Source organism: Xiphophorus hellerii, chromosome 6 (genome assembly GCF_003331165.1).
Source record: "Xiphophorus hellerii strain 12219 chromosome 6, Xiphophorus_hellerii-4.1, whole genome shotgun sequence".
Taxonomy (NCBI): domain Eukaryota; kingdom Metazoa; phylum Chordata; class Actinopteri; order Cyprinodontiformes; family Poeciliidae; genus Xiphophorus; species Xiphophorus hellerii.
The window spans coordinates 372,772-490,453 of NC_045677.1; the positions used below are offsets into that span (position 1 = coordinate 372,772).

The window sequence follows — 117,682 nt, forward strand, 5'->3', positions numbered from 1 at the left end:
TTTAAACTGTCCAGGGATAATTGAGCAAACATTACAGGAAACAAAAAAGTTACTTCAATTGAAGATAATCCTAACCCTAACCCTATAACATATGAATTTAGGACTGAGATTAATTTTTCGCAGATTTGCAGAGAAATTTGCGCATATAATACAAGCATTACATACAAACAAACAGAGGTTATTTGATAAAGTGCAAATAGATCAAATTTAAAGGGAAAGCTGTGGTGCCACAATAAAAACAATAAATATTAAATATACTTGATAAAACGTCTTCTCTATGAGGACATTGATGACATATTTTTGATAAATAGTTAGAATTTTTTCCTTACTATTTACAACCAGCTGTAGCCGTTAAACTTTATATTTATAAATGTTTCCTTTCTTTAGTATTATTTGATTTGTTTTCGACTCAGTGACAGAACCTTTCTGTTTCATTCTTGTTTCTAACCGGCGATAAAAACTCTGTTGCGTGAATTTCCGGTTACTTTTCGCTCGCGGGACATGACTGCACTTTTCGTCCAAAAAGGTTTACTGCTAGCTTGCTCAAGTCAATCTGATTAAAGAGTCCGTTAGGGAAACAACTTCATGCAGAAATGAATTCCTTGGCGCGGAAAAGGCTCTACGATAAGCTACCTGTGTGGATAGTGGAGGACCACCACCATGTAAGGATGTTTTTCTTCGGTCAGTGACTACAGAACCAACATGAAACTGGTCGAATAGTGCCAGATGTCGTGACAGCAACAAGCTACAAGTAGCTTGACTGTTGAAATACAAACCTTTAAGAACGCATCTTTATTCTTTACTGACCGCTATCCGAAAGAAATTGAATAAGATTCTCTTATATGAATAATGTCAAACTGACTGAATGAAAGCCAAGATATTCAGCCCTGAAGAGGATAACAAAAACATTGATACTGAAAGTTCAGGCTAATTTACAGATTACCCATTTAAATGATTACTTCAATAATGTCTGGAGAATTAAAAAAAAGGACTTTACTGTCGTTCAGTAAAGTCCATTTGCATCAGAACCAAGTGACGGGGATATGGAAACGTACATGTACACATAATGGTAAAAATCAGATGAAGACTGTAAGAAAGAAAGTAAATCCCACAAATACAACAGGCACAGATTTTTTATTTAAATATATGGGTTATTTATCTGTACAATTAACAAATGGTGACAGATTAGAGTAATGCTATATATTTTTTGTTTTGATAAATGTTATATAGTGAAACTATATTGTGTGTAAATTCTATATATTGTTGCAGGTGGTCCATCACATCTATCGAGCCATTGCATCAAGACATCTTCCACTCAACAACATCAGACTGGTTCATTTAGACTCCCATCCTGACCTTCTTATCCCTGTCAACATGCCTGCTGACACAGTGTTTGATAAGGAGAAACTCCTCAGGTAAGAGCAACAGAATAATATTGTGTTTTCCACAGTTGGGAGAAATCAATTTAAAATGTATTGGCACATTTCAGTGCAAGAAGTAGTAGAAGAAAAATATATAGATTCTTAAAAGAATCCTTCTATGAAACGAGACATAAGGCAACAAAACTATTGCAACAAAAATTTATTAAAAAAAAAATAATAATAATAATAATTATTATGCAATCAGTTTGTTCAATAACTGACCCAGAGACAGGATTATTAGGAAGTAGTTTAGAACATGTTGACAAATCTTTTCAAACATACTATAAAACATTATACGCAAAACTGAAACAAAGATTTTAAAATATTTCTTGATTGACTAGACTAATCAACAATTGGACAATGACAGAATAAAAGTTTAATGAAGCCCAGTATAAAACAGACTTGATGCTAGCGGTAAAAAATTACAACAAAACACCCAGTACCGACGGTCTGCCATCTGGGTAGAGTAAGGCTTTTGAAGAAGAATTGTCTTCATATTACGAAAGTCATTAAAAGGGATTCTAGTAAAAATTACAATACCACCATCATTGTCTGAAGCAGTTATAACAGTTATGCCCAAAAAAGGCGATAATAAAACATTATGCAGCTTCTATAGACCTATATCATTCGTGAACCAAGATTACAAATAATATGCCTCTGTCATGGCCAATAGGCTGAAGGCAGCTTTCTCAGAGCTGATTGATGAGGACCAAGCTGGTTTTGTCAGTGACCAACAAACTCAGGACAATGTAAGACATTCCCTTCATTTGATTGAAACCAGGGCAAGATTGCTGCGCCCATGCAAAGTGTAACCCAGGTAGCGCAACCTCTGACAAACAAACATGGCTATAATGGTGTAGGGAGAAATGACCTCAGCTTTCTGCTCTGTGTTACAACCTAGATAAGGATTTTGCCCATACAGTCTATGATCAATAACTTTGCGTTGACTTACATGACATACAGCAAGTGTGTTCTCTTCCTCACTAAATACCTGCCAGCAGTGCGCTACTGATCAATTGCTAACAACCTACTGATCTTGGGCAGGAGTTTGTTCACCCAACCAAAGAAACTCTTTTTGCATGCAGTTTGAGAGTTGAACAGATGCACACATTTTGGTTTGGCACATGTAAAAAACTGAACATGTGCCTTATTTGTTCTTGACTATCGTAGAACAAGTTTATGTTTTAAGTAAGTGCAGACTTCTTAAGAGCTGTGAAGATGTTTTAAAAAGTTTTGACACCTTTTAAGTATGTGATAGTTTGACAAACCTCAAGACCTGATTCCTAAAAAAACTGGAACCAGACAAATAGGGGACTGAGTCATCACACCAGGGACGAATGTCATTTAACTGAGTTTTAGACTGGTACATTTGTTTTTAGAAAACTTTAAAAGGAATCAGGCCTGTTGTTCAAAGGGTTGTGTTTTTTCTCCTACCTTCATTTTGCTGAATCTGCTCAAATATATGGACACTTGATAAGAGTTTTATTTTTCTTTTGTCTTTTAGTGAGCTGAGTATAGAAAACTGGATAATGCCTATGGTGTATGCTGGTCATCTGAGCTACATGGTCTGGCTGCATCCTTACTGGTCTCAACAGATCAGTGAAGGAGAGCACACATTTAATGTTGGCAGAGACTCATCTACCACAACCATCAGGTAAGATAGACACAGATAATAAATGGTTATTTCTGTTGAAAGTAGGCCTGTCACGATAACAAATTTTGCTGAACGATTAATTGTCTCAAAAAATTATTGCGATAAACGATAATATTGTTTGAAGACCTTTTAACACTGATGTAATAGAAATGACGTAATAATGCATGCGATTTCCTGCCAAAGATAGATACACATTATTTTCAAAAGAATATTTAACACTGGAACTGATAAACAAAATAAACAAAACAACCAAAAACAAAAATAAAATGGATTCTCAGTCTCCATCAACAAAAAACGCACTTGAATAAAAACTAAACAACATAAAGCCAAAGTGGAAATAAATACTGCATTCAACCAAAAGAGTGCAGATTATGAAGTCTGTATATTATGTTGCCCTTCAGTAATAATTAGATTTAAATAGAGAAGATGGGCACATCAATAGAAAATCAATAGTTCACACTACATGATTTTTTGCTCCTATTTTTCCCCTTACAACAATCTTAGAACGTTGGTCTTTCTAAGGTTGTGTGGTGTGTTACGGTAGATCGTCGTGGCCGCCGCTCCGATCTAAATCAGGGATTTTCCCCGACTGGGAGCGTTAAGGCAGCCTGTTGAATGTGACAGGTAGCCAATCAGAAAGCGTGGATTCTCCTCTGCGCTTTCTGAGGGGAAATTACGTCAGGGAATCCCAAACAGCTGAAACGACGCAACCCGAAGTCCAGCGGACATTGGAGATGATATGTGGAAACAACATTAATGTTTATTCAACATGCAAAGAATATAGAAATGACAAGAGGAGGAGTTGCAGCGAAATTGCTACCGCAGTTGATAAACCCGGTAACTTTTCAGCTGTTCTTCGTTAACGTGACGTAAATAGGTTATAATGATTTTCATTCAGTCAGGACTTTACGCTGACACTAGCCACATGCATTGCAGGTAGATTGTAGTAAAGCATTGATTAATGCCTGGTTTTAAAATTAGTTAACTGGACTTGTAGCCATTATTTTGTGCCCATTGTTGGACACCACACCATCGAACCCGATCGAACTGTTATATCTAGGATTTCTGTCGGCTAATGTGTGGTCTGTCAGGTTTTGAAACTGGGCAGACAATCGGCCGACAGCTCTAAGATCGTGTAGTGTGCGCTGGGCTTTACACTAAGGAAATGAGGAAGGGAGGAGTCAGTGGAGAGCACCGGAGTTGAGCCTTTTTTCGTTCAGTGTCATTAACAGAAAGAAAAAAAGGTCAGAAGAGATGATAATGCCGATAATTAAAATGAAGTTGGTAGTTTTAATTTATTGTACGATTAATTGATTTATCGTTTATCGGGACAGGCCTAGTTGAAAGGAATGTGTATTTATTACTAGGTCAGTCTAGTTCAGGGGTCTGAGAGCTGAGGCTTCAGACCCACAAGTGGCCCCCTGGTTCCTCCACTGTGGCTCCTTTACAACAAAACAAAATAAAGAATTTGTCTTGAATTATAAAGGTAATAAGACAGTGTAAGACTTGCAATATCTGCATAGAGTATCTAGAATAGGACAGCAATTCTTTGAGGCTTTTAAAAGTATTTTATTTTTAGGTTCAAGTTATGTGCTTTACATTGTTAAGTGGGCTGTGTATCTTTCATCTTTCTGTTATATAAAGGCATCACTCACCTGGTCTTATTTCACAACTAATATTTAATAGTTTTTTTTCCCTTTGTAAACTTTAAATGATCCACAAATGTTTTAATTTACTTTTTGAAAAACTAAAATTTGTCTTTTTTTGTGGCTCAAGACAAATTTTCTTTTGTGGCAGCGGGGCAAAAGTGTCTCTTTGAATTTAAAAGGTTGCTGACCTCTCTTGTCAGATTCCCCATCCCAAAGTGTCCCAGGACCAAAGGGATGTTTACAGGCAAATGACTGTAAAGCATGTTGGCAAGGGACCATTTGAGCCTAACATGCTTTACATTTGATTTAATTCATTTTATTAACAAATTGCCAACTGACAACTTGTCATCTCAAGGCACTTTATGATAAAGACAATTAAAAACATTAATACATCCATTCCAATTAATTCTAGTTACCATCCACTAAAGTCATGTTCAGTTCATTATTACCACTGGTCAAAGTTTTAATATAAGGAAACCCAGCAGATCGCATCGAGTCATTGACTTGCAGAATTCACTCCTTCCGGACGGACATGTAGCAACAGAAGACAACCGCTTGCTTTGTGTCATTTACTATACAGCAATCCCTCATGCCAAGCATGCATGCAGGAAAAAACCTCCAATATCTCCAACAACTTCTGCCACATCGTACTGGGTGTTTAAGAATACAGAGCATACACACAAAAGAAACAGAAGCACTGATCCAGGAGTACTTTCAGTGTTAGAGAAAAGTAAAAACATCTGGACGTAGCTTCTTTAGCAGCTTCATTTCAGAGAGAAACACAGCTTAACAAATAAGCTCAGAGCTGGTTTTAAAGGTTATAGGATGCGTGTACTGTTAGTTGCGACAAAATCTCTGCCAATAGTTATGTCTGGTAGAAAGATGGGGTTAAACATCGATTAATCTATATCAAGTTGTTGGGAACAGCAGTTCAGTCAATGACCCCTCCAGGAAGTTGTCACAGCTAAACAGAACCCCAGACTTTGTGTAGTTTTTACAGTAAAAATATGAGATCCTCTATTCTCAGAGTTTCTCTAGTAAAAAACAGAAAGAACAGAAGGTTAAATGTTACGTTATGTCTGTCCTGTTGTTATTTTCCAGGTTGACCAGTACAGAGAACTACTTCCTCAGTGATGGTCTGTATGTTTGTGACGAGCTGCTGGAGAACTCAAAACGTCTCAGACTGAACATAGTCAAAGTAAATCCTGTCAAAACATCAACTGGGCCACTTCCAGGTATCTTCAAGAAGTGATAACATCTTTTAAGTTTGAACTAGCTTTATTTGCACCAAATTTATTTTCATAGGAAAGATTAGGTGGTTGTGAACTCTATTTTCCGAAAATATTTTAATTGGCATCAACACCTTAACTGTAACCCAACAAATACTTTAATTCAAGTCACTCAATCCTTAAGGACAGCGGTGTTTCATTTTTCCAATAAATTTGCATCTGAACTGTTTTTGGGGTAACAAGTAAGGGCTTAAAAAGCATAAACTTTGATCAGCTAATTTATGCAGAAGCCATTTATACTCTTTTTTTTTTTGCATGTTTCATTGGTATTTTCACATTTTTCTTACATTCATTCAGGTTCATTCGTTCAGACTGAACATAGTCTGAATGTTCAGATTGAAAGTTCTCCATACCATCAGCACAATCTCCAGCTTCCTGCACAGATTTTCTATCACATGGAAGATGTGACAATCTTTAGTTGACAAATACTACTTATAATCACTAACTAGTATTGACATTCATGAGGTGTTGGCTTTGCATAAATGAAAGTTACAGTTGGGGTTCACATTCTGTCAGTCTGATTCTGCAACAATTGTTCAGCTAGTTCAATGGGCACAGTGTGATACATTCACTACTTGGACTTTAAACATTTTTTTCAGTAAGCTAACTGTCTTGTACAATAAGGAACTTTACATAAAAATCTTTGTTTTCTTGATTGTTAATCGTTTACAAGTAAATGTTACCTATATGGACTGTGATATCAAATGGCATGTCAACAGTGGATAGAAGGAGCAGGTCTAAAAAGTGATTAGTGCCCTATGAGAAGCCAGAGTGATGTTTTTTACCTTATGTAAAAAAAACATGGTAAACCATTTTTAAACTTTTTATGCTTTTAATGTGACATCAATCCCATACAATTCAACTGCAAAGTAAACAAATGTGTTCATTAGAAATATATAAAATAATACCCTCATGGTGTTTCATGGGGAGAATTATGCTGCGTTCACACTGCAGGCTGAAGTGACCCAATTCAGATTTTTTTTTAACGTAATGCGACCTGTATCTGATCTTTTCATGACATACTGAACAGAACAGTTAGGATTCTTTTCGAACCACTTGCATATCCGATTCAAATGATTCAAACCTAATGTTCAGGTCACATTCATCCGAACTGAACGTCACTGATACTGGACAAATCTCACTATTCTGCGCCCTGATACGCGCAAGCAAGACGTATAACAACAACCACAACGGACTATAATGAGGATTAAGTTGTTAATATGCTACTCTGGTCGGACAATAGCTTCAAATATGTAAGCTATCCTCCACCGTTAGCCTCCATGTTTACTTCCGCAAACACTGAGCACTTCTTCTTTTTATGGCGGTTGGCAGATCATTGAGAACTCTGACGCTGTTGCGCCCTCTACTGCGCATGCGGGACACTTTCAGGTCCTTTGCCCTTTCAGATTGCAGAACACATACAGGTCGCATATGTGTGGCAGTGTGAACGGCTCCGGCAAAAAAAATCCGATCTGACAAAAAATCGGATTTGGGTCACTTCAGGCTGCAGTGTGAACGCAGCCTAAGATAGCTTGCCATGCCTCAACTTGGGAACTTTTGCCTACACTACCTGTCACAGATCTGTATGAATATGGCATGGTTTGTCTACAGTTTTTTTTTTTTCTGGTGTCATAAAGGATTTAAAAACAGATGCGTTTCGAAATTTGACTTTACAAAATAATGAAATAAATTAGGGCAAGTAATCTTCTGGTGAAAACAGTGTTTATTGGTTTGGATTTATGCTTGTACTTCCTAGGTTGTGCTTAATGAACCGAAGACCTTTTTCATGGTCAGGTTTTGGGTTTTGAATTCTTTTTAAAGTCATTCAGCTGAAGCAAAACCTTAGTTCTATGTCAAAAAGTAATCCCAGACCCCACATTTTCCTACCTAATGTTTTAATTTGTTTGTGTGTTCTATGGTAAGTTTGAAGCTGTTCTTTCAGTGTTGAATAACACCTTTTTACAGTGAGCCCCACCTGATTATTTGGAAACTCAAAGTTAACTATGCATTTTAGAAAAAATCCTGCTGGTGTTGCAGAACTTTAATTCGCTGTTGGCAGGTATGAATGGAAGACTAAAGGCTAACACTGTTAAAGGGTATCCACATATGCATTTGTCTGCATGTTTTAAAAGCCACATTTCTTACAAACACATTTCAAAACATCTTTTTTATGTTTTGTCCTTCAAATGTGGAACATTTTTCAGAGCTTATTCATTGTCGTCAATTCTTTTTTTAGTTTTGCTACTTTTTAGAACCAATAACTTTCTGTCAAATAAATGTTAGAAAATAAATGTTCTATTTTTTATTTAATATGTAAATGTTCATATAATTTAACTTCTTATAATTTTCTTTGATGTTTTCTTGTCCATCTGACTCTGGATTTCAGGGCATGACACAGAGAGGGATTCTGTGACACATTTATCCAAAAAAGCTCGGACAGATCTGAGTGAGGATGGGGAGCCTTCATCTGGAACAACTCCTACACTGCTGCCAACAGAGGACAGCAACTTACAGAGAAAACTGAGCAGCAATTGCACAGATTTTGGAGCTGAAGATAAAAATGAAGGATCAACTAGTTATGTTGTTGGGAGATTAACTACATTTCTCAGTGAAACAGATTCATACGTCCTAGACATTGATTTGGATTTCTTCTCCTGTAAAAACCCATTTAAAGAAATATACACGCAGGTATCTCATCTATGCTTGAATGTTGTTTTTCCAACAAGTTGATCTGTGTTTCCAAATGGTTTTGACCCAGAAAATAGTCAATAATTATTTTGTAAAAAAAGGGTTGGCTTCTGTAACACTTACAGATAAGCATAAAAATGATTAATACCCCAGGCAGACTGACATTTAGTTTGTTTCCCATTCAACCAAGAAGTTAGATTCTGGTTGGAAATGACATAGACCTTTTCCAAAAGACAATAAGACAATGTACAAAGGTTTTTATAGTGGAAAATAACAATTTCAACTGTCATTGACATCTAGAGAAAAATTGCAATGTCTATAAATGATGTTCATACCTTTATCAATTATCAGAGGAACTTGTATTAATCTCATCAGTCATGATGAGATAAATATACATCATGTATTTATCACATGATGTAATAAATACCTGGGGTCAGAGAAAATTCTTTATAAATTCAGGCTTGTACATTGATGTACATTCAGAGTGTGTCTATGCTATTTTTATACATGCAACCTATAATAATGATCTTGCTGTAGTGGAGATTCAAAGTATCATTTAAGACTAACCTGATGACTGTAATTCTTTTCCAGGAAGAGTATTCCATCCTCAAGAAGCTCTACTACTTCAGAGAACCAAGGATGGGTGCTGATCAGGTTAGAATAGTCTAACTCATGTCAGTTACAGAAAAATTGTGAAACTTAGTAACAGGAAAATCTATCTGTTTATATTAAACTGTAGGATAAGAAGTAATACATGTAATATTGCTCTGGAAAAAATTAAGAGGCCACTTAAAATGATCCGTTTCTCTGATTTTACTCTTTATAGGTATATGTTTGAATAAAATGAACATTGGTCAAAATAACAAAAAGATGCAGTGCTTTCAGACCTCAAATAAAGTTCATATTCATTTAGAAACAACAATACTAATGTGCTCATGTTTATATATATATATATATATATATATATATATAACAGTTTTTCAACACACTTGAAAACTGTTCTGGTAGGCTTTTCCTGAGGTCTTTGTAGCCAAATCTTCCAGAATAAGCCATGGTGTACAGAGCACAGAGCTTCCAAAGCATCAGGCGGACCTCATGATTCAAAGATATCAGTCAGATGAAGACTACAAAAGAATTCCCAAGGAATTAAATATACCATGGAACACAGTGGAGACTGTCATCATCAAGTGGAGAAAATATGGCACAACAGTGACCTTACAAAGAACAGGATATCCATTCCAGGTTGGTGATAAGACGAGAAGAAAACTGGTCAAGGAGGCTGCAACCTCCCATGTTCTTCATATGTTTGGAAATCTCCCAAACACATGTGTGAAAATGTGTTAGGGTCTGATAAAACCAAGGTTGAACTTTTTGGACATAATTCCAAAAAATATATTTGGTGCAAAAACAACACTTCTCATCACCAAAAGAACATCATACCTGCAGTGAAGCATGGTGGTGGCAGAATCATGCTTTGGGGATGTTCTTCAGCAGTTGGACCTGGGCCTCAATCCAACTGGAGGGAATTATATACAGTTCCAAGTACCAGTTAGTGTTGGCACAAAACATTTGGCCTTCTGTCAGTAAGCTAAAGATGAAGAGGAACTTCATCTTTCAGCAGGACGATGACCCAAAACACACATCTAACAACAAAAGAATGTCCATACCAGAATGAGGTGGAAGCTTTGGAATGGCCAAGTCAGAATAAAGACCTGAATCCCATCGAACATCTGTGGGCTCACCTGAATAGGGCTGTTCACAGGCGATGAACTTGCAATCTGTCAGATTTGGAGGGATTTTGCAAATAAGAGTGGGCAAATATGGCCTCATCCAGATGGGTTATGTTGACAGGCTCCAACCCAAAAAGACGGAGGGCTGTAATAAAAGCCAAAGGTGGTGCAACAACGTATTAGTTTAAGGTTGTGCATCTTTATGCAACCAGATTATTTTACATTTTCTATTTTGTATTTCTCCCCTTTAAAGGTTTCAGTTTGCTTTTCAATTGCATTATACAGATTATAGGTCACATTAAAAGTGGAAAAAGTTGTAAAATTATTTGTATTGCTGTCATTGTTTTTACATCATGAAAACCTGGCATTTGAACATTTGTATAGACTTTTTTATAACCATTGTATCAATCTCTCTCTCTGTAAGGACCATTTCATAACAAATACGATGTTGCATGGACTGACGGCACCTTATGGGGCCCAGATAGAAGTGCTATTTTTGGGTTGGGGGTTAGATTTAGGACTAAGGTTTTAATTATGGTTAGGTTAGGGTTAGGCATGTACAGGGAATAGTACAGGGTTAAGATATATAAGTAAATGAAAAATGAATGGAAGTCAATGCAAAGTCCCGTTGAAGATAGAAAGACACACTGTGTGTGTGTGTGTGTGTCTGAAGGCAGAGCTGGAAGAGTGTGTAGATCGCCGTATACGTCAGTTAGAGGACCTGGAGGCGGCATTCGCTGATCTGCTGGAAGATGACGGAGAACAGACGGTTACACGATGGGCATCTAAACCAGGGTACAGTTCCTCTGCTTTTATGTCATTAGAAAATGTCTGCAGCTCAGCTGCATATAAGTGAATGATGACAGCTTTGTACAATTTATTATGCATGTCAAATAATGTTAACTTTTTTGTCCACACATTTCTCATCCTCACCCTGATAGATAGGCAAAACAAGTTAATTTGTACAGTACCAATCACACACTGGTTAACTCAAATATAGTATGTCTTTTGAACATAGATATTTGGAAGAACTACTTGAATCTAATAAAAAATAACCTAGACGAGCTAAGTTTCTTACAGCTCTTAAACAGAGCATAGAACAGGATAAAGAAAGTTTTATACCACTGAGTGCTATTACAACCTTGTGTGTGTAGCTGGGTTCTTGTGTACAAAAGTGAATTCCTAAAACTGCTCCCAATTTTAAGCATACTTCATTATATTTTTATCTAGGAAACCACAATCTGTGGCTGCATGTCGCATGCTGGCAGCTGCTGCTTTATTAATGTCATCTTTACGCTTCAGTTCACAACTCTAAAAATCATCTCTTCTGTCTTGAAACAGTCAGTGTGTCACTCTACTTATTTCTTTTTAGCATGTCTTCATTAGCCCAACTGGTTTCCAGTTTGAAGGCAAGAAATCCTTCACCTGACTATGAAATGGTAAGCATCAAAATATGGTAAGAATTCTTCTAATTTTCCTAAAGCTGCTGTTTACCACCTTGCCATCCATGTTGCCATTCCTATACAAATTGATTTACATGAGTCTAAACATGAAGAAATGCTGCCATGTACTTAAAGTCTGTATAACGGTTCAATACTTTGTATATTGTGCCTGTATTAAAATGAAGCATGTACAGTGTGCTGCTGTGAGAGAATGGGGCATATTACCTTTCAGATCATGTCATTCTGCTTTTATGATTTTGTCATACTTATATCCTGAATATGTGTGATGTTCTGTACACAGCATGTGTTGACCCCAAAGTAGTTAAATAATTGATAGCTGAATTATTTCAGAAAATGGGACAAACCAGCTTAAAGTGCTGTATACCAGAGGCCCCAATGCTGGCAGGACTGTTCAAAAATGTGATTTAAAATATCAGATTTTAATGAAATGAAAAGTGCTGCACAATGTTGCTTATTGTCGAGGGCTTTAGGGAAATCCTTTCTTACATTTTTGAAGCCAGATTAAAACCAAGTAAAGATATCTTTATGAAGAAATCTTTAGATGTTGATGAAAGTTTCTACACCTTTGACTTAATGGAGGGTGTGCTGGATGGTTGTCAAGTGAAGGGCCATTAGAGGGCCCCCAAGAGCAGTTTATTTTTATTTTTAAAGAATGAGTTCATGATCAAATATATATTATTGCTTGAACTGTCTTGTTGCTGAAAAAGTGCTATATAAATAAAGCTTTTTTTTTTAATTACAACTTTATCATGAAATTGTGTGTTTTTGTTAATATAAACACATAGAAATCATTTCTAAAAATAATAATAAAAAAATCAGTTCCACTTATAGTGGCCCCCTGGTGGCCCCAGGGTCCTAAGCAGCCACTTACTTTGCTTATGCCCTGGGGTGGTTCTGACCATTGTGACACAGTAACTTGAATGCGTGGTTCTGCAGGTTCATTTTCCTGCTCTGGGTCAGACTCCGACTCCCAACATGTTGGATCCAATAAAGTTGGATAGACGAGTCTTTTATTGTTGACATCTTTAATAAACTTGGGAATAAAAAGTTTCTCTGCTGGTGGATAATTGAATCACTGCTATCAAACTACAAAAATTGCCAAACGGGGTGAAGTGGAACACTCTGCGACCTGGAGGTGGACAGAGCCTGAAATGTCTCATTCAAATTAAGAAAAAAACAAGTTGCTCAAAAACGAGCCTCAAAACAGTAATGTGAGTAATCCAGGATCTGTGGAGCCTCAATAATGAGGTATTACAGTTCTAATTTATATAGATCATCAGTGAATGATTTACATGTGAAAAGGAAGGATTTAAACACTTTAAAGTGTCACTGGCACAATGAAACCCATCACATGATTTAAAAAGATGAACTACTGTCTAAAGACTGACAGACATGGACAATCTGGATAACAGACTGAATCTGTGTTAAAACATTTTGCTCTCTGCTGTTTTCCTCCTAACCTTTAAATCTGGTTTTATGACATTTTTTTGCCTACTTTGACCAATCACTGCATGACTCAGGTTCACCAAGCAGGCCTGACCTGTGACTCAGTTGAGCTGCCGCACCACATCAGTACCGAGGAGGAGATTGATGGACTGATTTCTGCTGTGCAGCTTGTCCTGAAAGCTCTGCCCATGCCGACTCTGGTGACTATGTCAAGGTAAAGATTAACACTCGGTCCACAAGATCTGATTGGAGAAAAAATGAAGGAGTGAATGTAAATGTCTGTCTTGTGTTGACAGGTCTAGTCTAGATGAATACTGCCCAGCTGAGCAGGTGGATTCAGTTCAAAGTAGAGTTCTGGATGTACTAGAGGCATTGTATGGTGACCTTGATGTGCATAAAGACTACAAAAGCAGCAATAAAGATGCTAAGGACTGCCAGCCAAGCACATCTTAAACTGCCACACAAACAATTTATCATGAATGTTTTAACAACTCAAACAAATTTGGCTCAGAGTGAAAAAAAGAGTTACCGTGAATTGTCCGTTTCAAACTTTTTGTACTTTTTCCAGTTTTGGTCATTTTGTCCCCAAGATTGGGGAATAAAAATTGCTGTCTTTAAGTGACGTTTTGTACCGTCTTCAACAACTGTTGATTTAAAGAAATGTGATTGTATGAGCCCAATAAATAGAATTGATTTGACCAGGAATCATAATTTTTCATGTCAGAGGCATCTTACCTTAGATAAGGAGAAAAGGAACTATACAGTTGCTCACTGGTCCAGAGTCCTGATGTCAGATTAAGGTAAATTCTGCATTTCATGTGGAAACCAAGGATTCCAGGGTCTGCAGGAAGAGTGGAAAGGCACAGAATCCACGCCGCCTGAAGGCAGTTGTGAAGCTTCCACAGTCAATGATGTCTTGGGATGCAATGTCATCTGCTGGCATTGGTCCACTGTGTTTTTTGAAGTTCACAGTCAGTATAGCCATCTATCAGGACATTCTAGAGCACTCCATGCTCCCTCTGCTGACAAGCTGCATGGAGATGCTTTTTTTAGTTTCCAAAAAGACTTGGCACCTGCTCACACAGCCAAAGGTACTGAAAGTTGATTCAGTGACCATGGCATTCCTGTTCTTGATTGGCCAGCAAGCTCCTCTGATCTTTAACCACATGGAAAATATGTGGGCTGTGGTCAAGAGATCAAGAGAAAGATAAGACATCAGACCCAACAAGGCAGATGACCTGAAGGAAGCTATCAAAGCTATCTGAGCTTCCATTACACCTACGCATAATCACAGGCTGATGGTTGATGCAGCAATTCATACGAGGAGGCCTGAGTTCATATAAATGTGTTGCATACTAAAAGTATTTTATTTAAATGATTACTATTTTTTAAAAATTTATGGATAAAACACTATTTATTTAATATATTTTATCGCCCGGTTGTTTTTGTTCAGCCGCAGAAACATTGCAGAATCTGAGCTGCGTGCTACGTCACTGATTGGTTGGGAAAGTGTGTCAGATGGTCAGTTGTAACGTTGTAGCGCAGAAAATAAGAAACATTGTAGCGGTTTTCTGTGTGTCTGTGCCCGGCTGCTTCTGAGAGGAAACAAATCCAAATAAAAAATACACACAGTGTGGGGCAAATAAAGTTGCCGAAACTGAAGAAGGACTCCTGTCTGTTTTGTGAGTGCAACAAATGCACACTCAAATTCAAAAATACTTTATTGGTCCCAAAGGAAAACTAAATGTTGTTGTAACTCATGAATTCAGATTCTTCAAAGAGTTATTGTAAATCTTGATGGCTGTTGGCAGGAAAGATCTCCTGTAGCAGTCTGTATTACAGCGAATCTGAAGAAACCTCTGACTGAAGATTCTCTGTTTTCTCAAGCCAGTCTCCTGAAGAGGATGGTCAGGGTTGTCCATAATTTTATTGATTTTATGAAGAATCCTTCTTTGAATCATCATCTCCAGAGGTTCCACAGTCATCCCCAGAACAGAACCAGAACTGAACCAGAACAGAACCAGAACCAGAACTGAACCAGAACAGAACCAGAACTGAACCAGAACTGAACCAGAACAGAACCAGAACTGAACCAGAACAGCACCAGCATTCTTTATCAGGTTGTTGAGCCTTTTTATGTCCCTTACATTTCACAAGTTTGTGCTTAAAGTATCAGTTTTTGATTGGTCTATTATGGTCTTCTAATAGGTCCAGTTTGTGCTTTGAAACAGTTTAAACAAATCCACACAGCACATGAATAATAGACCTCTGATCACTGTACTGCCACGTTCAAGAAGGTGGCAATGTAAAGTAGGTCTCAGTGTTCACTGAGGTGTCTATGTATTCATATCTATGTGTAAAACAATTGTCTTTTTACCCTACAGCCTTTTGCCCATGCATGAAATTTCCAGATGTAGACAATAACATGGAAGTGGTTTGTATAATAATGAAGCTCTATAAAATGACAGTTTCATTATCTGAAATGTCTGGAAATATTATAGTTTTTTTTGACATGTCCTAGTACTCTTATTAGATTCTGTTTCTATTGTGTGTATCTGCTCTGTCTTCTCAAAACCCCTGTTGGTCGTGGCAGATCGGTGTACTCACCCACTTTCTGCTGGAGGTTCCTTCCAGATAAAGACAATGGGGAGTTTTTCCTCCCCATTGTTGAGACATGCATGCTTGGTATTAGGAATTTCTGCAAAGTTAAAGGCAAAATGCAATTAATTATCCACTGTTTAATTCAACTGATTGTAAAAGATGAAGGCTGCAAGACAACATCTGGATACATTCTGTTTGGATTCTTTAGATAGAAAACTTAATTTAACCAATGTGAATAATAATCTGAACATTATATGTATCATTATAATATCACCATATTTATGTTTATATTGTAAGTATTTCTTACTCTGTTTGCACTGCCATTAGTTTTTAGAGTCGGCTTTTTTTTACTTTAATCTCATTGTACATGTGTTGTATAAAATGGTTAACAGAGTGATTCCTGGTCTGTCAGCAAATGAAGGTTGTGTCTGGCAGGAAGAAATCTCCATGGAGAAATGCACAAACAGTTACAGTAGATCTGCAAGACAACTCTGCCGTAGGGCCGAAAGAAAATGGCGTAAAACTCACCTTCACGTTCATTATGACATCTATAAAGAAAGACTACGTAACTATCATTTAACACTAAAACATGCAAGAGAGGCTTTCTTTGCAGATGTCATAAACAAAAACATTAACAATGCTCGAGCTTTATTTGCAACAGTTGACAGAATCACAAACCCTCCTGTGACGTTACCACCTGAATTCCAATGTATTGCCGCCTGCAACCAGTTTTCCAGCTTCTTTTCAGAGAAAATTTAAAAAATCAGAGGATTAATCTGCACATCCATTATAAAGTCAGTACCAATGTTGTGCCCAAACAAAACAAATACAGGAAAAATGACCCAATTTCAACTACTTAATTATGAAACCCTACAGGAAATTATAAGTCAACTAAGCTCAAGTTCCTGCTGTCCGGATGTTTTACCCACACATTTCTTTAAGAAAGTCCTGCCTGTTATTGCTGCTGATCTGATCCAAATAGTAACTCATCGCTCTCATCAGGCGTTTTCCCCCAGGCTTTGAAAACAGCAGTAATCAAACCACTGATAAAAAGGAACAATCTGGACAAATAATGCAGAATTACAGGCCGATCTCTGACCTCTGACCTCCCATTCATCAGCAAAGTTATTGAAAAAGCTGTTTAAACAGTTAATTAGCTTCCTAACAATAACCAACCTCTTTGACTCCTTCCAGTCTGGTTTCCAGTCTCACCACAGCACAGAGACCGCCCTCGTAAAAGTGTTCAATGACATCCATATAAATACGGACTGTGGGAGAACCACAGTGCTGGTTCTGTTGGACCTCAGTGCAGCTTTTGACACTGTTGACCATGACATATTACTGAATCGACTGGAGAGTTGGGTCGGACTCTCCGGTCCAATGCTTAACTGGTTTGAATCTTACATAAAGAACAGGGATTTCTTTGTTTCAACAGGAAACTTCTCATCAAAGAGGTCAAAGGTCACATGTGGGGTACCCCAAGGTTCAATCCTAGGACGCCTCTTATTCAATATTTATATGCTCCCACTAGCTCAGGTTATAACAGGAAATAATATTAGCTACCATAACTATGCAGATGACACACAGCTCTACATTACGATGTCACCAGGTGACCTTTGACCCCATCCAATCACTGAACAGATGCTTAGAACAGATAAATGTGTGGATGTGCCAAAACTTTCTCCAGCTGAACAGAAACAAAACTGAAGTTATTTTCTTCGGACCTAAAGAGGAACGATCTAGAGTTATAGATCTAGAGTCAATGCACAGCTTCAGTTATTACAACTAAAAACCAGCGATCAGGCCCGAAACCTGGGAGTAGTGATGGACTCTGACCTGAACCTCCAGAGCCACATAAAGAAAGTTACAAAGTCGGCCTTCTATCACCTGAAGAACATTTCCAGGATTAAAGGACTAATGTCTCAGCCAGATCTAGAGAAACTCATCCATGCGTTCATCTTCAGTCGTATTGATTACTGCAACAGTGTCTTCACAGGTCTGTCCAACAAATCAATCAAACAGCTGCAGCTGATCCAGAATGCTGCTGCTGGCGTTCTCACTAAAACCAGGAAGATAGAGCACATAACACCAGTTTTAAAGCCCCTCCACTGGCTCCCTGTAGCTCAAAGAACAGACTTTAAAATACTGTTGTTAGTTTATAAATCACTGAACGGCTTAGCACCACAATACATTCAAGATCTGCTGTTGTTGTATCAATCTTCCAGACCTCTCAGGTCTTCCGGTTCTGGTTCTGCTCTGCATCCCCAGAACCAGAACCAAACGAGGAGAAGCAGCTTTCAGCATCTATGCACCACAAATTTGGAACAAACTTCCAGAAAACTGTAAAACAGCTGAAACACTGACTTCTTTTAAATCTCAACTAAAAACCCACCTGTTTAGAATTGTATTTGAAATGTAATCAATTACAAATTTATTGATGGAACTTGACTTAATGTCGTGTTTTGATTATTGATTCTATGTTGCATTGTGTTTCTGTGTTTGTAATGATGTAAAGCACTTTGAAATGCCTTGCTGCTGAAATGTGCTATACAAATAAAATTTGATTGATTGATTTGATCTGTCATTGTGTCCTTGGTCTAGTCACTTCACAATAAAATAATTTAACCAAATCTAGATGCATTTAATTCTGATCCGAAAAATACGTTGGGACAAATAAATATAGGTATAGAAACAATATTTATACTGAGGTTGAGTTATCAGGTCATGTTAAAATGAATCACCATCCGGCTACAACTTTCTTACAGTGCTGCATCAAGCTACAGAGTAATATTAGATTTGCACCATCACCAGTGATACTGTAACCGCATCTCAGCTGTTACTTTTTAAAATTAAAAATCAAGCAGAGATACTTACTTGTCAGGCAGAGATGTGGATAACTGGATCAGTTTTGAATCCTTTCAGAACTCCACCTACGAAGCGCTGCTCCAATATTTACCCTCGTTTTATTTTTTACTCGGCCTATCTCTCTCTTTTTAGCTTGCCTTTCATCGTGGGTCTTCTTTTGTTTACCTGTCTTGGTTTTTGGACCAGGTACTACTCCAGAAATTAGACATTTCCCTGTAAGGTTGGTTTGTTTCTCTGCCATTAAGAAACCACCAGCAGTGAGCTGCGCCAGTGAGCTGCATATATAAGACACGCCCCGTGGCTCTGATTGGCTGCTTTGGTTCGGGAGCGGAGTGTTTTTTCTAAATGCCATTAGGGGTACAGAGAAGAGGCATGGAGACTTGATTTTTTCACAAATTGTCTCTCTCATCGTTTACTTTCAGGACATAATCAGGTTTTTAACAAATATGAAAATAATATTTCCTCAAAAAAGTTACATACTGCAGCTTTAAACTCAAAGCATAAAGTCCACAGAGTCAAGCCTCTGCAGCCACGTTCACACGGAATTCACCTTTTCACAATCAGCTCTTCCTAAAACTAAGATCAACTTTTCTACAGTTGTGTGAAGCTGTGAAGATTTCCACACGAAACCGGAAGTCAAGTGTTTTGCCTTCAGAAGCAAAATAGTTTAGTTCTCGTTAAAGCTCTGGCTGATTCCTCCGTTAAACAACATTAGCGGCTAAATTGCACAGCCAAACACCACAATGGCAGTTTGCATAGTTGGATGGCTTTTATTTTGAAATATTCACAGGAACACGTAGCAAATTTTGTTGATTGTCTTTCGTGTGTAGACTTGTTGACCTGCTATCAGGTAAATTAATCCTAATGCGTCCAAAACTTGTAATCCAGAGTTCTTATATTAGTGCTGCTGAAGCGGTGTTGGTTGGTTGCTGGGTGTTTGGTGAATTGGCTGCCAGGCTGGATTCTGTTGGAGCTGGTGGATGTTTGTTGGTGAAAGTTTAACAGAAACTACTCAGGTCTGCTCCTCTGGGATTTGACATTCCGTGTGTGTTCTGGAGAAAGTTTGAACGCCTTGTTTGGTTGCTCCGTCCAGCCTCCGGTGTTATGGATTAACTGGTGGCGGCAGCTAGGAAAGACAGATGTTTGTCTTTCGTGGGCGTGACTTTTTAGGACCCCTTTACTGAACCAGGAAGTAAACAATGCAATAAGCTGAAAAGACTACAAATTTTTACAAAAATACTATCCGATGCCGTAAGACACCCATTAAGATCTCGGGAATAACTAATTAGAAAGACTTTTATTGGTCTAACATGGTATGTTGCCTTTTTTTTTTTTTACATTAATCTACAAAATCACCAAAACGTGAATTACGCAGAAGATTTCTGTGTTGCTCAGAGGTTGAAACTCGTCAAAGGAAGATCGAAATAGCTCTCAAGATGCCATAAGCAGATCTCAAAGCAAAGATTAATCCCTGAAAGCCACATAAATGTTGAAGAGCCATGGGATTAGAAATAAAATGCTTAAAAAGATCGACTGGCTATGTTGTTTTCACATCTCCCTCATATTGTATGGTATTTGAATTAGATATCCACAGAAACTATATAAGTTATAGTTTATTTCCTAGTTCATTTACAGAAGACATGGCTACCGCAGATCTATGTGGCAGTGTCATTTCTTCTTTATTGTTGATATTTTCTCTCGTAATTTAATTAAACATCTTTATTCTTTTCATCAAGTGACTAATACTCAACCATAAGAGACAAAAAACTATTATCTTATATATTTTTACATCAGAAACGGGTTCAAATCTTCACTCAAACTGAGATTCTGAAAGTGTCACCAGTTAATCCAGGTTTGCTTCTTAAAGCGCCAGGTGTCCGTTAAATCAGAGTCAACAACAGGTTGGACTATTGGACTTCCGTCGGTCGATATAGTTTAGTGGAGAAAACATCGCTTTCGGAACTCAGCGATCGATGGTACGAGTTCAGTTAACGCTGTCGTCTAATTCAAGTTTTGGACCAGTTTATTTTACTGTCTAAAATAATAGAATTCACTTGCTGCCAACATTTTGAAGGTAACATCGTTTAACAGGTTTGCCAGGCAAACTTTTAACTGTAAGGATTTTGTGAAATTACTAAATTGCACAGCTTTGCGTCTGCAGCCCAGTTAAGGTGCAAACGAAATAATGTGGCTTCCATTAAGTGAGCAAAGAATTACCGTAGTTTTCGTGATATCAGAACTGTTTACATTTATCGACATGTTTGCAGAACATGTCAGTCAATGTAAGACCGAGAAAATGTAAAATAATCATCAGTACTCTAAATGCTGGGTGATGGTACAAATTCTTACAGTTTAGCACAGCCTCTTCTTGAAGTGTGGTGTATTTTGGTGATATTTAAATATATTCTTGAATATTCCTTCACATACAAAGAATTATTATTGTTTTGAAGATATCATAGAGAAAGAGACATTTTCTAATCCGTTTATTTACGTTTGTCGCGTTTTGATCAGGAAACGACACAGCCACCTAATTTTTTTTTTACAAACATCTGCGTTGAGGACCCCGTCTGACTGTCACTAGTTAATCTTAATGAGGCTCGTTTTGTTTTTAAGTTTATTTCCCCTCGTCACCAGCCTGCAAACTGTTTCCCAGTAGAGAACACATACTAATACTGTAGATATGGATCATAATCTGTTGGTGTCTGACAGTATAATGTAGGAACGTTTATTATTATCATTTTGGCTGTTAACGTTATGTCATTTAGACGAGATTTTTATTGCAGCATAACTTAACATTACTTGATATTCCTCTCTAATTGGACACGTAAACTCCACGTAAAGCAACACCATCAGGTATGTGATTTAAATTCTATTAAATATGATGACACCAACCTCATTGTTTAGCAACCCTTCCTGTGGGTAGTGTTGCTAAAAGAAGAAAGTTCAGAAACAGTGCGGCTGCATTGCAGGATCTGATCCAAAAACACTCACTAGGCTAGAAGTGTTAATAAATCACATTACAGGTTCTTGAGAGTCAATTCCAATGTTTTTCTGATCAGTGCTGGTTACAAAAAGCAGAAACCTTCCACTTAGGTTTACATTGCGGCTGTTCATGAGATGAAATTAATTTATTCTGGTGAACCTGAATGTGAATGGGATTGTGGTGTTACTCATTGATCTGGTTTTGCTCAAATGCGGTGTTTTCGATACGCACTGAACGCTGCTCTGTAGAAACTTGTTTTGAAACATAATTTTCACATGTAACATTGAACATATTTGCTTCAAATGGGATTTATAGTAAAGTTTTGCAAACGGTTTTGTCACGTAGTAAGCATTTTTCAACAGGCATTGATGCAGCCACCTACAATTTAGAAACAAATGCGGTGCACATAGATTTCAACCAGTTAATTTAGCCACCAGTTAATCCATAACACCGGTAATAGAGTCAGACTGGGAGCTAAACACGGTAAGAAGAGAATGTTCTGATATGCTGAGTTATAAAGGCAAATCAATAAGTCATATATTATGTCGGCTACGTTTAAGCCGTCGAAAAGATATGGTATCTTAGTTTAAAAGTCTGTTGCTGAGGATAAACCTTCTACTGAACAGACCTGTCAAGTCTCCCGTTTTGGTCGGGAAACTACCGTTTTCTAACCCCGTTTCCCGCCGTGCTCCCGTATTATTATTTTCCCGTAAACATCCCTTATTGTGGCGCCCGTTCTCACGTTAGCGCATTCCCAGTATCAGATTTGATTAGAATTAAATTAAACGCAGACAGATCACCGCAAACTCTTTTGCGCATTAATCCTTAGTATGACTTTATCAAATGTGTCCACCGAACTGCGCAGGTCACTGTGCACTTGAAATGACAGGATATGCTTATCATACACTAATATTACACTGCTGTTACACAGCTTCAATCTCACATAGTATCGATAACATCTATTTATCGCGGTTTAATAAAAAAAAAGCCTGTAATTAATCTAAAATATCTTAAAGTATAGAGACAGAATAGCCCACAAAACCACATATTTTGTCCTGACTAAACGCCAAACAGTTGGTTAACAAAGCCATTAATAAATATGTTTAAGCTGCCTGTCATGTAAACTTAAAACATGAAGTAATACTTAATGTTACGCCCAAAAGGTCTAGGGGTTCAGGGATGGTAACATGAAGATGTGTCCAGAGAAAACAAGTGGAATGTAATTTTTTTTATTACAAAAGATGGTTTCACAAAACCAAAACACAATACAACTTCACCCAATTAAAACAAAAGGACTAACAAATTCAAGAATTGTTAAGTGCAAATTAAATTACAAAATGTTCAAACAAGTCAGTCTAAAGTAAACTCAAAACAACCCACAAGAAAGGACACAAGGGAGGACCAAACCTCCCAAACACCAGCGTCTATCTTATGTAAAGTCAATCTAGAGCAGAGTCAAACTACTTAGCCGAACAAGCAAGAACAAAATAGTTGAAAACACCAAAGGTGGGGAACAGCTTAACAAAACCTCTTCCTACTAACTGCCCCACTGGAGGAATGATTTCAGGAGCCTTTTATAGGGTCCAATGGGGCCTCCTGCAGCCTCCAAGCAGCCAATCAGGAGGGTGTTCTTTCACAGCTGATCCTGCATAACAAAAGGGAGCCTGCACAGCTTCAACAGGTCAGGGGCTGTAACACTTAATGAAAGCCAAGTATAAAATAAATTAAATAAAGCTTTTTTTAATTCTAAAATTTAAAAAAACATATTTTACAGTGTGCACTGGTCACCATCCATCCATTTTCTAACACCCTTGTCCCTAGTGGGGTCAGGAGGGGTGCTGGTGCCTATCTCCAGCGAGACATTTCAGGCGAGAGGCGGGGTCACCTGGACAGGTCGCCAGTCTGTCGCAGGGCAACACAGAGACAGACAGGACACACAACCACGCACACACACACTCACACCTAGGGAGAATTTAGAGAGACCAATTAACCTGACAGTCATATTTTTGGACTGTGGGAGGAAGCAGGAGTACCAGGAGAGAACCCAAAATGCACAGGGAGAACATGCAAACTCCATGCAGAAAGAACCCGGGCCGGGAATCGAACCCAGGACCTTCTTGCTGCAAAATGCAAATTACAAAATGTGTATTAAAATGATTTTTGCAAGATCTAGCAAAAATCTCTGTATTAAATGAACAAACTCTATGGGATGTTCAAGTTTAGCAACTTTTCAGACAAAAACAAAAATTGGTATCAGCCAAAATCTGAATCAGCCGGTCAGGCTTTTAAAAGATCGGTGATGAGTGATTGCCCAGAAAACTGCAATTGGTGCATTCTTGGTTGTAACTATGTTCTTTTTCTTTGAGGATGACGTCCCAGGTGTTGGATGACCTTAAGGAAGAGGATGAAGAGGGTTGTGTTAACCCTACAGAGGTGAAAATGAGTCAGATAGTCATGCCCTGCCACTGTAACCATCAGCAGGAGCTGAGTGTGGGACAGCTGCTGAAATGGATGGACTCCACTGCCTGCCTCTCAGGTGTGCCATGCTGTTAGATGAGTTTCTGGAAACGACATTTCTTGTTGTCAGCAAAACTAATCCATACAGGAAATGACTCTTGTTTCATGTGAGCAGCTGAGAGGCATGCTGGAAGTCTCTGTGTCACCGCCTCCATGGATGACATCCACTTTGAACACACCATCAGGTAACAGGAAGGCCATGTGTGTATCAGAATAATGTGACATAAAGTACTGATCCATCTGCTCCATGTCCTCAGCGTGGGTCAGGTGGTGAATATCAGGGCAAAGGTCAACAGAGCCTTCAGCACCAGCATGGAGGTCAGTGAAGCTGAACTGTGTAAACGGTGCTAATAGCTAATCCTAATGATGTTGAATAATTATGAAGCATTGATCACATTTCAAGTGTCACATATGCAGTGCTTTAATTTAATGAAAAGTAAAAAATTAATAATAGGGACATTTGACTTTTCTGTTTTTGTTACATTTAAATCTTCCAGATTATCAAACTTTACTGTCACACAAAGATAATCTGTAATCAGAAATTATAATTTAATTGAGTCGGACAAACAAAACCAAGGCAGCCTGGTCCTAAATGTCCCCTACAGTTAAAAACTGGCTGTTCCACCTTTGGCAGCAACAGCTGCCATCAAGTGTTTGGAACTATGGAAACTCTGGAAAACTCCTCTTAGCTACATTGGAGAAGCATGTTAAATCTCAGTGGGATTAAAGTAGCCCACCGTACATTTACATCTACATCTGTCAAGAGTGTGAGTTTCTCCTGTGTGTCCTGTCCCAGGTGGGGATCCATGTGAGCTGTGAAGACCTGTTCTCTGATCGCCACTGGAGGGTGTGCCATTCCTACGCCACCTTTGTGACCCAACGAACCAATACTGGACAAAAAGTACGTGTGGATCAGAACTGCTTGCCAAATACCTTTTGAGTCTACTTAGCTACCGTGCTAATGTGTACTGTCCTAATATAAAATTGGTTAGTTGTAAGTGTTAATTTGGACATTTGCTGTAATTATTGGGACAGGACCACACAATAAATAAGGTCGGCAGGGGAAGGAAGGAATAAAACAATCAGGCTTTTGAAAAATCATCATAAAAAATCATAATAACAAAATATTTAAATGAAAAGATGTGAAGCGTGTTAATAGGTATAACTATGAATAAAATAAATACTAAGTTTTTGCTCGGAATTTCAGAGACATGTTGTCAGTAGTTCAACAATGTTCATTTTACTCAAGCATATGTATAAAGAGTACAATCAGAGGACTGATCATTTTTTCCAGAGCTGTAAATATGTGAAACAGAATCTCAAGACCACATCATACCTGCCAACATCTACTAATATTAATGAGACACAAGCAGCTGTAGAGTGACACAGTCCTAGTGGGGTCTGTTCCCCCGGAAATCAAAATAAAATCTACTCAAAACTATGCATTTTCAGTCATTTGAAGAGCATTTTACTAAATTCATAGGATTAATAAACCTAAAACCAGTTTATTATCCAGGTAGAAGGTCAGGTTAATGACTAGAGAAAAGGAGTCATTAACCTGAACTTTATTTGAAAATCATACTTAGAAATTGTATTACCCTTATTTTTATCTGAACGTTATGCGGCTGTTGGCCTTTTTTCTTTAAACAACAATGATTGTCCATCTTTGGAAAAGTAAACATTATGAATCAGGGTTTTACTATTTCAGTTCACAGATCATGAAGTGGTTCTATCATAGTTTCAGTACCAAACACCTTTCTGTTCACAGACACAGAAACAGCCTAACATTCTGTACTGTTCTTTAGTTTGACCTTATTTAAGTGACTCCAGAAAGATTTGAGAAATTAATTACAAAACAACAAAACAGTCACTAATCAAACTTCAAAAAAGACCAACAAGAGTAATTAACAAGGCTAAGAACCAGGATCAGGCTAACCCATTATTTATCCAAATATTTTGCACACATACAACATTTTGTACTGAACTACAAAATACTCTTCAAATAAAACCAATGCTGTACACAATTTCCATTAATGAATTTCACAAAAATAATTCTAAATTAAGTACTGCATTACCCATTGCAAAAAATCACTAAGCATAATATTTTGCATTACAAATTGCCATCTGAATAAGGATGGCAATTGACTTGAGGATGAAGTCTGGCCTCTTTTAGCTGGTTAAAAAAGTCTATATAATGGTCTTTACTGTTTTCTTTAGAGGCTGGTTCTAGATCAAATTTACCACAGGGGACATTGTAGTCAGGGTGTTTTATGGGGAACACTTAAAAAAGAATTACACAATAAGCATAGCAATATATGATGATATATATATATATATATAAATATATTAAGTCAACGAAAGAGCCACTTGTGTCTCCAGAGACTCAGGTTTCAGGTCCCTGGCCTAGCAGATGGAAAATGTGATCCTATCTAGGGCTGTCATAAACGAATATTTTAGTAATCGAGTAATCTATTGATTATTCTTACGATTGATCGAGTAATCGGATTTAAAAAAACATCAGTAAATCTAACATAACAGCAGTATTACTATTGCATATCAATATCAGTCCAATTTTTCACATTTTAGTTTTCCTAACAATAACTTTTCTTTAGTTTAGAAAATTAACCTGTAACAATAATGGCTCACTTTCTACGTTAACCTGAAGAAAAAAAATACAAAAATCTGAAATTATATTCAATTTAATAATAAAAAGGCAGGCTCACAAATAGGCTTACAAAAAATGTCTATACTCCAGCTTTTGGTTTATGTATTCATCTCCAGTCAATATAATAGATGAACTCTCATCTTGCCCAGACATTTATAGCTTTTGTGTTCAGCAATAAAAGCGACAGGATTTGGCACCTTCGTTCGTCACACACAGAAACACATCTACCAAGTGTGTAACGCCACCCATTAGTGGCAACCGGGATGATATGAAATTTATTTTCCGGTTTGTCCGTAAAGATACGCATCTAAAGCACAGCCGCCCGCAGTGTTCAGTCTATCTGCTCACCTGTATAAATAATCCCGCCGTGCTCGTCCTCGCCGTTCACTCTGAACCAGCAGCTCCAGGAGGAGAAAAGCTGCCGTACTCCAGACATCGCTCCTGATATTTTAAGGATGCTTATGTTGGATCAGAAAAGGTCTTAATTATATTATAGATGAGAAATAATACTCAGAGACGAGTTCTTCAACTGCAGGCCACGGCGGGTGGAGATTTATTACACTGTTCCGCAGATCAATTTACAGTACAAGTCAATTCTCAAAATTCTCCCCAAAATCTCATTGTATTCTTAGTCAGTCTGTTTTATAGAATCTCATTTTCATTGGTGTAAGTTGGTAAGTTTTTGACCAATAGCATTACTGCCCGTGTTTGATGTGTGTCCTTACGCAAGAATTCTATCAGCTTTCAAATGAGTGTGTATTGGAGTTTCTTTGGGAATGTTAAGACTTATTGACCTCCAACATCTGCTCCATTTCAAAGGTGCAAAACAAGCCCATTATTATTCTTATCTATCCAAACAGTTTATTTCTCAGACATTCTTTCCGTCTCACTTCTGCTTCGCACATACAAGGAACTGGGAGCCAGGTCAAATCGACCTTCTTTGGCGCCAGATTTCCTTAGCAAAAAACAACCTTATAAGGAATATTTTCGCTCTTACACTTATTGGTCCCACAAAAAACGGCAAAAACCTGGACATTATCATGGATCAATAAAATCCTCCCAGGCTGAACTTGAAAATTGGACGTTATGCTGCTAACACTTAGCTTTTGTCAACAACTTAGGCGGAAGTGAGAGCGCTGGGCAACGCAAATAATAACCCGGCCGGAACACGGTGCGCTAAATAATAAAATATAACTTAACGAAGCTTCGAGGCAGATAAATTTTCCCTGAGGAATTTTAATAATTGAGGTACTCGAATCACTCGAGGAATCGTTTCAGCCCTTATCCTATCTCAATACGGCAGCTAAAAATGCAGCACTATAATTTTTAATTCATTGTTAAAGTAAAATTGTGAAGGTTAAAAAAATCACCACTCAGTATTAACAAAAGACATTTATTTAGTATAATTTCTTTTGTTCCCCTTTTAGCCCCCATCTAGAACCGCCCCTGGGCTGCAGGTCTGTATCTGGTTCATTTTTGATTAGCATGTTTTTTCTTCATTGATAGGAAGTCAGATTATCCAAACTGGTAAACCACATTAATAAAATAATAGTGAAATAATATATTAAATGAACACTGACCAATGTATTCATAAAATATATCAACATTTCTGAATAAAACACACAGAAAGTTCTAAAAAACGTTTTTAATGTTGGAAATATGTATGTACTGTTAATCTATTAGCATGATTTGTTCTGGCCATATAATTTTGGCTAATGCTATTACATATTAAATAAAGTATCATCCAAACTCAACATCCTAAGCAAACAATCAAACCATTATAGTTTACTAAAAGCTCAATAAAAAAATTGATCAATGATAAAATGTGACAGGTGTGTCTATCGGACAGTTATGTATCGGTTCAATACGGGACGTGACATTTAACGGTATTTTACGGAGGGGTGGTAATCCTATTCAGGGGTGCTGAGGTCCAGTGTTAGACCTAAAACAGGGCTAGAATCGCCGCTGTTGGTCACTTTCTTCACGTTATGCTGTAGGTATAAGAACAGAACAATAATACTCTTAATAAATCGATGAAAACCTGTTTGAAATATTGCTAGACAGTCTCCAGTAATTCTGAGGAAAGTGTGGTTTTAAAACTGGACATTACTGCAGATGACTGATGTTTTGGTGCTGCTAAGCTCTACCTGTGTATTAGTGAGGATGTTAAAAGTCTAGGATATGTTTCTTCACAGGTGACGCTGAGGCCAGTTGTTCCTCAGACGCAGAGGGAGCATGTGGAATACAGCGTGGCAGCTGAGCGAAGACGGGTCCGGATGCTGCACAGCGACATCGTCAAAGAACTCCTGTCCAGTGGCTCTGTGGAGCAGGGTGGGTGTGATGCACAGTGCCGTCGGGCCAGAAGTGTAGAAGTGTTGTTTGAGCGTGTCTTTCTGTACCAGCTGACAGCTCTGCAGTGTGTAGCGGGGTGGCAGCAGAGAAGACCAGGGTGGAGAGTGTTGAACTGGTTCTGCCTCCACATGCAAACCACCAGGTTCTTCATGTACTTTTGTTTCTCCAGCTGTAAAGGGAAGAATGATCAATGGTAGCGTTCTTCCAGGGAACATTTGTCATGTGAAAGTAGAGACATCATTGACTGTAATTCATCTGTATTCAGGTGAATACATTTGGAGGACAGATCATGGCCTGGATGGTGAATGTGGCAACAATTGCTGCCAGGTAACTCCTCACTTTGAATCGTTGCTTTTTTCATTTGCATTTTCAGTTTGATGGAAATGGTCAAACTATTGCATCTAACAATGGTGTAGAGAAACTACAAATGATCAACATGGTCAACAACCCACATTATACACACTCAGAAAATTAGGATGTAACACAAGGTCAGTAAAAACTTTGGCACTGTTCATGTCAAAGGCTGAACTGCTGAGTTGGCAGTGGTCTAGCAACAGTCAGCGATAATGTCAACATGGAAGTGAAGCCACAAAAGGTCACTGTTAAAGGAGCTGGCTGCTCATGGACTTATGCATGCAAGCATATTCATGAAAAGTTATGTGGAAGAAAAAAGTAGAAAAAGCTTCACAAAGCAGGGTTGCTATTCTGTTTTAGAAAGCATGGAACTTCCTTTTATTATTTCAAATTGGTATGGGGAAAATAAAATAAAAAATGGAACAAACTGCATTTCTGACCTGTTTGCATATTTAATATCTAAAGACATTCTTGATGTATAAAATATGTAAACCTGCAGCAGCAGCTCACATGGCAGATATGTCAAAAAGTACACTTTAATTGCATATTTAGTTAGAAAATAATGTTCTTACTCATCATTGTTCAGGCCTAAAGCCTTTCATGAATTATGTGTTTAGATTTCTAACAACTAATCAGGATCTGGATCTTCTGGTAAAAATAAAATTTAAGCTTATTTTTACAAAAGAACATTTGAACATTGCAAAACCAAAATCCTGAGATAATGACGACTTCATGAATGTTTCTGGAAAACTGGTTTGTTTGCTTTTAGGACAGTTTGTTTGTCTTTGAACTAAGTGTTTGAAAAAAAAGACAAAATAATGAAAACATGAAATAAACTGGCAACTAACAGTATTTTAAAGCAATTGTTATGTGAGGATTAAATAATTCCTATTAGCTTGAATATGATTATTCTATTTTTCTCTCTAATAGAGTTTGGTTTGCTCTTGTTCTAATGTGACTGTTCTGTTATTCTTCCTGTGCTGACCCAGCCGCCTGTGCCAGGCTCATCCGACTCTTCGGACCATTGACATGTTCACTTTCAGAGGACCCTCCCAGGTTGGAGACAGACTCCTGCTGAGGGCTATAGTCAACAACGCCTTCAAAAACAGGTATCCAGGGCTTCTGCTTCGACACAATGTCAGCTCAGATAATGGGAACCTTGCGTTTGGGTAGTGTGAGGGCTCAGCACTCTTTCCAAGTGTCTCATTTATGAGACACTTGTAGGCTAATAGATGAGACAATTCCTTGCAGTTTGGAGGTGGGGGTACGTGCAGAAGCCTACCAGCAGGAGGGGCCTAACCGCCACATAAACTCCGCCTTCATGACCTTTGAGGTTCTTGATGACAGCGGGAAGCCATGTACTCTTCCCCGGATACGACCAGAACCTCTGGTGAGTTAGCTATACAGGACCTTAACCTCATAAAGCAACAATTATTCACTGTTTGTGTGTAAAACTCTGCTGACACTGATTGGTCATCAATTTCAATGTCAAATTTATTTCTAAAGCACATTTAAAAGCTACAAAGTGCTTCACAAAGGGTAAAAGCAACAACATTAAAAAAAAATAATGAAATCAAAAAATAGGATAAACTTAACAACAGGACAGTGCAACCAAACAGGTCTGATTGAACTCAAACTGAAACCAAAGAAATGAGTTTGCAGGAGAGATTTAAAAAAACTGTACAGACTCTGCAGCACAAATATGAAGGAGTTGGTTCCAGAGTCGTGTTTCTGCAATGGCAAAGCCTCGATCTCTACTGGGTTTTAATCTGGTCATCAGCTGCACTAAGAGCATGACGGAGACTTTTTGGATTGTAAAAGTTAAGGAGAACAGTTAGATAATTAGATGCCAAACTTTTATGAGTAAGTAACACTAACATCAATACAAAAATGAACAGGCAGCCAATGTAAATCCTTTAAACTGGAGTGAGAAGGTCATGCCTTCTGGCACCTGTTAAAAGACGAGCAGCAGCATTTTGGACTAACTCCAAGTGATGGATTGATGATTGATTGATTGATCGATTCCTTGCAATAATCTAATCTGCAGGTAATAAATGCAAGAACAATAGTTGTCAGGCTTTTAGGAAGAATGTAGGATTTGGCAATTTGGTATAACTGATAAAACTAAGTCTTGACTACAGTGGACATTTGTTTCTCAAGTTTAACAGAACTGTCTAAAAACACTCGGAGATTCCTGCCAGTGGGGTGATGGATAGTAGGTGGCCATTGGCCAAGGAATTCACTTTGTCTAGGAAGACGTTGCTCACCAAGCACCATCATGTCAGTGTTGTTGTTTTCCTTCATGTTCAGACAGTTAACCATTCTTTGACATCATGTAGGCAGTTTAATAGAGGCTGCAGAGACACTGAAGTTAAAAGGGAAATGAATTTGAATATCATGAGCAAAGCAATGTAAAGAAATGTTCTATGTCCTAAAAATAGGAGTCATTGTCAGAATGGCACAAAGAAAACAAATTACGACACTTGAAGTACAAGTGTCATATTGAGGCATACCGGTGTGCACGCATCATTGCACCAGCAATAATTTGCTGCTGGTACAAATCATTGCACAAGCAGCACAATGATTTGAAAATTGAACAAGAAGTTTTGAGAAGTTCAATTCTGTTTTGAGAAATCCACCAAAGTGACTGAGGAAAAACTGTGAATCTGTTTTCCTTATATTGACTTTGGAAGTTGTGGGTGGAGTTATCAACTCTTTGAAGTTTCTATTTCAAGTTTTTAAAAGAACCCCTATTACATTTTAACCTCCCATATGTTAACTTGTAAATTGTTAGTAATGTTAATGGCCTGCATGAAGAAAGCTCAGAACTGTAAACTGATTAGTTGTGAAATATCTAATCAACATCATAAACCTTTTGAAGTTCAGAACTTTGTGTCGGCTCTTGCTGCATGAGCACTTAGAATTATGAGTTACTATAATCAGATTATAGCAGTGATTATCATGACAAACACAGCAGACCTTAAGCAACTGATTGTCCAAGAACCAGTTGGCCCAGTGTGTGAAAGCAGATCTTAGACTACCTCAGGTTTTTTTTGTTGTTTATTTACCTCCTCTGTGTGTGTGGGGTGTGTGTGTGTGTGTGTGTGCCTGTGTGCGCGCACATATCCTTCATTTATAGGAAGGTGAGAGAAGATTCCAAGAAGCAACAGCCAGGAAAAAAATCCGCCTGGACAGGTGAAGGTTTGCTTTCCAGATCGATCATTAAAGTTCTGTTTGAACTTTAATGTTCCAATGACAAATTAAAATCTTTCAGCTCTGCAGTGTAACATGACACTTTGAACACACTTCCATAAGTTGTCTGAAATTATAATGTTACGAATGGGTTCATACTGTCTCATGTCAGAAAAAATGTGTTTCAGGAAGTACATCATCTCCCGCAAACAGAGCGAAGTTCCTCTGTCTGTTCCCTGGGACCCCAGGAACCAGGTGAGTTCAGTCACTCACACAGAACCAGGCAGGTAACACAACACTGAAATCACACATTTGGCAGTGCTTTTTTTACAGACATCAACAGTACCTGCCACTCATTTATGTAAGACATGTTCATCACAGTTCAGTATGGGAGCCAATCATAAACTGAAACACTTGAAATGCTTAGTGACACAGAGGCAAAAGTTCTATAAAGTTTGTAATTTAATTTCATTTTAATTTAGCTTCAATTTAATTTATTCACAATAAATGAAGGAAAAAATATATTCAAAGAAGTAATTAGATTAATCAAAGCATGGGATATTGTCAATATGTTTAAGAATGTCAATAAGAATATGAAAGAGAAAAAAGAACATGCAGTCATTGGCAGTAGCTTAGCTAATGCTTCCCCCTTGGAAAGGTGTGACAGCTAAACCCAACAGCAGGTCAGGTGTACCTTCTGTGAAGAGAAAATATAAAGAGCTGCAGATAATGAATACTGAAAAGAAGGTAAAAAAGGGAAAATATGATCTGTCTTTAATTTTCACCTCAACTTTTTTTTTTTCCAAAACCGCTGCTTCAAAGACGACAAAATGGCTAAATTTAACTTCCATATTATCCATCCATCAATATGCCATTTTTAATCCAGTTTATTCAGATTATTCTGAAATATTACTCCTTTTATATTGTTGTTATCTTTCAGATGCCTGATGTCTGATTTCCTGTCTGAAACCCTTTTTTGTGGTTAAATAAAAAGGCCTTGCTTAGACCAGGATCTGTTCAGCCCAGTCATGTTCTTTTACAAACATCTCTCTGTCTGTGCACCAGGTCACTTTGGACCATCTCCAAACTGAAACTGAAATTGTTCAAAATCTCTTGTTATTCTTCCACTTTAAGATTTTTTTGTTTTGTTTACTGGAATGAAGGGGTGAGTCCAACTGTCCCATAACATCGGTCCCTTTAGCCCCAAGCAAATCCTCCAAATTGGTGTGACAGTACACATACTCTTTACTCTGCTCTTCAAAAAGTAGAAAAGTACTTTTAGATCAACCACTTGATCCTGTGACAGTGGCTGTTGGGTAATGATGGCCTCAAACACGCTGAGGGGGAGAAGTGACAATCAGCTGGCTGACTAATGATGCAGATGCATCACTCAGACAGAGGCTGTAGCAATGTGTGCTTGCACCATTGCTGAACGCTTCAGTACAGTTTACACCAAGACACTGACTCATATGGCGACTGTTTGTCATGTGCTGTGTGTCTTTGTGAGCAGGTGTATCTCAGCTACAACAATGTATCAGCCTTGAAGATGCTGGCAGCTAGGAAGAACTGGCGCCTGAGCACAGAGAAAGATAAGGTCTGAGGAAGTGCTTTTATCTTTTGAAATGAGATGAGTTTCTCTTTCCTGTTTCAACACACACAGCTGTGTGGTTTCCCCTCTGTTAGGTCCGTCTGTACACCCTGGAGCAAAAGTCCATGTTGAGTTTCAGGGTGGAAGCGGAGGTGGATGTTCCTGCTCACAGAGCCTTTTGTTTGCTTGCTGAACTAAGCAACAGAACAAGTTGGGACATGCACTATAAGTAATGCAACCACACACACATTTACAGATATATTAACATAAGTCGTAATGCATCAACACATGTCTGTCAGTGTGTGTCATTTTCTGCAGTTCCTCATAATTTTGGTGTTTTGGCTAAAACGTGTCACCAGCATATAATCCATCTAGAAGGAATAAATCTTAACTTGTGAACATGGTCGGCCTTGAATCAATGAAGAACATACAGTATTGAGTTTTCCTTCCTTACACCAAAGGCCATATTTTATTTACCTTTACTGTGAACTCAGGTTTCTGGTTTGGCCAAAGAGACACACAGGTCACACTACTTGTCCATAATGTAAGAGAACTTAAAAAGGATTAATCAGTGGAAAAAGATTGTTAAATATCATGTATCCTTAAATACATACTTGATGATAAACTTTGATGATAAACTGAATTGAAAATAGTAAATTGCAAACAAGTAAAGCAGTAAGTGAACTGCAAAACAAACTCTTTTAAGTGGTAGCATAAGATAGTCTAAACTGATGTAAAAAAAAAGAAAGAAAGAAAAGAAACACTTTTTAGAATTATAATAGTAATAATAATAATGACACTGATTACAGATGAACTTGTTCTTGTTGTAGATGCACAGATCAGAATTTTGTGGTCAAATTCTGGTCTCTGGTTTTTAGGAAGTTTTAATGAAACTCATGATCAATAATTTACTTTGAACTGCCTTTTTGCTGAAAATGTGCTTTATAAATAAAATGACCTTACCTTCTGATAACAATGATCTCTCTCAGAACTATAAATAAGAAGATATAGAAATGAAATTAAAAACATGTTGTAGAAAATAGTTTCCTTTTTCAGAACTTCTTACATCGTTGTGCTCCAACAGTCTCTATATTAAATCCCTCACTGATACTGAAAATGGCAGACTCCCTTCACTCCCCTTCAGCATCCAGACTAAACCAGTGTTCTTAACATTCAGATATTTCGTTATGATTTTTGTCATAGAGATCAACATAGATCACACTAACCGTTAAACCACAGCTCACTGCATGTTGCTTTAGGACGTTTTAAGACAGATATATGTTGTGTTGTAGCAGTTCATCCTTTACATGAAATACTTCTTAATTCATTTCAGCCTGCGCAAAATGAAAAAATGAAATCTCTTAAACTTAGTATACGCATGAAAGTTTGAAGTAACAACTTTCCCTTTTATTCCATTTATTGCCATTAATTTAGTGTAGACAGGATGTGGCATGACATTATTTTGTTTTTGCTCTTTAAGCTCTGATTGGATAGTCAAAATCACACAGTAATACAGAATAACTGCCAGATACTGAAAGGTGACGTTGTCAATTCAATGATTCTATAGAAAAAAATAACTAAATAAATCAAATATTTAGGTACTTTATCTGACAAAATTACATGTATTCATTTGTCTAAATGGTGTAAGGGAAAAAAGCTTCTCCGTTCTCCTGGCCAGAAACAAACTAAAAGTGGAGTGCAAGTTCAGTCTGTTGTTGCTTGAGCGTATGTTTCTATTCCCACTAATAAAGCGAAGCCAGAGGTGGCAAGGGCAGACAAAAAGGCAAATATTACCAATCTGGATCCTCACAAAGATGGCAAAAACTCCATGCATGTGCATCACAACTGCTACACACACAGCAGTCACTCAGCACACATCTCAAGGGAAAATGCTGCAGTTCTTTCTACAAGAAAAACCCAAAGTTTGCTGCTGAAAAACAGTTTTGTTTTGCTGGGAAATGACATCAGGGTGAGCTGAGTTTCCTCTCACATTCATAATATAAAACACAACACTGTCCTGTTCAAAGTTTACAGAAAGTGAGCTCCACTTATGAACACATTCTTGAAAACCACTGGCTATAATTATTTCTACCTGATGATCTGTGTATATCTTGTCTAAACCAGGAAATGTGAGCTGATTCACGGTGTTGATGATGATGACTTCATTTATCGTGTGGTGACACCATCAGTGCATCAGGATGCGGGTGGGTCCCCCACCTCAACCAATTGTGGAGAAGGTGTTCTCCAGGATTTCATCCTTTTAGCCTCTAGAAGGAAGCCCTGTGGCCATGGGTCAGTTGCATGTATAGACATGTCCTCCTGAAGTTGACCCACATCTGTCCCACAGGACTGACAGCCACTCTTTGTCTTCCTTCTTCAGAGACTCTTATGTCATTGCTCTGCGCTCAGTCTCCCTGGCAACCCATCCTCCCTTTGAAGGATACAACAGAGGAGAGGTTCTGTGTGCTGGATTTACCATACTGGAGACCAACAACAACATGTCACTGGTGAGATTATTGGTTAATCTGTTCTCTTTTAAAGCCTTTTTAGGTCCAGCCTTAGTTACTTTTCTACTTTTTCCCCAGATCAGTTATTATAACCAGGCGTCTCCAGAGGTCCTTCCTTACATCTCCACAGATATTGCAGGCCTCTCCTCCTCTTTTTATCACACCTTCTGCTCCTGCAGCCAGTACCTGAGCAGAAACAGGCAGCCGGTCGCCTCTGAGGAGGTCACAGGCAACTATGGCGCCGCGAACACCAACAGCCCCACCTATCTGCTGTCAGGGGTAGTGCACAGCACCCCGCTGTAGACGGCAGGGCCAGTTTATGGGCCAAATTGTCAGTGTGCTGCTTAACACATGGAACCGTCAAAAAACGCTACAGTTGGTGTTTTCTGAAAAACACAGATGTTTTTTTTAAATAATGCTCTGAGATGCAAACCAAAGAATAAAACTGAGATTTTAAGCTATTGACTAAGGTTGGAAATTGATTTTGTACTTTTGTTTCCTTATATCAAAATTTATTAAACATGTCTGTGTTTAATAAATGACATTACAGCTCTTAGGAGAGATGATGTTTGCTGTACAGATTCAGGTACTGGGGTATATCAATAAAATACTTTTTTTTCACTTTGTGTTCTCTGTGTAAATTTTTAACACTGGTGTATCATTAAAAAGAACAAGAACTTAGAATAGACTAGAAGCAACTTTTATTATTCTGCAACGGAGAAATTCAGGTAACGTAGAAGTTTATGTGTCTTAGTTTTAGTTTTACCTGTGGTAGTGTTTGTTATTATGCATGATACACTGCAACACAAAATAATGTTTCTTACTAGTAGCAATTAGTAAACAAACTTCATCAAATGAATTAATGAAAAAAATTGATTTTATTAAAAGTATATTTTTCTAAGCGGTCTCAATTTGATCAAAAATCGAAATAGTCTCGATCAGAGAGTCGTAACGACACTTTTCAAAAGAATAAGATAAATAAAAAATTATTTGTGTTGTGATCCAATCACCTTTTAATCAAGTTAGTTGCTTGGTGTGTCATGACTTTTTAATCCAAAAGTACAAATGAACAAAATAAGCATATTCCATTCAAAAATCTTTTTGCTGTTAAATTATTGAAATATTTTTTTCATTTATTTCCTTTATTTAACCAGGTAAGATCCCATCAGGATCTACATCTCATTTTCAAGAGGGATTTGAGCAGAAATCTGTAAAACATGACAACCTGGTTACACAAATTAAAACATATGCACACATGGACGTACGAGCTGGACAAAGATATTGTTGGGGCCTGCCATAGCAATGCATAGGGAGCACAGCACCTAATATAATGTCTCTTTATGTCTTTGTTTTTCTTCCATCACCGTTAATGCGGCTCGTGCCGCTGCGTGCCCTTCAGTCCCCCCCAAAAAAATGGTATCAAAACGTGCAGCTCGATCTCGAGAAGGGAGCTATTTCTTTTATTGGGATTCGGAGTTACCATGGCGACATAACTTGAGAAAAACGACGCCCCAAAATCCCATGTAAGTCAACGGAGCGAGGGGGGAAAAAATCCTAAAAATACCCTATTTTTGAGGATTTTCTGTGTCGTCATTAATTCACGTAGAAATGCCATTCAAATTTCACTTTGCTCTGTTCAGAGGTGAAGACAGCACATCGATACCAATTACGGTTTGTCCACAACTCTTCTCTAAGCGACCCAAAGTTTTTGATTTTTTGTAAAATTAGAGCGTAACTGACGCTCCGCTAGAGTGAGAGACAGAGTGCCATTTTCAATCAATCAATCAATCAAATTTTATTTGTATAGCACATTTCAGCAGCAAGGCATTTCAAAGTGCTTTACATCATTACAAACACAGAAACACAATGCAACATAGAATCAATAATCAAAACACAGCATTAAGTCAAGTTCCATCAATACATTTGTAATTGATTACATTTCAAATACAATCCTAAACAGGTGGGTTTTTAATCGAGATTTAAAAGAAGTCAGTGTTTCAGCTGTTTTACAGTTTTCTGGAAGTTTGTTCCAAATTTGTGGTGCATAGATGCTGAAAGCTGCTTCTCCTCGTTTGGTTCTGGTTCTGGGGATGCAGACCAGAACCAGAACCAGAACCTGAGAGGTCTGGAAGGTTGATACAACAACAGCAGATCTTTAATGTATTGTGGTGCTAAGCCGTTCAGTGATTTATAAACTAACAACAGTATTTTAAAGTCTGTTCTTTGAGCTACAGGGAGCCAGTGGAGGGACTTTAAAACTGGTGTTATGTGCTCTATCTTCCTGGTTTTAGTGAGAACGCCAGCAGCAGCATTCTGGATCAGCTGCAGCTGTTTGATTGATTTGTTGGACAGACCTGTGAAGACACTGTTGCAGTAATCAATACGACTGAAGATGAACGCATGGATGAGTTTCTCTAGATCTGGCTGAGAGATTAGTCCTTTTGACCCCAAAACATTTTTTAACTCATCCTCACGCCCACAAATATTGCCCTATTGGTATCAAAGTCGGTCATGACATCACAACGCATGCCTGCGCCGGTAAAATGTTTTCAAAATTTCTCTAGGGCTTACGGTTTACTGTCAAGGTGCTTCAGAGCGATATGATGCAACAGGGTAAACTCGCGCTCTCAGCCATTCATTTTCAAACATTTCTCAAAAATTTCAGAGCTCAGCGCACACCATCTTTCCTCACTGCTATTACTCTATCAGAGGGAGCTAGTGTCGTCTACTATCGGAGACGACAAATAGCCCTCTCATAAGCTTCAAACGGTTTTCCAATACGTATCACGCTTCCCAAACGGGAAGGAGTTGTTCGGACTGCTTTTTTTAGTCAAACTGGCAGGCCCAAACAGAGATTTCTGTCTCCCCGTGTGTCTCACTCACAGCTGGCAGAGGATTAATTACCATAGCAACGGAACACAGAGCAGAGAGAGCTGCTTAGGACTACAAATACGCATCACTGTAGTTCTAACTATGGCGGGTTAAAACAGAGGAGGACTGAGCTGGCCTTTAGAACTACTTGTTGTTATGGGCTGTATATAACTGATTTAACTCAAACACTGTTACTCATAACATTTGTGCAGCCCTTTAAAATAAAAATAAATAAAATACATTTTTTACATCAGTTAATTGATCTTTTGGGCTGGTTTTTCTATATAACTAGTTTCACCCAACATCTGTTACACATTGGATTAGTGTGGCCATTTAAAATGAAGCTTACTGAAAATTTCAAAATAAAAGCCTCAATATTCCTCTGAGGTTAGCGCACCGCCATAGGCGATGCAGTAATATTAGCCTGTATAATCTTTTTGTTTCAGGTTAGTGCATTAGCATTAGTCTTTTCCCTAAAATAAGCTTTTAGCTATTTTTCTTAGCCATGTTTAGGACACTGAATGTAGCAAGTCAATGTAAGACAACATTCTAATGATGCCCCACATATACTAATTTTAACATACTGAATGGTTCAAGTCCATGTTAGTCAACATCAGGGGTCTCAAACTCCAGGCCTCCAGGGTCACTGTCCTGCAGGTTTTAGATGTGCCACAGCTACAAAACACTGGAATGAAATGGCTTCATTACCTCCTCCTTGTGTAGCTCAGTTCTCCAGAGCCTTAATGACCTAATTATTCTGTTCAGGTGGTGCAGCAGAGGCTCATCTAAAAGTTGCAGGAAAGCTGCCCTCAAGTACTGGAGTTTGAGACCCCTGGTCAACATGCTTGTGACTCTCTGTCAGGTTCAAAACAACCTAAACCATCAATAATAGCATAAAGAGGAAAGACAAGAGAGTTAGATTTCTTATACTCACGAGAAGAACAGACAGACGTACCCAGTTACAATCTCTACCCATTCTGAAGAATGTTCTGCAGAGCCCTCTCTTTTTATTGAAAACAGGGTATGCCCTAATCCAGGGGTCTCAAACTCCAGTCCTCGAGGGCCGCAGTCCTGCAACTTTTAGATGTGCCTCTGCTGCACCACCTGAACAGAATAATTAGGTCATTAAGGCTCTGGAGAACTGATCTACACAAGGAGGAGGTAATGAAGCCATTTCATTCCAGTGTTTTATACCTGTGCCACATCTAAAACCTGCAGGACAGTGACCCTCGAGGACTGGAGTTTGAGACCCCTGCCCTAATCACATGAACGTTGCAGCTCTAAAAGGGGGTGGAAAGCAAACAGCTGCAACATGACCTTAATTGATTACACAGCATTTAAATACAAGCTATTTTCTTTAAGTCTGCACATGACTATTGACATGGCATTGTTTCCTGTGTCTCTCTGTGGATATTATCTCAGCGAGTCACAAGCTTTGACCCTTTAGCCTTTGGGTGTTTTTCCTGCCAGGTCAGTTCTCAGTTTGACACGCTTATCGCTTCCTGCAGACATTTCTCACAAGGCACACATTCCAGAAACAGACATAGAATCTAACAGTCCTTAAATATAATGATTAGTTATATGATTATATAGGTTATTATTTGAACTCTATCACTCTCCACAGGCTATTGTGTACAATTTAGCTAAGCTTAGCATTGATGCTAATTTTTAGCATCTGAACGCTGAGTCCAAACCAACAGGCACAATTTGGCAGGCCATGGTTACATTTCTTCAGGAATTTTCTAGTTTTAATCTGTTCTTCAAGAATCAGATTGTGTTATTCTATCCATTCGTCTTTCCAGTGTTTCAGGAACTCCTGATCATTCATGGAACTTCTTTAGAAATGTGAAGTGTGGACACTGACATTATTGTTAGGGACCTCAGTGCTGCTGCTACATGTTTAGCATTGAGATACTATTTTAGGCTTGTATAGCTTCACTGATAGGCTAACTTATTTTAACACAACCTGAACACAATAGTCTTTTTCCAGCATCTCATCTGATTGTTTTTTGCAGCAAAAATTAATCTCAGTGGGCCAAGAGAAGCGGCTTTGGCATCCGTCGCTTTAGCGGATGCGTCTGTTCCAGCACAGCTGATTCTGATGACTGCATGACCTTTGCAGCCACCAAGTATTGCAGCAGTCAGAGTCACACACATATTAAAGTTAGGTGTATGGCAGAAGGTAAACACTTAAACCATGCATTGCAGTGGACCGGAGGACTGGAAATGAGAAATATCACATTGCAGGAAGGTGAACCTCCACCTTATATTTGGCTTTGACTGTTTTTCCATCAACTAATTAGCTTCCACATGTCGGCAGACAAAAAGCATTGAGCTGCCACCACAATCCAAGGCACTGCTGTATTTAGGATGACGTGCAGTTTGTTTTTTTCTTATACATTTTGCATGTATAAGAAATAATTCAGGGTTTTTTTGAGACGTACACATCCTCTTGTGGCTTTCTTCTCACTGAAGATCAAACACACATGAACACTATTTATTCAAAGCTTTATTTTCTTTAAAGTCTTTCAATGATTTTATTTGACCAACTCAAAATGGCATAATTTAAAGTTTGTGACTGTAAATAGAAAGTTTAACAGTATGAGGACCTTCATTTTAACATTAGCATCGTTTTCCTTCATGATACATAATGCAAACAGAAAACATACTTTGAGAACTAACCAGGCTTTATTCCATTTAACTATTAAAATCAATAATAATAAAGTTATTGATTTTATTATTGGTTAATGGTTAGAGAAAAGAAATAAAGCAAACAACTCCTCGCTGACACTAAAGATAATCTCCATCATGCTAGATGAGAAGGTCCAACCTCATATGGTTGTGTTTGTGTCAGATAGTTTCTTTTATTTGCTAGTCATCATGTAGAGATTTGCTTTTGATTTTCCTCCCTGTTGGGCCATGAGCTTCTTCATAATTCTAAATGTTTCTGCAGTGTCCTCCATGTCCACCTCCACTACAAAGTCACACTGGTTCCTCTCCTTCAGGGAGGGAAGTTCCTGTGGTTCTTTGAGCAGTGATGCTGCGGTGAGGTGAACAGCCAGCCTTTGGGACAGGCCTGTCAGTGAAGCTGGGATCAGAGGAGGCCAGTTCTGCTCAGCCAAGACCACAGTGACATACGGAAACAACTCCTCCACTGTGGACACAAAATCCTGAAATACACAGACGACACACAGTTCATGCTTATTTCAGCTCAGTAAGCATGAACTGAAGACCAGTAGGAAACAGTTGCATGCACTTGACTGTTAACCTGATAATCAGTTTGTTTCAAATGACCTTTTAAAAGTTATTTGTTAGCATTTTTATGACTTGTTCAAATATTTCAAGAAGTCATATTTTACGTAATGACCTAAATAATGATACACACATTTGTGCTGTAGCTGCTTTGGGAACTCTCCATGCTGATCCAGATGGGTCTGTAGAGTTCCTCTGCAGAGTAAGCGGCCTGCAGCAGTTTGAGGGAAGCTTCCAGAAGCTGATGACCATGAACCCGAAGATAAACTCCCCAGGGTGCATCAGTCCTCTGCCCAAGCAGCTCAAAGACACGCTTCAAACACAAAATGCACACACAGAAAAGGTCCTCTTGTGTACATTGCATCATTTCATTGCTCCCTAAACTTTATGTTAAGTGTTGAAAGGTACAAAATACAGTAGTTGGTTTACAAAATCAAAGCTGACAACTGAAGTATTGGTATGCACATGTAAAACCTTTTATGCCTAAATTGGATTTTAATGTGAGAGACATAAGAAATGTAGTAGAAAAGAATAGCTCAGAACTCTGTTCCACTTATATCATCAACTTCTTAAAATAATGGCCAAAGGTGATTTTGACAAAAGATATCATCACCTTTTTATTGTAAAAAGATGATTTAGGGGGGGAAAAAAAGTCTTGGCAAAAAAAAAGCTAACTCTGGCCTTAAAATCCAACATGTGAAAGAACAACTTTTTCAGTGAATTCTACCCGTGTGATGATTAACTGGAGCAAAACTGAAATATGTTACGAGCCCAGTTACAAATAAGTCATATCAAAACTAAATAATGAAGCTAATGTTAGCCTAGCACTTCAAGCTAATAAAAGATCAGCAGGAGTAAGGTGGGATTTTATTAAATACTGTAATCATATTTCTGAAGTAAGTTGCTTAACATAAAAGATTAATCATTGAATGTTTAAGGTGGCATGTTTTAGGGACACTACAGCAGCTCAGTAAACTGAGCTAAGATGTGAGAGTTTCCAGGGACAAGACAAACCCAAAGGAACTCCCTGGCTGAGGAGTGCTCTCAGCCAGGTCTACTGCAGTGATTGTGTAAAGTGATGCGGAATAAAAAGGTTAGCTCATCTCCACTTATTTACCTGAAGTGTGAAGGGCTCAGAGCTGGTCCCAGAACCTCCCAGCACAGGAACTCCAGGCTGATTTCTGTCAGAAACTACATGAAGAACCAGCATCCCACCATCCTCATCTAGAGACACGCAGATGAGAAATGAGATTCAGTGTTCAGTGCATCAGCTTCTTTAGATCTCGGTCAGCATTTCTGACTGGACTTTGCTGTGATGTGCAGATTGTGAACAAATTTCAGTCCAGCTTTGAGTGAGCAGGGCGTTTTTGCCACTGGATAAGGAGAAATTTGTAAGAGTTGTGTAATTTTCTACATATTGGAATTATGAAAAGCATTCATAGTGGTTATATAGTCACTGAAGTTTTACGTTAAGGTCAAGTAAGTCCATGCCAGGGTCAGCAGTATTTCAGCAGTGACTCTGGACAAGGCGTCCTTCCTGATCTCACAGCATGAGTCAGACAAACATATCTGAACCAGGATGGAGCCAGAAATGCCTCCAGCCCAAGGCTTGGGTTTACATGTGAGCTGAACCAGAAATCAATTAAGGACAAGGTTTACAACAGCTAAAATACTGGAACAATAATGGACAGTTTGTCCCCGGAGGATATGAGTCAAGTGAAAAATGTAGAAAGGTAATAAAAACTTAAAAGAAAAAAGTTTTCCATACTGCACTGGGTAAAGCCAGATACAAAATTCTTCTGGGATCTTATTCCGCTGTAGCATAGATTTTTTTCAGGGTCTGATAAAAGTGTAGAGTTAGACAGGGGCGATTCTAGGAACTGACTTTTAGGGGTGCTTAGCCCCCAGCAGGGCTAAGACCCATGAGAAGATATTTGTTGATGCTTTTTTCTAAATCTAACTGCTTATTTACATACATGCACAAACAAAATTAAGAGACATGTTGTCAGTAATTCACAGAACAATGTTCATTTTACTCAAGCATAAACTTACAAAGAGTAAAATCAGAGAAACTTTAAATTTTTCCCAGTCGGGTTTTACTATTTCAGTTCACAGATCATGAAGTGGTTCTATCATAGTTTCAGTACCAAACACCTTTCTGTTCACAGACACAGAAACAGCCTAACATTCTGTACTGTTCTTTAGTTTGACCTTATTTAAGTGACTCCAGAAAGATTTGAGAAATTAATTACAAAACAACAAAACAGTCACTAATCAAACTTCAAAAAAGACCAACAAGAGTAATTAACAAGGCTAAGAACCAGGATCAGGCTAACCCATTATTTATCCAAATATTTTGCACACATACAACATTTTGTACTGAACTACAAAATACTCTTCAAATAAATAAAGCCAATGCTGTACACAATTTCATTCATAAATATAAAAATAATTCTAAATTAATTAAGTACTGCATTGCCCATTGTAAAAAAATCACTAAGCATAATATTTTGCAATTCAAATTGTCATCTGCATAAAGGTGCTGATGATACAAGTCGGGCTCCTTATAGCTGGTTATATATATCTATATATATATATATAGATATATATAATGGTATTTACTGTTTTCTTTAGAGGCTGGTTCTAGACCAAATTTACCACAGGGGACATTGTTTTTATGGAGACACTTAAAAAAAAGAATTAAACAAAAACACAGAAATTTTATCATTTAATAATGTGAACAAAGAGCAACTTGTGTCTCCAGAGATTCAGGTTGCAGATCTCTGATTTAGTAGATGGAAAGTCTGATCCTATGTCCATACAGCAGTTAAAAAAGCAGTACCATAATTTTTAATTCATTAAATTAATTTTTATTAAAAATAATTTTAATGTTTTTTTAATAATACATTAAAAAGAAAATTGTGAAGAAAAAATATCTACCACTGAATATATTAAAAAAACCATTTATTTTGTATAATTTCTTTAGAGCCCCTCTTAGCCCCCGTCTAGAACCGGCCCTGGCCTGCAGGTCTGGTGTATTTTTGCTTAGCATGTTTTTTCTTCATTGTCAGATTATCCAAACTGGTAAACCTCATTAATAAAATAATACATTAAATGAGCACTGGACAAATTACTCATAAAATATATCAACATTTTTGAATAAAACACACTGAAAGTAATGTAATGTAGGAAATATTTATGTATTTACTATTAATCTATTAGTATGATTTGTTCTTTAAATGGCCACTTATTTTGGCTATTGCTATTATTTACTAAATATCATCCAAACTCAACATCCTAAGCAAAGAATCAAACCACAATAGTCAGCTAAAATCACAATAAGAAACTGAATCAATGTCAGCCTCATCAGATGATTGAGGATGAAGAGACTGACGGGTCTGCGGTTCCTCTCCTGATCCATTCTGTCTGTCGTACAGCAGCACACGGCGCCACCAAGGACACTTTTTTTGTCTTTCTATGTCCACAGTTTCCATCCTCTCTGAAATCGTTCAGCTTATAATGCGCGTCTTTTCACTCACGTCTGTATTTTTAAAAGCGTTTTTGCTTCTAAGGACAGTGAATCGGGTCGAGGACGTTTGAAAAAGACGCGGGTTGATAGCAGCTCACCGCGGCTGCGCAGTGTCCGTCTCTAGGCAACTGTGACGTTCAGCGTCGGTCCGTAGCGTCCTGGGGTCCTTTAGCTCCCACCACTACAATTTAGCTGACCTTAATATTTCCTGTGTTTTATTTTGGTCATTATTGTTTAACTTAGTGTTGATGTGTGTATGATAGGCGTTTCTATCGGACAGTTATGTATCGGTTCAATACGGGACGCACATTTAACGGCCAAATATGGGACGACTCCGTATTTTACGGGATGGGTGGCGACCTGATTGAGGGGTGCTGAGATACAGTTGTTTTTTTTTAAACAGGCCTAGATACGCCACTGGCGTTAGAGGATGTCAGAGATGCAAGAGGAAGATTGTGACACAGTGCTGCCTGGAAAAAAAAAAGTCGTAGCATTCCAACAAATTATTGGAAGTGTTATTTCAGCAGGGCCTTCACCTGAGAGCCGCGCCAGCAGGAAGGCCTCATCAGCGACTGAAAACCAGCGCACTCCCAGACTGCTGCGCTGGGTGACATCAGTAAGGAAGCTGCTGCTCCAGTTGTGAACTGGATAAAGAAAGTCCATCAGGTTTCCTCCAGGATAAAACCTCCGAACACCACTGCGGTTTCCTGGAGACACATTCCAAAAACACTAACATGAAGACATCAGTTTTCCTAAATCCTTTTTTCATATCTAGCTGGTATATGATGTAAACAACTACAATTTCTGAATGGTATCACAATGTACAAAACAATATGTCAGTGCAGCAGGTAACATTAGTGTTTCCAAACCAAGTCATAATTTCTTGGCATATTTATGTTTTAAAAGAAGGTTTTTAAGAATCCCAAGTCTAAGTTATGCTTCATCATTTACTCCTTTTTTTGTTGTCACACTCTCACAATCTCTGAAAACAATGCTCAAACAAAAACAATTATTTTCCACATGTAAAATTAATTTGTGAAGTTTTCCGTTATCGGATTATTCCATCTACATTACAAGTACTGCCTGAACATTGAGCATTATTCTTTACTTGCGGCCTCTTTAAACGCTGTCAGCGTAGGTTCATAGATGTCGTAGTAGACTTGTGCAGGTTGGGTGTTGTCCCGGACAAACAACAGGTCCCTGACGGTTGGATGATCTGAACCCTGCCACAGAGTCAAGCTGAACCTAGAAAAACATGTACAGCTTAAACTTGTTACCAGAATGACCAACTTTAAGATCTGCTGAATTTATTTGCTGCTTCAAGCTTCAGGTCTGTCCACACATGTCTGTGTGACTGATATGTTGTGATCCTTGTAAGGTTGATGCTGTTTGGTACCTTGGTGACTGGTTGAGGAGCCAGCTGATGTGCTGCCATCCTCTGTGGACCAGCAGAGCATGGACTGGGAACGTCACCTGCAGAGATTCAGTGTTCAACTATATGACCAGAAAGTTACTGTTACACTGCTGCGCAGTCCACTAAGCTGCAGCCTTCAGTAACTGCTAAAAAATTAAACTGTGCTATATATTTTTTATGAAATTTGAAAAATAAATGTTTATTTAAATACATTAGAATAGCATAAACGGTGAATGCCATTTCAGGGGAGAAATTCACAATATGTTACTCTTTGATGGGGCAGACCAGATTAACAACCAGAGATGGCTGCCATTGTTATACTGACCCAACATCCATCCATCCATCCATTTTCTAACACCCTTGTGTGTAGTGAGGTCAGGAGAGGTGCTGGTGCCTCTCTCCAGCTATTGACCTAACCTGTTCTACACAATACACACTATGCTGCATAAGATAAAGTCAGATTTCATTCCTTCTGCTTTTGAAGGAATTATGAATAGTTTAAAGCAGCAAATTAAACTAACATGCATCCGCTTTTCAGCTGTGCTGACCTGTGACAGAGAACTTTACACCCAGTTTTACCCACAAATGTTTCTTTCCTCTCACCTTCTGAGGGACATCTTTGATCAGATGATACATGTTTTCCACCATTTCTTTGGAATAAGTTCCAATAGCAATTTGAGGAATATAGAGAACCTGTCAGAAACATAGTGATGTTAACTGTAAATGAGGACACAATCATTCTTTATAAAAATGATCTATTACACAGACAAAGGATCCAAGGCTAAACCTCAGGATAGTGAGGAACATGTTTATTTATTAAAAACCCTGACAACAGTTTTGCATCAGCTTTGCTTTCCAATTAGTGACATTTTATGGAAATACAGTCTACTAAAAATATAACACAAATATTCCAGAACAATGTCCTTTAGTGAAGATGAATCTAAAGCAGAGACATCTGTCCTTAAATATTGTAGTACTTGTATGTTTCTGCTTATGCCAGCACTATTTTCCATGCTTGCTAGGTCGATCTGAGTTTAGGTGCGTTACTGTGCATTTATCTCGTTAACGGAACTCTGCATGCAGTGGGTGTGTGTTCCAGGGGAATGTTTTGGTGGTGGGACTGTTTTTCTGTTGGAGGTTCGCTGACTCTGGTGTGGACGTATAAAGTTCGTCTGCATCGGCGTTAGAGCACCTAAACCACCCAGCTGTACTCCTGTTTGGTTATCATCATTAAAGAAGGATTAACATTATTCCCTCCTGGAGTGGTTATTATCCTGCACCTCCAATCCATCCGCGGGCCCCGTTAACAATAGTTTACATATTGATAAGTTTGGCAAAAAACTAAAACACCATATCAGCACCTCATACTATCTGTTAAGCATGGTGGAGAGGCTGATGATTGGGCTTGTGTAAACACAGGGCCTCTCTCTCATCTATTTATTGATTAAACATTGAACTCTGGAAACTGATAAAATCATAGCCAACAGTAAAATAATTCCACTGAATCATCAACAGCACAATATCCACATGCCACTGAGGTCTCTCATGGCAGATTGAGTCTTGTTACATTTCTTGGTCTTGACAATATTGCTTAGAAGATTCAATTTACATAAATGTTTTAAGATGCTTATTTTCTGCCATTAGTTTATCATGAGCTCAATTTGTGAAAACATAGACAGCCTGTATCCCGTGACCTTTGCATGACCCAGAAGACAAGAGGTCCTTGACAAGAGTCTTCATTTCTGCATCTCAAGAGGCAAAATGTAGACTATCAAGTTTGTGTTAGGTTGGGAGTTTGAGACTTCTGTTCTACAAGTTATTGAATCATAACTCTGTGGTGAGAGTGGGCTTCTCTGCCACCACCAACAAAAGTAGATCCACACACAAACTGGATACATTTATGAACAGTGATTACCTGTCTTCATTTAAAGAAAAATATCCTAGGGACCAGATAGGAACCAAGACATTGACTGCAGAACTGTAGAAGTCATTGCAACACTCACTGGAGTTATAATGGCTAAAAACATGAAACAAGAACACCAAACTGATGTTCCTGTTAGGTCATGAACATACACACCATCCATCCAGGAGACAAAGTCACATCTGGAAATGTCTTCTGAATCAACTGAAGAAATCTGGGAAAGTGATGAAAAACAGCAATTCACTAACAGCTGTGCTTCATAACTGATCCTGCTCAGCTAGTAATGTTTAATGATTCTTTCCTCTCTTCAGTTAAAGACTTGGCATCAAAGTTCCTACCAACTCCAACGGATAGACACAGTACAAAACCAAACAGTGTTCTGATTTGTTTGAGATGAAGGAAATTTATTACTCTGACGTTCAAAAAGCTAGCAATAGCTTAAGCAATTCTTACACAAAGGATATGTATAATCAGATGCTATGTTTTTAAAAAATGCAGCAATATTTTAGTAGAATCTTTAACTCACATAGTTAATATTTCCATCAGAACAGGGCAATATCCCGATGCATGGAAAAAAGCTTTGGTGAAACCGATTTTTAAATCAGGAAGTCTCCATGAAATCAGTAACTACAGGCCAATAAGTCTCATTCCGGTCATGTCAAAAGTGCTGGAGAAAGTTATTCTAGAACAACTACTATTTTATTTAGAAAGTAACAATCTTCTGCATCCTCTTCAGTTTGGCTTCAGACATAATCATTCTACAGAGACTGCTATAAGTCTGCTGCTTGAAAAGGTTAAATAATCACTTGACAGGACAAATCACTGGTGCAGTTTTCTTTGACTTGAAAAAGGCTTTTGAAACGGTGAATCACAATTTACTGATCTCAAGGCTTTCATCATTTAATTTCTCAGAATGGTCATTGTCTTGGTTTCAATCATTTTGGAAAAATCGTGAACAATGTTTTGTCATTAATAATAGTAAATCTGTCTTCAGTAAAATAGCAACAGGGATTCCACAAGGAACTATCTTAGGTCCGGTCCTTTTTAGTTTGTATGTTAACAGTCTTCCTGAAATTTGTCTTGAAGTTAACCTGCAAATGTTTGCTGATGACACCATTGTTTACACATTGGACAAAAGCAGTATTGTAGTCAGTGAAAAACTTCAGAACAGCCTGCAGAGATTATCATCATGGCTAAATGATTCCTGTTTAACTCTCAATACAAAGAAAACAAAGTGCTTTTGCTTTTCAATCAAGACAACATCATTACTGTCCTTGAATATTCAGATCAATGGGGCCCCTATTGAGCAAGTATCACAAGAAAAATTTAAGAATAATTCTGGATGCTCAGTTAAATGTTAGGAGCCATGTTGATAAAATCAGCAAAACTGTTAGATCAAATATAAACTGTTCTAAAATTATTAGAAATTGTTTAACACGTCACTGTGCAGAGATGTTCTTGAACTCAATGATCCTCTCACATGTTTCCTATGGAGCTACTGTCTGGTCTCAGACTACTCAAATATACTCAAACCATTAGCAAGTCTCTACAATCGGGCTTTGAAGGTTTTATATCAAAAACCAATCAGATTCCATCATTGCCACATTTTGGCTAAATTTGGCATTTTGGACTTTCCTGAATTTATAAATTATAATCTTTTAAAATTGATTTTTAAGTGTTTGAGTGGATATACAAAACACTATTAAGCGATTGCATACAGAGACTGCAGGGCAACAGCAGATCTACTAGAGCGGCTACAGATGGAAACTGTAAGGTTCCCTTTCGAAGAACCACTTTTGCTCAAAGTGCTCTGTCCATGAGAGGATCTGCAGTTTGGAATTCACTTCCTGTTGATTTAAAGTCTGTATCCAGTTTTAGTACGTTCAAAAAACAAACAAAACTCTGGTTATGTCAAAAACAGAACTGAATCCATTTTTGATGTTTTATGTTTCACATTTGTTTGTAGACGTTGTCAACATTATGCTGTGCTATTTTAAATGATTATCACTTCAATTTTTTAGAGGTACTTTTTAAAAGCCCATCTAGGGACAAGTGCTGCTAATTAGCTGCTGCTATTGCACTATGACGCAAACATGGGACTGCAGTTTGTTCACTTTGTCTATATGGATGTGTGCCTATCCCTACCAAATAAACTTAAAATAAATAATAAATAAAATAATTTCACTTTTAAGCTCTAAGAATTCTGACCTGGTTCCATTGACTGGAGACACAAAGTTTGGTACATTGGGACCTCGAAGGATGTCTGCATTGAGCCACACAGGCCTGTTTATTCCTCTGCTGCTGTTCTTTTGCTTGAGCAGGTCCAGAGAGAAACCCACAGAGTCCAGAGCCTTGAAGTCAAGTTTTATGCCTGAAAGTTGATATAAACCGATAAAACTTCAATCATATCTGCCACACAAATACTGTTTCTTTGGGTGTAATCTGCACCTTTTCTAGAGTCCAACACAGCATCCAACCACTGGTCCAGGGTGTTGTCACTATAAACATCAGGAGGGTGAGCCATGATCGGTACTGGATTCTGATCAGGAGTTCCATAACCCTCCAGAGTAACGTCTGCCTCTAGGATCATAACATCAGCTTGAAGGAGGGGGAAAAAAAACAAAACAAAAAAACCAGCTGTGTTTTCTAAGAATCATACTTTGTGATGAGCATGTTGTTACAATTGTTCAGAATGTAAACCAAGGACAAAATACTAATATGACTGCATCTATGTGCTCTTACATGCAAGAGCCATGTTCATTTGCTCCTTGCTGTTGGCTCGGTGGAACCAGGTTGCCAAGAGACCATCTTGTTCACTGATTTCACCTGACTGAACCAGGAAGTCCAGCATGTCTCCATCAGTAGGAAACAGCGGAACAGGAGCTGGGTAAAACAAAGAGTCAAATACAAGCCATGAGATCTGTCAAATGAGTCTACCAAATGACAGATTTGATTTCAGTGACTTAAAATGAATGATTAAAAAGCCAAATGACCGCACCAACCATCTTAGCAGATCAGACTAATAAATAGTGATGGTTGTAGTGCAACAAAAACTTCAACAGGTGTGCATACTTGTGATAAATACTAGTGTATTTTGTGGCCATGCCTTTTCTATAGAAATCAGTTCTCAAACTGCAGTCCTCAAAGGTCAGAGTTCTGCAACTTACATTGAACTGCCATCGCAGGCTTGAATAGCTACACTGGTAGGCCAACTCCTTTTAGAACAATAAGTTTCTCCACTGTCCCATCAGACCTTCTTTTTTAAAGCAAAAATTATATTTCTTGGTGCACCAGAAACACACAAATACATAGGATCTGGTTTGAATCCATGTGCCTGGGAAACACATAATACTGCCACTTTCGGATTTCTTTCTTGGTCATCTTCCATGAGGCCCACTTTGGCTCAACTGATGACAGATGGTGTGATCTGCCACTGATGTACCTTGACCTTGGAGTTCACCTTCAATTTCTGTGTAGGTTGTTCTGGGCTCTTTGGTTACCAGTCATATAATCCTTCTCTTCCATTTGTCATCAGTGCAGCCGTGGCCAGGAAGGTTGACTGCAGTCCTGTGGACCTTAAACTTCTGAATAATCAGTGCAGCTGTTGTCACAGGGGCACCAAGCTGCTTGGAGATGATCTTATAGACTTTACCTTTAAACATGCTGCTCTATCATTCACATGTTAATCTCCTGGGACAACGCTCTCCTTCACTTCCTGTGCTCCATGCTCAGTGTATTATGCACCATGTCACCAAACAGCACACTGACTTCTTGGCTTGAAGTTATTTCAATAACCATTGTTGGATTATTAGTATAACAGAAGGCTACCAACTTGTTTGTCCATGTTTGTAAAAACTATGAAAATACAAGGCTTCCTATTTAATCATAAAGGATCAAAACTAAAGATGTGACCTCAAAGTGCGTCTCCGATGACAGAAATGATTATTCTTTTCTATTTATAGGTTCAAGAAAAACCTGAGCAATAATTGGTTTTACCTCCAGTTTTATCACTTTACAACAGTGGATAAGTTCTGACAGTGTTACATTAACTCGATAACTAAATAACTAATCCAGTAGCAGGAGATGGAACTGTTAGAACCATCTGTTCTAGAAGTGGTTGTGCTTTACCTTTAACTTGATCTTACTTCCTGCTCTAGGTGTTCCCTTTGGAACACCTTATGTGGATTCCTACTTTTATCAAGAAAACTCATTAAATTTAGTGATAACCAGAACCGCACTGAGTTCATATATTTTGTATGTGAAATTTAGCATCATCTCAGGACATAGCTGGATTTTAATTTATAAGAACAAAAAGTGAACCACAACAACAAAGTTTGTACCTTTGGTTCCTGGTCTGGTGAGAATCACAACAGGGACAATAATGATGACCAGGATAAGAAGTCCAACAGCAGTTGATAACATTATCAACCATTTCTTGGTTAGGCATCCCAGATAAAAGTCTTGTTCTCGCTTCTGATTTTGGCCTCCATCCTTATGATCAGGCTTCATCCTGGAGGGAAACAAAATGTGAAATACCTGAATGGTCTGCTTTCAATTCATGCTTAAAAATGAAACCCTTAATTCTCCTGCAGCTGTACCTTCTTAGATAACATATGTAACATAAAATAATAATAATGTTAGCACATCATGTCAACACCAACCTGCTTTGACAGCTAGTCTTCTTTGTTCTGGTTCCTCTCAAGTCTCCTACTTTGTTTTCTTGCAGCTTTTAGCCAACTTGATGAATAAGATTCTGACATGTAGTGTTTGAGAGAGCTTAGGAATATGCCTCCTATTTATATGCATCTTATCTAAATAGCAGAGTCCACAATCATTAAGCAGATAAGGTCCATGGGCAACTTTTGCTCTCCTCACATCTAGACAGAAAGCAGCTGCACGTGTGTTCCTTGACCTCACAGCCTGTTGGCAAATAAATATTAAGTTATGAACCTCATGTTTATGGATTTATCTGGTCACCAGACATCATACATCTAATATGATGTCTCTAAAACTTATGAGACATCATATTAGAAGTTTAATTTAAATTAAAATGATACTTGTAAACAGAATGATTCTTCAAAGAAATGGCTGAATTTATGTATCGACTCTCTCCAAGAGGTTGATGAAAGATCTGATGGACAAACATACTTTAAACATTTTCACTTTTCACACCTCATAACTAATAACCTTTGTGAAATTTATGAATAATTTATGTATAAAGTAATGAATTATAAATTGGAAGGAAATACCTTTTAACAAAACAAAAAATCTGAAAAATATGGTGTACATGTGTTCAGTTCCCCACACATACCATCTTTCACTATAATCATGGATGCAAGTCTTTTGAGGTCTCCATGTCACAGACTTGCTTCTGGCCAGTGGCAGAGTGGAAATCACCTAAAAAAAAATCTATTTCATTGTAAATAATTTATGGATTTATCTTTTAAATCTGTCAGTCGAGTCGGCAGTGCATGGGTGAAGAAAATGTGTAAGAACCAGCAGAAAATAACGCAAAAACAAACCATGATCTGGAGTTGCTGGGAGAGAAAGACTGATCGGAGCAGTCTTTCTGTACCTGTCTGAATTACTACCGGTAAGTCCATAGGAGGCCAGCAGAGGGCAGTAGAACATAACACTTCCCTTAAGTGACAATAGAATTGACAGGTAATGTACTCAAAAACAGTTTATTGTGTTGTAAATCAGTTTATTTAAAAAAATGTCAAGTACAGCAATATCACTTGTTAATTTTACAAAGACAGAATGCTCAGTTACACAAAGCAGCTTTGCGTCACATTAATTTAATTAATTACTTTATTTTTGGGTAGAAGAAGACAATTCATATTACAATGTGAGAACCACAGAGAACGATTAGACCCAAAAAAATAATTCTGTCTATAATCTCAGAATTCTGACTTGATCGGTTATGTAATAAAAATAACACAAAACAAAAAAGAAAAATAAATCGCTTATATTCCTGTAGCATATTTGTAAAGATAATATACATCAATGTAAACGGTTGATGAATAAAAATATCAAATGGGCCAATTCCTCAGAAGATAAGATATGACTCATGAAGGATCAGACAGACTGGAAGTTTGCAGTTGCGAGTGGCTTGTATTTATAGTGAGGAAAATTATATACCGTATTTTCTGGAATATAGAGAGCACCATACTATAAGCCGCACTTACAAAAAAAAAAAAAAAGCTGGAAGCATACATATATAAGCCGCACCGAGCTAAAAGCCGCTGGTATCTCTGCCGCTCTCGGTTTTCCACAAGGACGCAGTGGAGGGCAGTGTTCTTAATAAATCTGCTGTTAAGGACGCAGTCCTCCGTTTCCAATACCGAACCATGGATTCGTTCACGCCGAGTTTACGTTCAGCGGCTCTATTTCCCTCCTGTACTACCAGAGATACCCTTCAACTGAAAAGCTGCATCATACGAGTTTGAAGAAATTTCTCCGTTGTGCCTGCTGCTAGCATGTGCTTGTTCTAAAATGAAAAATCAGCACTTTCTTTGATTTCCAATGATTCACTTCCTGCTAAAGAGCCCCCTGGTGGTTGTAGAGAAAGCCACAGAAAAGCGGCACTGGGCTATAAGCAGCATGATACAAAGCGTAGGAAAAAAGTAGCGGCTTATAGTCCAAAAAATACGGAACATATTTACAGCGTCAGTGGAAACATCCAAATGACCATATAAAAATGCACAAAAGAGAAAAACAAAAAAAACAAAACAAAAAACAACAAAACCCAAAATTAGTCAATTTTCCCACAGTTCCATAATTAATGAACCACACCCTTCAGTTCATTGACCCCAATTATAAAGTGCTTATTGCAGGGATGGGCTGACAAAAGTCAGATCAGAGTGAGGACAAAATCGTTCATTGGCTGCAAGGAGCCTCCTACCAGCCTGCCAGGGGAAGCAGAAGTCTTCCATCACACACCAGAAGTGCAATCTTTCTTACGCTCTAGGCCTGGACCTTCAGCTCGCCAAACCTGGCCTGAATAATAAAACAGGACCATTTTTTCAATAAATAAATGAAAGGCTGTAACTTTGGGTTGCAAGTTGGTGGGGATGAAGATGAATGTGGGGGAAGGCTAGTGTGATGATGCATCCACAGTTACTGGAAGGCCTTTTTTTTCTAGTGCTAAGAATAAAGCCAAAACTTACATGTGAGCCAGACAGTCTTATTCAATAAATTAGGATATACATCCTGATCAGGCTTGTCAGATTAACAGTATCTTTCAAAAATAATCTTTTAGCAGGTATTAAACATACTACGAAATATAAACATGTTAAAACGAAAGTCATCTAATTAATTTATATAATGTCTTTCATTTGCTGACAAAGGAACTTTTCAGTCATATTCTAATTTATGAAATCAGCCTGCATTTGCTGAATGCTTACCTACAATTTAGTAATTTTTTTTGTGAAGAATTGTCACATAGTTGTTTTTTATTGTTTGATTTTATCAAGTGCTAAAAACATCAAACATGAGATTCTATAGCAATCAAAAATGTTATTAAACATTTCAAAAACAGAATAAGTAACTTCTGTGTAAACCTAATGAATCCTTGTCAGTACAAACTTTGTATTTTTCAATGATGTGATTCTGACTCCACAGCTGTCCGTCAGCTGGTTGGCAAAACCTTTAGTCCTGCTGACTCACACATAGCAGATGAGAGACGATGCGTCTTTAATATAGCAAATAATAAAGACGCAAAACCTTTTTTGGGTCTGGTTGGAGTTCCTGAATAGAGTTATTACTGGATTCTATAAAATGTGGCTTAAAGCTGCGATGATGATGTTTGGATATGTAAAATATATTTTCTCTCAGCTAATAAATCTATAGTTTGGTTTCTGTCAGTTCTAGAAACTAGAGAGAACAAAGCGAATTTCTCTTTACAATGGCCCATAATTTAACTTTACTTAATAGGAGCAAAGATTTAAAATCGAACAAACTTTAGCTCTTTATGCTTTATGAAATATTTCATCCTATTTGATGACTGTTCTGAATTTTGCCACGTTCTACGAACAAATGATGCAATTTCTTGTCCTGGGAAAAATGTAGAAAAACGGCTGATTGTAGTATTTTTTTCTCAGCGTGTCAGCTTAAGGTCACGCGCAGACTCGTTGCCATGGCAACCAATAAACAGCCCCGGGAGCGAGGAGCACAGATTACACTCACACAGCCACACACAAAAAGGACATACAAACACCAAACAGAATCTTCTGTTTGGTGTTTGCAGATTTATGTTTTTGAATTTTCATTTTGCGATTATTAGGAAGTGATCGCCTGAACATTAGCGGTGGTTGATTAGCTAACTTAAACATCGGCACTTCCTTATTTTTGTGTAAATTGAACCGAAATACTCTGAACTGCGCAGCAAGAGTACATGTTAAGGTGATAAAAGTTAAGCTAGCATAACCAACATACTCTCCACTTTCTTTATATATATATATATATATATATATATATATATATATATATATATATATATTTTTTTTAAATAATGCTTTTTACTGACCTGTGAAATGTGATCCCTTTAGATCTTGTTATCTTGCTATCATAGTGTTGACAATTAATCTCAAAACTTTGCATCCCCTTCTCAGATTCTTTGCTTTATTGTGCCATTTCCCCGACCACCGATATTCAGATTCTATGTAAAGCAAAAGTTCATGTGGCGCTCAGTGAGTCACGTGATGTCCAATCCACTAAATCGCTGAACTGACTTGCCATTTACCTTTTACAAAGGAATTTTAAAAATCATTACCTGGCTGTTAATGCTTTGAATACAACGTGCAGGTGCTGCCGAGTTACATATAGATGCAGGAACATAAAGAAGAAGAAAAAAGGTTCAGGAAATATTGCTGGAGAAATGCCCACACCAGTCCTTCAGGAAGTTAGGCCTATGAATAAATGTAATCCAATCATTCCAGTGTGCACACAAATTCAATAAATGGCACTCTTTCCACTATAGACAATTCCAACAATCATTTTCAGTCAATATGCATATTCAATAAATATAAAGTTCAATATAAATTACATCCATGAAAAATCCAATAAATATGCACTATATAAATTAGTTAACATAAAATGCAAAAAAAGGAAAAAAAATGATAATAATCTAAACAAGTGCTCAATAATTATTTAAGGCACTCTATTGTTCACATATGGGTTATTCAAAGCTAGTATGGGCGTCTGGATTTACATAGTAGTCAGTAATCTAGCAGCTACAGAAACAAACAGTGACATCAATGAGCTAACCGCTAAGTTACACACAGAAACACTCACCAGATCTACAGTTTAGATCTCACACAAGACGGGTTTTCATCTCATCTCAGCAGCTCTGCTCCTCTCATCGCGTCCTACTGTTTCACACTTCCCCGCTCCAGCTAATATGCCTAGCAGAGCAAGTACACTTCGCTGCAGCCTGCGGAAAGGGGCGGTGACGGACCACTGTCAGTCTCATACCTTATATGGAAATTGGACTATTACATTCCGGAAATGAAGGGGGCGCCAGTGACACCATTTCCTGTACCAGCCGTGTTTTAATAATTATAATAATAATAACGCATTTTATTTCACAACGCCTTTCAAAACACCCAAAAACACTTTTAACATTTAAAATTAATTACTAATTAGGAAATGACATACCACGTGTTACGTTATGTTAGTGACGTGGTATGTCAGTCACGTGGTATGTCAGTCACGTGGTATGTCCGCTTTTTTATCTTTATTAAATCTTTTTTTCGGATGTTAAAATTACATTAGTAACAAACAATCTACAATAAACAATAATAAGGAAATGAAGGGTGCGCCGTGTTTTCATAATTATAATAATAACGCATTTTATTTGACTACCCCTTTCAAAACTTACACTTTCAAAACTTTTCAAAACACCCAATAACACTTTTAACATTTAAAATTAATTACAAATTAAACGTTAAGGAAATGAGATACGTTATATATTACGTTTATTAAATCTTTCTTTTCGGATGTTAAAATTATATTAACAAACAATCTAAAAGAAGGAATCATGGAGATGTATTTATCTATCTTTACACCCTAACTATCCCAAACAAAAGTCATAAAACAAATTAAATTAATATTTTAGAGACAAATGTACATTACATTAAGAACACATCTATCCATTCCATTAATTATTATACACATATAGCGGGGTGGTGAGAGCTGCTGATGGACCCTGGACACATCGCCAGTCCATCCATAAACAAATACTTGCTGGTGTTGAAATTCAAATAATAGTTTTAGATGTTGTGAATGGTATTCTTAAAATAAATAAGTTAAAATCTAATATACAATGTCCTTTTCATTATTTCATAAGGACTAGATGGAAAAGAGGTTTGGTCAACAATTTTGGCCAACCTGGTCCGTTCATTCACAATTCTGTTTATTTGCCAAATATTTTTCTTATTATTCATATCTTGAATATAATTCACTAACAAATTAAATGACTTTTGAACTTCTAACAAGCTCAACTGTTATTGTTTACCATAATGTCTTAACCAGTAAACTGGTTGGTGTCCCACTATTCCATTTAGAAATTACAAATCTATTCTAATTGCAATCAATTTATAAACTGCGCTCCAAAGACCTTAAATATGCAATTGTTGCAGAACCCAGTGATTCATTTAAAACTTTAAATTCAGCTTCAACCTGGAAAGACTCACACAGAAAGTAGGTTTTAGAAATTTTATTTGATAAGAAATAATCTTCGGACCCGGCCGTAGACGCTGCGCTGGTCACCGCCAGAGAGAATGATCTGCTGTTCAGGAGTTATTTTTTTCTATATGAAAACCTTTTTTTAATAAATTCACTGGATACATAAATTAAACCTGTGTAAATTGTAACTATAACTGTCTTCATCTCACCTGATCACGGCGCCGGTCTTATCTCCTCCACCCTTCAGAAACTCCGGCTTGATGTGCAACTGCTCCTCACCTGAGCTTCCATCACTTCCACCTGATCTCTACTTTTGCTCAGCTTACCTTTAATCTTATGTTTGGATTATAACTTTGTAACTAAACAATGTTTCTGTATGTGCTTGCTTTATTATAAAACAGTTCATTCTGACTGTTAAAACAAGCAGAAACATTTGTGTTTCTGTTTGTGCCGTATGTCAGGTTTGTAAATGAAATTTGTATTGATTCCAGTCATTGTTGAAAAAGTATAGGAAACATTGTATTTACACATATAAAATATTGAAAATTATGAACTTAGCATGTATTTTAAATTGTTAAATCAAGGTTATCCAAATACTAAACAACACTGTTACAATATATTTACAACCATTTTATTGGCTCTACTCTACAACAAAATACAGCCACAATGTAACTGTGTGGAAATGACACCATTTCTATAAAAACTAAATAATTTCAATCAAATGAGTTACAACAAAAGTAACATTCAAAAATGTACATAATATTTTATTAACATATTTCAAAAACAAATGACTGAACAAGAAAAAAGGCAAATGTGCTTCATCATAAAAAAAAAAGAAAAAAAACTAATATCTTCCTTGCATTTAGTACTGGCATTCAGGGCAGTGTCCAGGTATGCCATCACAATAGTAACGAGGGAACTCTCCTCGTCTTCCATGCCCGGTGAAGCCCACAGAGTCTTTATACTGCCGGTTACAGGAAGAACATTGGATAACCGCAAAAGGAATCCTGTTTTCTGCCTTGAATGATTCAGAAAAATTTTCCCAGTTGATCTCACCTGTTAATGAAAAACTTATTTTATGTAGTGGAAATCTAATTTCACATGTTTTAGGTGAAAAAAGTGAAAGGTCCTTACCATCCAACCAAGCAAAGTGAGTCTTCTTCCTGAACACTGGGTCAGACACAATGGCTTCAAAGGACTTGCATGTCAATGCCAACGTGAGGTAAGCTGTGTCTCCCTGTGCCAGTATTACCTCCTGGAGAATAGCTTCCAGGACAATCAAAGGCATCTGAAAATAATGATAGTAAAAAAAACAGGTGCATTGCAAGACTTATCCTGGAAGAATGGCTATGACATGATTATGAATGAATCTTACCTGTAAGATTGGCGGTATACTTTGTACCTGAATGGTGACGAGCATGAAACAATAATTAAGACTTAGTATCTGTCAGTACCTTATCCTATCCATCTGTAATGGTATAAAAAACGCTGTCCAAATAATACATTTTACTTTTTTTTTTTTGCCTAAATCATTTAGAGTTGTAGTTTCATTTGCACATAAAGATACACAAATCAAAATTACTAGTTATGCATATTTTTAAAAACTAACCTCAATTTGTGCCTCGGTTGCTTTGGCATAGTTGTGGTCATCAGCAAACAGAGTCTGTAAAAATATAGATTTTTTTAAGTGGAAGATTAATGCAAGCCCAAATAACATAAAAAGTCATTCAACCCTTTTAATTGTTCTATCCTGATTTTATTTCAGACTTAAAAAAATAAGCATACACCAAAAGTGTACTGTGAATAGAAATTACATGATTTGAAAATACAAAGTCATGAATTTTAGCTACAACTCACCTCACATTTTTCCCTTTCCTCAACTTTTTTCCGCTTTCTCTCCTTTTGCAGTTCTTCTCTGGACCTTTAAAAAGGACAAAGGGATGTTTTCTTAAAAAAACTGTCATATTTGTAACATGATGTGGTACATTATTGTTCTTACTTCACAGGGAAGTTTGTCAAGAGAGTGAGAGACCACCATCTTCGTATTGTCATCATATCATTCTGTGTACATCACAGGTTGAAATTTAATGAAATATCAAACAGAAATAATAGACTCTCATCTTTTTCTTTACCTCGCTGAAATCAAATGATGCTCCCATCACAAAGTACAGTGCATACTGTTGAGAAAATTTTGATTATTACATCTACACAAACCATACAACAATATGGTGGGTGAAAGCGGATGTTACCATCACTACAAACATTCCACAGTTGTTGGACAGTCCTTGTTTCGGCAATCCCTGTGGTGTTTAAGAGAAAATTCAAACAGGGTAGAGAAAAGTAATGCGTCATTACTTTAACTATAAAATTGAGGTAAAGGACAACAGCCTTACCCACAGTATTGCTTATAAACATTTAAAGCAGGAACGGTTTGAAATAAGCAGCTCTTAAGAACCACAAGTGTCCCATCATAACATCTCACCTCAACATCGTTGCCAACAAATTCTGTCCATGGACCAGATGACATCTGAAGACAGACTTCTCTGATGATGCAAATCATAAGAGAAGTTAAAAATTAGCAAGGGTATATTTCACAACATAAAAATTATAAAGATGTATGAAAATGCAAGACAGATGTGAGACAGAACGGTCTCTTGATGGTCCAGCTTTAACCCATGTCTTTGTTAAAAAGAAACAAGAAACTGCTTACAAAATGTGTGTCTTATCAAATTTCAGACATTAAAATGTTATTCACAAATTCAATTTGTATATTTACTGTTACATAAAAATGAAGATTAATGCTGAACCTTTGCCTCCGTGGAACAACGGAACAACATATTGAACACATGCCACACTCAAACTTATTCCTATAAAACCTTAATGTTCTGATGCGGTTTTCATCAGTGAAGCCAGTGCCATTGATAGAATCAAGGAAGAAAATCTCCCTATGTTTAGGCTTCAGAATCTGAAATAATATGTCGCACTGATGGTGAACACTACTGCACATTAATGAATGAATTTGACTACTTTCAAGAAAGGCAGTAAATATGAAGGTGAATATCAAATAAGTATTGTACTAACGCATAGTGTCCAATGTCCAGGATGCCACACAGGAATCAGAACCCAGTCCAGATCTTGTGCCTGCGGCTTCCAATTAAATCAAATAATTAATATATTGTGGTGAATCTGACCTCCAAAGGTGAACATAAATTTATCAACAGGATGTACTGGTAGGTGTTGTGCTGGGTCAAGGGAAAGAGGTGGAAACCAGGTGTGGACTACATGACTGTTTCCTGCAAAAACTTTGATGCCCTAGAGAAATAATAATAAAAAAGGGACAATCAAGAAGTTCAAAGTAAAGAGACACTTTTTTGTCATCTATGTTAAATTCACATCCGAAACCATGCCTGACATTGTTTTTCATTTCCACGTTTATGAGATTTACTCTTTTAGTTTTTATACGATTCCAACCTCTCAAATATCATGAAACAAATGTAGGTTACATAAATTGACATACCTTGTTGATGCACATTCTTTCAACAACTTTCAGACAGGAGTTCAGAATCTTTGAAGAATTGTAGCAGTCATATTTTAACAACATAAAAAACAACTTTAACACTGATATGGCTTGAAAAATATTTAAACTCACCTGCCCATTCATGTCTTGCGATAAACCAAGAGTGAACATGTCTCCTCTGGTGAGGACCTGCCCATCAACACAAGCAACATATTCAGCTGGATCTCTGGTTTGGTCCAATACTTGAGCAAGCTTAGGAAAGAAAAATGGAAGACAAATACATTTTATTAACTTAATTTTGCACAATATCATGCATTCCTCAAGTATGTTTACTGATATCCACAACTTACAATGTGCTTATACTGCTTGTTTGTTAGAAATTTCACATCATAACAGATGTCTCTAACAGAAAAATATTGGGAACACTGTTGTGCAGTGTCTTTTGTTTTAAACTAAAATTCAAACACCTGATCATGTCACAACTATAAGTACTAAAAATTATTTGAAAAAAAAAAAAACACAGAAAGAAATATTAAAAAAACAAACACCAAGCAAAATTGATATAAATATTTACCAAAGTAATTTCTGTGTTATTAGGCTTTTGAGTCCAGGTGAATTTATTTGCTCCAGTTGTTTGTAAGCTTGTCAAAGAGTCATCAAGAGAACATTGGTGAGTTTGAATAACGCTGGCTTCCAAACTGCAAGCATGTTGCTGGTTTTTCTCACAGCCTTTATCAACAGAAACAGTCCTACATTAATATATGTGTTGTGCTTTAATTTCAGAGACTACCACAACGATAACACAAAAGTTGAGCATTACCCATTATGATGCATCCATTTTTGTCTAGGACCAAATTTGCATGCGGCCCCGCAACTTTTAGAATGTTTTGTTTGGTTTTTGTGTTCTTCCTAAGATTGAAATGGTGGAGGATGTTTCTTTGCAGAAAGATGTGCGTGGATGGGTTGAGCATATTCAGGAAGTAGTTATTTTTCCTCATGCCTGCAAATAGTTGCTCTGCACACTGGCTGTTTAATCTTCCTGCCAGTTCCGGAACCATCTCAATCTTCCGCAAGACATCCTTCTCATCCTTACTATTGCCTTGGTGGAAAACGTCACTCAGACAATAATGCTCTAATGAGCCAGTGACAGGATGCCCTCCCTTGTCTTCTGGTTCTTTCCTGTGCTTCAACCAGGGTAAGTTTACAGCAAGTTTTTTTTCAGTAGCTTGTCTTATGTTTTCAGGGGTGGCCTCAACCAATCTACCATCGTGGATGGTAAATGGGGTATCCTTAGCACACCTCTTCTTTAGATGACTTACCAATCCCCTGGGGTAGTCATACACTGTAATATTGGGAAAAAACTTCCAGGATAAAAGAAGGTCTGCAAAGTCTCTAGGGCTCTCCGCTCTCAGGTTAAACTTTACAGAATAAATAATGCCACAGGGACAAGTGATTACAGCCCATCCACCTGAAACAACAAATCATATTCTTATTAGTACAGCATACAACTTATCTAGGTCCTTGTTGTTGTGTACTAAATTAAGCTTAACAATAGCATTGACATTACTATGACAACGTGTTATATGTTCAAAATAGCAGATACACAAGGCATGTTTTTTTGGTAATTTCTATTTTTCTCAAGGTCATACTTTCTTATGGGTTAACACATTTTCTGTTAGGAGTTGTCACACACTTACCAGAGGCACCCCACACTTTCTCAAAAACCTTGTTATATGTGGCTCTAGAAGCCATTTTGTCCCGCAGACGGAGCACAAGATCCATCTTAGAACCTCTGCTGTCAATTCCACATTGACTGCAGAGTCTCCTGATCTCAGGTAGCTTTAAAATAAAACCAAAAGTTAGTTATTTTTAATATTATTTAACTGTCCTGAAAGACAAACACAATCGGAAAATTCTGAAAATAAATAAAAAAAAAGAGACTACCTTGAGATTGAGAACCTCATCTGCAAGCCGCTCTTCTGTGAGAAACTGGTCTACATCACTGTCGGAATCAGGCAAGTGGACTTTTTCACTCTCTGTGTTGATCAAAATGTCAGATCGTCTTGTCTGTGGTCCAATCCAGGGGGACCAGTTGTGATAAGTAGGCTTTACAACAAAAGGATTCTTGCAGCCAGCTGAGAAATACAATGGAGACAAGGAAAAACATTTGAGTCACATTAATACATGAATTACTTGGTACACAAAATGTTTCCCATTTATCTGTTGAGTAGACACCAGACTTACGTGGATAAAGTCCACGGCTAATCACTTCCATAGTAACCGCTTCCCAAAATGAGCGCGCATTAACTTCGCCATTATATTGCTGAGGTGGGTTTGGTATTTCACTAACTATTAAAATAAAACAAAAAACACAGGATTTTATTTTTTTAATGTTAATTTCAGATGAGTCAAAAATTTCAAATAACAGTATTTTGATCCATGCAGGTTTCAAACATAAAGACCTACCTGGCATGCTGAAAACACCTTTCTTATGTAGATCCATGACAACAATTGCAGGATGATACCCACATGAATCACATGAGTATTGGTAATCATGGTCACTTAGACCTTCAAACGACAGATATGCCTGCAGGATTCGATCCTTGAAAGGAAAGTTCTCTCCTTCTGTGTATTCGATAGTTTCGATTATGCGACTTACAGCAGTGTGAGTCTACAGAAATAAGTAAGGCACATTTACAAAGTCACAGTGATGCCTTTAGATGAAAAGCTCATTAATGCATGTTTAACCATTTATTGTATTGTGTTAAAAATAATATCCACATTCTACACAAATAATTAAAAAATGCAACTAACCTGCAATGCATTCCTCAGTACCAGACAAAAATGTATGGACAGCAGCAAGTGATCGTTGAAGTTGTGAATACCATCTTCCCAGTCTTGATATCGGTAAACCATCGAACAGTTGGGGCAAGTCTTCCTGTATGTTGATATACCTACGAGAATATTAAAAAGGTTACTATTAAGATCTTATGCTGACATGATAGAATTAAAATATTAATATTATTCTTATGGAAATAAAAATAAATCTGTGCACTTGTACTTACAGCGGAGTACATTAAATTACTAACCTTTAACTACTCCTGTCAGAGTCACTATTTTAGCAGTGGAAGACAACAACTGAGGGTCACCAAGACTGGCGTGCTGTCCACATTCTGTGCATTCAGTCTCTGATGGGATCAGATGTTTGGGGAACCCATTGAGAGACTTGGCGTCTCTACTTCTGGTGATAAGACTGTCAGGAAGATCAGCAGGTATTTTCTTGTGGTAAATCAAATACTTGATTATCCTCTCTGCTGCATCATCAGTAATGGAACCACTTTCCTCCTGACATTCTGATACTGTTGTCCCACACATAACATCCTCCTCTGAATGTACTGCTGCTTTGAACATGTCTGGCATTTTTTCAAAAAGATGCCACTTTGCCGTAGCCTTGTGCGTACAGGACCTTTTGCCCTCTGTACATGCACAATGCCAGGTATTTTTTCCTTTGTCGTAAGTGACAATCACCCTTCCAAGTCTGCTGAAAAATGCCATTTTTGGTTCAAAGATAGACACGTGAAAAGTTGTGTCTGTCCCACTGCCAAAAAGAAGAACTGAAAACGGCGTATTACTTGATAGCGCCTCTTGCTGATTTTTTAAAAGTTCTTCTTTTCTTTTAACACTGAACCATAAGTTGTCAACCAGGATGTTGAGGGTAGTTTCAGACAGAGGTCCTTCTGAGTCTGTGGCGCGTGGACAAAAGCGTAATGATTGAATGTGTTCACACTCAAAAGGCAAAATCCCACTTCGCTTGGCAAATTGTGCATTCACATTACACCTGTCAAGCTCACACTCTGATCTGTGAAATTGTGACCAGGTGTTTTTGATTACATGTATAGGTTTTGATGGACCACAAAAGGATTTCTGAACAGCAAAAACACCTTTTTTTGCATCCACACACTGACTCCTTAAATGATGATTTTGTGAAATCAGCTCCACTTTTTCATGGTGTTTTCTTTTCAAATGAATACGAAGATTCTTTTTTCTCAGGCGCAGATTGCACATTTCACATGTAATCATATCTTCTGAGCGGACAGGCGCCTGTGTAGCCTGGATGTCTGTAGCTGCTGGACGGACAGGCGCCTGTGTAGCCTGGATGTCTGTAGCTGCTGGACGGACAGGCGCCTGTGTAGCCTGGATGTCTGTAGCTGCTGGACGGACAGGCGCCTGTGTAGCCTGGATGTCTGTAGCTGCTGGACGGACAGGCGCCTGTGTAGCCTGGATGTCTGTAGCTGGTAGGTGGACAGGTGGCTGGGCTGCTGCACAGCTGGACACCATGTGAAAAGTCATTCTGTGATTAACCAAATGATTAACAAACCTGTCCCTTCTGTCAATGGTGGAAAAACAGTAAGGACAATGGAAGTGAGTGGTGTCTCTACATGGTAGGCCACATCTGAAGATATGGAATTCTGCAGTAACAAAAAGAAATGAGTAAAATTTTAAAAAAGCATTTATATACATTGCAGATATGTTTAAACAAGATGTGATTCATTATCCCTCAGAACAGGGAGAATGAATCCCTGTTTTTCTTAGTAGCCTCATAGCTACTACAATAAAAGTAGTAGCTATTAAATACACAATTGATTGGTAGAAAAAAAGCCATGTTTGAATTAATCACTGTACATTCCTTAACATTGTTACTGTTTTGTAGGATTTAACAATTAATGGCTTCCAGATAACAAATATATATTCTGCAAAAAATGAATTTAAATTTTAGAAGTGATATTGCTCAAACAGCCATGGGCAGAGATTAACTAATCAGATTAACTCAATTACTCTGTAATTTTGACAAAAAAATAAATAATTAGGACCATTTTTCAAAATGTTATACTCTTACATGCAACATAATGTGAGTAACTTCACTGAATGAAGAACACATTTTAATACACAAAAAATTTAAACACGATACACAGATAAAAGTTGTTTATGTTAGGTTTCCTCTAACCTTAATTTGTTGTCTTGTATTAAAATGTTTCCTTTTTGGTTTTAAAATACCTAACAGTGCACATAACTTCATTTTTATTAATGTCTGCTTAAATAAATGGGTAATATTACATTGCACGTTATAATCAGTAAAACAGTACTTAATAATAGCCATTTCACAAAATACTTTGTTACTTTTAAATGTGTAGTTTGCTGCACAGTTACTAAAAATACATTGAAATACATTGAAAATACCCAGAGATGTACTCATCTCTGGGTACTATGATGGCAGCTGATAGCTTATAAAGAAAGCTGTTAGTTTATAAAAAATATTAGACTTTCCAGAAATTGAACATTGGTGTACAAAAACATATTTTAAAAAATATTAACCTTAAAAAATAAAATAAAATAAAAACACGAGAGAACTGATAAGTGTGTAAAAAAAAACATTCATTAGTGTATTTTTCCATACCGTTATGTTGAACCACAGCAGTTCTTGCAATGTGGTTCTTAACCTTGTAAGACTCATCCGCACTGTATGAGCAAAGGGGACAGTAGTACTTGTTGTTCATGCAGTACGGAACAATTTTAGCTCCGATCCCAGTGTTACAAATTGATACGTGCATCTGTGAAATTTAAATAAAAAAACAAATTTTGAGCATAAAATACATTTTTCAATTATACATTTTCTACTTTTAGATTTTTATCTAACGGTGGCCTGCACGAAATAATTAGCTATGCTACATGCTAAAATTAGCCTTCCCGAACTACGAATTTCACTCGTTTACAGCTGTCAATTATATTTTCTAACTAATCTAGAAAAGCGTATTGATTTACTCTGTAAAAAAAGGATTTAATACGGTAGAAAGTACCTTTTGCTGACTTCCTGGTTTTTGCATTGTGGATCGCGTGGCAAATGTCAGTGGTGAAACCTCTCAAACTTCTTACCCCGCTTCTTTAAGGTATTTATACTAGTGACTGTGAAAATAGCGCCCCCTTCATTTCCGGAATGTAATAGTCCAATTTCCATATAAGGTATGAGACTGACAGTGGTCCGTCACCGCCCCTTTCCGCAGGCTGCAGCGAAGACCCTCTCTACCAGAGAGGCTGCGGTTCCACATGTGACCCTGATACTGAACAGCGATTGGCCGTTCAGTAGTCTCGCGAGACTCGTCGATATATTAGAACTATCACGAGATTTGAGAGATAAATGGGATAAAGAGTGGAAAAACCGGAGAATGGGAGAATGGGGGAATGGAAGTTAAAATTTACATCCGGGTTACATTCCTCCATAAAGTTAGCTCTTCTCCAGCAGCATGACTCACGGGTCTATCGTTGAAGTGCGTTGCTTCCAGCAACCCATTTGCATAAAAGCCAGTTATCTGAGATTAAAGTCAAAGTTCGGATTTTTTTCCCCCAGTGGTCTTAATCCTCTTTCTTTAGAGAACGGCGTATTTGTGTAAACGAGTCCACATTTTGTGCCTTGATCGAGCAACGAAACCTGTAACTTTCAATCGTCAATAGGGGTCAGTGTTTGGCCTCTTCACCGCAGTGGCTTTGTGTTGCCCCGACAACAAGCCACAACAGAAGCCGTTCCATCATGTCTACTTCTGTAGCAAAAGAAGGGAAAAAGATGAGATATACAGTGATGCAGAGGCCGTAAGTTGACAGCTCAGTTCATAAACATTAAGTTAGTTAATATATTGTTAAATAAAAGCATTGGTAGCTGTGCTAATTTACCGTTATGGTGTTTCGTAGCTCTAAACGCGGCAGCAGCTTGCTCGCCTTGTCCAGCAGACGGAGTTTTACTTTCAGCGGCAGCAAAATTCTGGACAGAATGGCGGGTCCTACTCCGAGACAAGCTGCTCGGGTAACTTACACCATGAATTCGACAAATAATTACAAATTCTTGTTAACCACATGAATACCTGAACAAAGGGGCTGGGTGGCGCACCATGTACAGATGGTGTAGTTCTGACCATTTGCTGCTAGTCTTCTCCTTCTTCCCCCTATTTACTATTAAATTAAGTGCCTAACAAAACCTAAAAAAATCAAAGGGGCTTTGTAGCCTAATATTTACTAAATTATGTCATATTAACTAAGTTCAGATGTGTAATACTTACTGAATAAGGAAATATGCATTTAAAGAAATGTGTTTGGTATTTTGCTGCTTTTAAATGTTCAGAGGTGTTTAATGCAACAGATATAGCTGACTGTTCTCATGTGTTCAGGTGTTTGATGAGGAAAACAATGATGTGACTCCTCAGCCATTTTACCGGGCAGATCTCGGAGCAGAGCCAGGCAGCAGGTTCTTGGTGGATGAACTCTCTGCTGGATCAACATCAGACCAGACAACGTTCACTGGGAGCTTCACTATGCCTTTTTCAAGGTAAGAGAGCTCAGTGCTGTGCACCAGCAGGAGGTGGGGAGTTGACCTGTTCAGGAGGGGTTCAAGCTGTACTATACATCAGCACTTCTGTTTACAGAATATTATCATCATTTGTACAGACATTTTTTTCAGTTGTATTCTACCTTGTTGCTCATAATAGTTCTCTTCAGTTCCATGTCCGAAATTGACAATGATGTAATGGCGTGAAGGAAAAATTGTGAGCACATGCCAGCCAAGTTCCAGATGAAAGTGGCCAAAAAGTAAAGACGCAACACATGTAGCATCAAATCCAGACATCAATGTTTAGTACCCTGGTCCCCCAGAATGCAAGTAGTGATAGCAAAACCTTCAGCTGAATGAAGAGCTCCAAAATTTAAGATTTACATGGTTATGTATTCAGTCATAAGGAGGAAGTCAGGAAATCAATTCCTCGAAGACTTATCAGACCAGCACCCTACCTGGTGATTTAAAAGCACTCCATGGTGAAACTAGACACTAAAAATCTGACTGCCTTTCTGTAGACGCTGTTGTTTCAGCTACGGTTCTTTGTAGCAGAAATTTCCCCAAGTGGAAGCAGCTGAAAGTCTCATTCTTTTTGACAAAATTAGTCTGTATTTGTCTTTTGTGAGGGGCAACTTTTCACAGGAGCTGCTGGTCATCTCCTATGCAGCCATTATGCAGTTTGGCCTGTGTTTATGTATCACTTTGTGGTTTGACTCAGCCTCAAAGTGGGATTGGTTTAAACTGCAATGAACAATTAGATTTGCAGAGACCATTGTCAGGGCTGACCTTCTCCACATCCAGGACTTGTAGAGGATCGGGAATAATTCCACTTGAGCTGTGGTGTGTGTTCTCTGTAGAGAACACACACCACAGCTCAAGTTGACAAAAATTATCTTTGTATATCTTTTCCTTCAGGTCTGCACTATAAAGCACTATTTTCAAAAACTAACATTGTTAAATCATCAAATAGCAGCGGTGGGCACGGCTAGCTAAAAAGTTAACTGCATTGACTTAACTTTTTAGATAGCATAAACATTAGTTTATGTTTAACATAAAGTAATGTTTATGTTTAATCATAAACATTAGTTCTACTATAACACTATAACAACCTAGGAGTTAGCGGCAGGTAATGCTAAGGCACCAAATTCAGCCATGTTGATACCACCATGTGTCATTAGAAAAATGTGAGAAAGCTCTAAAACCCATTCACATAGAGTATTGAGGGTAGGGCTCTTCAGAATTCAAACAAAGCACAATTCAACAACCTTCCTGTCAATCAGTGTTAGTGTGTTAGTGAGGAAGCTGCTTTTTTTCATGATGACTGTGTAGTAAACATCTGCTCTGACATTGTTTTTCAGGTCAGTTTTGGGTAGCAGCAGGTTATCCAGCCAGTCAACCATAGAGTCTGTGAACGAGGAAATGGAGGAAACATTTTGCAGACGTGACTTTTCCTTCAGCTTACCAGGTTCATCACTACAATATATACAGTAACTTGCAAAAGCGTTCATATCCCTTGAACTCTTCCCTAAATTATCTTATTACAACCATAAATATAAATACATTTCTTTGGAATTTAACGTGTCAGACCAACACAAAATGGTAAACAATTGTGAATTAGAAAAAACATTATACATGATTCAAAATTTTTTTGCATATAAAAAACTGAAAAGTGTGGTGTGTAAAAGTATTCAGCTCTCTGTACCGTATTGACATAGTTTTGCCCATTCTTCTTTGCAAAACAGCTGAAGTTAAGTCAGATTAGAAGGAGAACATTTGTGAACAGCAGGTTTCAGATCTTGATTGGGTTGAGGTCTGGACTTTGACTGGGCCATTCTAACACATGAATATGTTTTGCTTGAAACCATTCCATTGTAGCCTGTCTTTATGTTTAGGGTGGTTGTCCTGCTGGAAGGTGAAGCTCTGCCCCAGTCTCATGTCTGTTGCAGACTCCATTGTCCTGTATTTGACTCCATCCATCTTCATATCAACTCTGACCGTCTTCACCGTCCCTGCTGAAGAGAAGCAACCTCAGAGCATAATGCTGCCGCCACCATGTTTGACAGTGGGCATGGTGTGTTCAGAGTGATGCGCAGTGTTAGTTCTCCTAAAAGTGGCCTAAAAGTTGAATTTTGTTCTGGTCTGACCAAAGTTTATTCTTCCACGTTTGTTGTGTCCAGCATGACTCCTAGAAAACTGCAAACAGGACTTCTTATGGTTTTCTTCTTGCCACTCTTCCAGAAAGATCACATTTGTGCAGTGATGACTAATAGTTGTCCTGTGGGCAGATTCCTCCTCTGAGCTGTGGATCTCTGCCTTTGGTCCAGAGTCACTATGGGCCTCTTGGCTGCGTCTCTGATCAGAGCTCTCCTTGTTCAGCTGGAAGTTTAGGTGGACGGCCTTGTCTTGTTGCCGTTGTTCCACACTCTTTCTATTTCCAGATGATGGACTGAACAGAGCTCTGTGAGACGTTCAAAGCTTGGGAAATCTTTTTATAAATTTTTTATTTGAAAAAATTTTTTTGAGTCAAGTATAATTTTTTTTTATATTTCACATTTCCATACCGCTTGGTTTTGATCTTACACATAAAACTCAAAGGAAATATATTTAAATTACTATGGAAAAGTTGAAGGGGTATGAATACTTTTTCAAGCCACTGTATTTAGAGATGTACACACCGACTGTAACTTTTCAACCAGTTTCCTTGCACTGGTTTTTGTAAAGCTTCAATGCTGCCTCTATGTTTTGAGAGTGTAGATCATTACCAAAAGCCTCAGGTTTTCGAAAGACAGCCGACGTCTCCAAATGCAGCGTGTTTCTTGACTGGCAAAAGTTGAGAGCTCAAAGAATAAATCAGATATTTTGTTCTACTCCATTCATTATGCGCGTTTCTGTTCTTTGCTGAAAAAGACACCTTTTAAACATTGTTCTGTTTTGTAGAATCTTTGTTACCAGATGAGAAGAGGAAAAAAGGCTCAGTGAAAGACCAAATGACACAAGCTCTGTTGAAAGGGATTAAAGACATTTTAATCACAGAGACAGACACTATTTCTCTGCTGGACATTCCCCCCACCTTAGTGTCAGTGAATGCTGATGATGCAGATGTCATAATGTAAGGGAAATTGTTTTTGATTTTTTTTTAACCAATATTTAAATCGTTTTTATCTCTGATTGGAACAAGCTATTGTTAACTCAACCTTGTTTTGTATTGCAGAGAGAGAAATAAACAGTATTCTGGAGTTTGCAGAAACAGAGGAAACAATGAGAAGTATGTGGAGCGAGCCATGCAGACACTGAATGGAGCGACTAAGAACAAACAGATACAGAACAACCTCATGCTCATGGTGGACACAGGTTTGATTCAAGACAATACGTTCACTATAAAAAAGTATAGCACACTGCAAAATATACCAAGCTCAAAAAAATTCTAATGTTTTTTCCCATTATATAAGTGAAGAAAATCTGACAATTGGACTGGTATGTTTTTTAATCAACATTCAAGAATTATTGACATAAAACATATATATTGCTCAACAGGGTTTCCCCCAGTGTATTATCAGCCTGGCGGGCCACCAGGCTTTACTTACCCTGCCACCAGGCTACCTGTTGTTTGTTTATTTTAAATAGGGTTTTTCTTTTTTTTTTTTATATTAACATTTTTATTGAGAAAGCACATTACAATACAATTATATAATTACACCGATTACATTCACATTTTTACATGCTTCCTCTGTTTTCTAATTTAGACAAGAGAGAGAGAAAAAAAAAAAACAAAAAAAAAACAAAAAAAACAAAAAAAAAAACCAAAACTTGAATGGGAGCGGCGGGGCGGCCTGAGTACCAACCCATAATTGACATATCAAATTAGAGCATAAATCTGAATGACAGCAAGGTTTACGAAAAATCAGACACAACAGGTTTGACATATTCTGTCCACTTTGACCATATCTTGTAGAAAGTATCTCTCTGCACATTAATGGAAAAAGATAGTCTCTCCAGTACATAGATCTCTTTCACTACATTTATCCAGTCATCAGTTGTTGGAGGTTCCCGTTTAAGCCATTTCCTTGTAAGGGCCTTTTTGCTCCCGGCCAGTAAAATGAACAGAAGTTTTTGATCGTTGTGGTTCAGTTTGTCAACCGGTATGTTACATAAAAATATGCATTCAAAAGTTAAAGGAAAATTAGCAGTGAAGATGTTCTGTAAATGATTATGGATTTGAGACCAATATTGCTGGATGGTTTGGCAGTCCCAGAAAATATGGAAATGATTGGCATCATCCCTTCCACATCTCCAGCAGGTAAAACCCCTTCCCTGGTATCGTTTCTGCTTTGGGGTTATGAAAAATCTTATAATATTTTTCCAGCAGAATTCACGCCAAACCTTCGATCTTGTTGTTGTCCATGGTATCTTACAGATGTGGCCCCAATCATCTTCTGAGATTGTCAGGCTGGCTTCTTTTTCCCACTTCACTTTAATATAATCAGTGCTGTCTTTCTTACACCGCAGGATGGCGTCATATAACCTGGAAATGGTTTTACCTGGTTTTGATTTAGTTAGTAATATAAACGTTTCCACAAATCTCAAATTATGTAAATGTACTTTTAGCTCTTTATTAAAATAATTTCTGACCTGTAAAAATCTAAAAAAGTCATCTGCACATAAATCATGTTTTCTTTTCAGGGTTTCAAAACACTGGAACGTCCCTTTATGGACAAAAGAATAGTAATTAGTTAGGCCTTTTGAAATCCACTTCTTGAATCTATCGTCATGTTGATTTGGGAGGAAATCCGAATCATAAGCGCACCATCTTAAGAGTTTAGAGGCATTTTCTAAACCACAGATTCTAATTGCTTCATTCCATGCAGATATCATTACTTGTGATATAGGTTCATCTGCCAAATTAATTTTACTCTGTAATTTTGTGTCAGCTATTATGGCTTTAATCGGCATTGTTTTGACCGTTTCCCCTTCCACATTTTTCCATCCTGCAGTGTAAGGGTTTTTCATAGGGGGTTTTTTGTTGCCTGATGTAAAAACATTTTGCTTGACAATGTCAAACATTGATAAGTTTTAATTGTTGTTATTAAACATTATCAAACACGCCGTTTTGAAAATAAACAAACCTTAGAAAGATACAGGGCCAACCATGAGAATCAACTCATTTAAAGATAAAACTCAGTTTCACACAAATACAAACATTCTAGCATAAATGTTTGACTGGACCGTTCAAGGTCGCTAACAGGCTAATCTTCTATTTGCAGCTCGACAAATCTTTTCTATAAACATTACATTACCAAGACATATGCAAACATAAGACCATTTAGAGTTTAAAATGCCAGTAAAAGCATTTGAAATTAATTTTAATATGGACAGGCAGTCAGTTCAGAAACTTTAAAATCAGTGTAATGTGAGTTTGCTTTCTGGTCCTCATCAGCATTCTGGCACCTGAGATCTGAAGTAGCTTTTTATTAGCACAGCAATCTGTCTTGCATGTTATAAAAGACTGAACTGAATCCTCTGCATTGGACTAGGACTGAACAGAGTTTTGACCTGGGCTGAACGATTCATTGTCAGTTTTTGAAGTTTTTCTGTTTGAATTTCTTTGACAAAAACTAAAACCTTTTTAATCACAAACATAATCTTTCATACAGTGGAAGTGTTTTTAAAAGAATTTCATTCCTATCTATAGCCACGATTGTGTCCGCCTTCGACATGTATGCACCTCCAGAGCAGGAAGTGATGGTTTACAGCCCTGAAATGAAACAGACCAATGATGCAGAGACTGTTGTGGACTCCAGGAGAAGTCCAGAGAGGAGTCTGTCCCTGACCAGCTCAGCTAGTACAGGTAACCTAGTATAGGTAACAGAGATGAAGTCACGTAAAAGAGTTGTCCTGCTTCAGTTTGGTTGTTTTAAAACAAATGTAACTCAAACATATTCCTTTACAGTTATTTCCTCCTGTTCGCTGAAAGATGTAGAAACAGTTGGGAGCAGTTTAAACACACAGGTAGACTTTGAGCTCATCATGACGTCAGATAAATTCCAGTACGCCTTACTTCTAATGGAGAGGACTGTACTGCGGAACAACTTCCAAAGCCAGCTGGCTGCTTACAGAAAGCTGCCTTTGCTGGAAGGTAATTTCAGACTTTTTGTACAAAGATATATATATATATATATATATATATACAGTACAGACCAAAAGTTTGGACACAACTGTGTGTCCAAACTTTTGGTCTGTACTGTATATATATGTTGTATATATATACAGTATATATATAAAGAAAGTCAAGAAAGTGATTACAATGATTTTCTCAGACCCTGACAGACTGGTAAAACCTAAGGAAGGGGAACAGAGTGAAGCAGAGACTTCCTGCTCTCCAGCCCTACAGTGTCTCTGGGTTTTCCGTTGTGAGCTCAGCAGAGGCTGTAGGGTCAGTAGCATGGCCTGGAACAAAAAAAACCCGGTAAGACACACACTACCCAGCTGATAGATGTACAGGAAAATTGTGAGGTCAGAAAAACTCTGTAACAGGACATACATTGAAATAATAATTTCCCACTAATCATGACTTTATTAAGTAGGAATCTAGAATCCAGATTTTTTGGCCCCAAGTTTTACTAAAAATGCTTTTCTTTTTCTGTTGTCATGTTACATTTTTCACACAAAATACCACTGATGAGGCATTGCCTTCCATTCTCATTTCCTTTGTGAATAATTATCAGTATCATAGAGCAGAATCATAAATTGCATTTCCACCAACCGTTGATGTTATACTTTCCTTATTGCTATTAAGCCATTTCCTTCAGCTTCTGGATTATAATTAGCTGGTTGTTAACTTCTAAGCCAAGACCTCACAACAAAAATTTTGATGTGTCTCTGTTATATAATTGCACAGTTATTGCCACTGATATTTTCACCTCATCATAACATTGACTGTGGTGTTTTTGTGCTAGGACCTCCTTGCTGTAGGTTATGGTGAGACTGACTACAGAAACCATGAACAAGGTCTGGTGTGCTGCTGGTCTATTAAAAACCCGACGGTATGACTGACTTCAGTTCATGTCTCCTCAGTAATCAGATGTTTGTGTAGTTTTAGTAATAAATCTGGAGGATATATAGGTTAGGGCAATAATCAGACACTGCTGTCAAATCAAACGAGATGTTCTGACTGTACTATTATTGTAATATTAAAAATAAAAGCTGGTCTTAATCAGGACACTTTCATTCCCAAGGAAGTAGCCCATAACATCTGATTCCAAAATCAGATTGCTAATCAGAAAATTAGATGCCTTACAGTATTTGGTTGTTTATAAAAGACCTTTGCAGAGGCAGAAATCAAACATCAGAGTGCATGCAAAATGCAAAATCTCTCATTTATTCACAGGAATAACAGCAGAGATAGTGGCACAAACAGTTCACCTCTACACTGTACATGTTTGATCATATTACTTCATGCTAAAACAATGGAGCAGCTGCAGCATGCAAGGCATTGACATGCAAGGAAGTTGCCATCATCTGGTCTAGTGTGGGGTTAAAAATCCCTTAGACCTTCACCATGTTTTCTTTTATGTTGGCCATTGACAACATTTCTTACCCAACTAGATTTATTTATTTATTTTTTATTTCCTTTATTTAACCAGGTAAACTCCGTTGAGATCTAGTTCTCATTGTCAAGAGAGACCTGGGCAGAAGTCTGCAGTACATAGCAACCTGGTTACAAAATAAACAATATTGCAGTTGTCTGCTTCCTGTGTGAGTGTGAGGGTGTGTGAGGGTGTGTTCGTGCATGAATGGGTGAATGACTGAATGTAATGTGAAGTGCTTTGGGGTCCTCTGGACTTGATAAAGCACTGTACACGTACAGGCCATTTACCGCTTCACTGACAACAAGTAGCTCTACATATCAGTGTTTAGAATGTTCATCTGCCTTTGGACTCCTGATTTCTACTACATTTGTTCTGTCTTGTCATTGTTACAGTCTCTAGTTGTCCTTCAAGATAGGCGATGGGCTGGTTAGGTATGTAGAAGCTTCAGCTGTTTTCATTCTTCTCTTCTTGCAGTGGCCTGAGCGAATCATTAACTGTGACAGCGCTGTAACAACTGTGGATTTCTCATCTAACAGCCCTGGGCAGCTGGCTGTGGGGATGAGTGACGGCAGCATTGCTATCCACAATGTGCAGAGTGCAGATAATAAGTCACCTTTCATCAGCAGTCGGTGAGGAATGAGTGTTGGTGGATGGTGTGGCTCTCTTATCATTATTTATAGAGAAGTTCAATTAGAGATGTACTGAAATGAAGGTTTGGGCCAGTAGTGACACCCAATATCAATATTGCTGTCATAGCTATTCCACACTGTGAAGAAATGACCACACTGTTGAGATTCCTTCTCTGCTTCAGTTTGACAACCCACAGTCACTATGACACGCCCTCTCTTAATGCACACACAGCAACAAGATTGAAATAAACTTTGATAATTAACACCAATGCCAACGTAAATGGCAACATATGGTACATCCCTGAGTTACTTTCCTAGGTTGCTGTTCTGTTTCTTCCGGTATGCAGTGAATGTGCCAAAAGACACCTTGGGCCAGTGTGGCAGCTCAGGTGGAACCAACAAGAACTGAGCTTCACTGGAGAGGAGAAGGTTGAATCTCTGTACTCTGTGGGAGCAGACGGCAGAATCTGCAAGTGGTTTGTCATCAACGGTGGCCTTGACTGTACAGGTACAGTTCTCCACTGTAGAATCCGCCTTTTCAATTTTCAGCTCACAGTGCTCTTTGAGGCAAAATGAAACAATACGTTATTTAAAGCCTCTATGAATTTTCCTAACATTTATATGTGAAAAACAAGATGCATATCCATATTTTCCAAAAACAAGATGTTTAGATATATGAAGAATTAATATAGGTATTTAAAGGGACAGTGTTATATTAAATCTACTTTTTTGAGCTTTACATCATGTTATCAAAAACATATCTGGAGTGTTGCCTTGATTCTTTCATGTATGTTTTGAGAATTCTTTTAATCTCCCATGGCAACCATTCAGCGGTGCAAAACGCCTGGGTGGACCTAGTGCCACCTTCAAGATGCAGCCCTACTCAGCTCCTTCAGACTAGCCAGTAGCAATTAGCAAACAATTGGTGGAACGGTGAATCTGCTGAGCTCATTGTGAGCTACTTCTCAATGCAACGGCAGTAAAAATGTTGTTGAAGGATTAATAGAGGAGTGATATTGTGATGACTTCCTGAAGGTGGAGTTTCAGAAAGAGCAGGAGTTTTTAAAGAGACAGAAGCCCAATTTCAAGGTGCTAAGTATCAAAGTTCAATTTATTTTAAGTCATGTTTGATATACAGGGTGAGCCATAAGTTTCCATACATAGGAGAATGTAAAATGTATATTTCTTTTATATTTCAGATACCCAAGAAGATGCGCTTGACAAAAGAGCAAAGAATTAAAATGGTACAGATGGCTGGATCGGGAAGCAGAAAACTTTAACAGAAAACAGGGAACGAGCATCACACACGACACTGTGGCAAAACTTATTTGCAAGTTTCAGAAAACTGGAAATGCGCAGCGATTAGACAGAGTCCCACAAAAATAAAAATGGTTGTCCAATATAAAATGTTTATTTTTTTCTATGTATGGAAACTTATGGCCCACCCTGTATTTACCATTTTTATAACAACTAAAGGTAGTAGTTACTTGATTGTGCTAGACATTTCCTCCGTGTGCCTGGACAACACATAATACTACCACTTTAAGATTTGAAAAGACTTTAAAATGTTTCTGTGAGCAAATTTATTCCCACTTAAAAGAGCTAAAATCACTACATTAGTTGTTGTGAAACAACCTAGATATTAAGGGTAGGACGTTGTTTTGTTAAAAGTTACCTTTTTTCTTCAGTTAAGAATACACTCTTAACGAATACGTTGTTAAATAAGATTAACAACTGAATATGTAATTGGTTATTGTATAGACCTGATGAAGCTCAAGAAGATGAATAATACCCTGAGAAAGACTGAACAGAACAAGCCAGAGAAGACAGCAGAGTGTGTGCTCTCTGTTCTCACCCCTGGTCTGTGCTTTGACTTTCATCCAAGTGTAAGTTGCTCCAGAATATCTGTAAGTTACTGGCTGCTCATATGCCAGCTGACTCATAGCATGTTTCTGTTTGTGGTACCATGCTCCTACAGGACCCCAACATCTATTTGACTGGTACCTGGGAAGGTAACATCCACAAGTGTTCCTGCTCCAATGGTCACCAGTTTCTGGAAACTTACAGGAAACATTTTGTAAGTTTAACACAGTAAAAGTCACCTCCTCTTTCTTCCACTGCAGTGAAATCCACCAAAACTAAGTCAATCTTTCTTACATTTACAAACGTAATGTTTCTCTGGTGGGATGCCATTAGGAAATTTATCAAATTATTTTAATTCAATTCAAGTTTTTTTCATCAAGGGCTGTGCAGTAAACAATGTTACACGATAAAAACAATCAACTGTTTTGTATAAAGGTTTTCTAGCCACAGCCTAGCCCTTTTTTGAAGGACAATTTTGTTTACAGAAACTTCATGGTTCATTATATTTGGTGTTTCTGTAGTTTTGCTTATTTATTTCAGAAATGTAAAATGTCTTTCAGTTCCAGTGTTAAATGTTCATTAGAATTTAAAGTTTAATGATCTTTGAGAATGTGTTCCTGCATTATTGTACCATTACCTCCATATTACTTGAAAATTGTCTTGAACAAAATATTATCAATTATTGCAATAATTTCTGGGATAATTTATTGTTGAGCAAAATTTGTTATTGTAACAGGCCTAGCTGATTAACAGCAATCAATATTTTTTTAAAAGAATCAAATACAAACATTTGGATCAAAAAGTGTTTTAATTTTGAATAAAATTTGGTTACTTACTGAATCAATAATTAAAGTAACTTGTGTATGTTGAAGAGCAGTTCTACATTACCTCGGTGGAAACTGGAGTGTTGTGGATTCCAGAATTCTGCTTCTCTTGGTGGCAGCGTGTTGGAGTAGCTCTTTTTGAAAATGGTATTTTTAAGTTAACTAGAGTATTTTTTGTTCTTCTGGTATAAAGTAAAAACTAAAAACGTTTTGAATGAAAAACATGTTAGCATAGCAACACATAGCTGTTTTTTCTCTCATCAGGGAGTCTCAGTACATACCACATGTTCTCTGGCTTTAGATTTTTTAATTTGAAAGTCTCTGCAGTAACAATAATCTGCACAGGATGTGCCACATTTAATTTGGATTTTTTAAGATGATTTGTAATGTTGCTGTGTGTGTGGTTTTTTTTTTTAACATCACAATAGGATCTGTGCTCTTTTGAGAACAACAGTAAGTTTCACAAACCCCAGCTCTGGTGGTTTGTTCACTCCCAACCGTAGCAAAATGATCATTCTCCAAGAACCTGCAGCTGTTGTTGGTCATTGGAACGGAACAATAGCACCTTATAAATCTACATAGAACTGATTAATAGCACCACACTAATGTAAAGCAATAATCCTTAGAATAAATGACATAATTTGAGTGACTTTTTTGTGTCTGTGTTGTTTCCTGTCAGTGTCCTGTGAACTGCATCACATGGTGTCCTCTCCATCCTGATGTGTTCCTGAGCTGCTCCTCTGACTCCACCATCCAACTCTGGAAGCAGGACTGCATTAACCCTTTGTTAAGCTTCACCTCCAACCAGCCGGTGGCTGAAGTCAGGTGGTCTCCAAAGCACGCCACAGTATTCGGTGCTGTTAACGAAGAGCAGCTTGAGATTTGGGACCTGAACTCCAGCTTGTAAGTCTGAGGAATTTGCTTGCTTCATTTCGCTCTGCCAGTAAGCACATCAGCACGCAGAAAAGAACTGGAAACAAGGGGAGAAAGTGAACCTGATTCCATAACTTCTATCTTCCAGTTTGGATCCGGTAATTGTGCAGCCTGCTGCTCCTGGACTGAAGATGACGTCCCTTCTGTTTGCATCCCTCACAGACTGTGTTGTGGTAGGAGACAGTGATGGCCAGGTGACGGCGTACCAGCTGCAGAACCTCCGTGTTGGAGAGAGCAGCCAGGTAAATCATACAAACATGTCAGGCTTAAATAGGTGGGAATATAAGGGACATAAATAATTTGATTAGATTTTCAGTGATTGTGAAAATGTATCTTTTGAAGTACCAAAATTCAGACATGGAAGATCGTCATTCAATGAACAGACTTCATAATTTTGTTAGCTCCATTTGGCAATTTATGACCAAATATTGAGCAATTTAAGTCAGAGCAAGAGGAATGTTTATGACATTTTATTACTGGCAAAGATGTCATGGCCCTAATCCACATGGGGTTGTTTACAACACACGTTAACACACTCAGATTGTGATTTGGAACCTGATGTTTCAGGGAGATGTTATTCAAGGCCTTCTCCACTCTGCATCTCCCAAAGAACTTCAGGAGACATTGATGTAGTGGACACAGAGCACCATGATGCATCTCTAGTTTAAATGTATCTACAAGTCTTCAGCTACAAGGTAAATCCATCCGTCCTTCATCAGTAGCTTATCCCTGCCAGTTCCCAGTCCATCACAGAGAGTGATTTAGAGAGTTTGATTAACACCAAACAACAGAACAAAATATCCACCAGCCGGTGTTCTAGTGCGGTTTTCAAAACTTTGCCTGTCCAGCTTAATTTACAAAAGGCAGCACATTTTTATGTTCTGAACTAACATGTTTCATTTATATGATGCCTCAAACAATAAAGTGCATCTTGGTTGTTTTCTGTTTCTTCATATCTTTGATTGTCTTGGGGTTTTTTTTTACATTGAAGGCAAATCCATATGAATTTATCATTATACTCTAAGTCTGTTCATTTTAACATGAGAAAGAAAAGCTTTAAAAAAGATTTAAATTGGTCATCACAGTACAGGATATAACAGTGAGTTATTTTCTCCATATGTTTTTGAATTTTAAATATTAGATTTACTTCCAGTTAGGGGAGGGCATTTATCGTATTGTCGTATTGCATTTATTGTGATAAATTTCGAATTTTGATTTATTGTTACCGTAATAAATTCCAATTAATGTTTTAAAAAAACAAAACTGTCTATATTGTTGGGATTGTTACTTTTGCTATTTTCTCCACTGTTTGCTCAATGAGACATTCTAAAAAGTGTTTTTGCGTCATCCTACTTTTAAAAAAATCACTATTAAAATTAAGCCTAAAAGGAGCAAAAGGTTCCCAGCAGAACATCAGTCACTGTCTTTGACCAGCAGGTGGCAGCATTGTGGTAATATTCAGCTGGTTTGCCTCTAGCAGCCAATGATGGGTGTAGTTAAAGTCAGGATGACAGCAGCGTACCGAGCAGAGTCTTCAAGGTATTCTGTTTGTGCCACAAAACATGTTCTTCATGCCTCACTTTAAAACTTCTGTTAGTTCATCTCTAAAAGGTCTGTTGTCGACATCAGCAGTTCAAAAGTGAGAGAAAGCAACATGTTGCTATGTTAATATTCAGACAATCCCTGTCTGCGTCACAGACAACCACCACCGGTTGTTCATGGGGTAAAATTCAGCTCGACTTAAAGCAGAACTCACAATACACTCCAGGGGGATCCGTCACAGGAATCAGGTAAAATATGTTACACCATTAATTTGATAAGAAAATAAATATCCAACCACTCAATATGAAATTTGTTGATTTTTAGCAACAATGATTTATTCCAAAAAAATCACAATACTAAGAAATAATAATAGTTATCTTGATAACTAAATCAATAACCAAAAATCCCTCAAAAAATAATTATAGGTTAGATTTAAATCACTCAGTTTATATCAGCAAAGAACCTAAATAATTAAATGTCCAAAATTTCCCATTCTTTTTTAAAAAGAATAATGTCCACAAAGGAGTTCCATATCCTCCAACAAACAAAACAAAGTCCTGGAAGTATTTCTCCGTTTTAATCCAAAGTCCCAGTCCAAAATGAAAAATCCAAAATGTCAAAATCCCCCCAAAAAAGATAAGCAAAAAGAGTGGTACCACCAAAAGTCCAGATCTCACCGGAGCGTCTTTCTTCCCCCTCGGTGGCGTCCTCTCGCACCGGGCGGCGTTTCCTGGGTACAAGCTCCGATCCGGTTTCTAAATGCACGATCTGCGGCGCTGGGGTGAACTTTGATTGCTGTTTTATCTCTTTTCTTTGATTTTTAACTTATTTTAAACATTCAATCAAGTCAAATCTCCCGCTGCACAGATCTGACTGTGTGCGTCTTCCTCTCCGACGCCACGCCGCTTTTTATTCACTCATTTCAACCACACCTAAAACCAGCATGATGCTGCCCAAAATCAACTTTAAACAGTGGAGATTAGAAATAATTTTAACTATGAAATAACAGCAACTGTTCTACAAAAACAGTTTGATACATTTACTCTTTAATGTATTTATTCAGAAAAAAACAAACATAGTGGTTATGTTACAATGGGTATTACAGGAAAAATATAATTCTTACAGCTGATTTGTTCATCGACTGTTCTCGCAAATCAATGAAGCAGAATTCAACAGCTTCATGAACACAATGTTTAAGGCCTTCCCAGACTCTGGCTGATCCAGTTTTGCAATCTGCTCACTGTCAGATCCATAACCTTGTTCTCCCAGCTGAGTTCAGTGAATCAGTGCAGGCCTGGTGCTGAACAGACTAAGGCTGAAAGGGCTGAGGAGAGAGGCATGCAATGTCAAAGAGTTAGAGATGCAAAGACAGAACAAGAAAAAATGGTGTCTGTGTCACCCAGCAGGACAGTCATCACCCACCTCTTGATCTGTGTAACAGTGGAAGATTTTCTTCTAAGCTTTTTAGAAGAGGATGGAGGAAGGGAAAGGCTGATTTTAGGTGACTTAGGGGGAGGGAGGATGGAACAGTGGGACTCCTTTGACATGTTTGACCTGAAAGAAAAGTAGAAAGAAATTTGACATCTTTAAAGGAAGGAAGGGAGGGAGCTAACGCTTAGGGTGATGGCAAGGAGACATTAAAGACACTAATAATAAACCATAAACGTGCCAGGAGAAATATGCAAAAATCTTTCTCAGCAATTATATGAAAGATTTGAGTGCTGCAATACCAATTTAAAAATTCATTCTAAGCACTATGGAATGTGGTGGACAAATACTGCTACTTCCAGCTGGGCTGCTCTAGGTAATTGTACAGGCTTCTAAGTTACAGGATATACTTCCTGTGGGGGCATTGCCAGTCGTGACAACTTCCTGTCCGTGTATGAATCACCCCTCACTGCTGTCTCGAGGGGTAAGAATTAAAAGTTAGGGTCAGGGCAGTTCTTGCTCCTTGTAAGGAACTTAACTGACCCAGGAAGATGGAAGACAAAATTCAAATTCTAATTAATATTCAATTAATTAGAATTTTAAGCTTTGAGCTTGAGGAGTGTTTTTTCTTCCTCCTAAGGATAATCACATGAAACCTGCTGCTGTATGAGCAGGCAGTACCTGGAAGAGGAGGAAGCTGATCTTGGTGTCCGTTTTCCCTTCACTGCTCTCAGATTGTCTCCCTGGGTCAGACTGGTTTCCTTACAGTTGCTCTGCTCACATAAAAAAACAGTGTTACTTTGACTACACTTCTACACTGCTTAAAAACAGATGCCAAAAACTTCAACGACTCACTTCATCCAAACTGTAGGATTTGCACAGAGCGGTTTTGATTGACAGATCATTCATGCTTGTAACCAGATGAGGCATTGCTTCTTGTTTGCCCAGTGGTACCGGGTCAGAACCAGGCAGATGGTGCTGCTGCTGCTGCTGCTGCTGTCGTCGATTGAACCTCTGCTGGGCAAGCTTCTGTTTGGAGCGATGCACATCTCCCTGAACCCACAAGCTGTGCTGTTTCCTGCACGCACACACACACACACCCACACACACACACACCCCTTCTCATATTACACAATGAGTGATAAATTACTCTAGCTAAAAATATAACTTGTTAGCATCTTCTCATCAAGTTGCATCTACTGGTGATTTTTTTGGGTGATGTGTCCTCATATCTGATGGAAACAATTAACAGTGCTGAGAAATAGATTACCTCCTGCTGTTTTTCTATCTATATCAGTCAATGGGATGGAAATTTATTCACTTCAGATTGATAATGACATTGACAATGTGCAAAGCTTTTATTAATAATTCAATAAATAAATTATTAAGCGATAAGGGTTTGTTAAAAAAAACTAAAGGTTAGGACAAATATTTAAAACAACTGCACTTTAGCTAGAGGAATTTCTGTGAGAAATAATTGTTGTCAAGAGTTAAAACTGATTTCCATTCTTTAAAACAAATATAGAAAAATCATTTGCTAAATAAATACAAAGTCTGATTGTGATTGTTTATTTATTTTTTTCTTTTACTAATTTGTAAATTAGAAATATGTTTTAGAAAAATATACTGGATGATTCTGTTGTTTCGAGTGAGATAATGGATGTAGAAAAAAGTCAAGGTATAATGAGCCTGTGCTCCCACTTCACTTTTTTTTTACTTCATTTGCCATGATCATCAAAAGTAGAAGAAATAAAGATTTTAAATATTTCACTCTATTTGTAGTGAATGTATGTAATATGAGTTTCACCTTCTGACATGAGTAACAGTAAATCTTGAACTTTTCACCATATTTAAGGTTTTTTGGGCATACTTGTTCATACACTCCACATAATCCATTCATGAACATAAAAGATTTCTTGAGTTTCCCTCAGAGATTGAGTTAATACCAATCTAAAATATGACAAATTATTCTAGAAACAGGCGTCATCAAAATAAAAATTTCAAATGTAGTTTTTCTTGTTGATCCTTAACAAAGTCTTAAACTTACTCTTCTAAGAAGTTCTGCTGGGGACCAATAATTGACCCGGGTCGGCAGATCCTGATCCAAGCGATAGCCTCAGCTGCTGTGAACCTGAAGTGCTTCATCAGATAGCAGGCGATCAGAGTGCCTGTACGGCCCAAACCAGCTGAGATTGGAAAGTGATACATTTAGCTTCTGCATGGTTCTTAGAGCGCAAGAAAAAAAAAACATCCAACCGCACCTTTACAGTGCACAGCTACAGCTCCCTCTGCACTCTCACACACGTGCAGGAAGCGTCTAACGATCAGGTCAGAGGGTGTTGAGCCGTCCATGAAGAAGAAATCATGGTGTTCAAATTGTGCGTCCTCAAACCGTCGGCTCTCGTACAACTTCTTATTCAGGCGGACCACATCAGTCACGTTGTTTTGGCCGAAGAACTCAAAGTACGCCTCAGGTGCATGGAGAGGATAACCTTAAAATTCACAAGGACAAAGTTACAGTGGGTTTAAGAAATAACACTTGATGGATGCCAGGATTTCAAAGTTGACAATTAAAGACGTTCTTTATCCAGTCTGACTGAGCTTGAACTATTTTACAAAGACGAGGCAAAAGATATTTCAGTCTCCAGACGTTCAAAGCTACTAGAGTCAAATTCCAGAAGGTCTGCAGCTGGAAGTGGAAGGAAAGGTGGCACTGCAAAGTGTTGACTCAGGAGACCTGGATCAATATAAAGTATACCACAACTTTTCAGATTTGCCTTTACTGAAAATGTTGAAAACCAAATATATTTTCCATCTTTCTCTCAGTTTTGTAGTTACTTTGTGTCACATCAAATCCAACCAAAAGACATTGAGATGTAACTATATCATGATGAAAGATGAAGAATGACAACAAAATGTCCTGACTTATAAAGGTGTAATGGTTCCATTAGTTTAGTAATGCAAACCAAGGAAGACTGTTCCCTCCTTTGACATTCCCTGCAGTAATGAGAATTCCTCCACTCACCGTTCTCCACCCTGCTTCGAGCATGAGGGCTGCTGAAAGCCAGAATTTTTCCTGGGATGATCCAGTTCATGTCTCCATTTTCAACTCGCTGAAGTCAGACACAGCAAAAACACAAATGGAAGTTACTGAATAATGTGCATCAACTATTCACACATGAGATATCAAAACCCTTTATAGTTTTGCTGACAATTACTATCATGGAATAAACCCAAATCAAACTTAAGGGTTGCCACAGCTAATCACTTTTACCTCGTAATGTTCATATTTCTCAGGACTAAAAGTTTCAAAATCCAGGAATCTGTGCTGCAATGCCTGCAAGAGAGAAACATAATAACTGTTCACTAGAACCAGAGAAGCCAACTGTCACTCCAGGGTAGGAGGAGATGGAAACATGAGGAGAGGCGAGCTGTGCACACTACCTTACGTATTCCCTGTAAACAGTCCAGGACAGTGAGGTTGAAGGTGCTCTCTGCCGCCGCTGCATCCCTGTGGGACACATAGACGTTAGGATGTCGATAAGCTCAACAAAGGTTTAGATTAGTGTAATACAGAACCATTCATCAGCCAGAGCTTGTAAATAAATTCAGGAGCAGTATTTCATTTATATCAGAAAATGTTCTTGTTACAGCAACATTTAAAAAATAAGAAAAGTCACAACAGTAAAACAGCAAAGAGAGCAGAGGGAATATTCATCAGTGCAGATGGAACTTCTGCATAGCATGACATTAGATAACGTTATTATCAGATCCCTGCTACAATATGTTTATGCACATATGTACATTCCTTAGCATTAGCACATTGCATCACAAAAGTCTGTTGCAGTTTTCACACAAGAAGGTTTTCATTGCAGATAAAAATATATATTTCTGTTACTGCATCAGGTGAGCAGAAAGATTATACTGAACTGTAAGATAAATTAAAGGCCTATTTCACAGTTTTTCAATAAATCTGCCCTTCAACTGACCATCTACAACTTAAAATATTTAACCTAAAAATGTGAAGTAGATAATAGAGGGATGATTTGGGTTTCTGTCTTTGTGGTTTTCTTACTAGATCTTGCCATTTGAGCTTAGTTTATTCTATTCTGTTAGTTTCTTTGTGCCTTTATTCTTCTCCGTGCATCTGGACTTGTTTCTTTAAATCATGTATCTATTTTTAGTTCCAGGTTTTCCCCTTCAGTTCTCTAGGTTTAGTTCATTGGTCTCCTTTCCCTCAGCCAGCTGGGATCCATCTACTGATTTCCCTCTGTCTTCACTCTCAGCTGCTTCCATTCACCTCTGATTAGCTACACTGGTTTCTTTGTCTCTCCAAGGATTAGGCTCTTCTGATTATTCCATTCCTCAGGGTTAGGGTTAGGTTACCCTGATCCTCCCATTTATCTGCTTGATTTTCTGTTTTGTCCCTGAGTTACAGCTGGTTTACTTTCTCTGCTGTTTTTACCTGCTTTGTTGTTACAGTTTAAAAATTTTTTCAATAAACATCATTCAATAATGGGCGGATAAGTGGCACAGTTGGTAGCACTGTTGCCTTGCAGCAAGAAGGTCCTGGGTTCTTTCTGCATGGAGTTTGCATGTTCTCCCTGTGCGTGGTGGGTTCTCTCCGGTTCTCTGGCTTCCTTCCACAGTCCAAAAACATGACATGTCTCTGTGTTGCCCTGCGACAGACTGGTGACCTGTTCAGAGTGACCCCGCCTCTCGCCCGGAACGTTAGCTGGAGATAGGCACCAGCACCTCCTGACCCCACTAGGGACAATGGTGTTACAAAATGGATGGATGGATGGATCATTCAATAATGTTCATCAGGGGCAGGGGCAACAACAAGGCAGCAGGGGCAACAACTTTACCAGCTTGGAGATTCAGCCATATTTGTGAAATACAGAAAAATGAACCTTTTTCCCAAGTCATTGGAAGCAGCATGATCATCCAGGTTCATGAACTGGATCTAGTGTTACACACTCAGTTCAGATGAGCCATTGGTGTAAAGTAACTAGTTAACTGGTTAGATTTCCAAGTAGCTGGATTTTCTTTTTGTCAACAAGCAGAAAGCTGCTAACTGGTGCATGTTTGTGGGTTTGTACCTGAATGGCAGGTAGGGAGTATTATTTCCTGAGATCAGAGTTCTGTAGGCTTCATCTGGACTCCTTTTCAAATAGATAACCTACAGAGTAAAAGTTAAACTGGGTTAGTAGCAATGAGCAACTAGACAAAGAAGTATACTGATGGAGTGATGAGTGAGGGGGAAAATGAAATGATATTTACAGAGTAGGCAGCGATGAGAAAAGCAGCGTTGGCTCTCTTCTTTTGGTCATAGCTGGTGAAGTGAACCAGTTTCTTTCTAGACATTGTGAAGGACTAGCCAGACAAAAAACATCCAAAGAACAAAAGATCACTAACAGATAAATAATAAAGGTGAAGGAACAAAATTTGAAATGGTTAAAACTTTCAGTATTACCTTGAGCTTCTTGTTGAGTTTGCAGCAGTATTTGTAGAGCATTGCGAGATTCAGGGGCCCAAAGTCTGCGTAGAAACTAGAACATACAGTGAGAAATGTTATGTAATTCCATTGGTTGTTTTTAGTTATCAAACAGTATAAAATAAAACAACTTATGTAACAATGAGATATAGTGTATCAGAATGTAAAAATGGATCACTTAAAATCCAACATGGCTGACATTTACTTTGACAGTGTTTGTGGATGTTATTAAATGTTAATATTAAATGTTAGAAACAGAATGTAGTCAGGACATATGCTTGTTTTCAGTATCCTGTTAATCCTTCCAGACCACATGCGCTCTCCCTTGGTGATTGGCTGATTGTTGGCCACACCTGAACCGGGTCGGACTATCAGACACACATCCAGAGTAAACTGGATTGAACTGGATTACCAAGAGAAAATAACAGACAAGTAGGAAGAAAATGCAAACTCCACATAGAAGGACTCTGGCTGGCAGATGTTCCAGTCAAGTCAGTAATCTGGAGTAAAAGATTTGCTGAAGATTCTCCATGTTACAATTCTGAGGTGTTTTGTGTTTGTATGATGATTTCCATATTCATTTAAGCTGAGATCTTACCTTTAGCAATCCATTTCTTCATATTGAGTTTCATATTTTGTTCTTAGTTTGTATTCTTTGGGCATTTCTAAGTTTATTAGTGTTATGCCTTTTTCCTTTAGTTATTAACAATAACCCTATGATGATAATAATAATAATCCATTTTATTTATAAAGCCCATTATATCTCCAATTGAAATCTCAAAGGAAGTAAGTAAAGTATATTTATAAAGTACTTTTCACAGAAATGAAATCACAAAGCGCTGTACAATAAAAATCAACCTTGAAACAATACAAAACATAAAACCAAGATAAGAAACACAATAAAATCAAGAGATAAAAACCTGGGAAAATAGAAATGTTTTAGTTGCTTTTTAAAAACCTCGACAGAGTCAGAAAAACGGAGCTGCAAGGACCAACTGCGGGGCCACCGACTGAATGGTTCGGTCCCCTTTAGTTTTTAACAGTGTTCGTGGAACAACCAGGAGATTCAGACTTAGAGAACGAAGACCACAAGCAGCAGAATATTTAGTTACAAACTGACAAAGATAATCAGGAGTGGCCATGTAATGCTCTATATGTCAGCACAAGTACTTTAAAACAAATTCTAAAATCAACTGGGAGCCAGTGTAGTGAATATAGAACAGGACAAATATGATAGAAATTACTGGATTTGGTGAGAAATCTGGCTGCTGCGTACGTTAATAATTACTTAATAATTAATTACTGCATACAGTAACTATACTGTAGCTTTAATGTAGCTGAACCAGTTTTGGATTTTCTATTAGAAATTCATTACTAATGAACTTAGGTGTCCTCTTTACTGCTGTAACAGCATTAAATAAATAGATCCACCATAATGTGACAGAAGTGTGCAGAGTAGGTTTTCCAGAGTCAGTTATAGTTTTAAGAGGAAAATCTTTGCTTGAAGTAAACTTGATGTGCTGACTCCACTTCCTGTAGTAAAGGAAGGACGCCCTGCCCTCTGCTGGATGGGATCTGCTGGGATCAACAGACCATCCATACGGGTTTCTGCTAGTCTTGCATGATTCTGGGGCTGATATTCAAACTTTAAGAGTGACACAAAGAGAGGATCTCTTTGTGATCTCAGTTGTTATTGATACAACTGGTATGATTCATTTGCTGTTGACGAAAAGCTTTAGATTCTACAGTATTTAACCTCTTATTTGTTTCTATATCAGATTTATTTTATTTACATATTTATAGTCCTTCTGTTAATAATGGTGGTTTGAAGTAAAATATTCTTATGAATTTGGTACTTCTGGCTAGAATAATGGCACTTTGTGTTTATTTGATAATTTCCACTTTGATGTCTGACGATGATGACATTTCAGGTGCCAGACGTGAAGCCTGATGGTGTCTGCTTACATGATTAAGTGTCTGGTCTGAACGCCATCATGGAGATTGTTCTAAATCTCTGCATCAGGCGGTGCGCTGATCTCATCTTGGCCTACATCTTACCGTGGAGCCATAAGCGCAGGCTAACCACCATCATGAATGAGGTTACATACATAAACTAATTTGAATTCCTCCCCTCAAAATGACATATGCATATTACACAGCCTAACCATAAAAAGATTTCTCTATTATGCTTGGGTTACATGAAAAAGGATTGTAGTGAAAAACACCTTGGTGTTCTGGTTTATCTATGAATACAAATGTGGAATTATAATCACACACTGATTAAAGCCTCTAACCTAGAAAAGAGCACTTCCACCAAATTGCTAATTAGCGTCAAAATCTGCTAATTTTATTTAAAAGGAAATCTCCCTGATCAGATTTAAAATACCTTCAAAAATATACAAATACCTGCAGAACGTCAACTCGTGAAAGTGGCTGTTGGGAGGTGAGGGCGTCATGATTAGGTCTGAAGTCTCCGGCTCATTCTGCATGGCTCACTGCTTTGTGCTTCACTTTGTCAGAGAATCATCATCAGTGAGTTTAAATCTGTCAGGCTGATTCAGATTCTGAGCATCTTCAGCACATGTCAAACTCACGGCTTTTTCTGTGGTCCTCTAGACCAGGGGAGTCAAACTCCAGTCCTCAAGGGACCCTAACCCTGTCCTGCAACTTTTAGATGTGTCTCTGCTGCACCACCTGAACAGAATAATTAGGTCATTAAGGCTCTGGAGAACTGATCTACACAAGGAGGAGGTAATGAAGCCATTTCATTCCAGTGTTTTGTAGCTGTAAAAACTGCAGGACAGCGGCCCTTGAGGACTGGAGTTTGACACCTGTGGACTAGACTCTGTGATTGGCTTATATATAAGTTACTCCATTCACACGATTGGCTGAATCAAGGAAGATATCTCATTGGTTGTATTGAGCCACAGCAGGAAGCCTAAACATTCCCAGATAAATGCAGTGAAGTCTGCAGACCAGAAGCGGCTTTTAAATCAGATATATTAGAAATACAAGTGTGACTCTTTCTAAGAATTTGTGAATATTCAGACTGTTTCAGCTCCATATTTCAGTGTTTTTCCCCGGACTCCCTTTTGGAGGAAATCATTATTTTCTTTTAGTTTACATATCAGTATCATAATTATGACAGGAAAAATATTACTTTAAATCACTGTTTGTTACTAGATAAGAAAAATAAGTGGCAACTGTAAGGTAAGGTGAATCAAAACTAAATCATTCAAGATCTTGAAAGAAGTTATTAAAACATTAATAGATATGATTTCAGAAGTATTAATATTGTCACCTTCTTAAACAAAATAGCCTACATTATTTTTGTAAAATGTATATTTGTTTGTTTGTTTTGCCTAAAATATCATTTGGAAAGAAACAGGTGGAGATTTGTTTTTGTTTTTTTTAATGCAAAAAAATATTTAGGCCGATATTTGATGAAGGTGACAATATGAATTGTTTTAGACATTTAAGATCCAGTGATGAGTCTGAATAACATCAGAGACGTGTGACCTGTGGCTCAACTCCCCTCACATGCATGCTTGGTCTACTGGAGACAACTAGTTCTGAGTTCCTGTGTGTGTGTGTGTGGGGGTGTGTGTGTGGGTGTGTGTGTGTGTGTGTGTGTGTTAACGTGTATTTTTCTGTTGGGTCTGACCTTGTAATAACCCTGGTTTCTTCTCTAGCTGTTCTTTAAAACCAACAAACATAAATTCTTCATTTTGTATGACCTAGTTTCTTTCCAGGCTGTTTGCACCAACAGTCTGACGGTCTCAGGTCAGGTTGTGTGAACAGGTGAGAGTCGAGCCGGGCTCAGAGACTGCAGCAGGGTGGCTGCTCACCTCTCATAGATGAACTCCTCATCAGTGCTGAAGAAGTGTGTGTTGGCAGTGTTCTTTGGTTTGACACGAAGAGTAGCAAAGTACAGTCGATCTGCAGGGTACAGGACACACACACGCACACCCCCACACATACACGCAAACACACGCAGACAGACAGGATTTCATTATTATGACAGGTATTGTGGACTGGACTCAGGCAGCTCTGACTCCATGTCCCAGCAGCCCCTGCTGTGGTGTGTTGGTCTGGGTCTCATCACCTTCAGACAAACCAGATGAACCTCCAGCTTACTTCTGAGTTGACTAAAACTTTGAGTTTATATTTTAAGCTCAAGATTTCTTAAGAAAGGATCAGTGCTTGGATTAGATAACTCCAACTTCTTCCACCGACTGCCTAAACCTTTCACCTTAAAATGCAATATTCACTTAACCTCAGTCCAAGGGCGACTGAAATTATGTTAAAAATAAAATTATTCATACTTTGAAAAATCAAAAGCTGTAAACAGGAACCCAGCTGAAGAAGAAGACTTTATTTAAATCAAGCTGTCAGGAAAACTATTTCTGGTTTGTGATTCCTAAAATAAAAAATGATAGATTATTTTTAAATAGTTTGTACACTTAACCTTAACTGTCACCCTGAAAACACTAACAAGTCAACGTGTCCATGACACCAGTGTCGTCGTGACACCAGTGTCGTCATGACAATTTACAGTTGTGTTTTTTTTTAAAAATAATCATAATATACCAAAGAGAAATGTCAGTTCTTTTGTTTAATAATTGATTAACATCTACGTTTAAATCATTTTCTTTAAATAACCAGTGGCCCCCACCCGGGGGTCAGCCGTATGAACGTGATGGGCCCCTCAGATTCCCCATCTGGCCCATTTCTCATGCACTTTTTTAAAGATAAATTTCAGAAAGTAAAGGCTGACCTTTAAAGAGTTGTAACATGTTTTTGTCTATAATTTTTTTAAGCAACTTCCATCCCACCTCCTGTAAATATTACATCAGTGAATAAAACATTGGAACTTCTGAAAGGAATTACAGAAAATGAAAAGTGGTCACCTTAATATTGAATTATTCTGGATATTTTTCATTAAATCTTCATTTCATCCACTTCAACCTGGGTCTACGGCGTCTGCCTCACCACCACACCCCACTTTTCATGACAGTCCTATTCTTTCAGAAAAGTTCCAGTGACAAACCTTTTGATACTTGAGTATATCAAAAGGTTTATAGGTAATATATGTTAGTAACACCAGTCTCAGTGTGCAGCTTAAAACACATGCAGGTTGTATTAATATTGCTGAAATATGATGGATGTGAGATTTGCATTGAATAATTATTATTTGATACAAAATAAATATTCTTGCTGAACTTACCTTTGATAAATTCTGCCTGTTCGTATTCCTCTGCCATTTGACCAGTGAGGTTGAAGTGTTGCTGTCAGTGGAGTCTGACCAAGCCTCTGTTTCACTTTAAAATAAACGGATTATTTCTCGGTCTGATTTAGCTGATATGACACCACTTGTGATGTGGCCAAAAGCCTGGGTGTCCACAGGGGAGGAGCATGGTCCGTTATCCCACTGCGTTATCTCTGCCTGGATCCAGCACTGACACTACTGACTGTAGTAACTCCTGAAGTTGGTTTTGGTTTGGTTCCTTCTGTTCAGCTCAAATGAAGAAAGTCAGAACTTCAAGATTCTGTCTTCTCTCCAGTTTCCTACAGCTGAAAGGCTTCCAGAATGTTCCATCAAGCCGTCCACACACTCAGAAAACACTAATCTCTCTGCTGATCTGCACTGCTTGGACACACACTCACACATCACACACACATTCACACACACTGACATGCAAGTTCCCAGAGCCCAGCAGGGCTGAGTAGGTGAACAGTTTATGCATGCTTATGCAGTAATCCCTTTTCCTTTATGTAATAGCTGATAGTAATGCTTTCATAACATTGTTTCTACATTTGTGCATCACTAAGCAACCTCTGATAGCTTCCAGTCCCAGACTGGTTCAGCTGGCCTGAGGCGTTTTTGTTCCGTCACCTGATGGTGCCAACAGTCTGAGCTCCAGAGCTGTGAGCTTCCCATGGCGCTAGCTCACTCACAAGTCTTCATGGTGATTACAAAGTATTTTTTCTAGGTTATCCAACTAAACATTTCAGAGTCCAGCATCTGCTTAGGGTGTCAAAACAATTTGAGATATATGTAGCCTACGCTTGTTGCAATAAGGAATAAATCAATAATTAACATTGTAAATTAAAATGAGCTCAATACTCATAAAAGTCTTAACTGAGAGTTTGGATGTTTTACATGTCTTGTGTCTAGTTTCAAATTTTGTTTGCAGAGACCTTATAATCCATTATGTTTATGGTTTTGGTGGTGTTTGGTTTTTATTTTTTCTAGCTTCCAGTTGTGAAAAACGTCTGTTGTTTTCAGTTGTTTTTATTTATTTATTTTTTTTATTTAAAATGTCCAAATGTCATGTATTTTTCATATAAAGTGCTATGAAACAACATTTACTGTGAATCTGTGGCTGCTCACCTCTCATAGATGAACTCCTCACCAGTGCTGAAGAAGTGTGTGTTTGCAGTGTTCTTTGGTTTGACACAAAGAGTAGCAAAGTTTGCACCAACAAAAACGCTTCACATGGTTCCAACTGTGAAGCGTAGAGATGCTGGCATCTATAGATGGAATAATGACTGAGGTACATTAAATTCACTTTTAATTTTTCAGCTTCCCTACTATGGAAGTAAATATGTGCCATCAGACTGTAACAAATGGCTGTAAAAACTACATCGTGAAAATTCAGTAAGGTTTTGAAAATACAGCTCTTCACTGTGATCTGAAATGCGTATGGAAAGTATATGGGGCCTGATTGGACCGCTGGATCACGTGCGGAAATTTACAGCTGTACTGTAAATTTTTAATTTTTAATGTACTGGAGGCAAACGTTCACAGGCTAGAGGGCGGGGCCTCTAGCCTGTAAGTACTTTTTAAAAAACATATTGCTTTTTTGTGTTTGTTTGTGTAAGAAAATATATTTGATGTGGTCATATTGAGCTACTCTCGCTTGTTTGCTAAAGCTAACTTCGGTTATTTCTCAGCTAACATTATGTGCAACACAAGTTCTTTTTAGTTCACCTATGCAGATGGCTGTATTCTGGTCTTTTTGCGGAAGTTGTTTGAGGGTAGGATGCCTCAACTGTTTTTTATTTGATTTTATTTTCTCTCGCACATAGGACTGTCCACGTTAACGCGTTAGCGCACGCGATTAACCGGAACATTTTAATGCGTTAATATTACATAACGCAGATTAATGAGCCATCTATTTTGACATCAGAGCCTCTCTCCCGCGGAGGGTTATCTAGTTCACAGCAACACGTTACACACGGGGAGCTACGAACAGCAAAATACTTTTTCCGCGACAGCAGACAGACAGCAACAAGAGTTGAACAGTTTCATCTTTCTTGAGTTGCATCTTTAGCCAACTTTGTGCACATCTAGTTTACTAGCCTGTAATTACACGAATTACCCCGGTCTTCACCGGATGGATGAGGACAATAGAGAGCCGCTGTTCTGTCAGATCGAACTGACGGTTATATCTATCAGACAAGTATACACCGTCATCACCATATGATTTTAGTTAATCAGCAACGTAAGAATCATGACGTAGATCGTCACACACTTTGCTATTAACAGCTGTGTGACATCCTGACTTAGCGGTTAACTAGGCTAATGACTTTCACAAGGGGGCGTGTTGTAGCTGACTGCAGCTGTAGCTAGACTCTGCTTTAAATACACTTTCAAACCACGACAATGCATTTATATCTATCTAGTTATTATTGAAAGCAATTTAATGACTTATTTTCGTCACAACCTGTCGCGTAAACTGAACTGAGCTCCTCTGACGGTCGGACTTCTTAATGCGCATGCGCAGGCATGCGTACTCACTGCATGTACGCTATTCTGACAGCGTATGATAATCTGATAGAACACCTGCTCATCACAGGAAATGAATGTAGAGGAACATTTCTAAACCAACGTTTAAAACAAACTGACTTTCTATAAACCTTCCTGAATATAAAAACCTAGAAAACTAAGAAACTTCAGACATGGTTGGTTTGAGACAAAACATTTTTTGAGAATGTGAACGTTTGATATGGGCTTCATGGCCCATATCAAACGTCGACGTAAAACGCGGTATTACGTCGATTCGCGTTTCCCCATCAGATTCGGTTCCCCCTGCCTCTTCTTGCCGCTCCGCACCAGCTGCCCAGGCGGCAAAATACGCGCGTGCTCGTTATGAGCACTGAGAAAGCACGCGCGTAGCAACCACGCGCTTGTTCAGCGCGCTTATCTGGAGAACTACGGACACGTGAAAGCTCAAACAACGAGTTTCGGCAAAGTTGTCACAATTTCTTCAATTACAATTACTTACTTAATTGCAACTTTTTGTAATTCTACAAGACTACTGTAATTTTATGACAAAAATGTGATGAAATCACATTAACCATGTTATATAATTACTGTGCTATTTTAAAGAAAATACAGTGACACTAATCAAATTACAGTAAGATAGTAATAAAAATGACAGTAAAACTGCAATAGAATTACAGAAGGCTATTGTAAAAAAAAATTACAATAAGGGAACTGTAAAGTTACTGTAATTTCTTTACCGTAAAAATTACAGTAACTGGCTGGCAACCCTGCTGCCAGTAAGTTACTGTAAATTCTCCAGTGACTTTTTTAACAGTGTAATTTACACAAACTCTAAGACAGAGGTCAGAAATATGAATTATGACCATCCTAACCCTGAAAAAAGAGATTAAAAAAAGAAAAAAATAGACAGAAATGAATAATAAAATGAACAAAATAAATCCAAGAATGACGTTGACACTGAGTGTTTGTAAATTTCTGACCATGCTAAAGTCTAACACTCGTAGTCAGACATAGATGTTCCTCTGTGAGACACAGCCCTATATCTGGTCTTAGCTGCTCCAGTTAGCCAATTAGGCATAAGATTATATCCATGAAGGGAGGGAATGAGCTGAGGACATCTGAGGACACCTGAGGACACCTGAGGACACCTGTCCAAGAGTGGAAAGTGAGAATAAAGAGAATCTTTATTGAGCCCAGCAATAGGGCACATGGTCTCTTAGCTCTGCCACACTGCTGCTCGTCTCACCAGGACAAACTGTTTTCACTGTTTCATTCCACACACAGAGGAGTATTGGGACAATGCTATCATCAGCAGGAAAAGGAAGTCTTCATGGAAAAGACTGCCCTCTGGTGTCCATTTAGATGATGAAGTGGGTTTAACTTGTCTCACTGTCTAGTGCTTTAAAGGGTTTTTTTTATTGTTGTTTGCTGAATGCTGTCCCTTGTTTCTGACTCTCCTACCAGTAACCTCAGCTTCTGTGGGGTTTCCCCTGTTTTCCTTATTTGCTTTTCTTTTTAAGAATGTGTTTTTAAAACAGTATTTACATAGAATTTAATAAATTGATTTGTAAATTTAGATCTCATCTCAAATGTCATAAATATCTGCATATTTGAACCCATGTGCCTTAAAAAGAGAAGGTAATATTCCCAGGGCTGCTTCTTTCTTGATGAGCTGCTTCTTTTTTGGATCGAAGAACTGAAGTTGCATAATATTCATGAGCTCCACCTAGTGCTGCCACATTCATATCAGTGTATAAATGTGAATATGGTTCCAAAGTAAAGCACTTTACACATGGAGATGACATCAGTGCCATGACTGAGTGTGTGACTGACTATATAAACTTCTGTGTGATCAGAACCATCCCCACCAGAATAGAGTCACTGGATCACCAGTGACCTAAAGGAACTGTTAAACCAGAAACAAGGAGTCTTTAGGAATGAGACAGAGTTACTGAGGAGTATACAGAAGAAGCTCAAAGTCAAGATTAGAGTCAGCAAGGAGAAGTACAGGAAGAAGCTGGAGAATAAACTGAAGAGGAACAATATCAGAGATGTGTGGTCAGGCTTCAAGCAAAAGGAGGATCAGACAGATGGAAGTCTGGATAGAACTGAACACATTCTTCAGCAGGTGCAGTTCAGGAACAAGCGCATCATCATCATCATCATCATCATCATCATCCTCTCCTGTCTCCAGCCATACAGACATCCCACCTTCCTCTGACCCACTTTGCCTCCAGCTTCCACTTTTCTGTATCTAGAAGTGAAGAGGCAGCTGGAGAGACTGAACCAGAACCAGGCTGCAGGTCCAGATGAGACTCTGTGGAATTCTGCAGCATCTCTTCAAGAGAAGGTTCCATTGTTATGACTTCTTTATAATATGTTAAGCATAATTTATGATTATAAGTCTCTAAATCTAACATGAGTGTACATAATTATAAAAGGGTGAAGTGAAACATATTTAAGTGCAAAGCATGATTTATTTTGAAGAATGCTCAACAGAATCTAGTTTTTTCTTTTGTCACTATCTTACCTTGTATTGATTTTGGTTGCTACGTTACAACCAGCTGTTGCAGTTGTCATCATCTTTTGCCGTTTTTGCTCAATAAAGACTGAACAGAAATGTTCAGTAAAAGACACTTGAGCCTCTGTTATGATTGAAGAAGCTTTCACTTCTTTGTTGCCAAACTCGGTAAAAAGGACTTTATTGATTTTTCTGAACGAAGTGAAGCTAACTGCTCAGTTGTTAGCTTCACTTGATCATGTGGTTGGAGATTTGAGCTTCTGGCTCATTCTGCACATTTAATGAGTACTCACTGAAGTAACATGTCAGGGAGGTGACACACTGAAGTGTCACTAAACTTTCCCATCTGCTCCTCTCATGTTGCCAAAACTCAGAATTTGTTCCCAATTCTACCAGATTCTTAAAACAGAACACAAATGTAACCAGGTGAACAAATGGGTACATGTCTGAACTGTATTTTGTAAACCCTGTTTTGCTTTGTTTCGCCAACTGGTTGCAATTCTTGTTTTTGCCAGCATGTGGTGCTGCTTTACAGAGAGGTCAAAAGATTTCAGGAAGTAGAAAAAACCTCTTGTGTATATATCGTGGAAATCTGAGCAAAGCGGAAGAGAAGGACATTTTTGTGTGCCGAGACCTGGTGAAAAGGATGAGTACATGGCCACCAAGCCGAGAATCCAAGTATTCGAAGTGCCACTGCCGTTTAATGCACTCTTTGTAATAGTTTAGCTTTGTATGTGAAGCTACGTTGCTACATGTGAGCCCGCCATTTTCAACGAAGCTGAGGCTTTATGTTGACAGAATACGGGTCATTTACGTTTGTTTCTTTGCAACCCAGAAAGAGAGAAAAGTGTTCTTTTTTCATAAAAAAAACAATAAAGGACCCATTTTATTTGAAGCTCCGTGTGCTGCATTACTCCTGGCTTCACAAAAATACAAAAAGAAAAGATGCACAGCTAGGCCTGTCGCGATAAACGATAAATCGATTAATCGTACGATAAATTAAAACTATCGACGTCATTTCAGTTATCGGCATTATCGTCTCTCCCGACCTTTTTCTCTTTCTGTTGATGACACCGAATGAAAAAAGGCTCAACTCCGGTGCTCTCCACTGACTCCTCCCTTCCTCATTTCCTTAGTGTAAAGCCCAGCGCGCTGTCGGCCGATTGTCGGCCCATTTTCAAAACCTGACAGACCACACATTAGCCGACAGAAATCCTAGGTATATCGGTTCGATCGGGTTCATTCCTGCTGTGTGGTGTCCAACAATGGGCACAAAATAATGGCTACAAGTCCAGTGAACTAATTCAATGCTTTACTACAATCTACCTGCAATGCATGTGGCTAGTGTCAGCGTAAAGTCCTGACTGAATGAAAATCATTAGAACCTATTTACGTCACCTTAACGAAGAACAGCTGAAAAGTTACCGGGTTTATCAACTGCGGTAGCAATTTCGCTCCAACTCCTCCTCTTGTCATTTCTATATTCTTTGCATGTTGAATAAACATTAATGTTGTTTCCAAGGCGGCTGGACTTCGGGTTGCGCCGTGTCAGCTGTTTGGGATTCCCCGACGTAATTTCCCCTCAGAAAACACGGAGGACAATCCTCGCTTTCTGATTGGCTACCTGTCACTTTCAACAGGCTGCGTTAAGATCCTAGTCGGGGAAAACCCCTGATTTAGATCGGAGCGGCAACGAGGATCTACCGTAACACACCACACAACCTTAGAAAGACCAAAGGTCTAAGATTGTTGTATGGGGAAAAATAGGAGCAAAAAATCATGTAGTGTGAACTATTGCATCAGGTAGTCGATGTGCCCATCTTCTCTATTTAAATCTAATTATTACTGAAGGGCAACATAATATACAGACTTCATAATCTGCACTCTTTGGGTTGAATGCAGTATTTATTTCCACTTTGGCTTTATGTTGTTTAGTTTTTATCAAGTACATTTTTTGTTAATGGAGACTGAGAATCCATTTTGTTTTTGGTTGCTTTGTTTATTTTGTTTATCAGTTCCAGTGTTAAGTGTTCTTTTGAAAATAAAGTGTATCTATCTTTGGCAGGAAATCACATGCATTATTACGTCATTTCCATTAAATCAGTGTAAAAAGGTCTTCAGACAATATTATCGTTTATCGCAATAATTTTTTGAGACAATTAATCGCTCAGCAAAATTTGCTATCGTGACAGGCCTATGCACAGCATATTTAAAATGTGGCTGCAGCCATCTTCAATCAGCCCCAGGTCATCAAGTTCTGGTCTGACTCTCAGCAGTGGAGTCACTCATTCATTACATGAAGCTTCACATCCCAGAGAAGAGTACAGAGATCTGTTCCAGGAGCTATTTTTGATGAAATGTCCCATTACAGAAAATCTCTTGGAGGAATGGAAGGACAGCAACACTGCAGAAGAGGAAGAGAGATAAGTTTTCCAAAGATCTTGTCAAAATGAAAAATGTGGGGAAGGATCTTGGTGTCAGGGAGATCTTGAGACAGTCCAGAGGGAAAACTGCTGGATGGTGGAGGACGGACAGGTTTGCAGGTATGAGGAAGAGGAGTTGAGTGTTGCCAGCTGTGGAATGAGATCAGGAGGTAGAGACCAAAGGTATTTGGAGGGAGGAATCCAAGAACTTCTTCAGAAGAAACCTTTAAAAGAGGACACGTAGAGGTGAGTTGCAAAGATAATCCAGCTTTCACACAGAGTGCCAAAGGTTTGAACGCTGAAGAGCTCAGAGTACCATAAAGGCTAACACTCGAGCGTCGAGGGAATGACAACAAACTCCTCTTATCCTCTGGCTGATTTGCCCAGATGAATTGCAGGTGTGCCAGATGTACAGCAGGTCCATCCTCCACAGCGGCTCATTGGCTCCCCCTGGAGGACACTGAGGAAGGCAAACCCCACACAGAACCCAAAATCCAGCCTCTGGACGTTTTAAATGAAGCTCTATATTAAGTACTGTTGAGGATTTGGGTTGTGACTTCTTTATGTACATGTTCTTATTTGTCTGTCATTTGCAATTTTTTGAACAAAATAAGAAGCTACTTTTTTAAATGCGCAAGTGACGCAATGATTTGAAGTGTGCACAAGTAGTTTGATAAATTAAATTCTGTTCTGAGAAAAACTGTAAGCTAAATATTTTATTTCATATTCATTAGATCATTCACACACTTGCTATAAACTTATTGCATCTCTGGCAGTGCTGTTTACATTATATACATGTATAATAGGATACTTTTATTGGCCAACTGATTTATCGACCAGTTGATTTCTGGGCGCCAATTTCCTTAATTTTGGTGGATCTTGATTGGCTGATACTTACATGTGAAGCCCATCTTATCCACTGATCTTAATTTTGTCAGCAAAGGTTTATAAATCATCTCTGTCCTCTTCTGCTCTGCAGTGAGACGTTTGACTGACAGACCAACCCACCAGGTCAGGTCTGCACATTTACAGTTAACAATATTCACCCCACTGTTGACAACTCAGTAACTTTCTTGCTATATTTAGCGACATTTTAGACAAAAAAATTCATATCAGCCAAATTCAAAATCAGCAGGTCAGGTGTTTTTAAAGATCAGTAACCAGGGATCGGCCAGAAAACTGCAATCAGTGCAGCTCTACACACACATTCATGACATTCATTGATTAAATACATTTCTTTTAAGCGTAACTCCAATAGCTAAAACTTTAATTTATACCAGGTGAGTCTTTCTCCCCTGAGAATGTGGACCGGTATCAGTACTGGGCTGATTCTGAGCCTTCAAATGATTTTAACAGAAGTTTCACATAACTTAGAAGTTAATGTAAAAATAATGTTTGTTTTGGCCACAAAATGATTTTGCTCAGCAGCAAACAACAAATCCCCAACTACAGCATAGAGCAGCTCATTGATGTAGCAGCTATGTAGCCTGACATAAAAACATTTTGCTAGACAATATCAAACATTAAGAAGTTTTAATTATTTTAAGGTTTTAATTAAGCTCATGATACTGGCAAAGCATGCGGTACTTACTGCGGCCACCAGGGGCCCCCAAGAGCAATTTTGATTTTTTCTTCTTACCAATAAAATAATAATTTTTACATACATTATCAAATATATATTATTGTAAAAACAAATAATTTCATAATGAAATTGTGTGTTTTTGATATTATAATGACCTAGAAATTATTACTAAAAAAAAACAACAACAAAAAACAGCTCCACTGAGGAGGCCTCTTAGTGGCCCTGGGGCCCTAAGCGGCTGCTTAGTTTGCTTCTGCCTTAGGCCGTCCCTGCTTTGTACCATGCGACTTGTAGGCCGGTGCGGCTTTTCTGTGGATTTTTCTTCAACTACCAGGGGGCTCTTTAGCAAGAAGTGAATCATTGGAAGTCAAAATTGGAGATCAAAGAAGAAAGTGCTGATTTTTCATTTAGAACAAGCACATATTAACAGCAGGTACGAAGGAGAAATTTCTTCAAACTCGTATGATGCAGCTTTTCAGTTGAAGGCTATCGCTCTGGTAGTACAGGAGGGAAATAGAGCCGCTGAACGTAAACTCGGCGTGAACGAATCCATGGTTCGGTATTGGAAACGGAGGACTGCGTCCTTAACAGCAGATTTATTAAGAACGCTGCCCTCCGCTGCGTCCTTGTGGAAAACCGAGAGCGGCAGAGATACCAGCGGCTTTTAGCTCGGTGCGGTATTTTGGTTTGACCTAGTTAAATATTTTACTTACTTACTTTAAGGTAAATAAGATATACAAGCAGTAATTGAACATGAACATTCAAGAGAAGCACAAGTTTCTTCAAAGTGTCCATTTCATGCCTCCCTAATTCTGACCCAGTAAAACGGGACGCAGGATCCTGCATCACTGCTACAGGACCGACTCAACCGGTGCTGGAGGCCTGCTGTCAAGGGCAAAGAGAGGGAGGAGATGATGCTGTGTGTGTGTGTGTGTGTGTAGGTGTGTGGGTGTGTGTGTGTGTGTGTGTGTGTGGGTGTGTGAGAGAGCATCTGTCTGCATGGTGACGTCACCCTGCCTTCTCCTGCGCCTGAATCCTCCGCCGTCCGCACCGTCCGGGAGGAGGAATCCAAACAACTCATCCGTTCTGAGCGTCAAAAACAACACGGTGCTTTTCATCATCCATGGAGCGGAAGGCAGAGACGCATCGGTTGTTTTTCTTTCTTCCTTCTTTTTCCTCTGTATTTTCCATGTCCCGCATCTAGGAGAAGACGGAAGGAGGAGAGGGGGGGAGGATGTGGAGGCTGCGGGATGGATCCTGGAGGAGATTATGCGACACAGGCAGCAGCAGAGATCAGCGTTCCCGGTGCTTCTCCTCTCCCTGCTGCGGTTCTTGCGGGACTCGCTGCCTCTGTGCACTGAACAGCCTGATGGAGACGGAGTCAGCTGAAAGATGCCAGCATCTCTAAATTACAGACGGTTGAAGGAAGAAGCTGCATTGGGTTAGGCGGAATGCGGCGGTTCGGGCCTGTTTGGATCATGTAGGCTAACGTTGCATGGTCGGCCTGCAGACTCATCTGCTCCATTCATTGGGTGGAGGAAAACACTGTTATATTAAGACTCCAAAAGGATCACGATATGATTGAACCTGTCCTGAATGCATGACGTCGTTGCATTTAGATCAAATGTTGATCATGTAATCCAGCATTTCTATTACTACAAACTTACTACTCTTTTATGCACATATTAAGGAAATGAGGCTGTGTGATAATCTGAAACAAAGAGAAAACAACAGAGACCTTTTCTTTATATTCTACTTCCTCCTGTGTACCAGACCACAGGAGGAAGTCTCTCATATCAGTCACCTGGTTCTGCTCCGTCATGGCCGTCTGCCTGATGCCCTTGACATGTCAAGCAGAACAAACGATCAGGAACATGCATGTTCTTGTGCAGTTGGTAAATGTTTGGACATCTGTGACCTTCTATGATTTCTACCTGCTGTTTACCTGACCATGTGTGTTTCTTGGCTCCTTTCTCTCCGTGTTCACAGTGGACCTTGATTTAAAATCAGTCAATTAAGGCACGCGGTGAATGCCAAGAGAGAAGTCTCACTGCAACGCTGGAATTGAACGTGACTGTGCATTTTGATTTAGCTGTTCTGGGTTTTCCATCCATTCTCCACCAGCTTAGACATGATCATAAAGAGCATGTGTGATATTTCCTTTGCTGACTTATTAAAGTACAGCTTGGATACAAATGGTTCCGTCTCAGTCAAGAGAGTGACAGCACATGAAAAATATACCACATTGTTGAATTAATACTTGTAAACGTTCTGTAACATTGACAAAAAAATAAAGTACAGTCATATTGAATATTGTTGAAAAGCTCATTTATTTCAATAAATCATTTCACTAAGTGAAACACAATACAGGTTAGTTACACTCAGGCTGCTGTTTTCAAGCCTTTACTTCTGGTAAATAGGATTTTCTATATTGAAGAAACATTACATCTACAGTATGAAGCCTGCTACTGGGTTCATGAAACAACACATCAGTTTTTCTATGTGCCCTGCAGGAACAGATTTGTTCTCACCATGTGTTTTGGTTGAAATAATTTTATCAATAAATAGACAATATTTTTCTACTGATCCAGTGTCAATTGTTTTCTTGAACTTCACAATAGAAAAATAGGAGTTGATTCTCCAAAACCCCCCCCCAAGTTTTTAATTCAACAAGCGCCATTAACCAGTCACAGATACATGGAGCTTTTAGGGTGTGCTCTGTTGCCTTATAACTGGATGAACCTATCTGTGGCGCAAAAGTTATGTAGAAAAACAAATCAATTTAAACCCTTGCAGCAGAATTTAAGAAATGTTGAAACTATATAAACATTTAAGCATCTGAGCATTTAAAGCCTAGTGCTGCCTATCCTCACTGAAAACCAAGTTAAATGAAGGACATGAACGTATTGACATTAAAAATAAATCCATAAATTGCTCAGGACAATTTATTTTTAATGTTAGTACTGTAATATAAGCCATTTTACTGCCAAGCTCCTTGGCAGTTTTCAGGGACAATAGACAGCACTGGGCTTCAAATTTAATGTTCAAATAAAAACAGATTTGTTCAATGTTGTTGTTATTGAATGTGGTCCCCAGCTTCTTTTAATATGTTTGCTGGTGGATCCTCAACACCATATATGACAGAAACACCCTAGAAGGTTTTTCTGATCTAGCATAACTAATACAACTCTCAAAACTGTCTTCAAAAAAATTCACAGATACTTGCTTGTTTACATTTAAGCAGCCAAGCCACTTTATAGAAAGTAAGCTGAACTAATCTGACCTGGACTGGCTGGTAATCCGCAGTAAGCATCTGTCTACATTTAGTCCTGAAAAGTGTCTCTGTGTTCATACTGGCTTCAGGTTTGACCTTCGCCCAGTATTTTATAAAAGCCTTGAATTCTGTTCCAAAATAATCCTGTATTGTGTTCTAGACATACACACACACACAAAAGCACAAACACACACACACATAAATGCCATTTAACAACCTCAATTTTGCAAAAACGTTCCTATGCTCGGTTGAAGTAGCTATTGGTTTGTCCAAAAGGAGAGATGGAAATTCTTTCTTTCTTTCACACTGCATGCTGAGGGTTGGTAGAGGAGCGTGTGGTGAATCCAATACTTTCTTTCTTTCTTTTTTTTAGTTACAAGAAAATCTAAAAGTAAGCACAATGCATTCAGCCGTACAGCTGCAGTCGCTACTGTTCCTGTTTATTATGAAATCTGAAAGAAAGACTGCAAAGTTATCACTCAACACTAAAACATGCAAGGGAAACGATTTTTGAGGAATCTTAAACAAAAACATTAACAATACCTGTGCTTTAGTTGCAACAGTCGACAGGCTCACAAACAGCCCAGTGACTGTTGCACCCAAACTCCACTAACAGGGCCTGCAATGAATTTCCCGTTTTCTTTGCACAGAAAAGTAAAAAAAAAAAATTAGAGGATTAATCTCCACATCCACTCTAAATTCACAACCAATGCTATGCCCAAACATAACAAATGCAGAAAAAAATTACTCAATTTCAACTACTTAACTATAAAACTTAGAAGAAGTTATAAATCAATTAAGTTCAGGTTACTGCTGTCTTGATATCATACCCACAACTTTCAATAAGAAAGTTCTGTCTGTCATTGTATCTGATCTGATCAGATAGTAAATGTATCTCTCATCAGGTGTTTCCCCCAGGCTTTAAAAACAGCACTTATCAAACCAATGATAAAAAAAACAAAAAACAATCTTGTTGGGAAGCTGGGGTTTGGGTTCTGTGTGGATTTTTGTTCAGTACTACAGCCATCCACCAGAGGGAGCCAGGAGGTTGCTCCTCATTGCTGAACTATTACACGCACCTGCAAATCATCTGCTGCATCAGCCAGAGCTTAAAAAGAGCCCGTTGTCAGTCCTCTGGTTCCTGGTTGTTAGCCTTGCATGGCGCTTTGTGGCTCCCAGTGTTTGTTCTTTCTGTGATCTCTGTGGTTTTTGTGACTCACTGTTATGCTCTCTTTTAAAGGTTCTTTCAGCAGCGTTCCTGGGCCGCCTTGGTTTCTCCTGGTGTTTTCAACTGTCAGTTGACTCTCAGTGAAGATCTCTGGTTCAACCCCCCATGACTGGCAACAACTTGCTCCTTTCCATCCTAGTCAGTGCTGTGTAACCTGTCTACCCTCCAACACCAGTGTTATCCAGCAGGCTGCTCCATGGATCCCTCACTCCCTTCTTTCTACAACGGTGGATCAAAACTCCCACACAAGGACTCAACCACTGGAGTCCATCACATTCTCCCAGGGGGCCCATCATCTTCATCTCCAGTAAGAACAACATTCAGTCATCAGCGCCTCTATTACTCACAGTCCATCTACTCTGTTTCCAGTGAACCCCGCTTCAGGGCCGTGCAGAGACCTATGGAGGGGCAGGGGCTCAAATTTAAAAAAGGGGCACATTGAATAAAAACTCCGTACAACAACATAGCAACAACCCATATTAATCAAGAATCTAATTGGATCCTACTATATCATTGCCATCATGTGGGGACAATGCAAAGCAAATCTAGTCTATATTTTCCCCAACAGGTAAAAAGTTTTTGTTTCTGCTGCTGACAGTCCTGGAGATCTGAGCTGATCTGAGATTGTAGTTGTTAAACAGAGGAGAGAAGGTCTCTGGTTATGAAGTTATGAAATAAGCAAATTTGCTGCCATTTTACTAAATAAGCCCTAATAATATCTATTTAACCTCTACAACAACTTGGCTGCAGACTGATTTATAGATCAGAAAACTCAAAGGGGTTAACTCTATATAATAGTTCGATGTTAAACCTCTAGATCTAGAATTATAAGACTGGAATATCAAGGCAAAGAAAACTCAGTAGCTGCTGGTAGGGGCCATTCAGGGGCCTCCAGACACTCAGGGGCCCCTAAAAATGGTTTAATTGTAACACAGACCATAGATCTAAACCTGTGGCATCATTTATAGAGAATGACAATGTTATTACATTTTATTTAATGCATCAGCTGAGAAAAATAAATAGTACATTTAGGATTTAATTAGGAAGTTTACTTTGTAAAAGTTTAAAGAATCCTCTTGATAGTTTGATTGTTGTGTTACCATGGTTACAATATAGTGTAATCTTTGTGTTTGAGTTGGGTTTGTTCACAAATACATCACAGCAAATAACCAATAATCAGTGATTGATTTTAAACTGGGCCAATAAACCTGGTCTCCCTCTCACAGATTCACCTTATCTATATTTAAACATGTTAGCGATGCTGAGGTTCTTAGTAGGACGGGTTCCGGAGGGAGGGGGGTTCTGTCTAAGGCCCCATATTACCTTGGGCCGGCCCTGGAGGAACAGCTGCTGCGATGCACATCTCTGGAATCTACCTGGAATCTACCTGGAATCCCCCGGTGGCCCCTACCAGTCCCCCGATGCTTTGGAGACATTTTGATTCATTTCATTTTGGCATGTTTGGCTTTTTGCTGCGGTTCTAATTATTGCTATAATATTTTCTCTGATGTTTATTTTGTGAACTCTAAATGCTTTGGGCTGAATCTTCCTTTAACACTTGAGGTTCTGCAATAACTTCTATCTACAGCCGCGAACCTCCAGCCCAGATCCCGTCAGCAGCGACTTTAAACCGCCTGGTAGAAACATTAAGGAGAAGCAGAGCGAACAGAGAGCAGGTGGTACCAGGTGGTACCGGGGCTTTGAGCTACGTTGCGACTCGCTGTGACAGGCGGTACCGTGTCTTATATCAGGATGTCTGATATAAAGACAGATATTCTTTATATCTGTCGGTGGACCGACTCAGACTGCCTGTAGCGAACCGGGCTTTTAGCAGAATGATGAAGTTAAAGTCAGAAGTTTTCTCTGCAGCCGAAACATTTCTGTGTTTAGAGGCGAGGCGGATTTTGTCCCGCTATTGCAAGGACGATTATGAAAATATAAATAGAAACAGTTTTTCTAACGTCAACATCAGACCTACGTTTTTATTCACAAACCAGTGTATGAAAAAATATTCTTGCCCATTATTTGATAGTTAGAGGACACAGATCTGCCTCCTCCTCACCATGGACCCGGAGTCTGAACAACATGGAGGCTCTGAGAGTCATTATTAGACTGAGGGCAGCCAGACTAGTTTATTTTTACTAAATTATTATATTTAGCTAAATATTACTGCTGAGAGGCACAAACAGGCCTTCTGACACACAGATAAAAAAAAAAAAAAAACCTCAAAAAGGGCACTAGGGGCATTAAGGATAAAAAGGGCAGGGGCTTAACCCACTCGGCCCCCCTCTGCACATGCCTGCCCCGCTTCCACCCTTCACCTGTCTCCCGGACTAAGACACACACATTAATTATTCATTGGTTGCTCAACAAGGTTTATTGACCTTTTTCAACTGCCTGGTGAAGTGATCTGCATGTGGGGAAAAAATTTTATATCTTAAACCATGACAAATCTGGACAAATCACAAATGCAGAATTACAGGCTGATCTCCAACCTCCAATTTATCAGCAAAATTGTTGAAAAAGCTCTTTCAACAGTTAAATAGCTTCCTAACTAACCAACCTCTTTGAATTTTAGTCTGGTTTCTGTGCTCACCACAGTACTGAGACTACCCTCCTCAAAGTGTTCATTGTGCTGGTTCTATTGGACCTCAGTGCAGCAGTTGACACTGACATGACATGTTACTGAAATGACTGGAGATTTGGGTAGGACTCTCAGGTCCAGTACACAACTGTTTTGAATATTTCATGAAGATCAGGGATTTTTGATTCAACAGGTAACATCAAAGAGGAGAGAAGTCATGTGGTGCACCCCAATGTTCAATCCTAGGACCTCTCTTATTCAATATCTATATGCTCAGGTTATAACAGGAAATAAGATTAGCTACCATAATTGCGCAGATACCATACCATACCAACTTTATTTATAAAGCACTTTAAAACAACCACAGCTGATACAAAGTGCTGTACATCAAAACACAACATAACAATAAAAAAAAAAAAAAAAAGCTGATACACAGCTCTACATTACGATGTCACCAGGTGACCTTTCACCCCATCCAGTCACTGAACAGATACTTAGAACAGATAAATGTGTGGATGTGCCAAAACTTTCTCCAGCTGAACAGAAACAAACCTGAAGTTATCTTTGGGTCTCTTTAAATCAAGTCCCAAAAACCCATCTGTTTAGAGTTGCTTTAGAACCATAACAAATGAAACATTGACCAACATGTTTGTGTAGATTTTGGTGTTGACACTCATCAAAATGTGTGTTCAAGTGTTGACTGTATGGTGTTTTGTTCATAACGCTGTACTTTTCTGTTTTTTGTTGTAAAGCACCTTGAGCTGCCTTGCTGCTGAACAAATCAACTTGATTGTCTCCTGCTGTGTCAGGGAGCATGGGCCAGGATTCCAGGAAACTCTTGTTGGAAGCTTCAAGAACACCAAACATTTGACTCAAGTTGTATAGCTTTAAGGTAGTAAAGCAAAATTCTAAAAAGTAAAATATTTCACATGCAATAATACACTTTCTATTTATTTTAGACAACTACTTGTAATTGGCTTAATATGGAAGTCCATTATAATATAGTTATCTCATTATAATGAGATAATATCTCTATAGCTGCAGCTGATCCAGAATGTTGCTGCTGGAAAACCCAGAAAGATGGAGCACATCACCCAGTTCTCCAGTCCCTCCACTGGCTCCCTGTAGCTCAAAGAATAGACTTTAAAATCCTGTTAGTTTATAAATCACTGAACGGCTCAGTACCACAATACATTAAAGATCTGCTGCTGTTGTATCAACCTTCCAGACCTCTCAGGTTCTGGTTCTGCTCTGCATCCCCAGAACCAGAACCAAACATTGAGAAGCAGCATTCAGCTTCTATGCACCACAACAAACTTCCAGAAAACTGTAGAACAGCTGAAACACTGACTTCCTTTAAATCTAGACTAAAAACCCACCTGTTTAGAGTTGGATTAGAAACATAATAAAACAATCAGCATTATGATGTGTAACAATGGCACTTTATAAATGTTTACTGTGTTATGTAACTTTGTATTTTTTGTGTTTTATGATGTAAAGCACTTTACATCATAAATTTGCCTTGTGATATACAAATAAACATGATTGATTATCTCATTGAGAAATAACATATACAGTGCCTTGCGAAAATATTCGTCCCCCTTGAACTTTTCAACCTTTTGCCGCTTTTCAGGCTTCAAACATAAAGATCTAAAATTGTTATTTTATTATTATTAATTTGTGAAGAATCAACAACAATCATGAGGTGGAATGAAATTTATTGGATATTTTAAACTTTTTTAACAAATACAAAACTGCAAAGTAAAGCGTGCAATATTATTGGCCCAGTTGTGTTAATACTTTGTAGCGCCACCTTTTGCTGCGAATACAGCTGCAAGTCGCTTATCAGTTTTGCACCTGGAGAGACTGAAATTCTTGCCCATTCTTCCTTGCAAACCAGCTGGAGCTCAGTGAGGTTGGATGGAGAACGCACGTGAACAGCAGTTTTCAGCTTTTTCCACAGATTCTCCAATGGATTCAGATCTGGACTTTGACTTGGCCATTCTAACACCTGGATATGTTTGTTTGTGAACCATTCCATTGTAGATTTTGCTTTATGTTTGGGATCATTGTCTTGTTGGAAGATAAATCTCCATCCCAGTCTCAGGTCTTTTGCAGACTGCAACAGGTTTTCTTCCAGAATAGTTCTGTATACGGCTCTATTGATCTTCCCATCAATTTTAACCAGCTTCCCTGTCTCTGCTGAAGAAAAACAGGCCCAAACCATGATGCTGCCACCACCATGTTTGACAGTGGGGATGGTGTGTTCAGGGTGATGAGCTGTGTTGCTTTTATGCCAAACATATCGTTTTGCATTGCAGCCAAAAAATTGGATTTTAGTTTCATCTGACCAGAGTTCCTCCTTCCATGTATGGTGTGTCTCCCAGGTGGCTTGTGTCAAAATTTAAACCAGACTTTTTATGATTCTCTTTGAGAAATGTCTTTCTTCTTGCCACTCTTCCATAAAGGCCAGATTTGTGCAATGTACCACTGATTGTTGTCCTATGGACACCTCAGCTGTAGATCCAGAGTGATCATGGGCCTCTTGGCTGCATCTCTGATCTTTCTTCTCCTTGTTCCAGATGAAAGTTTAGACCACAGGTGTCAAACTCCAGTCCTCAAGGGCCGCTGTCCTGCAGTTTTTAGATGTAGGTACAAAACACTGGAATGAAATGGTTTAATTACCTCCTCCTTGTGTAAATCATGTCTCCAGAGCCTTAATGACCTAATTATTCTATTCAGGTGTGGTGCAGCAGAGACATCTAAAAGTTACAGGACACCGGCCCTTGAGGACTGGAGTTTGAGACCCTTGATTTAGAGGGACGGCCGGGTCTTGGTAGATTTGCAGTGGTCTGATACTCCTTCCATTTCAATATGATCTTATTCTATTTATAATTATCTCCTCCCTCCTGTTTATTCCTCTAATTTTTTACTACATCAACTGTATTTTGTATCCTATATAAATGCCTTCCATTTATTTCATTATCCCACCTAATTTTCCATATCTTCTTACTTTCTCTCCAAACTATGCTTTTGCCTTCAGATTTAGATAACTTTATTGGCATATCAATATCTTCTTTTTTAATAGCCTCCTTAGCCAACCTATCTGCTCTTTCATTACCCAAAATACCCACATGAGCAGGAGTCCAAAATAATATTACATTTTTATTTTGTTCACAAATTCTATGATGAACAGCCATAATCTCATATAATATATTTTGATGATTATTTGTACTTCCTTTTCCAATATTTAACAATGCAGATAATGAATCACTACAAACTAGTATTTTATTTATATTAGTATCCTCCACCCATTCTAAAGCTAATAATATAGCACATAATTCTACTGCATATATACTGAGATAATTAGATGTTCGTTTTGAAATATTAATCTTTAATTCAGAAATCACTACTGCTATACCAGTCGCTTCATTTTGGGGTTTTTTCGAACCATCAGTATAAATTTGCAAATAATCATTATATTTATTCTGTATTTGATTATAAAATTCTTGGCAGATATCTGTTATATTTCTTTCCTTAATATTTGATAGTGATCTGTCTATATTAATATATTTCCATGTCCATGTAGGTCTCAAAGGCCACAATACTGTTGGACTAAATTCTTTGTTATATACATTAAATGTTTTTGCTCTGTCATCCTCAACCCACCCAAAACTATTCATTTGTTCCTTTCCTCTTTCCCAACAATTTTCTAATACTTTCTTAAATGGATGATCTTCATTATGTCCTTTTAAATGTATCCAATAATTAACCATTATCTGTTGTCTTCTGATACATATTGGCATTTCTCCTGATTCTACTTGTAGAGCACATACTGGAGTTGATTTAATTGCCCCTAAACAAATTCTCAATGCTCTAGCTTGAAAAACATCTAATTTTTTAATCTAGTTTTAGCCGCTGAACCATACACCACACTCCCATAATCTATCCTTGACCGAATTATTGACACATAAACGTTTTTAAGTGATTGAAAACTTGCACCCCATGTCAACCTGCTAAACACCTCATAATATTAAGAACCTTTTTACTTTTCTCCATAATATGTTCTATATGATTTTCCTAAGTTAGTTTCTTATCAAAAACAGTCAACCCTTTATAATTCTTTCCCATATAAATACAACTTTTTATCAACCCCATTTTTTAATTTGTAAAAAACATTACTTTTGTCTTCTCAATTGAAAATGTAAAACCCCACTCTATCCCCCACTTACCCACTTTATCTATGCCTTCCTGAAGTTTTAAAATAAGATGTTCTACATTTTTTCCCCTTTCCATAATGCTCCATCATCAGCAAAAATGACTTTCCAAAACTAATTGATAATTCTTTAAAAATATCATTAATCATAACAGAATAATTTTAGGCTTGAGGAGTTCCATTTTGTATTTTACATGATTGTGAAACATGAGGTTCTATTTTGACTTGAAT

At 38.2% G+C, this 117,682-nt stretch overlaps 6 protein-coding genes and 1 long non-coding RNA gene across 21 annotated transcripts; 3 read left to right on the forward strand and 4 right to left on the reverse strand.

Annotated features, from left to right (window-relative positions):
* The first annotated feature begins 460 nt into the window (after window positions 1–460).
* Window positions 461–14,045, forward strand: c6h5orf22 (chromosome 6 C5orf22 homolog). Of its 2 annotated transcripts, none has more exons than XM_032566362.1 (10): window positions 461–662; window positions 1,270–1,415; window positions 2,926–3,075; window positions 5,826–5,959; window positions 8,400–8,701; window positions 9,293–9,355; window positions 11,105–11,226; window positions 11,804–11,870; window positions 13,415–13,554; window positions 13,637–14,045. In XM_032566362.1, the coding sequence occupies exons 1-10, from the start codon at window positions 594–596 to the stop codon at window positions 13,791–13,793; spliced, it is 1,350 nt and encodes a 449-aa protein (XP_032422253.1). In that variant the 5' UTR covers window positions 461–593; the 3' UTR covers window positions 13,794–14,045. The 2 variants fall into 2 exon arrangements, with proteins under 2 accessions (XP_032422253.1, XP_032422254.1); XM_032566363.1 differs by having other exon boundaries at window positions 573–681.
* Window positions 14,046–21,765: 7,720 nt separating this feature from the next.
* LOC116721755 (acyl-coenzyme A thioesterase 11-like) lies at window positions 21,766–37,585 on the forward strand. Of its 2 annotated transcripts, none has more exons than XM_032565682.1 (17): window positions 21,766–22,272; window positions 24,156–24,325; window positions 24,422–24,491; window positions 24,564–24,624; window positions 25,103–25,207; window positions 29,167–29,302; window positions 29,374–29,465; window positions 29,589–29,650; window positions 30,667–30,786; window positions 30,929–31,067; window positions 32,817–32,872; window positions 33,058–33,124; window positions 34,380–34,463; window positions 34,553–34,686; window positions 36,582–36,749; window positions 36,838–36,964; window positions 37,048–37,222. In XM_032565682.1, the coding sequence occupies exons 2-17, from the start codon at window positions 24,157–24,159 to the stop codon at window positions 37,054–37,056; spliced, it is 1,599 nt and encodes a 532-aa protein (XP_032421573.1). In that variant the 5' UTR covers window positions 21,766–22,272; window position 24,156; the 3' UTR covers window positions 37,057–37,222. The 2 variants fall into 2 exon arrangements, with proteins under 2 accessions (XP_032421573.1, XP_032421571.1); XM_032565680.1 differs by having other exon boundaries at window positions 21,787–22,272; window positions 37,043–37,585.
* A 4,993-nt stretch (window positions 37,586–42,578) lies between these two features.
* fam151a (family with sequence similarity 151 member A) lies at window positions 42,579–60,237 on the reverse strand. Of its 4 annotated transcripts, none has more exons than XM_032565581.1 (14): window positions 59,246–60,237; window positions 58,725–58,860; window positions 54,292–54,461; window positions 52,694–52,834; window positions 52,400–52,549; window positions 52,160–52,322; window positions 50,108–50,165; window positions 48,634–48,723; window positions 48,013–48,089; window positions 47,725–47,861; window positions 47,153–47,323; window positions 44,205–44,311; window positions 43,221–43,400; window positions 42,579–43,005 (listed from the first exon to the last, which is right to left on the reverse strand). In XM_032565581.1, the coding sequence occupies exons 2-14, from the start codon at window positions 58,787–58,789 to the stop codon at window positions 42,700–42,702; spliced, it is 1,815 nt and encodes a 604-aa protein (XP_032421472.1). In that variant the 5' UTR covers window positions 58,790–58,860; window positions 59,246–60,237; the 3' UTR covers window positions 42,579–42,699. The 4 variants fall into 4 exon arrangements, with proteins under 4 accessions (XP_032421472.1, XP_032421475.1, XP_032421474.1 ...); XM_032565584.1 differs by having other exon boundaries at window positions 58,725–58,759; window positions 59,246–60,235; XM_032565583.1 differs by lacking the exon at window positions 58,725–58,860 and having other exon boundaries at window positions 59,246–60,235.
* Window positions 60,238–61,252: 1,015 nt separating this feature from the next.
* Window positions 61,253–70,235, reverse strand: LOC116721691 (uncharacterized). 6 transcript variants are annotated; one of them, XM_032565580.1, is made up of 24 exons: window positions 70,010–70,234; window positions 69,610–69,763; window positions 67,244–68,623; window positions 66,969–67,108; window positions 66,621–66,825; window positions 66,399–66,503; window positions 66,099–66,289; window positions 65,852–65,993; window positions 64,975–65,622; window positions 64,729–64,883; window positions 64,287–64,406; window positions 64,155–64,202; window positions 63,866–63,949; window positions 63,719–63,784; window positions 63,514–63,602; window positions 63,120–63,180; window positions 62,887–62,937; window positions 62,770–62,814; window positions 62,637–62,698; window positions 62,495–62,558; window positions 62,247–62,300; window positions 62,013–62,039; window positions 61,772–61,925; window positions 61,253–61,693 (listed from the first exon to the last, which is right to left on the reverse strand). In XM_032565580.1, exons 1-24 carry the CDS (start codon window positions 70,034–70,036, stop codon window positions 61,500–61,502), a joined length of 4,266 nt encoding a protein of 1,421 aa, XP_032421471.1. In that variant the 5' UTR covers window positions 70,037–70,234; the 3' UTR covers window positions 61,253–61,499. The 6 variants fall into 6 exon arrangements, 1 of the variants encoding a protein (XP_032421471.1); XR_004339657.1 differs by lacking the exons at window positions 61,253–61,693; window positions 61,772–61,925; window positions 62,013–62,039; ... (1 more) ...; window positions 62,495–62,558; window positions 63,514–63,602 and having other exon boundaries at window positions 62,679–62,698; window positions 70,010–70,235; XR_004339656.1 differs by lacking the exons at window positions 61,253–61,693; window positions 61,772–61,925; window positions 62,013–62,039; window positions 62,247–62,300; window positions 63,514–63,602 and having other exon boundaries at window positions 62,542–62,558; window positions 62,770–62,937; window positions 64,155–64,406; window positions 70,010–70,233.
* Window positions 70,236–70,381: 146 nt separating this feature from the next.
* Window positions 70,382–102,561, forward strand: dnai4 (dynein axonemal intermediate chain 4). Of its 5 annotated transcripts, XR_004339661.1 has the most exons (19): window positions 70,382–70,796; window positions 70,896–71,007; window positions 71,369–71,526; window positions 72,888–72,994; window positions 74,467–74,638; window positions 74,741–74,880; window positions 77,219–77,374; window positions 77,477–77,662; window positions 77,844–77,992; window positions 78,483–78,569; window positions 79,590–79,744; window positions 80,092–80,252; window positions 81,506–81,630; window positions 81,723–81,821; window positions 83,111–83,334; window positions 83,453–83,606; window positions 83,932–84,059; window positions 95,573–95,777; window positions 101,882–102,259. XR_004339661.1 is itself a non-coding variant. In XM_032565585.1 (17 exons), the coding sequence occupies exons 1-17, from the start codon at window positions 70,738–70,740 to the stop codon at window positions 83,995–83,997; spliced, it is 2,310 nt and encodes a 769-aa protein (XP_032421476.1). In that variant the 5' UTR covers window positions 70,382–70,737; the 3' UTR covers window positions 83,998–84,627. The 5 variants fall into 5 exon arrangements, 2 of the variants coding, with proteins under 2 accessions (XP_032421476.1, XP_032421477.1); XR_004339660.1 differs by lacking the exon at window positions 95,573–95,777 and having other exon boundaries at window positions 101,882–102,561; XR_004339662.1 differs by lacking the exons at window positions 95,573–95,777; window positions 101,882–102,259 and adding an exon at window positions 87,283–88,104.
* On the reverse strand, window positions 85,211–101,884 carry LOC116721694 (dual specificity protein phosphatase CDC14AB-like). The gene is made up of 14 exons (XM_032565587.1): window positions 97,059–101,884; window positions 95,680–95,770; window positions 91,811–91,886; window positions 91,618–91,710; window positions 91,437–91,516; window positions 89,779–89,845; window positions 89,609–89,671; window positions 89,360–89,447; window positions 88,596–88,826; window positions 88,382–88,520; window positions 87,190–87,412; window positions 87,016–87,107; window positions 86,329–86,460; window positions 85,211–86,230 (listed from the first exon to the last, which is right to left on the reverse strand). The coding sequence occupies exons 1-14, from the start codon at window positions 97,093–97,095 to the stop codon at window positions 86,182–86,184; spliced, it is 1,461 nt and encodes a 486-aa protein (XP_032421478.1). The 5' UTR covers window positions 97,096–101,884; the 3' UTR covers window positions 85,211–86,181.
* Window positions 102,562–104,526: 1,965 nt separating the features above from the next.
* On the reverse strand, window positions 104,527–105,345 carry LOC116721696 (uncharacterized). Its single transcript, XR_004339663.1, has 2 exons — window positions 104,884–105,345; window positions 104,527–104,791 (listed from the first exon to the last, which is right to left on the reverse strand). It is a non-coding gene; the product is annotated as an uncharacterized LOC116721696 (long non-coding RNA).
* Window positions 105,346–117,682: the final 12,337 nt, after the last annotated feature.

Excerpts from the sequence above, each read along its gene's own strand:
- c6h5orf22 (XM_032566362.1), top strand. The coding sequence starts at position 594 with ATGAATTCCTTGGCGCGGAAAAGGCTCTACGATAAGCTACCTGTGTGG. Across the intron at positions 1,416-2,925 it reads GATAAGGAGAAACTCCTCAG|TGAGCTGAGTATAGAAAACT; the intron begins GTAAGAGCAACA and ends TTTGTCTTTTAG. Across the intron at positions 13,555-13,636 it reads ACTCTGGTGACTATGTCAAG|GTCTAGTCTAGATGAATACT; the intron begins GTAAAGATTAAC and ends TTGTGTTGACAG.
- LOC116721691 (XM_032565580.1), bottom strand. The coding sequence starts at position 70,036 with ATGCAAAAACCAGGAAGTCAGCAAAAG. Across the intron at positions 62,815-62,886 it reads GTGGAATGTTTGTAGTGATG|TATGCACTGTACTTTGTGAT; the intron begins GTAACATCCGCT and ends TTTTCTCAACAG. Across the intron at positions 62,040-62,246 it reads CAACCGAGGCACAAATTGAG|GTACAAAGTATACCGCCAAT; the intron begins GTTAGTTTTTAA and ends GTCACCATTCAG.
- dnai4 (XM_032565585.1), top strand. The coding sequence starts at position 70,738 with ATGTCTACTTCTGTAGCAAAAGAAGGGAAAAAGATGAGATATACAGTG. Across the intron at positions 70,797-70,895 it reads TATACAGTGATGCAGAGGCC|CTCTAAACGCGGCAGCAGCT; the intron begins GTAAGTTGACAG and ends GGTGTTTCGTAG. Across the intron at positions 79,745-80,091 it reads TCACCTTTCATCAGCAGTCG|TGAATGTGCCAAAAGACACC; the intron begins GTGAGGAATGAG and ends TCCGGTATGCAG.
- LOC116721694 (XM_032565587.1), bottom strand. The coding sequence starts at position 97,095 with ATGGCAGAGGAATACGAACAGGCAGAATTTATCAAAG. Across the intron at positions 91,887-95,679 it reads GAGGAGTTCATCTATGAGAG|TTTCTACGCAGACTTTGGGC; the intron begins GTGAGCAGCCAC and ends TGTATGTTCTAG. Across the intron at positions 86,461-87,015 it reads TCAGCTTCCTCCTCTTCCAG|GTCAAACATGTCAAAGGAGT; the intron begins GTACTGCCTGCT and ends CTTTTCTTTCAG.
- fam151a (XM_032565581.1), bottom strand. The coding sequence starts at position 58,789 with ATGTTCCTGCATCTATATGTAACTCGGCAGCACCTGCACGTTGTATTC. Across the intron at positions 48,090-48,633 it reads TCAAAGATGTCCCTCAGAAG|GTGACGTTCCCAGTCCATGC; the intron begins GTGAGAGGAAAG and ends GAATCTCTGCAG. Across the intron at positions 47,862-48,012 it reads CTCCTCAACCAGTCACCAAG|GTTCAGCTTGACTCTGTGGC; the intron begins GTACCAAACAGC and ends ATGTTTTTCTAG.
- LOC116721755 (XM_032565680.1), top strand. The coding sequence starts at position 24,157 with ATGACGTCCCAGGTGTTGGATGACCTTAAGGAAGAGGATGAAGAGGGT. Across the intron at positions 29,303-29,373 it reads CAGTGGCTCTGTGGAGCAGG|CTGACAGCTCTGCAGTGTGT; the intron begins GTGGGTGTGATG and ends TTTCTGTACCAG. Across the intron at positions 36,965-37,042 it reads CCAACAACAACATGTCACTG|ATCAGTTATTATAACCAGGC; the intron begins GTGAGATTATTG and ends CTTTTTCCCCAG.